General features: G+C 45.1%; 8 protein-coding genes across 20 annotated transcripts; 5 read left to right on the forward strand and 3 right to left on the reverse strand.

Annotated features, from left to right (window-relative positions):
• Positions 1-5,272: 5,272 nt before the first annotated feature.
• On the reverse strand, positions 5,273-26,397 carry LOC126045037 (glycerol-3-phosphate acyltransferase 3-like). Its single transcript, XM_049815578.1, is given in 13 exon segments — positions 5,273-6,163; positions 6,629-6,708; positions 7,831-7,959; positions 8,734-8,821; positions 9,169-9,222; positions 10,615-10,808; positions 12,547-12,715; positions 12,910-12,999; positions 13,694-13,768; positions 15,822-15,930; positions 15,933-16,091; positions 18,293-18,365; positions 26,242-26,397. Coding segments are annotated over 13 exon segments (1,491 nt in total). The 3' UTR covers positions 5,273-6,048.
• Positions 26,398-34,409: 8,012 nt separating this feature from the next.
• Positions 34,410-45,138, reverse strand: MRPS18C (mitochondrial ribosomal protein S18C). Of its 2 annotated transcripts, XM_049815487.1 has the most exons (7): positions 45,026-45,138; positions 44,844-44,905; positions 43,814-43,897; positions 43,312-43,369; positions 42,928-42,987; positions 35,054-35,165; positions 34,410-34,746 (listed from the first exon to the last, which is right to left on the reverse strand). In XM_049815487.1, exons 1-7 carry the CDS (start codon positions 45,075-45,077, stop codon positions 34,680-34,682), a joined length of 495 nt encoding a protein of 164 aa, XP_049671444.1. In that variant the 5' UTR covers positions 45,078-45,138; the 3' UTR covers positions 34,410-34,679. The 2 variants fall into 2 exon arrangements, with proteins under 2 accessions (XP_049671444.1, XP_049671445.1); XM_049815488.1 differs by lacking the exons at positions 34,410-34,746; positions 35,054-35,165 and adding an exon at positions 42,728-42,847.
• Positions 35,460-42,626, forward strand: ABRAXAS1 (abraxas 1, BRCA1 A complex subunit). The gene is made up of 9 exons (XM_049815482.1): positions 35,460-35,589; positions 36,349-36,439; positions 37,849-37,885; positions 38,758-38,824; positions 39,521-39,714; positions 40,366-40,485; positions 40,803-40,887; positions 41,329-41,437; positions 41,594-42,626. The coding sequence occupies exons 1-9, from the start codon at positions 35,503-35,505 to the stop codon at positions 42,019-42,021; spliced, it is 1,218 nt and encodes a 405-aa protein (XP_049671439.1). The 5' UTR covers positions 35,460-35,502; the 3' UTR covers positions 42,022-42,626.
• Positions 45,139-45,249: 111 nt separating the features above from the next.
• On the forward strand, positions 45,250-66,860 carry HELQ (helicase, POLQ like). 7 transcript variants are annotated; one of them, XR_007507875.1, is made up of 19 exons: positions 45,250-45,561; positions 45,979-46,711; positions 47,021-47,199; positions 47,751-47,951; positions 49,016-49,088; positions 50,113-50,210; positions 50,796-50,894; positions 51,385-51,530; positions 52,437-52,676; positions 53,579-53,720; positions 54,020-54,124; positions 54,662-54,881; positions 55,660-55,817; positions 56,395-56,493; positions 57,363-57,536; positions 58,111-58,224; positions 60,359-60,493; positions 62,170-64,522; positions 65,202-66,860. XR_007507875.1 is itself a non-coding variant. In XM_049815473.1 (18 exons), exons 1-18 carry the CDS (start codon positions 45,409-45,411, stop codon positions 62,254-62,256), a joined length of 3,156 nt encoding a protein of 1,051 aa, XP_049671430.1. In that variant the 5' UTR covers positions 45,250-45,408; the 3' UTR covers positions 62,257-66,860. The 7 variants fall into 7 exon arrangements, 5 of the variants coding, with proteins under 5 accessions (XP_049671430.1, XP_049671431.1, XP_049671434.1 ...); XM_049815473.1 differs by having other exon boundaries at positions 62,170-66,860; XM_049815476.1 differs by having other exon boundaries at positions 45,470-45,561; positions 45,984-46,711; positions 62,170-66,860.
• A 2,622-nt stretch (positions 66,861-69,482) lies between these two features.
• Positions 69,483-83,788, forward strand: HPSE (heparanase). Of its 2 annotated transcripts, XM_049815480.1 has the most exons (12): positions 69,483-69,693; positions 71,454-71,599; positions 72,986-73,111; positions 73,501-73,674; positions 74,138-74,309; positions 74,932-74,979; positions 77,007-77,100; positions 77,718-77,824; positions 78,778-78,892; positions 80,797-80,915; positions 81,060-81,206; positions 81,923-83,788. In XM_049815480.1, exons 1-12 carry the CDS (start codon positions 69,497-69,499, stop codon positions 82,080-82,082), a joined length of 1,605 nt encoding a protein of 534 aa, XP_049671437.1. In that variant the 5' UTR covers positions 69,483-69,496; the 3' UTR covers positions 82,083-83,788. The 2 variants fall into 2 exon arrangements, with proteins under 2 accessions (XP_049671437.1, XP_049671438.1); XM_049815481.1 differs by lacking the exon at positions 74,932-74,979.
• A 2,446-nt stretch (positions 83,789-86,234) lies between these two features.
• COQ2 (coenzyme Q2, polyprenyltransferase) lies at positions 86,235-98,202 on the forward strand. Its single transcript, XM_049815483.1, has 7 exons — positions 86,235-86,487; positions 86,785-86,951; positions 88,988-89,109; positions 89,342-89,427; positions 90,316-90,449; positions 90,900-91,088; positions 93,820-98,202. The coding sequence occupies exons 1-7, from the start codon at positions 86,277-86,279 to the stop codon at positions 93,931-93,933; spliced, it is 1,023 nt and encodes a 340-aa protein (XP_049671440.1). The 5' UTR covers positions 86,235-86,276; the 3' UTR covers positions 93,934-98,202.
• Positions 98,203-98,337: 135 nt separating this feature from the next.
• Positions 98,338-105,381, forward strand: PLAC8 (placenta associated 8). 3 transcript variants are annotated; one of them, XM_049815486.1, is made up of 5 exons: positions 98,338-98,997; positions 102,436-102,564; positions 102,786-102,910; positions 103,734-103,842; positions 104,114-105,381. In XM_049815486.1, exons 2-4 carry the CDS (start codon positions 102,450-102,452, stop codon positions 103,836-103,838), a joined length of 345 nt encoding a protein of 114 aa, XP_049671443.1. In that variant the 5' UTR covers positions 98,338-98,997; positions 102,436-102,449; the 3' UTR covers positions 103,839-103,842; positions 104,114-105,381. The 3 variants fall into 3 exon arrangements, with proteins under 3 accessions (XP_049671443.1, XP_049671441.1, XP_049671442.1); XM_049815484.1 differs by lacking the exon at positions 98,338-98,997 and adding an exon at positions 100,331-100,609; XM_049815485.1 differs by lacking the exon at positions 98,338-98,997 and adding an exon at positions 100,331-100,609 and having other exon boundaries at positions 103,734-103,837.
• A 12,980-nt stretch (positions 105,382-118,361) lies between these two features.
• LOC126044993 (Meckel syndrome type 1 protein-like) lies at positions 118,362-135,765 on the reverse strand. 3 transcript variants are annotated; one of them, XM_049815478.1, is made up of 18 exons: positions 135,667-135,765; positions 135,470-135,582; positions 135,326-135,396; positions 134,816-134,971; positions 134,281-134,378; positions 133,365-133,493; positions 132,955-133,059; positions 132,409-132,517; positions 130,679-130,735; positions 129,326-129,368; positions 127,749-127,811; positions 126,900-126,970; positions 125,984-126,053; positions 124,787-124,894; positions 124,094-124,227; positions 123,268-123,350; positions 123,088-123,185; positions 118,363-122,604 (listed from the first exon to the last, which is right to left on the reverse strand). In XM_049815478.1, exons 1-18 carry the CDS (start codon positions 135,738-135,740, stop codon positions 122,498-122,500), a joined length of 1,689 nt encoding a protein of 562 aa, XP_049671435.1. In that variant the 5' UTR covers positions 135,741-135,765; the 3' UTR covers positions 118,363-122,497. The 3 variants fall into 3 exon arrangements, 2 of the variants coding, with proteins under 2 accessions (XP_049671436.1, XP_049671435.1); XR_007507878.1 differs by lacking the exon at positions 124,094-124,227 and having other exon boundaries at positions 122,570-122,604; positions 135,667-135,754; XM_049815479.1 differs by lacking the exons at positions 135,326-135,396; positions 135,470-135,582 and having other exon boundaries at positions 118,362-122,604; positions 135,667-135,730.
• Between the last annotated feature and the right edge of the window lie 3,992 nt (positions 135,766-139,757).

Raw genomic sequence — 139,757 nt, forward strand, 5'->3', positions numbered from 1 at the left:
ACTGCCTTCAGAAACATCCCAGGCTTGCTGCCCCTACTGAATTTTAAAATACAAATAAAAGCTCAGGGGTTGGACCCATACCTGATTTTGAAGCAACTAAAGGACAGAAGTATTTCTGATTTTGGTTTGTCACAGGGAAGAGACAGCCTAGGGAAACCCCACACAACACAGGCTGCTGAAACTTAAATCAAACACAAGCTTTGCTGGTAAGTACGCCATGACTGATAATCAAAGATCCGGTGTTTGGGGTGTGCAGAGTTATTTCTACGTCTTCATGGTTTCCTAGAAATGTGGGAGAAATAACAGATTCATTCATCGGAATTCAGGGCAACTCTGCGTTAAATGAAACGTTGAGGCAGCTGTGCAAGGAAGAGTTTGCTACCACTAACCAGATGCCACTAGATGGCATTCTTTGCACAGCTCTCACAGCACATGGCTGTACAATTACTGCAACACGTCTTAAAACCACAGCTAGTCCGGAAAAAAGAGGCGCCTCCCAAGAACGCGGAGCAGGTCAGCAGAAGTCGGAGAGAGAAGAGCATTTTAGACATTCCCAAAGATAAGACACAGCAGTAGAAAAAGACATTTGGAGTCAAGAGAATAAAGAACTCTAGCTACATCAGTCTTAACATGCAGGTACATTACAGTGAAAGATTCTTAAATGTTTTAGCAAACTCCGATTCAGTTCTCACAGAGTGCAAGAGGTCACTATGTCGCTTATCACTACATCTTCTAATAATCTGTAACGTTCCTATTGTGATAATTAACTCCTTTCTGATGTCTGTGCTATGCTTCTAATAGGTGGTAGGCACTTGGGCATCCCTTTATAAACAAATTGTGTGTGTGCATATATACACACACTCCGAGAGAAAAAGATATATATATTTATAAATATAAAAAGAGACCTCAAAACTTTTCGTCCCATCTTGTATTGGAGTCAAAAAAGTTCCTGGAGGCCCAGGAAATTTAGACAACCTGTCTAAAAAAACTGGTTCAAAAACATTAAGGCAGCGACAGTCATCTACACAGAAATTCACCTTACCCTGCTTTAACACTGCATAGTTACAACCTGTTTCAGGTTACTTTACCCTTTTAGCAGAGCAGCACAATATACTTTAAACACGAATAGTGATAATGTCCAAATAACCTCTTCTTAGGCCAGAGATGAAAATCCAGAAATATGAGCCAGATGTTGAAGCTATTTCAGCCTGTACATTTAGTTTAAAGGGGTCAAAGCATAAATCATCTTTACAAGTTCTACTCCCAGCCAAGGAAAACTTAGGTAATAGTAATGAGAACATCCAAAAACATGCTTTCAGAGGACTCCTTCTCAAGCTCCGGTTTTGGAAGCCTGCCTGAGGAAGGAGAGGCACATTAGACAGTGACCCAGTCTTTATGGGATTCTGAGAGCTGCCCTTACTTATTCAAGGCTTCAGGACTCTAACTACAGGGGACATGGCTCCAGCCTTCAGCCCAGTGCAGAAGCAGGATAGTGCCCAAGTGGCTTAAGATCCTGGACCACCCCAGGACCCATGCTGTGCACAAAGCTTCTGCACTACACCTTGGACAGGCTGTGTGAGTTTTATTAAGGACCTAAGGGTGGGATTTATTAAATATATCTGGTTTTCCATCCACACAGCTGATCAAACAGTGATGTCTTCAAGTTAGCATAAGCAGCTGGTTTGCCTCTCTGTCTCTGACTCGCCCACATAGCAAGAGGGCCTGATTTTATTCACTCATTCCAACATACACTTATTTTCAACTCATGGCCCACTGCCTTAGGTATCACAGAAGTTCGGGATGAATGCACCTAGGACTGCTTTGGTTTGCTTCAGTTTCATCAACATGACACAGTAGTGCCACAGCAACAGTTAGCATCAACTTAGATGTTTCATACATAGGTATTAGCCAGCAGCACCAAATTACAAAGCAAGGCTATGATTTACAATGTAGGTCTTCCTGATGCTGATTAGCTGTACCAGAAGGCCCTCATACTTTATTTGGAGAAGAGGCCACCCAGTCAATTAAAAAGTGCAAGGTTCATTGGGTAAGGAGCTGAAGGGCAAATACATTAAATAGTAAACAATAGAGGAAGTTTGTGCTCTTGAAGAAGACAGAGCTGCAGGCTTCTCCAAGATGATGATTTATCTTGTCTGTGTAGCTTTGCACAGCTAGCATGTAAGAAAAATAGAAAAAGAAAAAAAATTACTTACACTGACAGATATTTTTTTTAAAGTTTTTGTTTGGTTTTTTTGCTGGGGTTGTTTTTTGGCTTGGTTTTTTTTGAGTGCCTGGTCCACTGAAGTATTACTTCTTTTCCATCTAAGCCTACCTATTGGCACAAGCTAGCACAAGACTATGCTGCATTTGATCCTGCAAAGGTATGGAATGAAAAAGAAGCTCAAACAGTTTAGAAGCCTGGTTCCTGCAAGACCAGTGGAAGATAAGCAAAGAGGAAGAGTAACACAAGTGTGAGTTCTTTGATTGTGAAAAATAAGCTGTAGTTTACCAGCTTCCCACTCACATGTTATCACGAGAATGTGTTCTTTTTACTGTTACCATGCCCTCCCGCTGGAGGAGGAAGACACATGTATCTGTGGTGTCCTTTTGGAAAACAATAAATTTTTCCACAACTTCAGCACTCTTAAGGGCAATATACAATTTCAGTTAAAAGCAATTGCCAAGGCCACTGCTGATAAATGCAAACAAAATACAGAATATCAAGAGAAAGGGGGAGATGGAAGGTAGGTAAAGAAAGCGCCACCAAAAAACTAGAAACATTTCTTCAAAGCAGAGCAAGACAAAGTAGTCTCTATTTCAAGTCAGGTTGGCATTTTTACCAGCAGCTAACAAAGCACACCTCACTCTTGTAATTGACAAGTTTGTGGGTTCATCATTTGCTTTAAATTTCCCTATTCCATACATGTAACTACTTACTTCACAGTTTTTAGCTTTTGTCAAAACAGCCAAAAAATGGCAGATAAAATATAGACAGCCATTTCCCCCACAGCTCAACAGCTGACATGTAACACTCATACATTCAGAGGTCTGAGCTATATACTTTTACAAGACTTGGAGTCATAACTATAATGAGAATCATGCATCCAAGGGCTCTTCTCTTGGTGAGCTGGGGAACTGTTGCAGGACAGGAAAAAAGGCATATCATCTTCTAATCTCTTACAGAAGCAGAGCCCAAATGAGAAAATTTCTGTTCCAACAGTTCTTCATCTTCCCATCTTTTCCTCTCTCTGGCCCTTCTCCTTGACTGTTCTGTCTCCCCTTTTACCACTGAGCAGAAAGAAGGCATACAGTAGTGTGGGAAGGATGCTTCCAACACTTGTCTTAACCCCTTGCATACAACTGCAGTCTCCATTAGCAACTCTCAGACATCAGTCACACAGAAAGAAAAACTCCCAACTCTGGCACACTGAAGAGATTTAACAGTTATCAGGACAGTCTGTCACATTTCTTCAGATTTTTATACTGAGAAACTACATCAACAGCTTCAACAGACATGGAAGTACAGCTTACAGCAGTCAGGAGCAAGCAGACCTCTTTCACAACAGGAGAGCCTGAAGCAATTTTCCTCTGTAGACATACTACTAGCACTCTCCCTACCTGGGTGGCAAATAGCTTTTTAAAGGAGCAGTTTCTCCTACTGCTTATCTATGACACCAAAATTTGGACTGATTGATCCACCAAGAGAATTCACATACCTGTAGCAACTAAACCAAGTGATGATACACCAGGCCAGGCCACAGAAGAGGAGAGCTCAGTTCTATGCTACTTCTGTGCCGTGCAGCCTCAGGGCAGTTATCACTTCTGTTAGCCCTTCCCCTGAATATTAGTTTTCTAGACTCTCTAGGCTAGGCAGTGTTATATCTGCACACGTGTCTTTCTGCACGGTGTATCTGTGCTCACCACAACAGGTCCCCCATCTCTGCTGAGAACTCCGTCAACGGGCTGCTGTCATGTTGTCGTGGTTTAAACCTAGCCAGTAACAAAGCACCATGCAGCCGCTCACTCACTCCTCATCCCTGGCCACGGTGGGATGATGATGATAAAATATAAAGAAAGGCTCGTGGGTCAAGACAAGGACTGGGAGGGATCACTCACCACTTATGGTCATGGGCAAGAGACAGGCTCAACTTGGGGAAGAAACAAAATCAATTTAATTTACAAATCAAACCAAAATAAGGATATTAGGAAGTAAAACCAAACCTTAAAACACCTTCCCCCCACCCCTCCCTCCTCCCCAGGCTCAACTCCACTCCCGATTTTTCTCTACCTCCTCTCCCCCCAGCAGCACAGGGGAACAGGGGATGGGGGTTGGGGTCAGCTCCCCACACCTTGTCTCCACTGCTCCTTCCTCCTCAGGGGGAGGAATCCTCACTCCTCCCCTGCTCCACCGTGGGGTCCCTCCCACAGGAGACAGTCCTTCACGAACTTCTCCAATGCGAGTCCTTTCTGCGGGCTGCAGTTCTTCACAAACTTCCCTGGCATAGGTCCTTTCCGCAGGCTGAGCTTCAGGCACAGACTGCTCCAGCGCAGGCTTTCCCATGGAGTCATGGCCATCTTCGGGGGCATCCACCTGCTCCGGCATGGGGTCCTCCACGGGCGGCAGGTGGGCACCTGCTCCATCGTTCACCTCCATGGGCTGCAGGGGGACAGCCTGACATCTCACCATGCGCTGCAGGGGCTACACCTCCTCGGGCGCACCTCCTCGCCCCCCACTTCTTCACTGACCTTGGTATCTGCAGAGGTGTTCCTTTCCTCACATTCCAATCCTGCTACTCGCTGCAGGTTCCCCTTCTTAAATCTGTTCTCCCAGAGGCGCTACCACTGTCACTGATGGGCTCAGCCTGGGCCAGAGGCGGGTCTGACTTGGAGCTGGGGAAGCTTCTAGCAGCTTCTCACAGGAGCCACCCCTGCAGTCGCTCCCCCACTACCACCACCCCCCCAACTCATCTGTCTTAAAGCAACTTGGGCAAACTAACAACTATTTGTGTATGCTTCATTAGTGACATTCAGATCATTAAAGAAGCCAGATTCTTCCGTGTGCAAGCTACTTAACAGGACTGCAAATATTTTATACAAAGAAATACTACAGGTGACAGAAATATTGCCATCTTAGATTCTTTAAGTGCACTTGCTCTATTTATTTTTGGAGGGTGGGCTTGTCAAGAGGGCAAATCAGTAGTCTTCACATCAAGTGGTAACACAAGCAGGTGGCTATCCAGAAATAATTGCAACAGAGGATAACAGAGGTCATGTCACAGGTTTTCTTCAATTTGTGTAATGCATTCAAACAGACACAGGAAGGGATATAGCAAAATCAGAAGACACAACATAATTTAAAAATACGATATGTTTTTCTATGACATTGTCCTTGGCTGTAATTAATTTATCCCAGCATCACATGCTCAGGCATCAGGGATGTGCTGCCCTGGACACTGTTCTGCTGTTTGTCAGTGGGACCCTGGAAATCTTCCTATGTTGTCATCATCCCTGGTCTTCTGACATGAAGAGGAAAGTCAGCAACTGCCTCTTTCCCTCTGACATCCAACACTTCCTCTCCAACTTGCAATTTGGAAAATGTATTTTGGTGAACTGCTTAATGTCTGCTGACATCAGATCTATCTCTACAGCAACACAGTGACTGTGGCTCACAGGAAAACTGCTAGTCCAAGTCATTGACAGAGGCTTGGAGTAGAGAATTGTCTTATTATGAGTTAAGAAGTTACCATTTAAGTCATCAGGGTAACTCAAAGATTTAAAAAACCAGTGCTTTAATGAGCCTAAGTATTTTTATTGCAGATTCTTCTCACTCAACATCAGAGAGAATTTTACTAGCATATTGGAAATCTTCCTATTTATAAAATGATATCCTTATTTAATAAAAAATACTATCTCTTTATAGTTTCCCTGCTGTGTCATATGCAAAATATCTTACAGGGACAGAAGGAAAATATGTTGGGTTTAGTATAAAAAATAGCCCATTTTCTGGTGGAGATACGTCATGGAAAAATGAGATAAAATAAATACCATTTAACAAACATTTCTATTTCCCACAGTTCCACTTTCTATTACTATCTGGCAATATTTATTCTGTTGCTCTTCCTTGAAAGACTCTTTGATCTTTTTCCTTTTCAGTCCTCCATCCCTGAAAGATACAGAAGAGAAACAGCCTTGAGCTCACTTCAGGGTCAAGGCAGAAAAACATTACAATATTTAGACTACATAGTCAAAGCAGTTTTCACCCTAAATGCTGGCTTTTGCAATACAATGCTAAGTGATCTGTACTGCCAAGACTTACCACACAACACAAGTAATGCCTTTCCTTTAATCCAGCATTTAACAGGCAAATAATTTATTTTCACCAAATAATACCTGCTGGCTAGATCCACTTGTCAGCTCAATTTCTCTTTTTATACTACATTAGTCTATTTATTCTAGTAGAACTGTCCAAGGAATAAAGTAGTATTTTCTGACTCAGAGTCAGTAAGGGTGATGGACTACAACCCAAGCAAAGCAGATCTGGAAGAAGTTTTAAAAGATTCCAGGCTAATGTCTCAGAATACAGAACACCTAAACATGCTTTAAACTCAACCTCAAAGGCGCTTCTCACCAAGGAAGCACAGACATTCATCCCCGAGCAGCAATGACAGCCTTGACTCTGTTGGCAAAGTGAACAGCATCTTCCTCTTCCTGAAAAAAATATATGAATGATTTGCTTTACAACTTAAACATTTTCTCCATGTCTCACTTAAAGACGTACTTTTTGTCAGACAGCAGGCACTTGGGTTTATGCCAGGCCCACAAGCCAAATGTGACCTGCAGGGCAGTTCCAGCTGGTCCTGGGGAATGCCGCCCGGTTTGCCACCATTCAGTGCCAAAAAGAAACTCTGTGGTTTCTGGGGCAATCTCAGACAAGATGCAGCATGAGGCCACAGGTCTGGCCAGAGCAGGGGATGCATCTGCTCCCAGTACTTCAGTATCAGTCTGAGGCTGGGAACACACTGACAGGATCACCTTGGAGGAGATGGGGTCCCTTGAGCAGGGTTGGGGCCTGGTGTAATTAGGATCAGTGAATTATTGTGAGTTCACAGAAGACTGCCTGAACTGCAGAGGACTAAAGATACACACACTACAGCAGCTTCCCTGCCAAGACTAGGGCTGAGCAAAGACTGGGGTAGGCAGTACCAAACTGGGGCATTGCTGGAACAAAGGCCTTGACCACTTTGCCAGCGTCAGGTCAGTATCCAGGGCTGAGAGGCTGTCCCAGGTTGTGGGGTAAAGCTGCCGGGCAAAGGATTAGATGGATATTCTGCAGGGCTGAGAAACAAGGAGGTGGGTGGAAGCTGTGCAGATGGAGGTAAAGGGGGACACAGAAGGCAGAAGCACCCCAGTATGGAGTGAAGAGAAGGACTAAATCTATATATCCCTTCTGGAGTAAAAAAGGGAGGTCAGTGCCAGGCTGAGAGGCAGGAACCCTGCAGCATAAAACCACATTTTAACATCTCTTCTAGTCTCCGGGACCAGAGGAAAGCAAGGCATCTGCACCCAAGTAAAGAAGCTGTTTGGGAACAACAGGGAACATCGCGCAGAAATGTCTGAACCTCTGCAAGTGTATTTTTTACTTGAAGATAACTAACCCACATAAATCCATGCTCAATTAATTTTGAGGTTACAGTATTGCTTTCTGACCTTTGTCCATTAAGTTGTCAATAAAGATTCACAAATGTAATGGCAACACGCCATGCGCAGTAATGCAGACTTTCCCCCAGACAATGTTTTATGAGCATTTGCAAAACATGAAAGCGCAAATACCTCTTTGACCATTGGTGGCAGGTCCCACACATTACAGACAATAGCCCAGCTGGTCATCATGTTAAAAATATAGGTCATCATGGAATACTTTGTGCTGTTCCAGAACACATCTCCAAAGCAGGGGTCATACTGGAAGACAAGAAGAATAAGTGAAAGGGCATGATCTGCTACTTTAGTTTAAATCACATAAGCTGCTCTTTTTTTTTTGGCCACAAAGTCACAGTTCAACTTGTTAAATCAGGGTCAAATCTAATCACACCTCCTAAAAGCAGCAGTAAATTCAGAGTAAAGCTCCACATTTCAACATTTATTAGAAGTTTATAACAGTTAACCTTTACAATCAATGCAGGACCCCAAACTGTGACATCTCTACTATAATCAGATAGATCTACTCAAAATGTAAAGACTTGTCATCTACAGATGTGCTGACTACAAAGGTTTTCTTGAAAACACTCACACCAGTTTTAACTTCCGTAAGATTAGGCAACATTATAATTCCAGAAAAAGTAACTAACATATCTAGAGCTAGGGTGAGTTGGCTAAAGCTACTCAGAAAGCTTTGGCAGTGCCAAGAAAAGTGCCTTTATCCCCAGAGCACACAGGAGCCAGGATCCCTAGGACAGAAAGAGCAGGCAGGACTGAACACACAGCATAGCAATTGCCAAATGTGCTTTTCAGGTTGCTCCTAACCAGTTGTAAAGACGCTCAGTGAAACACTGCCCATACTGTACTGAACTGCAAGACACTGAGCACCACAAAAAGATTCCATTTTCTCAGGGCTTATTCAGTACCTTCTTCACACAGAACAAACCCCTTTTTAAGGTTTACACATGAATAGCTTCTCTGACATGAGAAGCTTCTGCAAATAATCCTTCCACATTTGGAAAACTGCAGATACATTACCTTGATTGCTACTGGATGGATGGTCCCTCCCACCTCAAAGCTTCCGTTCTCAAACATCATTACTGATGTGTTGTTTACTCAGGTACCCAGCCAGAATTAAAACTGATGAAGAGTTTAATCCACTGTAAGAAAAGTATCACCAAATGGATCCTAAACTGTCTTAAGGAGACTTAAGTTGCTAAGGGAGAAAGTAAGCTATAGTTCTGAAACAATCCCAGAACCTGTTCTCTCTTCCATTATGCTATATGCTAAAGCAAACAGACTGTCATAAAACTGTTGTAAAATATTAGAATCTGACTTCTAATATCTCACAAGAGCTAATTAATTCTACAGAGTAAAAACAAACACCTCACTTGTAAAGACTGGGTATAATAAACTTCACTCAGTGGCAAGAAGTGAGAAGAGCAATAAAATCAATATAGTTGTTTCCTACCTTCCAGGAAAACTAAAATGGGTAATTTGGCCTTATCTGCAATGTGTTCTCTAATTCTGTGGAGAGAAAATAAAACTTCAGTGTGTACTTCATTTTCATAGAAGACTCATATTTGTATTTGGCCAAGAATCTAAACATCCATTACCTCTTACACAGGACAAGAAAAGCGCTTGCCCAATTGCCCTTTGCCAGTCAGTAGCCTCAGCCAGGATATGTGCTAGTTTCAGGCCTTTATCTCAGAGGTTATCTCTTGCTAATTGCAAAAGTAGGTTTTCTACAAATCAGTATACAGTTTTATTTCACTATTTTAACCCAATTAACACAAAGACAGAGAACAGTGGTACTTGAATCATGTAAAAATCACTTCCCATTTATCTTTGGCAGGTTCCAGCTATGAACACAGTCAAACTTTTGACTGAAGTATCTTCCATATTTCAAGTTTTCATGCCTTCTAGGGTCATAATATCAGTTTTATACCTATCTAATGATTCTCCACACCTAGTTAAGAGGTAGGCCACTATTTTATTACATTTGCTGTATCACTTAAAACCAAATGTATTACCACTAAGCAGATTACTGACACACAAAATCTGTTGTTTCATGAGACACTTGTCTTTCCTATGACTCAAGAGCATGCAGTTCCTCTCCAGTCTGCATTAAAGAAAAAAAACCAAAACATCAGATATCAAAAAAAGGGGAGAATGATCCAGCTGGGGGGACCTTCTCCATTTTTCTAAGGACAAACTGTCATAGGCACTTAATGTTAGCTGCACTGCACCCTATTTCATGAAGATTTAGGATGACTAAGAACAGTCTCTGTAAACACCTGAGAATATAAGAACTGCCATACTGAGTCAATCCTGTTCATGTCCCTGAAGTCCAACATGCTGCCTCTGCCAGAAATCAATACTGCAGGCCTGGAGAGCACTATAGGCATTAAGCAAACTGGACACTTCTCCAGGATGCTCTTTCAGCTTCTAGCAGCTAGGTGGTACCTTGGTAATTTTTTTTTTTTTCCCTACTATCAGCCTCCCTTTATCCTGTACTCACAACAGATATAACCAGCTTCGATGCTTGGTGCTGATGAAAACTGTACCAGGGGAAGGCATGATCTGGGAAGCAGATGTGCTGTCAGAACTCCGATTTCTGTCCTGACATCCCTGAATCATCAGCCTCAAAACTGAATGAACAGGCTCCTGCCTGTGGCAGGCAGGGTGATTGTGGCAATGCAGAAGTTCCCAGAGGTTACAGAGCAAATGATCAAAAGTTCAGTAAACGATTGCTACACCCTGCACCTTCATTGATGGAGCAGTTCCAAACCTTACACTGATGACAACCTACAGCTGCCCACCAAAGAGAGATGCAGAGTGAGAACAGTTTCAACCCACACTTGGACCTCACAATTACTAGACCTGAAGGACAATTAAGCAAACACCTCACTACCTTACTCTTTCCTCACCAGATGACGCTCTTTCATTTCTGAGCATTCAAACAAAACATGCTGACTGGTTTGCATGCAAGATTTTTGAATAAGCCCCAAAAGCCCTCTGTGCGCTTGGCCAACCTGCAAGCCCAAAAGAAACTGGTTACTATGCAAACAGACACCCACACTTAAATGATAACATTCTTGCCCTGGTTTCAGCTGGGATAGAGTTAACTGTCTTCCTAGTAGCTGGTACAGTGCTATGTTTTGAGTTCAGTATGCGAAGAATGTTGGTAACACTGATGTTTTCAGTTGTTGGTCAGTAGTGTTTAGACTATAGTCAAGGATTTTTCAGCTTCTCATGCCCAGCCAGGGCACAAGAAGTTGGCACAGGACACAACCAGGGCACCTGACCCAAACTGGCCAACAAGGTATTCCATACCATGGGACGTCATGTCTAGCATAGGAATTGGGAAGTGGGGGGGCAGGGAATCGCCGCTCGGGGACTGGCGGGGTGTCAGTCAGTGGGTGGTGAGCAATTGCCCTGCACATCATTTGTACATTCCAATCCTTTTATTACTACTGTTGTCATTTTATTAGTGTTATCATTATCATTAGTAGTTTCTTCTTTTCTGTTCTGTTAAACCATTCTTATCTCAACCCAGGAGTTTTACTTCTTTTTCCCGATTTTCTCCCCCATCCCACTGGATGCGGGGGAGTGAGTTAGCGGCTGTGTGGTGCTTAGTTGCTGGCTGGGGTTAAACCATGACACGCAGAAAGTAGAACACCACAAAACATTTTAAAATAGTAATATTACTATGATACATGTTAAAACTTCTCGCAGTATATTACAGCAGATAAGTCATCTTTCCTCATACTTTCAAGAGTCCCTTCACATTTCAGTAGTTTTGGCATTTCACCAAAACCAATTTCCTTCCAGCTGAGAATACAAGACTTCACTGGAGTAGGCATTTTAGCTGCAGACATTACCATTCATAGAGGTATATATCAAAGACTACTGGGACACTAAAACTCCAAAAGCAAAGACACTACAGCATGATTTTGCTTGTTTTCTAAAGCACACACACACGCACAAAAATTCAGAAACCTCCATTACATAAATTTCCACCGGTAAGCAAGCAAGATATTACAAAAACTTACTGAAATACCATCCATAACTTACTTTAGGAGAGATTGTGAAGAACTAGTTACCAAACAAATTGGCTAATAGAACAGTTGAACATTTTATGGTGATGTTCTTGTGTATGATTATCACACGTTCATAGCAAACATTGAGAAAAATATCTAAATGTATATTTAATCAAAAACTGTCACGGTCCACTCGGTGGACTCATGATGGTTCGTTTGCTATGATCTCGAAAGTGCAAAATTAAGGTGACCAACACCAAAGGGGATAGCAGTAATCACACAGTAAAACTTTATTGTATTGCCTGTGAGGAAGCATGCGATAGTTAGAGATGGGTGAAAGAAAGGAGAAAAGTAAAGTTAAGTTTAGAGAGAGGAGAAAGAGAGGTTATAGCTACCACCGCTGATCTCACAACGTCCTAATGGTCCCGGGTCCAGCTGATGCTGCATCGTTGATCGTCATGGTCCTTGGCGGGGAAGCTTCAAACTTCCGTTGTTCAGAAGTCATCTTTTATGCTTAGTAACACACCTTGCTCCACCTCTGTCTCAGGAGTCTCCACCCTTCTTAGAATACAATTATCCTATCTCTGCCCTTCTCAAGCAAGGCTATCACACAGGCGCGGGGTCAGTGTCCGAGGCGTGGTAAGTCTTGGAGGCAGGCAGCCTTCGACCAGGAGGTGTGTTTTGATATTATAATGAAGCAAAGTTCGTCTAAAGTTCATGATTTCTTCATCGATGTTATGGCAACAGTTGCATTCCATCCTTTTTGACAGTAGCTATGCGGTTATCTCTAACAGTTCCAGCCAGGTACCTTCCAAGAACCTTGTACCGCACATTCCATCCTTGGGACCAGCCGTTGCGCTCCAAACAGGCCGTTGTCAGGTAGCATACTGTTCATGTTCTTGGTGACAATGTTGAGACAATCCTGATTTTCTGACCGACTCTTACAAGAACACAGTACTACTCCATCTTCGCATACACTGCCAATACACAACAGAAAACACAGTAGGGCAGGCCAACATCTTGACGGAGTCTAGATGATCTAAACAGCCTCTTGGATCAAATTGCACCATCATAGTCTCTGTGCAGTAATGGAATAAGAATCTCACTCTGAAACTTGAGACATTGAATACTGTAAGAAATCAACACCAAACCAATGAGAGCAGGGTAGCACCTGTTGTGGAAATGAACAAGACCACACAGACATCAGACACCTAATGTGGCACATATCATCTGAACCTGGTTGCTCAGCCAGCATTTAACTCTAAAATAAATGGAGCCATAAATACATTTCCAGTTCTGTGTAGTCACTCATAGAACAACAATGTCAACTCTTGACATTACTCCCAATAGCTGTTATTACAAAGACCATACTAAGAAGATTCAATTGCACTAACAATGCCATGCAGGAGGAGCTTATAGGGTATCAAAGATATTCTTGGTGCATTCTTCTACTGTAACCTATTCTAAACCCACCAGATTCAAAGCAGAGAAGGTAAGAGTCAGGGGTTTGTTTTATAGAATTTCTCTGGAAGCAGCTGCTATGGACTGATTCATTAATATTAATTAAATATAAATTTTTTTGCTGGTGAATCATATTTGAGGCTTTTTTGCACTGACAGGACATAACCATCTCACAGTATTAATACGGAATTGCTCAGGACACATGATTTACTTGGCCTATTTTGACTCAAATAGAGCACGCTCTTTATTTTCCACTCTAAGACATGCTTCCATCAGTATCTAACTGGCTTACCTTGCATGTCCACTTTCAGATGCCATTGCCATACTCTCTCATAGTGCTCTATGAGTTTACAGTAGAGAAAAAAAAAAAATAAATCACTCCCTGATAGTTCACATTAATCCTCCAGACTCAAGCAGATTTATATTCCAACCCACTAATTCAAATCCTTAAAGAAATAAAAAGGAAATGGAAAGAGCCTTCAGCAAACTCCTACCTGTCATTTGGAAACTGTCCTACTACTGTATTGGCCAAGACCAGCAAGAGGATGTCGAAAACAGCCAAGCAGACACTACAAAGTAAAATAATCTTAATTAAATGCTAAAAAGCAGAACTGGAAGAGCAAGCAAGAAAATCTTTCATTTAACCCTTTGATCCATTTCACAATGCATCCCTCTACAATTAATAGCATCTAATTAGCAATACAAACCAGTTAAGGCCAACAGAGTAATATGAGGATGTTTTTACTCAATCAATCCTGCACTGAGTACAAAACCTTGTGCTGCCTGGAGCCTATCTTCCAAAAAGCATCACGCCTTGATCTGAAGCTATCACATGGTAAAGAAGCCACCGTGTTCAAAGAGGATGGCAAGTAGTAGCTAGGGTTCTTCAATGCAGGTGAGATTCCTCAGTGCCAAAAGGGACCCATCATTTAATTTTTAAAAATGTATCCAGAAATTTCAGTATGTATTTCCACCCCAAGCAGTAAGCTACTATATAATCATGAGAATTAAACATCATTAGTTACTAATGGCTGAGCAAAACCAATATTGAAGCCATTTCTACATAAACATCGTCTTCTTAAGCTGCATATCTAAGTTTACACACAGGCATATGTGCTCTCCTATGTGACTGACTGGTATGAAATCCCTCTATGCACTGCAGCTATGTTTTGAATATACGGTACTCCCACCAAAGGAATAAGAAATTTTAAAAGCTCCTGCTCTTTACAAAAACACATAAATATTTGTAACTGTTTGGTCAATATGATAAAAGGCTGGTTTTGCTTCAAAGAAAAGTTTAAAAGTCTGAAAATTTAATACATTCCAAGTGGATGTCTCTTTTTTACATCCAGCCCTGTGCTCCCAGAACATTGGCTCTGCTTCAGATCCCAAGTGTTCAGCATACAGTCTCTCTGTCTCTTATTCAGACAGGCAGAGCCTGATCCTTTCAGTTGAAACAGTTGTTACTTTATGTTACAAAAAGATCTGCAGATCATTTCTATAAATTTTTGCTGGATTTTACAAACAACTTAATTACTAATAAAACATATGGAACATGAGAAATTTACATCTTCAGCACCTCTTTTTTTTCCTTTTGGGGATATTTGAGTTTTAATGGCATCTTGTTGTGAGAAACTGAAGGAGTAAATGTCTCAAACATTGTGGTGGGGCAAGTTCTGCTTAACAACGAACTCAGTCTAGCAAGGAACCACAGGTGAAAAGAAGCCCATCAGCGCTCATCAGCAACAGGAGGGGGAGGGCATGCTGGAGGGTGCACAGCTCCCTGTTCTGTTCTGCTGTTCTAATATGCTGAACAGGGCAGCTCACCATGTATGGCTAAAGATCGCGTCTGCAGGGAAGGGGAAGCTACTCCCCAAGCCCACAGCCCAAAGGCTACCTAATTAGCCTAATGAGTTCAAGTGCCTGCCCAAAGGAAGGGCAAGGATGATGAAAGGACACAAACTGAAGCCCCTTGGGTGCAAGCCCACTGGAACCAGACCCCTTGGCTGACTGAACCAATGCTAGATCCAGAACGGGTGACATCTTTCTCTTTTCCCTCTCTCTCTCTTTCCCTTTTCTGTAATCCCTGCACCTCATCCCTTTAGACATAAACTGTTGACCAAGTCTGGGACGAGGAGTGGATTCAGCCACCTCTAGGCTCCTCACTGAGAAGGAGTCTAGAAAGCAAGGGGGTCCACTCTGAACTTTGTGACTCAATGGGAGGGCTCTCCTTATTGTCTTCCCTGAACTGATCCCCAAATAAGCAAGGCCTGTAGTATATGTTTGGTGATGTATGGTTAGCACATGTTGCACTGTTTACTGATATAGTTTCATGCCAGTTTTTGTTGTGAGCATACCAATTTTGGTGGTGAGCATGCCAATTCTTGTGAGCAAATAAAAATTGAGTTTTATGAATTAAAGGATCCCTGGTGTCGTTTCCCCTTAATCCTGACCTGGGAATCGGCAAATCTGAGTCATCATCCTGAGAAATTGGGACATGACACTTGTAAAACAAAGTCATACCAGGTTCTCCTTTCTGTACTAGTCAATAGCATATTATTTCACATCTTTTCTAAAAAGTTAATATGAAAAACTGATCCCAGCAAATTACGTCTGGCTTACCGAAAAGGCATCAGTAGACAATACCAAATTAGGATCTCAATGACCCACACAACGCTCAGTTGCCAGCTGACATGGTGCAAGTTGGCATTGGTTCTGCTGAGGAGAATTCCGACACCAGCTCCTCAGAGGAGAACCGTTGGGTGACTTCGTCTTCTGCAACTGCCTCACATCCCTTCTTGGAGAAGTACATAACATCAGCAAGGTTGAAGCGTCCTCAGCACTGGTCAGCAATGTCCTCTTCCATGGAGGTTTCCTCTCTCTGGATGATCCCTGCATGAGGAAATGAGTCTTCCACACAGTGGAATGGACAATATGGATTCCAAAAAGAGTAAAATACACATGCTTTTTAGAAATAGCTCTCCTCCTACTCCAAGCACCATAATTACATTGTTATGCCTCATCTACATACTGGCATTTAGTTCCACAAGTTATTTCTCTAACCCTTTGCCATATAACACCACTAAATTGTTGAAGAAAGGAGAAAAGCATTCAGAGTAAGTTGCAAATAAAACCTTGAGCACAACACCTCCTTCATTGTCATTTACCAAACAACATATGTACACACACCTAGAAATGTCAACAGTGCACTGCCAAGATTGCAGACCCCTCCTGGTGCCTTAACTCAAATTGAGGCAGTGTTTGTATAGTTGTTGTTCTTGCTGCTGTTGATTAGTTTTACTCTTTCCCAGCTGTAACGAACTCCTTCCTCTGGTATTTTTTCTCAGACCCTTCTCTCTTCCCCCAACCCTTCTCATTTAAGGGTCACTTCACTACCAAGAAACTTCAGAGTGTCTAGATTTTTCCCTGAGATATACATAGCATAACACAGAAGCATTGTGCAGGAAGAATGACAACACACCCAGGCTCCCTACCTGTAAAATTATGCCTCATAGGACAGCCACACAGCAAGTCTCAGTGATGTCTGCTGAAGTCACTCTGATTCTTATTTGGCTGTTTACAGTGACTAAAATTCTATTGATTCATACCAGCTAACACTTTGCTTTTTTGTTTGCCTTTTTTTTGGGGGGGGGACGGGACGGGGGATAGAACGACACACGAGGGCAGGTATTGGATGACATAAATTAAATATATTTTGAATAATGCATATTTAATTTTAACCAACATACTACCCCCTGAGCAAAATCACAAAACTTTCCTCTAGCTGTGATGTACTTAAGGAGTGATGTACTTAAGAAGACCACAAAGGTCTTGTGAAATAAGATATCCTTTGTATACACAAGGCATGCCTTGCTAACAACTGTGCCCAGAAGAAGAAATAAAAGACTGATAAGAAGGGAACATCCTACCCCAGGAGGCGCTGAAAAGTTGAAAAATTGCTAATAGGCATGAAGTCAGTAAAAATCTTTGATAACTGGAGGAAAGGTAAAGGTGGCAGGGTGAGATCACGACCACCGACTCAATTCAAGACCAAAAGACTTAACCCCCCTACTCTCTTTGAGCATGCGCTGTAGAATAAAAGAACACCATACTTTTAATTCAAAGCGGGGAAACTTTAACCCAATAGAAACTGTACTAGATAAGCAACTACCAGTAATAGTTTTGGGGAAGAACCTCAGAAATTGAATATGTGTAACTGAACTGTATAAACTGCTTGCCCATTTAGGCATAAGGTGTGCTAACTTTGTGGATTACCACCTAGCCCCCATCTTTGCACAAACATGAATTTGAATAAAATACCTCTGCTCTGTGTGTATATTGGCATTTCACACACTGGGTAAACAACCTCATTTGTGGGACAACAGCTGCACTTCAGTCAAGCCTTCAATGTCCAGGAAATCAACAGACTTGAAATTCATTAGCTGACAAACCAAACAGTCTATATGACTAATGACTAAAAATCGCACTACAAATAAAAGGATTATTATGAGAACTTAACCCAGTCCCCTTTGGTCAAAGAAGAAAGCAAAAAGAGTTGGGAAGAGGAAAAAAAAAATGTTTCACCTAGAGAAGAGTGCAAATTGTAACTGTGATCAATGGGATGATGTAGTTCCTTTACTTGAGAGACCCTGGCTTTTTGCATGCTAGGAGTTAAAAAAAGCAAGAGAGATTCCATACAGACCAATGTGAAGGGCAAAGAATACTCATTCCTCCTTATCTTGTGAAGAGAGAGCTGATGGAGTCAGAAAGTACAAAATACTCATATAAAAGAGGGACAGTTTGCCAAATGCTTATCAGCTATGTCATTCTCTACCCACACTAGTCTCTAACACCTTTTATTCAGAAGACTCAATCATTCACAGATTATCTTGTTTATAACATACTTAAGGTCTCTTTTGCAGGCTTGTAACTTCAGCAGTTATTTGCCTATCAAACTCCATTTTGGCCATTCTGGTTTTCTTAACATCAGATGCAGTTTATGTTTCTGTTTACTCTTTTCTAGATAAGATATTAAAACAGTTGCCTTTTTACGAGACAAATAGTGCTGTGTCACCTTCATTCAGAGATCTTACCAGTGGAGATTAAATTTTCAAGTGCCAGCACCTTCCGTGTTTTTACTCCCTCCTCAATCTGCAGGGTTGCCCACTGTTCCCAAAACAAGAAAAGTAGATGTTGATGGTTTTCATTTTGTCATTTCCAGGCATTCTGTAATCATCTTAGGTGAACTGTCTGAGCCCCTTTTATTGAAACCCGGTCCTAGATTTTAATTTTTCAAATTCAGCCTGAATGCTGTCCCACACGCCTGTTTCATTTGTTACACAGATTACCTTTTGCCATTGTCAGGAAAAATAGTTTGGCTCAAACTTCTTTTCAGGACACAGGCAGTTGTTTTTTTCCTGGGGCTTTTTGTTGCTTTGTTTGTTTCTTTGTTTGCTTGTTTGTTTTTTTAAAAACAAACAACCCCCACCCCAGACCCCCACAAATTACTGAGCTACCTGAGAGAGTCTATGAGGTCCATGGGTCCCAAACTCTCTCTTTCCCAGTTAGCTTCAGACAACAGAATGATTCAAAATACTATCACTGACATTAGAAACATGCTAGAAAAAGATAGATATGAAATGTATTTTAAAGAATAAGAGATTACCTCAGCTTTAGGGCATTCATGCAGTTTTTGTTAAAAGAAGACAGAGGAGGGACCATTTCATATCTATGGCATTTTGGAAGTAGTAGTTTTGGTAATGAGCTTTCACCCTTCCCTGTCTTTACCTTTTTGAGCTAAACCAAGTTTCTCTTCCCTGTGCAGAGCAACATAAAACTCCTCCATTAGCAAAATCAAATATACCAATATGCCTAATTTTTGAAGTTTTCATGTTTTTTAATGTTTTCATCATACATATATATAGACATATAAATAATAGCTCTCATGAGGACTAGATCTTCCCTTATTTACATCAAGATACCTGCCCTAACAAAGGACACAGGATGCTTGGATGTAGGGTCTGCTCATTATTAAGGAATCAGTGACCCACTCAACTTAGGTACTCACCTCCTATTAAGGCTTCCCACCTACAACGGATAAGGATACATCCTTCTGCTTCAGGATAAACTCTTGCTAAACAGCTTATTTCCCTCTTACTGACACACACGGCCATGTAAGTCACCACTATGCTTGATCTCAAATAGTCTTCACCATGTTACAACATGTTGCAAGTGCCAGCAACATTGACTAGCTTTTTGCCATCCTTAAGTTTTGCATTCCCTCTACCAGCTCCTTCTGTAGCTATTGAAGTTTAAGTCACTAACAAAAAAGGGACAATTTATCATGGGATAGTTAGGATATTTTAGTTACCCTTAGTCGACTTTTTTTACCAGCCATCTTAAAAGGAAAGAAACAAAAAAAGAAAAAAGCAGAATGGACAGTGATGTGATATTTTAAACTCCATGCAAACCATCTGTTATAATACGACGAAAAAAAATACAGACCTTCACCTTGTCTATACTTTCCAGTTATTCCCTAGGAAAGGTGAACTGGTACATCATCTGTCTCAATCTTTTGCAATACATGGAGAGTCATTCAGAAGTGGGGAGCCCAGGGATGTCATGAAAATAGCAGTCCACACACTGAGAAATGAAAGAATATACAGCACAGGAGCAAGAATGTTGCAAAAGGGAGTAAAGGCAGACATGTGGCAAACCTAACCTCTTTATAATGCACTGCTGGTCCTCACCTCTTTCCCAATATCCTTTAGGATAGTTATATGGCATGAGGGAGGAAAAAAAAAAAGTGTCACCTAGCTTGGCAAATAAAGTCCTTTGCCTTACTCTCTGCTTTCCTGCCTACCACCCTTATCTTGCCCATCACTGTCCTCCTACATGAACAGGCACCTGCCAATTGTCAAGCACCATCAGATATGAGCTTGTTCATACTGTCTTGAGGGATCTGGAATACCTCAAGGAGGCTGGCTTTTGAATCCCAGGTACAAAAAGGGCAATAATCACTGACCAAGCTGACTCACAAAAAAAGTTAACTAGTTCAAATGAGCAAAACAATTTATAAAGTTGACTAGTAAAGTATAAAGTCCTGCCAGGCTATTACCTAGTGCCTCATAGCACAGAGAAACAGTGGGACAAAAGTGGCAGCCTGTAATTATATAGTCAGCCAAGGCTACAAAGGCAGAGGACAAGGCAGATGAGGATGAGCTTTCAATAGGCAAATGGTTACACAGGGCTTGTTAACTTGGAAAAGAGCTGGCTGAGACAGTGTATGACAGAGGTCGACAAAGTCTAGACAGAGCTGGTGCATAAGAAACAGTTATCTATTTTCTAATACAAGAAATGGGAAGCATCATATGAAAGTGTTGGGCAGGGTGTATGAGCAAGAAAAAGGTAATACATTTCCACAAAACATAGTGAAGTTGTGGAGTTCATTGTCTAGGACATATTGCCAGAGATTAACTGAAATGGGAGCGGTTACACAAAAACATGAATGAAAATCATCATGGGACACAAAACTTTCCTAACTCAGGAGTCAGCATGGAAGGCTGAAGCAACAAGCGGCTGGGAAGATATTCCTGGCAATACAGCCATACGATCACCCAGCTCTTAGGTTTTTCATCAGGCAATTGAGTTGACGACTGTCAAAGCCAGGCTACCTGTCTAGGTCAAACTCTGGATGGACCCAGCAGATTAGTTTCTATGTTATTCTGCATTTGGTGGCATCTGTATGTTTAATTTTTTTTTAAAATATGAAATAAGGCTTTGTGATCACCTTTGTTTTGCACAGTATTGAGACAGAGCTGTCATGCTGGTCTTTGTTGCAAAACAGTAATGAAAGGATGTATTAAATACCTTACAAAAACACAGATGTTGCAACTAACACAGAATTTAAGTTTTAAATGGATCAACTTCATTGCTAAGTTTGCTGACTGAATGAGAACTCAGGTGCTGTGCTTTCCTCCCTCCCATTTCTGAAGTGATGAGAACACCAGGAGTTCAAAAATCCAGCAGGTGATCCCATCTGGAAGACTGAAGACTTGACAGCTTAACTCCAACAGCCAATTTGTTTGAGGCTTCATATAATTACATCTGAACAAAATAAGGGTGCCTAATACTTCATTATATTAACTACTTTCTTCACAGTACATTACATGAAAAGCTATACAATATGGAACGTTTATTTTTTAAAATCTCACTACTTTTGGGTTTTCTTCCCTTTTTACTTTAAGTACAGCTTGGTGTGTTGTTCAGTACTCCATTTCTCTGTACTGTGTAATAATTCATTTTTGCCTCTCTTTCTCTACGTTCCCATATTTTACTACCTCATCTCTCATGTTCTCACAAAAGCTTTTTCTAATCACTCATTACACTGGCTTTTTTCAATCCTCCTCTTGGCTTCATTCTCATATGTGACAAAGGCCTTGGGGCAATTACTCCATGTAAAGTCTTCTGATACAATTACAAAGAGAAGGTCAGCAGGTTTTTAGTGCAAGCTAAAAATCACCATCTAAGATCAAGCACCTATGACCTTTTCATCCAACAGTCCTTTCTGTTTGGCTTCATTTCCCCTTTCACAGTCAAACAATAACCCAGATCAAATGATCTGTGTATTATATTGCATGTCTGAGAGGATGTTATCGTGGTTCAACCCCAGCCAGCAACTAAGCACCACGCAGCCACTCACTCACTACCCTCCCACCCAGTGGAATGGGGGAGAAAATTGGGAAAAGAAGTAAAACTCGTGGGTTGAGATAAGAACAGTTTAATAGAACAGAAAAGAAGAAACTAATAATGATGATGATAACACTAATAAAATGGCAACATTAGTAATAAAAGGATTGGAATGTACAAATGATGCGCAGGGCAATTGCTCACCACCCGCCAACCAACACCCAGCTAGTCCCCGAGTGGCAATTTCCCGCCCCCACTTCCCAGTTCTATACTAGATGGGACGTCCCATGGTATGGAATACCCTGTTGGCCAGTTTGGGTCAGGTGCCCTGGTTGTGTCCTGTGCCAACTTCTTGTGCCCCTCCAGCTTTCTCGCTGGCTGGGCATGAGAAGCTGAAAAATCCTTGACTTTAGTCTAAACACTACTGAGCAACAACTGAAAACATCAGTGTTATCGACATTCTTCGCATACTGAACTCAAAACACAGCACTGTACCAGCTACTAGGAAGACAGTTAACTCTATCCCAGCTGAAACCAGATCAATGTGCAAGAAGTGACTGTCTACAATTGGATGGTGAAAAGCAGTCACAAATTTCCTGGCTGCTCTAGTGAGGGCAGATGAAATAGGTTGAGAAGGGTCCCAAACATTTGTTTGGGATAAAAACACATGTATCATTTTTTTGTTTTTTTGATGCAGTGGCTAGCTCAGGATAATGATATATTTGAAAGCACAGCAGTGAGCTTCTTCCACTAGCTTAAGTGTCTGCAACATCTGCCTACACTCCAGTGGGAGTTTACAGCATATTAGCTACCTCAATGTACAAGTGAGCTATCAATTAAAAAAAATATCCCACAATTACTAGCTGGCTGATGTCTTTCCTACACGCGAGTATTTCTCAAGAACCAACAACACTGCATTTTCATTCAGAAACTCATCTTGTAAAATTGCAGAAGACTCTTGGCAAATGGAGCTACAGCTGTTTAACATGTTTATTTGACTCTCCACAGTCCTGCGAGTGCATGGTGTAGATTTCATTCTAGCAAATGCATTTTCTTTTGCAGCTACAACACTGAAGAGCTGGAATAACATCCCTAGCACTTCTTTGCTAGTATTGTCATTTCCATCAAACAAGCAAATACAAAGCTTAGAGAAAACACATTTTCTCATAAATAAAAACTTACAAGCACATGGGAAAGAACAACCCTATCAGAAACCAAACCAAATTAATCTTTATCATTTCTAGAAATATTTTAATGATAAATTAATGGTAATAATAGCCATTATGGGCTAACAGTTATGCAACTGAGAAATTACTGCCTCGGAGATCTTTTACTATTATACTATCTAGATGGCCTCCAACACCCCCCCCCCCAAAAAAAAAAAACCCACCACACCAAAAACCACCAAAACAAGAAAACAACAACAACAAGAACAAAACAAAACAAAATAAAACAAAAAAGCCACAAACAAAAGAATCCCACAAAAATTTTCAAACCTTTTGTAAAAAGGTTTGTTTTGTTTCTAAAAAGCAAGTATCTAAATTCCTTGAATTTAGAAACAGCAAAGGGTATGAATTCCTTCCATACATAGATTACATCTTGCCCATTTGTTCCAGTCACTGTTCACACTGCTAAAACACTTCAGTGAAGTCAGGAAACCAAAATTACTTATCTCATCATATGCCACCATTACTCATTACTTAGTAATAGATCTGCAAACTTGGGCTTTATCCTAAAACACCTAGAGCTCCCAGCAAATTCAGTAAGGGCTACAGATATGCTTTCTTTGAAAACACAACTTTGAAAAAAATACTTTTTGACTTTAAAGTCCTTGATTTCAGTCTCTACTCTTATTTTTCTCAAATTGACAAAACATGGAGGAAAATAAAACATGTTTTCTCTCTGCCTCCCAATTTGCGTAGTCATTTAAAGCTCTAAGAAGCAAATATAAACTGTTCTCAGGTGAGAATTTTTCTGTTAACTTTGCTGGTCTACATAACAGTCTAAATCAAATGCAACACAATGGAGAATCCAATCATAGTGCTCAAGGTTGAATTTTTGGTGAAACATCAACCAGTTTGGTACTTCCTAGAGTGGTGATATTCCTGCAACATAGTCAGTATTGTGCTAATACCTGACTAAGCATCTGCTCTTAGGGTTTTCAGCATAGCTATCTGGTAAGGCATCCTATTTCACCATTCAGACTAGCAACAGGAACCAAGGATGGTCTTTGTGCGTTATCCTGTTAGCAAGATCTCAGGTAGATAATGTCACAGCTAGAAGCAAGTCAACACTTCAGTAGGCTATCAATGTCACATTGTTCACTTTTTTGAACGTAGGGCACATAAGCCTGCTTTAAAGCTAACTGTATTCCAAGCAGCAATTTCAGCCATATTTTGGTGATAAAGCCCCAGGACTCCCAGAAGAGGCCCAGCAATTGCATGCACAAGCTTTAATCCAGCATTTCCCAGCCCTACCCTTACTTCTGAAGAGCCAAGTGAGCCACAGCTCAAGCAAAGGGAACCTAACATTCCTTCCATCCTCTATCCCTCCCATTTCCTGCCAAGACAGCTCTTAGTTACTCTTTTGGCACAACGAGAAGCATTTGAACAATCCTTCGAAGAAAACAGCTGAAATTAATCATAAGATGAAAACAGAGGAAACTCCTTTTTTGCCCACAGGACAGTTAGGGAACAACTTTCAACTAAAGAACAAAACAAGCCAGCCCAAACTTCAGTACCTGGAGCTGTGCTCTTCCTGTTATTAGCTGCTGTGGCAATGGGGAACTAGACATAAAAGGCTATATCTGATTGCATTAACTTAATTACTTCTTTTTTGATAAATTAATCCTCCACTTTGTGAACACAAAATTGTCATGCTCATAACCTGTTACGAAAACTGTGGAAAGAAAAACGTTTAACTTGCTTTTCAAAAGAGAAGTACCTTCCTATATTAAGCACCAACTGAGTGGGTCAAATGTCCTTCAAAGTTGGGAAATGCACAGGGGGAAAAAAAAAATCAGAAATTGTTTTAATGTCTGCCAACTACAGCAGCAAAGCTGTCCAAAGACCTCCTCAGGTTTGTGTCTGATATGAGAGAGCCTGATGAAATCAATTCCACATAAAAGTGCCACTAGCCATTTAGGGTACCAATAAGAATTTAATTAGCATACCACTGGCTGATTAAAAAAAAAAAGTATCACATCTAAAAGCCAATATTACATATAGCCACTGCAGGCAGTCATTTCCCATTGACATCAGTATCTGAAAAAAACATAACCCCTAAAGTTTGCAGTCATGTCCACTATGCTAAATGATGTTCATACTGCTGAAGACAGTCCCTGCCCAAGAGCTCCTAATCAGTACTAAAAAAAAAAGAGAGAGAGAGTGAGAGAGAGAGAAACAGAAGAATTATAAGACAGAAATTAGACAGAATTAGCAAGGTAAGATGGTTATATTAACTGTATCACATTGTTACAGACATGTACTACTGCACAAATAGATGGCTCTAACAGCTTAATAATAACAATAGTAACAATACTAGTAATAAGTTCTCTGCCACAAGAAGAAAGTATATTAATGAAAAGCAGGCTTATGCCAGAAAGACAAAGTTAATCTAGTGGAAAACAGAAATGCTTCACTGTTCAATATGATGAATTCACAGCACCTACTTTTGGCCACTGATGGATGTGAAAAGTCAGACCTGAAAAATTAAATGCAATTCTGGCTTATTAAAAGCCCCAGAAAACTTTTATTGATATCAGCAGAATCAGGATCTTAGCCATGACCTGTTCATTTCTAGAAAAATTACACTTTTAGAAGGTCGCATGGATTCCTCAAGTCTCGTACAGCAGAACTTGCGACTGCTGGCTCTCCCAGATTCACGAGTGGAAGAAGCAAACACATATAGGCAGTATTCTTACCTAGAACAGTACTCATTAATAACATGTAATTAAAATAATCCAAATAAAACCATTGAAACTTATGTACATCTAAAATACATGTTCTTGTTAGTTACCAACCCCCATAAACTAGTATATCTTTTTATTTATATTTGACTTGTCACAAATATAGCATGAAGTATTCTAACCAGTTTGAACTAGAAGCAATAAATCATGGAATCTCTACTTTAACCCAAGAAAGCCTCAAACTGGTACTAGACTATAACCCAGCACATAACTAGAGATCATTAAAGACACCATTCAAAAGAACTATCACATAAGTTAAAGCTGCGAACAACACATCCAAGTTAATGGGACTTTTTCTGCTGACTTTTATGGCATCTATATCAAAAGCACAGATTTTTTATTAAACACATCCTGTAAAAAACACATACCTTCCAATTCTCAACTTACCTCTAACATTTTTATTACAATTTTCACATAGAAATGAGAAATCCCCAATGACACTCTAAACATCGAAGGCAACAAAACTAACACCACAAACAAAATTGTCTGGATAGACAAAATATTGCTCTCTGCAACGCCAGAGCCCTCTCTATCTTCTTCCATGCTTGCTCCTTCAAAATGCCAACCCACTGCCTTTCTGAGAATATATGCTCATCTGTAGTGCAGAATCCAGCAAGCTTCAAGAGACAGAGTCAAATATTCAGATTGGGAGAAAGGGAATCTTTCCCTCACTAGAGCAGTTAGAGAGGCTGAAAAGCTGCGTACCTCACAGGATGTTAGAGTACAGGGTCCTTTCCCTCTCTTAAATTCAATCCTCAGTGGGTCACCTCCTCTGGAGGGAGTAGCCCAAAAGGCCACAGTTAGGAAATGGTAAGCATAGCTAGAAGGAATAAGCCAATTGCTCCCACTAAAAGGGTCCTTTGAAAACTAAGGTTTTCAAACTACAGCAACCTGTAAACCCTGACCCAACCTTGCTGGGTCAACTGTATAAACCTTCTCCGATTGAGGAGGCACCCAAATTCATGGCAGGCTCAGATATGCAAGGAGCGTGGTTCACTGATGCATCTGCCCATCGAGTGGGATCAAAATGGCAATATAAAGCAGTGGCATTGGAGATTGGTACTGGGAAGAAAGTTGAAGAAGAGGGTGAAGGTAGCACACAAGTAGGAGAACTACGGGCTTTATTACTGGCCATAGAGAATGGTGCTACCATCATCTACACTGACTCTTATGCAACCTTTAAGGGTACTACAGAGTGGATATGTCAGTGGGAATCTAGTAAGTGGGAAGTAGGTCATGCGAAAGTGTGGAGGACAGAGGACTGGCAATGTCTCCAGGCAACAGGGAGATCCCAATCTTTAAAGGTGGGATGGGTGAAGGGACATGCTTGGGATAGAACCCCAGCTGCGAAATGGAATCAGCAGGTGGACCACCTGGCCCAAATCAGGATGGTCACCAGTGAGAAGGAAGATTGGGATAGACTAGCTGAATGGTACCATATCAAGTGAGGCCACTCAGGGAAAGCAGATCTCTATTATGAATGCTGATCTTGGGCCAGTGTCTATGAAAACCTGTGAAGCAATTCGTACAGCTTGCCCACGATGCCAGATAAGGCTTAAATCTAATCACCCAAACCAAGCTCCGGCCCAGCGTATCAGACAAGGCAAGGCTCTTTGGAGCACACGGCAGGTTGATTACATTGGTCTTCTGAGACCATCTCACAGGAATGGAAAGACTCACCACATCAGTGCCCGGTGGTTAATACTGGACTTCTAACCCTGTGACCCAGTTTTAAGACTGAGGCCTAGTTTGTGCTTTTTTACAGGAGGACCATGAAGGAACGAGTCATTCCAGTCCTTTTGCTGACAGTGATGATGGTGACAGGCGTGGATGGTGAAGATCTGGATGATAATGTCGTGGCAAAATGATGGATGTTAATATATCGCGAGTCCTTGAGCTCGCATGAGAGCAATGTAACAATTATAGTTGGAGGTTCAGATTGGATGGGGGAGGAAGTTATACTCATGTTGTTTATAGTTGGTCACCAAGTGCAGTAAATGCTAGCTCAGTATGAAACATCAGATGTGACTATATCCTCCAACGAACCCATGGGAACATGGGGTGGAGTTGGAATGGTACTAAGCTATGCCCTGAAATTCCATGGGGGCAACTGTGTATGGTACTCGAGGAACATCGATAGACCACCCTAGAGCTGAGTTTACAGCTATCAACCTTAGCCAACACTACATCTAACAATTTGGGGACTCTCAAACAATCGGTTATAACATATCGGTAAAATGACTATCAAAAATTGGGCTGTATTGGATTAGATGCCAAAGAAAGAGAAGGGTATATGTAAAGTTTTGAACATGTCAATGGACAACTGCTGTGTTCACTCCAAATGTGTCAATGTGGCTTCAAGACTAAATCAACAAGTGAATATGGCAAGAGACCTGGGGGCAATTGCTTCTGCACCAGGGACCAACTGGTTGAGAAAAGTGTTGATATGTTCGGATTTTCTTTCATGGGGTGGGCAACCAGCCTTCTCCAATCTTTAATAATGCTTGTAGTTATGATTACTGTAATCTATATTGCAATAAGTTCTATCAAACGCTTGGTAGTGAAGCCTGTACTAATGATTAAGTATACTCCCTTAAAACTGTCCATACACTGAATATTCCTGTGTTCGATATTCCACTTCAATTCTAGACCAGAAGGGAATGATGACCCACAATGAGCGTCAAACTCACCAAGCTGCACCCGCTCTTAACTTTGGAGGCAAGAGGTGACTGTACCACCTCTCCAAAGAAACCAGTCAAATCATGACTGTGGTCACGGGGTGGATTGTGGCAGTACATTCCCCTCCCTCCCTCCTTCCTGCCAGCTGGAAACAAAACTTCTCCAGGAAGGGAGAAGGGGAAGGAAACCCTGGAGGCTGCAGGTTGAAATTTGAACTGGTCAATCGAGATGCGCCAGGTACACCGAGGTGACCCTCCTGGCCAATAGGATTAAATGACCACAGGTCAGATTCGACAGGGCTATAAACGGCATCCCGCCGGAGGACATGCAGGAATCAGTCCTCCTCGGAGCAGCAGGTCTGCAGTCGGGGACTCCCCCTTGGGTCAGGGCACCGCCCGAGGTAACTCCTCGAGGGAGAGAGCCCTCAGCTTTTAGGGGAGTGATATGCGCGTTTTGAGTCATCACTTTAAATCTTGGGGATTCTTAAGTCGGCTGTGTAGCATTAATTCTCTTTACATCATCAAGCCTGTGGTTTTAGAAAATGTTACCGGACTTCTAACTAACTTTTGCTGAAGAATAAATCTGAGTTTTAATTCCTGTTGGATTTGGTTAGTCGTGCGTCCGTAACACTAATGTGATACCATGACATGCTTATTGTGCCATGAGTCAAGTAGCTTTTGTATCTTCAGATTTACTGCTGAATGCCATCCCTCAGGTCTTTGTAACTATATCGCATCTTCTTCAGCAATCTAACTTTTCTTTTGCACCTTCTTTTCATTATTTACCTGCTTTACCTTCTCTCCCCTTTCTCTTTCTGAGCTTTCTGTGCCTTCTACAAAGCCTTGCTGGTTTGTTTTTTAATTGTTTCTGCTTTCCCATTACTCTTTCTTTCAATGGCAACCTCAAGCCCCCTCACTCTCTCATTAAGCTGCTGCTGCCAGGCACACCATTACTCACTATTTCTCACCTGCCTCACCAAAAGGCTCTTGCTCTAGGCTTCTCCAGGAACAATGTTTCATTGTTTGTAAAACAGCTTTGCTCATCCATTTCTATTTAACTGCTGTTCTTTACGTTCTCATTTCTGGTCTCTTCCTTGAGTGGCTTGCCCTGCTAATACCTGTTCCCTAAGGTGGCATATGGTAGGCAGTTGGATGAGCAGGCATTGATCCTCTGGCACAATGCAGCACATGTCTGAACAGTTACCTTCAGCCTTGGCACAGGGGATTGGCATGCATGTCATCTGGGTGCTAAAAACTTTGTGGGCGGGAGGGCGGAGGTAGTTTCTGGCACCTGATTTGAGGCAGGAATGGTGGGCCAAATGAAGTATTGATAACACACCAGGAAGTAACAGGAAGGTGTGGTGACTCTTTTAATAGGATGCCACAGCAGTAAGCCTAGGCACATAGAAGAGGAATCATTTCTTAAAAGGAGAGAGGGAAAGACAGACTTCCTTACCCTAGGGGGACTAAGAAGAGGTTTCCTCTCCTGAATGAGGGAGAATTGTTTTCCATCCTGCAAGACCTTGTCATTTGCGCTGTCTGTCTACCCCTTACAAAGTCATATTGCCTGCCACTCGAGGAGCACAGGCAGACACTGCAATTCTTCCCTGCCACCTTCTAAAAAACCAGAGAGTGAGTGAACTCCTCCATCATGTTGAATGATGGGACTGCAGCCCTTCATCAGCTATAATTTTCCCTGGCAAACTAGTCAGTCCAAGATATCTGACATTTTCTGGAGGCTGCTGAGAGCTATCACAGGCATATGCCAAAAAAAGCAGAACAGGTTTGGAGGGGGAACAAATAATGTTGCTTTTCTCCCAACATGTCACATTTGCCACACAGCAGAAGACAATTACTATATGCATTCCACCCAGTTTTCTCCTGGACATGCAGCTCTACAACAACCCACTGTGGTAAAAGCATCACCTTGAATTCGTGGGCCAGCCTGGGAGCCCCAGCCCCTTGCAGGGCTGTGAAATGGGAGGCCATAGGGATGGCATTCCCACATAAAGTGAAAGAAGAGGAAGAATTGCTAGTAGCCCCTCTACTGAGGTGGTCAAACTATCTAGCTTAAAGGCACTACAAGATACATATGGCCAGGTCTCTTCTTATCTTTATTCTTTGCTTTATCCACTTTGTACCTCTTGAAATGATGCAAAACATTTCAGTGTTCTTACCATTCCACTGCAAACCTTTAACATCACATGGTTGAAAGGTAAAAAAAACAAACCACAAACCAAACACCAAAACACCCAAATGATGAAGTACCTTACATGTCAGGAAAAGTTGCATGACACTTAATGTGCAAAACTCTCTCTTCATTTGGAAGAATGAAATCCAACTTAGAAGAAAGGCATGCCGGTGTCACACAAGGAATTCAAAGGCTAAGCTCTCTTTAATGTAACAAATCTCAAATTGACACCTGCAAGCATAAGAAATTCACTTGAAACAATGAAGATATTCCTGGTCTCCTAGGGAAATGAGAAGGAGATGGAGTGACTGTCAGCTGCCTACTCTTGGCTCTCGATCCTTATGGTCATTCTACTAATTTCTTATTATTAGGTAATGTTTTGCAATTGCCCGAGGGAACCGGGATTATGACCTATTTGTTTTTTCACAGCAAGGAGAAGCAAGCAGAGAACTGACTTCTGCCTACCTGTAGCACCTTATATGGAATGATTAAATCAGGTATAAACAGCCTTTTCCTGCACAGGAGTGGCTATACAGCAGTCATCTTTCAAGCAGGTGCATATACACCGTGAACAGATAAAAACTGCAATAGCACATAACAGCTTTCAAAGAGCACCACTGTGGTTTTGCCCTCCCTTTGATATATTACCTACCATGGACATAGACTAGAAAGAACAATTTGTATGGCCTCTAAAGAGAAGGAATCACGCAGAAATTTTGGGAACCACTCTTTCCGGGTATGCCTCTGTTGTGGTTTAACCCCAGCCAGCAACTAAGCACCACACAGCCACTCACTCACTACCCCCCACCCAGTGGGATGGGGAAGAAAATCGGGAAAAAGAAGTAAAACCTGTGGGTTGAGATAAGAACGGTTTAATAGAACAGAAAAGAAGAAACTAATAATGATGATAACATTAATAAAATGGCAACAGTAGTAATAAAAGGATTGGAATGTACAAATGATGCACAGGGCAATTGCTCACCACCCGCCAACCAACACCCAGCTAGTCCCCTAGTGGCGATTCCCCGCACCCACTTCCCAGTTCCTATACTGGATGTGACATCCCATGGTATGGAATACCCTGTTGGCCAGTTTGGGTCAGCTGCCCTGGCTGTGTCCTGTGCCAACTTCTTGTGCCCCTCCAGCTTTCTCGCTGGCTGGGCATGAGAAGCTGAAAAATCCTTGACTTTAGTCTAAACACTACTTAGCAACAACTGAAAACATCAGTGTTATCGACATTCTTCGCATACTGAACTCAAAACATAGCACTGTACCAGCTACTAGGAAGACAGTTAACTCTATCCCAGCTGAAACCAGGACAGTCTCCTTCCTTTCCAATACTAACTATTCCAGTGACTCCAAAAGATACCTAGAGGAATGTCATAGAGGAGAGTTTGCAGCCAATACCGGCCTGCCTTTCTTGTAACATCTTTCTTATCAGACTACCAGAACATCATATGTCCCTAGCAGATACAGTTCCAAAAGAGCACTGACACATCAACTTCAGTCTGGTGGTGCTTCAGATGTTGAATACATCCCCTCCAAGTTAACAAAGAGTTATTTCTACCTGAGGCAAATGACAGGAGGCTCCATGACTATCAATCATGATCAATCTTCTATCAGTTGATCTTCTTTTTTACAAGAAATACACAGGGTACGTTGTTTACCTGTTTTGAGCTGCAACATGATCAAAAGCTGTTTACATCTAGAAGTACACCCTAGCATTGTCATTAGGCACATGAAGGTGTTACTATTGCTAGTATTGTTCCTCTGACTCCAGTTGTAGGGCTCCCTGGTATTTCTATGCAAGTTTTGCCATGCTACAAAGACAGCAAAACAGACTGTTCTACTTAGAAAAGTCAATGACACGAAATCAAAAGAGCAAACCTGGGCTGATTTCCTAGCATCTCTTAATATCCAGGGGTATCAGGATTATGTTTTGCAGGATAAGAAAGTCTTTCAAACAGGACTGACCAGAGCATTCTGCACTCCAGTAATTCTGATGTGTGCACTCACACATGAAAACTACTAAGAATACCTCTTTTTCAATTAAACTTTTGCCAGCTATAACCAAAAAAGTTCCCTTTTGGTTTTTGTTTATATCTTCTCAATTCTCAACCTCACATTCAGCGAACTCCTCACCTGATTGCTACTCAAGGGTGAAATAATCTGGTAGTTTTGTTTCAATTTTTATCAAGACTGAGGTTCACGCTTCATTTGTGAAAAAACATCCAAAGGCCAGAATAACCTTAAAGATCACCTATTGCATGGTAAGCAATGTCAGGTGCAATATTTATTTATGGAAACCACACTGTCTTTAAGCACTAAAGTGCAAATATCCACTTCTCTGCATTCATACACTAACTGATCTACGTCTGCTGCTCTTTAGGTCTGCACAGATTCCATCTACTTGACTAAACAGATCTGTGTTTATATCTGACCGCAGTAAGATTGTCCTATTTAGAGTTTATCTTTGGCCATCAACAGTTGAATTATGAAAACATTGCAGAAGCACGTTTAAGTATTGTATCCCTCATTAGGATAACTGTAACACATTTAGCTCTGACCACACAAGCACTCTTGTTTCCACACAAGATAAATACAACAATTACAGAACCTTATTTATCATATCCTGTAGCTTACAACAGGCTTGTGTCTTTGTATCACAAAAGCGGGAAGTCCACTATATGTTCTGACTACATTTGTTTGCCTCAGCAATGTATAGATGCCCATCAGATGTGTAGGCATTACATGACTGTCAATACATATCTCATATATTGTCAATATAAATCTTGTATATGGTTTGCATGTCATCGATGCTGAATGCAATAGAATAATTTGTCAATGCCTGACATTTATTGCATTGATTAAATACATAAAATTTTCTCACAGTTCTGGCTTAGGAGTGACTGCAATCACAGCACTGGGTCCTTTGGGACAATTTCTGAAAGATGTCAGTATTCATGTCTGCTTTCATAATTTTCTCCACAAATGACTATGGAAGCTGGTCATATCCATTTGTTCTTGTTGCCTCCACCCTGGCAAAGTGGTCCATAATGGAGTAATTTGTTGCAATGTATCACTTCAGTTGTGTTGTACTTACTACTCGTGCGTTTAGTACCATGTGGCGTGCATTGCAAGAAACGCATACTAGCTCTTTCCCATTAATCTTGTCAAACATTCTGTATCATCTGGAGACTTGTCACCCCCTTATTGAGAGATCTAGATTATTTATGAGTGTGTTGAGAAATAAAAGTCTTAGCTGCTCCCTGTCTCCACTGTGACAACAGGTAAGAATCACAACAATCTTCCTCTTCTAAATATTGGCACCATTCGCATATTTTAAATAATCCATAAGGAATTTTATTTAAATGTAAATATGTCAGAACTAACCATTCTCCTTCTAAATCTTGCCAACAAGTTTTAAGGAAAAAGAAATTGCACTAAAAACGTTAATTTTATATGCAACCTAAAAATATATGTGTGAGATCCCAAAATCATGGAAACACCTCTTGAAGGACCACAGGAGCATACATCCTATTTCATGAATCAGGAAATGAATGTCTAAGGCTAAAAATACACTTACCTATAGTGCTGGTGAGGGATGAAATCAAACATTTGCTCTCCTGAGGTGAAGGGGAAAAACTCCTGTGGCCTTTAGACAGGATCACTGACCACATTTCAAAGAATGCTGTCACTTTTAACTCTCCCTTCCTGAAATGTTTTTCTAGAGCTTTCTTCTGGCTGATATGGTGAGGAACACTGTTAGAATGTGAAAAAATACGTTACTAAAAATATTTAAAAGAAGTAGTGTGTGACTACTGAAAAAGACAAAACATACATTCCGCAAACTCAGTCTGTACCTTAGGAAGACGTGGTAAAACTTACCGCTGTCAGATCACTGTTTAGCACTATCATTTTATTACTTCCTTATGACAGTTTATTACGTTATTAACTCAGAAGATTCTCACCACGATCCTAAACAGTACAGTGCAGGTCCAGACATACTCACAGCCGCACGTCCTGCTTCAAAAGGTACAAACTTGTTATATATAGGAGCTCAGCCAGCGCCCTCTGCCTTGTCACATCGCAGGCTGGCATGACACAACCCTCCCACTGCGAAGATATGAATGCAGCTCGATGCAGCTCGCTCCACCCGCACTGCTAGCTGGATGATGTGGGCCAGCCAGCTCGGTTCAAATGCTGTTTACTAAAGCTCTTAGCACGATCAATGAGGTGCTTCTATAAGCACAAATCCTGACTTTTGGCCTGGAGCTGTGTCAGGTCCCAAAGCGCGCGGGCAGGCATCACCGAGGCCAGGACATCTCACCTTGCCCTCCGGAACAAGCCCTTGCTGTGGCGCCTGCAGTCCCTTGCTCCAGAAGCCACCCGTGAAATGCGGGGGACCCGAACAGCCTTCCTAAATCGGAGCATTGTTTCACCTTAAAGCCAAAAACAAAATGGGGATTTAGACTGAAGAATTACACCATTTAAGGCAAACCAAAAGGGCTGGGTTTGGACTGAGCCTCGCCGGGCAGGAGGCGGGAAGAGGCCCGGAGAGCGAGGGAGGACTGAAGCGGGCGCGGAGGGGGCGAGGGCTGACGCCGCGCGGCTGAAGAGACGGGACAGGCCGCTGCCCGGGCCCCAGACACCTCCCCCTCTCTCCCCCGCTGCTTCCTCACGGGAAGGCCATGTGCCCGACCGGGCCCTGCCCTGCCCTGCCGCCGGCGGCCGCTGGGGGCTCCCGCCGCCGCGGCGCGGCCCGCCATTGTCGAGGGCATGGAGGGCGAGAGCACGTCGGCTCTGCTCTCGGGCTTCGTCTTCGGCGCCCTCGCCTTCCAGCACCTCAGCACCGACTCGGACACGGTGGGTGCCGCGCGGCCCCGCCGCCGGGAGGGGACGGGACGGGACGGGGCGGGGCGGAGGGAACGGGCGGGGGGAGCGGGGGAAGCGAAGGGAGGGAGGGGCGGCCGTTGGTCGCGCGGGCAGCCAGCCACCGCCATGGCGGAGCCCGCCGCCGCCCCCCAGCCCCGTCAGGAAGGCGGGCTGCCTCCCACCGCAGGCCCGCCGGCACCCCGCTGCCGGGGAGGGCCCCACGCACATCCAGGGCCTGACTGCGTGCTGTGCTGGAGCACGGTTTTGCAGTATATTCCCTCCCCGCTGCACCCTGCTGCAATGACGGTTTCTTTCCGTGCTCACTAATGGCGGGAAATTGTGGGGTTTTTCTTTTAAAAACGAGGAGGCGTGGGCTACCGGACGCCTGGTGTGGCCGCAGCAGCACCGTGCCTTGCCAAGGACTGACCGAAATGCTGGTCAGGCCTTCTGGCCTAAGCCCCTGGAGGTGAACATCACCTGTACAGCCACAAACTGTTCACTTGTGAATGAAAACATGAGGAATGGAAAACAGCTGCGTACACATTCCAACTTCTTTTTTCCTTAAATAGACAGGTATTGAAAAATGAGTGAGAACCTACTCTGTTTAAAAAAAAAAAAAAAACAACAAAAAAAACCAGTTCATTTTCACACCTCTTCTCCTGAAGACAGCATTTACACTGTTAATATTGGACAAAGTCTTGTTCAATGCTGCTGTTAATGTGAACTTCTGTTTTTCTCTCCCCCATAAAGGAAGGGTTTCTCCTTGGAGATGTGAAAGGTGAAGCCAAGAACAGCATTACTGACTCACAAATGGATGATGTTGAAGTTGTTTATACAATCGGTTAGTCTGTCCACATTTTTAATACCATGCTTGGTTTCAGGCAATATACAACTGCTTACAGTTTTGAATGAGGGTGGTCAACACCTTACAGCAAGATCAAAGCTGCTGCTAGATCCTGGGGACCACTTTCATGTAAAAAAAAAAAAACCAAAACCCACCACATGGAAGGGTTATTTTGTAACATTTTAATTGATTTAAAAAAAATACAATTTTACTGTAGAAAATATAATAATTTAACAGAAATACTAGTTCTTAGTTCCTTGAATAGCTCCTCTTTGGCAAATATTTTGTCACATTAAAGGTAATTTAGGGCTTAGACTCCTTTGTCTTGGCCACGTCACAAACTCTCCTGGACTAGAGTTGTGCTGGAAAAGCTTGGCCTGTTTCAGTGATGTGAACTAACACTAATGTGTTAGCATCTATTACCTAATTTGGAGCTTATAAAATACAGTGTGTGAAGGCTGCAAGCTATTTATGTATTTCATTGAGCAGATACCAGATGTATTTTTCTTTATAGTCTTCATGGGATTGAAGTGGATGTGCATTTTATATACTAGCCCTTAACAGAAACATATGTATATGTGCACATACACACACATTTAACTCCCTTTAAAATGCAGTTACACACAAAAAAAAAAGATAATCCAGTATGTGTCTTCTTTCCAATCTTCCTGACAATATGGTAGGGAGAAATTGCATCCCATTTTCTAGTTTTACTCTAGGATGCAATTAAGGTGTAACACTTTTCCTCCACCGAGTCTCACAGCTGAACCAAAAATATGAGGCATTTTTTGTGGTGGCAATCAAGCTACCCAGTCTTGTCATCACGTGCTCACAGGCAGAGTTAGTTGCTCCAAAGTTTGGGGGGGGGGGGGGGGGGGGGTCAGTTAAATTGTGAAAATGAAAGTAGTGAAGAATTTGGAGGGGGGGGGGGGGGGAGGATTTAGAATGCCATTAGATCACCTACAGTTTTTTTCTTAGTAGTCAGTCTTCCAGTTCTCATTATCTGCCCTATGGGTTTCTGTTCTCCAGCCTCATCTTTCTTACTAACAGAATCTATGCCTTGCTGCAGAGTAACTCAAGTGAAGTGTTTCATATTACATAGTACTCCTGTACTCAACAGAAGGGAGGGAAAAATAAAGTGCCCAATTTGATTTTTCACTTGACAAAACAGAAAAATGTGTAAACAATACAGTTTATATCAGTGGTTCCCTTTACATTTGAAAAATGAATTAGAATCTTTTTTAAAAAAAATTCCTTTCTTAATCTTATTTAATTAGATGTTAATGCATTTGACTTTTAGAATTCCTTCTCAGTTGTTCTAGCAGTTTAATTCTGATCATAGTAGATATAGAAGAATATACATCTTGAACTGATGAACCCAGAGTAATATTACCTTCTCTTTCCAGATATACAGAAGCATGTTCCATGCTACCAGTTGTTCAGGTAAGAATCTTACGTAAACAGATATGAAGAAGTTAAAATTAACTCTAACTTGAACTCTTCAAGAGTTAAGCTTATATTACATTACTGAGAAACTCACCTGGCTGTAACTACAGCAGCCATATCAACCCCTTGGAATAACAGATACAAAATGCCTTATGTTATTCCTGTTTTGGTTCTTCATGTCCTTTTTTAGTGTTTGTCTGTGTATATAAAAATAGAGATATGGCATACTGTACCTTCTGACGAGCTATGATACCGTATGAACTACAGAATAACATCAACATACTGAACAAACAACATTGCTTTTTTAAAACATACATCCCAACCCCTCACCCTCAAAAAAAAAAAGAAAGAAATAAAAAGGTAGCATCGGCCATAGGCTTCTAAGTGGGTCAGAAACACTTGTTAGCCTCATGGCAGGAGTAATTTCAAGGACTAGTATTTAGAGTTCCATCATAGACGGGAACACAGCTGTGCGGGTTTGCATCCCTAGAAGGGGAGAATCACAACACAAATTTCCTTCTCAAAACTTTCTGAAAACTAATAAGCCCAGATGTTACTAGAAAGGCATTTCATATCAAATTGAAGGCATCTTTCTATTTTGTAGTCAAAAGGATATAGATGCTACCTTTAACTTGTATCCCAATAGCACTGATGCCAGAACAGCATCTAAGCTGTACAAGACCACCTACATATCTATTTGAGTAATGAAATGATCTGCACTGTCCTAGCAGAGCAGCTGTATCAGCATATCTTTATGCTTACCACGGGGAAAAATAGCTATTGAAGTCGGATGACTGCCAGACTACTAGGGAATAATTATTTCTACAGTAGCATTTTTTTTTCCTCTAATTGTCCTAATTTTCTTCTAGCTTTTATAATTCTGCAGGAGAACTGAATGAACTTGCCTTGAAGAAAATACTATCAGGCTGTAAGAAGGTACTTTATTTTCAAACCTAAACCATACCAAGGAGCTCACTCAGATTTTGGGGGCTGTTCTGGATACCTCTTGCATCAAGCTTTTTTTTCTTTCATCTTTTTTTATCTTGTATCTAGTTCCTCACACTGCTGGTCAAGGCAGCTGCATCATCTTTCCCCCCTAAAAGAACAGTTTACGTTATTTTTGACTGGGTTTCCCTACATATATGTCACAACTTTATTTTTTCTTATTCATTTCCCACGCAAACCGTTCAAACATCCCAAAGGGATTCTACTGATATCTGGCTTAAAATCAGTTGACATCAGCTCACTCAAGTGGTTAAGTGCCACTTGACCAAAAAACCTTAAAGTCTTCTCCACAGAAGAAAGTTTCACAAGGGGAAGTAGATGCTGGAAAGAGCCAACCAGCAAAATAGCAGCAGCAGCAAAATAGCAGCAGCAAGTTTACAGAGTTTCACCTTGAGCACAACAAAATGGGCCAGTTCAGCACATGGTTTTGAAGGAAAGAGAAGAGTTGTCATACTCAAATTAGACTTAGATGCTTTAAGGGTTTCAAGTTAACTAACTACTTGAATATATACACATCAGTGAACAATTCAGATTCATGACTTTGTACTGAATCCTCTAGCTTGCTTCAATATGACACACAGGGACAGCACAATTTAAAAGTAATAATGAATCTTCTTCTGCCTGCAGAGTGTAATAGGATGGTACAAATTCAGGCGTAACACAGACCAGACCATGACATTCCGGGAAAGACTTCTTCATAAGAATTTACAGTCTCACCTATCAAATCAGGGCCTTGTATTCCTTTTGTTAACCTCTAGCGTGATGACAGAAAGTTGTTCTACTTACAGACTGGAACATGCCTTACATCGGCCACAAGAAGGGTAATTGGTTTGTTCTCTACTTTTAATACAGCAATGGCACAGCACGTGCTATAAGTTGGAACTGTTTGGGGGTTTTTTGTTGCAATTGAACTATTGTTGACACTGTGTATTTTACCCTTGAAACTTGCACATTAAATAAGATAATTTCTTATATTGCTGGAGCCTCATTGCAATCTTACCCTGGAATTCTGTTCGGGGAATTTGCCTTTATAACTATCTGTAGTGCCAGCATCAACAGGCAGACACTGTCAGTTCATTTATGCACATAAGCTCTTCTTGCTCAATTTGGTTTTGTGTCTAGGACTTCAACTATGCATGGTGTTCATCTTCACATATCACTGAAATACTTAAATTGGTGGTAATTTTCAGTTATTTTCAGAGACATGCTGCCCATAGGCTAGGCATAACAAGCAAGTATTGATTTATTGCAACTCACACCCAGAAGTGGGAAAATACTAGAGGCATTGCTCAGCATCTTTTTGCTCCTGCAGTTTGCCTTTAGCCATAAGAAGTTGTCTATGGGTGATAGGATACATTTAGCAAGAACTGTACTGTAAACCTCCATCTGGGATGCTTAATGGTCAAGAACCTTTAACTAAAGAGAGGCCTTTGAATGTTAATAAATCAGTTCTCATACTTCTGCTTTTTAAGTCTTTTCCAGAAAGTTCCTTTGGTGGTTACCAACTTGGGCATGGCAGAACAGCAAGGTTACAGAACAGTGTCCGGTTCCTGCATATCTTCTGGTTTTGTGAGAGCAGTAAGACAACACAGGTACAATACATGCCATATTTACCAATAGCTCTAGCTTTCAGTTAGGTATAGTTATCTTTCTATAAAACTTTTTTTTAAAGTGCTTTTTTGCAAATGCTACAGCCATACCCAGCCCACTTGTTGACGTGTCTCCTACAACTATTTACCTTTCCAAGGTATACTCAGAAATTAGTGAAGTCCCATACTTTGCCATGAGAGCAGCTGTCTCTCTCAACATAGCCACCTGGTGTTGAAGCTCAAAATGCTTCTTTATTCATTATACTCCTACTAATTAAGCACTGGGATCATTAACTTGCAATTATATTCTTGGTTGACAGGTCAGAATTCTTTTACGAAGATGGATCCTTACAAGAGGTTCATAAGATAAATGAGATGTATGCCACTTTGCAGGAGGAACTGAAGGTAAGTCAGGCATACCTGCCAATACAGTTACTTTCAGCAGTACTACAAAACCAAGTCGAGCAAAGGGTATACCATCTTGCACTAATTAAGAAACAAAGCTGTGCCTTGGAAGCACATGTTGAAAGATCAGGGAGTTCCATTTACTGTAAGTAGCTGTACACTAAGTTCTCAAAGTTGAAGACTTAAGTTTCTATTTGATCAAAAAAAAAAAAGTACAGCGATAAATCCTCAATTCCACTGATAAATTTGCATCTTGCACCTCATTCAACACAAGGTTGAAGTTATCTCTAAAATCTACCTCAACCTCATTACTTAAGCTTTTTAATACTTTGTATCCAACTTAAAAAGTCATGAGTAACTTCAAGGATTTTGTAACAAGGTTAAAGTCAGCTTCTGTGAATACTGTTAATCCCATCAAATGTTCTTTTCCTTTCCTTGCAGAAAATATGCTCTACAGTAGAAGCCAGTGAACGTTCTGTAGAGAAGCTCTTGGCAGAGGTGAGCCAATTAAAAGAAGAAATAAAGAGGAAAAAGCAACAAAGTTGTTCAGGTAAGTTAAATAAATGCAATGCCAGTCTTACTGACTTCCAAAGTTGATTGACTTGACAGAAGCACAAAACACTTCTGAACTTGAGGCAGCCAAAACAGTAGTGGTAGAAGTGTGCAAGAGGGACTGCAACTCTAGTTGTTTTGGTTTTTTTTCCAGGAGAAGACAGAGACTACACAGAAGAGCCAAAGGAGAATGTCCTCCTTTGCCAGGCAATGAAAACGTTCTTCCCCAATTCTGGACTTCAGACATGTATTGTTTCCTTCAAAGGCCGACAGATATTCAAGAACTGCTGTAACATTGACCATAATATTGATGTTATGGACAAACTGACTCTCATGGTAGAGGAAAGAGACTTCACTGAAGCTGAAACAAGACACCTAACCAAGCGTAAAGTCAGAGGGACCACAACAGGATCAAAGTCATTCAAGAAATCCAGATCACTGCAGCTTCACCAAAAATTACTTCAAGACCAAGACGACAGTGACCAGGAAAGGAAGCTTATGCTGAGTAGCACTGAAACAGATGAGGATGCATTGGAAAAAATTAGAGACACAAATGAATACCCACACTCTCCTACTTTCTGATCTGTTAGCAATTTGTCCAGATGACCTTGCACCAAAAGTTACTGCCAGCATATTCAAGTGACACAACAATTTATAGCACTGCAGGGATAAAAAAAACAGTGCATTTTTGAAAGACATACAGGTTTAGGGTTTTTTAGTTTTGGGGGGGTTTAATGCAGGAATCCCGTTTGGCATAGAGACAAGTCCAGATGACATCCCCTCATTTTGCCTTCCAGAGTTAAATCTGTATTCGCTCTCTCAGGGTTTAAAGACTATGCTAGCAGGATGTTAGCAGTCATAACCATGTCACATACTGCCTCAGAGTAATACAACTTCCTGTTGTAGTACTGTTGAAGAAGCAGCACTACCCTCTCCTCAGAAGCTGAGGCAGGGAGCATCAAATGAACACAGGTCACATGCTGAACAGAATTAGCTGTCTACATAAATTGCCACAGTTTAGATACTTTAATTTACCCTTACCTATCAACTACTTGTTTATTTGTTCCCCCCCTTCCAATCCAGCATGGGAAAAACAGACACCTGAACTTTAGCAAGACCTGGGAGCAGAGGAAGTGGTCCATACAGTTGCCCATTTCTCCTATTGCTTTCATCTTTCATACTTCCTTCACACAATTTTAGAGACTTGACCATAAAAAAGAAACTGACATCCACCCTTCAGTCAGTGATGCATTATGCTAGCCAACCACACTTCCAGTAAACAAGTCTATAAACAGGAAAAGCAGTTTTATTGTTTATTTCTTCATAGTATATTACTCTGGATACTTGATATTACATATCTTGGGGTCTGTGAGGAACGATGGGTCCTTAAACATAACTGGCATAAATCCTGTAAAAAGATAAGATGGAGGGGTTTTTTTTAATAGGAAAGTAGGCTTGACTTAAACTCAAAAGCGTAATCATACTTACCAAGTACATGAGCTCTTTTAATGGCTTTTGTAATTTCCTTCTGCTTCTTGTTGCACAAGCCTTAAGAGAGAAATCATTTTCAGTCTCCTAAGTCAACAATAACCAAATCATTAAAGGGTAGAAGTGCCATTACTGTCAATTCCCTCTAGCTTTGTCTAAGTCTTCCTTGAAAAATGCATGTCTGCTTATACTGTTCAATACAAAAAAACCCATATAATTAAGGGATATATTCATGCCTTGATGCAGGCTACTAAATCAGAGGAATACTATTACAAAATGTATAGAGTTGGCAGTAGTTACTTTTGGAAAGATAGCTGATACACAGTTACTTGGACTCACAAGAACATTATGCCAGTAAATTACTTAATTTGATACTTCACATACCTGTTATATGCCTGCCATAAATGCAGCCAGTATGCGGAGAAACAAACTGGGAAAGAAGCTATTTAAGAAATCCAAAGTCAGTTTAAGAACTTTTTAGAGAGCTTTATTTTACTACTTGCATTCCATTTTTTTTTTTTTTGGTCTCTTTTTACAAAAAACTCAGTTCTACCTGGAGACAAGAAAAAGTATAGCTTGAGTTAGACAGTATTTTATATGCTATAATATTTAAGCTGTATGACAGTGGAATTAGAATTGAGTAAATACTACTTGGTAAATAACAAAGTTGTAACACCTGCACATAGGACTAGCAGATTGAACAGCTTATCACAACTGCATTATTTGGCCCTTGCCTGCACACATTCTTACTCTTAAGTTTTAAGCCCCTAACATATGTGAAAGGTTTTTTTCAATTTTTTATTCTTGTGGACTTCCTACACACACATTTAAAAATAGCAAACCAGGTAGCAAACCTTCATCTAAGGACAGGAATTTTCTAACTCACCTGCACATTCTTGTAGTCCACACTTATTCCACACAAGACACATTTTTTAGGAGGCTCTTTATAGGGGTTCTCCATTTGTATGGGCTGAAATTAGAGAATTATTAACATCTGTAAGCTTCACAAGAAATAGGGAATGTTTGTTATTTTTATCCTTTGGGCAAAATATGCCTTGAAACCAAAAGAGGTATTTGGTACATCACTGAAGTTTTTCAGTAACTTTCTTACTTCTGTTTCTCTAACACACAGATTGGTACCTAGCAATCTAAAACACAGCTACACAGCCTTTTACGTCTTAATGACAATGTAGCAAGTCACTTAAAGCAATCAAGAAGAGAGTGCTTACACCCTTTACTTAGAAGGCAATATCTACAAAAGCTGGTAGTAAGGTAGTTGAAAAGTCACAAGAGACTTTTTTTGAAAGTAATTTCAAAGCAAGTGGCCTGAGGCAGCTCCTGTCTGCTCACAGGCTTTAACTGAGAGATTGCCAAATATCTCCCAAGTCCTGAAAGGCTCCTTAAGCTTCAGAACACACCCCGCACCAGATCATTTCAAGATACAAGCGGAAGGAGAAGTTTCATTTTTGCAGACATCGGTAGAATTTGGGCAGAGAAAGACTATTTTTAGAAGTCTTTGCTGGTGCCGGACAACACATTTTTATGACCTAACCACCAGACCTAGTGCATTCTCTCAGCTATATACGGGAAATCAGCGCTGCCAAAGTTTTTTTTGCGCCACATTCGAGCTGCCGAGACGGCCGGCTTGAGGTGACAACGCTTAAAATACCGTACATCTACAGCGCCTCAACTTCAACACCGGGCCATCTCCTTCGGCGCTGCCGTCCTGCTCCGCAGCACGCCACGTAACGGAATGCCGGTTCTCCAGGAGCCCGAGCTACGTAAAGGCCCCAGCAAAGGGTTCTCAGACGCCGCCGCTGCCTGACCGGAGCCCCTCCCGGTAAGGGCGGCAGCGGCCCCGGGGGCGGTAGGAAGCGCGGAGCTCACCGTGGGCTACGCCCGGGGGGGAGCCTCACCTGGTCGGACGGGCTGGGCCGCCCCTCATGCTGCAGGCGGCGCGGCTGCTCCCACAGCGGCGCTGCAAGGGAAAAAGCGACGGGATTAGTGGCGGTGGAAAAGGAGGGGAGACCAGCCAGGCGACGGCCCCGCGCGCCAGCACGGCCGTCTCGCTGGAAAGGGGAAAGCGGGAGGAACGCACCGGGCACCAGCCTCCGCCAGGGGCCCCGCGCCGCCACAGCCTGCCCCGCCATATTGCGCGCCCCCTACAAACAACGCCACTTCCGCCTATGCGCCCCTACCTTCCGGCTACAGCCGACCCTACCGCCGGTACAAACGCCATTCGCTGGCCAATGGGGCCGCGGCCTGCCCTACTTGAGGCAGGCGATTGGCCGCTGCCTGCTTACGGTCTCTGTACGTTAGAGGCTTGTCGGCGGAGGTGGCGTCGCTGGGTCGCCGCTCCCTCATGGCAGTCCCTCGCCGCACCCGGCCGTGACCGTGACGGTCTCCGCACCGCTTTCTCGCAGCCCCGGTTTCAGGGCGGAGACTGATCCCCCTCTCCCCCCAACTCCAGGGGCAGCGGTGATGGCCCAGCCCAGTCTCGCGGTGCGGAGGAAGAGCCGCCCCGGCTCTGTCAGCAAGCGGAGCCGGGCCCCGGTGCAGCCTAGCGCCGTCTGCTCGCCGGTGGCTCGCAAGAGAATGAGCTCCGGTGGCGAGGGACCCCCGGCGGAGACCCCGGTACGGGGCTAGCGGTGGCGGGGTGCGGGCAGGCTTCTAGGGCTGGGTACAGAGGTGGGGGGACTCCGTCTGGGAGGGTGGTTTGGCCCCAGACTGAGCCTGCGTGATGTTTATAGGGAAAGGCCTTGCTTTGTATGAGGGGGGATGCGTTTTGGCTTCAATTTGAAAAAAAAAATTAAAAAATCATCGCCATCAAGTAGCTATGCAGGCATCAGGTCTACTTGTAGGTTAAGTTTCATTGAGTTAAAGCATGTGTTCTTTAGAAGTCAAGCTAGATTTTCCTCACAAACACACTTAACTTTCTTGTTCAGTTGGGGAAGACTTAAATGACTTGCTTGTAATGTGTGTGCTGTACAAGTTGTGCTGCCTTTTTTGTTGTTACTTTGGAGTATTGATACTCTGTTATTTTTTTTACAGTGTAGTAACGAGAGTGAAGAAGATATGTTTGGTGACCATGACAGCTTTTATGGAAACGATTCTTTGCTAGCTGAAGTTGATGATATAGAGAAGAAATACCTGCAGGATAAAAATACAGATATTAAAGTAGCTGGAGAAATCATAATTGGGAATCAGTCAGGAATTCACCAGAAAAAACAAGATAATTTTTCTAATTCAGAAAATATGGTTGTTCTTAAAGCTGACAAAGAGGATGCTTTCCAAATGAATGAAAATGACCCCGTGGATAGCAGTCAAGAACTGACTGAATCTACTTTAGATGACTTGCCATCATCACAACTTTTGTATTTTGAGAAAATGGGTGAACTTTCTTCTGGTTCTAGAATGTCTCCAGTCTCAGAAAGGAGGAATAAATGTGTGAATTTTTCCTTGCACAAAATCAGAAGTCCATCTTTTTGTCCTGATACTGAACACAGGAACAGACCTACTGACTTTTCCTCAGAGTCTAAGTGTGATTTATTTAAAACTGAGAGTCTTAAAGATCATCTGAAAAGTGCTATGACTGGAAATGCTAAAGCCCAGACTCTGCAGGTTTCTAAGACCAAGCAGCTTAAAGAAGCTGTTTTATCTGAAGAGATTTGTGTTGCTAGGAAAACTATTGAATCTTCTTCTGTTGATATAGGCCCTTTTTATGGATTACCTAGCAAAGTTAAAGATCTATTCAGACAATTTCGAGGGATTGAAACGCTTTATGGTAATGTAACTAATGGTTTGTTGAAAAAAAAAAAAAAATTGCTAGTAAAGTGTTGCCCAGGTAATATTTAATTTAAAACATGTTGTAAAGTGATTGTTTTGTTTATTAAGTTGTTTTTTGGATGGGTGGGAGAGGTTGATATGGCTTATAGAATACTTTGGAAGGCTCAATCACTGAAAGCTTTTAGTGGTTTATTGAAGAGAAGCTCTCAAACACTAGGCTTAAAGTATTCTATATGAAACGTAGGCATTTTGATATTGATTAACATGCCCCTGGGGGGTTGCTAATAATTCCTTTTTAATTTTGCAGAATGGCAGCATGATTGCTTAATGTTAGAATCTCTACAGCAAAGGAAGAATTTAATATACTCATTACCAACCAGTGGTGGGAAAACACTTGTAGCTGAAATAATAATTCTCCAGGAATTACTCTGCAGGCAGAAGGATGTTCTGATGATCCTGCCATATGTTGCCATTGTTCAAGAAAAGGTCTGGATACAGTGTTTTTGATACTGCTTATCTTTTCTGATATGCCTTGTTACTTGGCTGATTTTAACACTAATTTTAGCAAAGTTCATTATTTTCATAAACATATGGTGGGAAGTGAGTGATTTCTCTCCTAAATGCTGCTATGAGGGTCAGTAATGTCATAATAAAACAGACCTAAATTATGAGCTGAAGATGCTGAGTTATAAAGTGTGCTGAATTTTGAAATAATAGCTTTTTGCAATGTTATGCATAGTTCTGCAGTCTTAGAGATGTACTGCCCAACTTGCTAAAAAATCGTCTTGAAATAAAAGCTGGTATTTTTTTGATGTAAAGGAAAAGCTAATTTTAGAGAACAGACGTAACACAAGCTTGATAATATTTGTAAACACTTCAGCTTTGCAAATGGAAAAGGTAGTCATAGCTGATATGTTTTACCAGTTCAGACAGTTGATTGTGGTGTGGTTTGATTATATGCATGTTGAATTGTTGAAGCAGCTCTGAAATCCAAAATGAGCATGAGTTTGTTCTCCAGTTGATCTCTTTTTTTACAGGTTAGGGGTTTATCGAGTTTTGGGATAGAATTGGATTTCCTGGTTGAAGAATATGCAGGAAGTAAAGGAAGATTTCCACCAATCAAGAGGAGAATAAAAAAGTCTCTTTATATTGCTACTATAGAAAAAGGACATGCTCTAGTGAATTCTTTAATTGAAACAGAAAGAATTGATGACCTTGGTCTGGTTGTAGTGGATGAGGTATGCTACAAGACTTACTCAGATCTATAATATGCAATTTTTTCTGTCTATAATACACAATTATTAGCAAAGAGCATATTTTTGATTACTCGGTTTTGCTTTGAGTGTTTATCATGAAATTATTACTACTTAACTAAGTTTTTCTGCATGGGTACATAATTATGTAATACTGAAAGTTATTTTTCTTTAACTGAATCATTTGTTATATCAGGACAATAGTTTCTATATTGAGAGACCTGCTGTGTTAGTGGTTGATGGTGAATTACTTAATAACTACTTGTCAATTAGACATCCCTAATGGATTAGAAAAAACATAAATAATTTTAATCATATGGCATGTATCTTATGAATCCCAGAACTGAAATCCGAAATGTGAAACCATGAGACTGTGCCTGGTATTAATAATGATTAAATGAAACATTAAAAAAAAAAAAAAAAAAGAAAATGAAAAACATCAAGTGACATTTAACTGAGAGTTGCCCTTTATTCTGCTTTTTAGTGGTGTGGCTGAGTTGTGGTGCTAAGAGTTGATTGTGTTGTAACACCTAACAGGGATGTTTAATTCATGGAATGCTTCAGGCTGACTGACCTTACTTTAACACAGTAGCTTCTAAACAGAAGGCAGCTTAAGAATTAACTTTTTTTTCTGGAAGTAGCTGGCTGCTAGAAATTTTTTTTATATGAAATTCTACTGTAAGTGTTGCTTAAAACACAGTTTGTTTAAAATTGCTTTAGGCTGGTGAATACAAAGATCTCCACGTTGACTGTTTACTGTCAGGAGTTAACTCTTTCTGTCAGTTATGGTCTAGTTAACTGGAAGGTAAATCTTGTTATCCATGTTTGCTCTTGGGTCAGTTTTTCTGTGGTTCTTAAATGTTGTTTCACTGAGGCTATACTTCTGGAAGGGAACTTAGCAGTCAAAATATACCAGAGCAATATCATGAGGAAGTCCAGCAAAGACATTCCTGTAATATTTGTTTATGACTGCATAATTTGGGGGTTTTTGTAGAAATACTCTTAACTCAGTAATATTCTTACGTTTTCTTTTTCCCTTCTTTGCACAGTTGCATATGCTTGGTGAAGGAAGTCGTGGAGCAACACTGGAAATTACTCTTGCAAAAATTCTTTATACCAGTAGTAAGTCATGGCTGCAGTTAATGTTATTAAAATATTGTAGTGATGGCATCTCTAGAGAGAAGTCACACTTTTGCTTTCTGGATTTATGGTGTTCTGGCCACTTTTGAAAAACATGGTATAACTCCATGCATTAACAGTATTTACCCATCTAAGTGTTAGTCAGTTGACCCTGTGTCGTGGTTTAACCTGAGCCAGTGCCTAAGCACCATGCAGCTGCTCGCTCACTTCCCCCGACCCAGTGGGATGAGGGAGAGAATCAGGGAAAGAAGAAAAAGTAAACCTCAAGGGTTGAGATAAGAACAGTTTAATAAAACAGAAAGGGATAAACTAATAATTATAATAACAATGATAAAAATAATAAAAGAATTGGAATATACAAAACAAGTGATGTACAATGCAATTGCTCACCAGTTGCCGACCAATGCCTAGTTAGTTACCGAGCAGTGATCCCCCCAGGCCAACTTCCCCCAGTTTATATACTGGGCATGATGTCACATGGTATGGAATATCCCTTTGGCCAGTTTGGGTCAGCTTTCCTGGCTGTGTCCCCTCCCAACTTCTTGTGCCCCTCCAGCCTTCTTGCTGGCTGGGCATCAGAAGCTGAAAAATCCTTGACTTAGTATAAACAGTACTTAGCAACAACTGAAAACATCAGTGTTATCAATGTTGTACCAGCTACTAGAAAGAAAATTAACTCTATCTCGGCTGAAATCAGGACACCCTGTAAGATGGGCTGGGAGGTTTTGAAGCTTTTTTGATACTTCTCTGAGAAATCTTGAGTGTTGTCAAATGTCTTCCATTTCTTCATAGGAGCCCCTTAGCTATTCCAATTAAATGCTTTATAGAGAAGGATTCCTTTTTTATATTTGTCTTAGGTAGTATTTCTTAGCTACATCCCCGTTAAAACCTGCTACTTTGGCATTTAAAAAGACTAATGATGAAGCAGGCTTATGGATTAAATACTGAGGAGAAGTGTTAAAAATTGCAAATGTGCAGTAAATTAATCTCAACTTCTGTTTTATAGAAAACACTCAAATCATTGGAATGAGTGCAACTTTAAATAATGTTGGAGACCTGCAGAAGTTCCTACAAGCGGAGTACTATACTAATAACTTTAGACCGGTCTGTATACAAGATACCATAAACTAGTAAAGAAGATATTTGGCTTTAAAATTATAGCAAATCTGTTTAGGATCATATCACAGCTTTTATGCTTAATTTCACGGTGTAACGTAATATAATGCCTGCTACAGCTTGCAATTTTATCAGTATGATAAATAGCACTTGTAAATACACAGATGCAAGTACCTTTATGTTGTGTTAAGCCATTTGTGTCGTTTCAACTAAACCACTACGGTTCATTTGATGTAATTAGAATCTGTACTACTAGTGCTTGAATGCTGTCATGGCAATGGTTTATGAATAGCTCATGGGATACAACATTTGTCATGTTCTTCGTTATAATTAGACACTTTCTTAAGGCAGATAATTAACACGATTGACTTTTTAAAAAATTCTTGATGGGGTGGGATGTGTGCTTGTATGTGTGCAGGTATGTATATGAAATGTGATGCTTAGAAAAAAGCATTAGCTGTATATCAATAATTGTTTAGAAACAAACATTAGCTGTACATCAATAATGTTTAATATTTAGAGAAGACTTGGTGATTTAACTAAAGTTTCTGTTTATGGCTTGTATCTCCCTAGGTAGAATTAAAGGAATACGTGAAGATACGAGACAGCATTTATGCAGTTGACAACAAAACAGAAAATGGCTTTACTTTTTCACGTCTCCTTAATTTCAAGGTAAAACCAAAATGCTTACAGTTTCTTTGAACTATAGTTATGAAATGTATTGGTTTACACTGATTTGTTTACAGAGCTTTTACCAAAGAAATTACTTAAATATGACTGTTCATTTGTAATACCTATGAGAAAGGAAAATTATAGGCTTTGGGGAGGAAAAGGGCCTTTAAAATGCTGAATGCTTTATTTGATTTTTCACTTCTTCACTGCTCTTTAAGGTAGACATTTCTTCAGTACTTTGTGTGAAGAGCAGTGGGTTTGATTATTCCAGATACCCAATGCTTTGTGGTTTTGGGTAGATTTTTGTCAACAGTTGATCACTCTTAGACTGAAAGAAGACATCTTTTTTGTTTTTTTCTCAGCTTATTACTGCCTTGTAGGGATTCAAGCAAATGGGATTATTCTAGCAAAGGTTGAGGACAAGTATTGAATACTTAGTTTATGACTTAATTTCTGAGTTTAAATGTTTGTCAATCTGTGTTTTTGATAGTATTCTAGTAATCTGGAGAAGGCAGATCCTGACCACATCATTGCACTGGTTACTGAAGTTATTCCTAAATATTCCTGCCTAATCTTTTGTCCCACTAAAAAGAACTGTGAAAATGTGGCTTCAATGTTATGCAAGTACCTCAAAAAGTAAGTTTCTGTCATGATTTTTTTAATTATATCTGGAATAATTGGTCAGACCTTAGTATTTATCTTTACTAGTTTGCAAGTGACTTTACCTGGTGATCAGAAGTAAATACATGATTCCATATTCAAAGTAAAGTTGCTAACTGCATAAACGATAGTAAACTGCTCAAGGCTCATTAAACAAATGTTTTACCAAAAAAAATCTTTTTTTTCAACTAGTTTGTTTAAAAAATATGGTTATTAGAGGACAAATAAGAAAGAAAGAAGGAAAAGCATACGAAATTAATCTAACCTTGTGTCCCTTTGGCACTGATCTCTGCAAGCTTAGAAAGCAAATATTTTCTCTATAGCCCAGTATATAGTTGTGTATGTTACTAGTTGATCAAGTATCTCTGTTCCATACCTACTTTGTGAATGTAAGTTGTAAAATCTAAACCAGGCTTCGTTAATGAAGAAAAGTAAGACTTACATTTGGTTTCATTTAAATGTGATTTAATCAACTCACAATGGTCTGGCAATGTTAAATTTTATGTAGGAAGAAATTATCTTAAAATAAACAAACCCTCCCTTGCTATCAAAATTGAAACCATTTTTATTTACCTATAATCTTCACTACCAGTTGATACTGGCCCTATTTCCTTTCTTCAGTGCACTCAATATCCACACCCAGTCAGTATTTGATCCCTTCTGTGCCTGTGTTTACAAACAAGAAAACAGTTCTATTGCAACTTAATCGATCTCCTGTGTATTGGTATTTTAATGTTACTGGTAATAACTATTTCTCCAACCTAGATGTTAAAGAAAGGAACGGATAATGAACAGAAATAGATAGTAAGCATGTCTCTTGACTATTTTTTTAAGTAGTTAATGATTGATCAAAATCTAAAGAAATGCTTTTCCTCTTCCAAGAGAATTCAGAGCTCACAGGGAGAAAGAGAAACAAGATCTTATCAAGAACCTAGAGAATATTGGAAATGGAAGTGTCTGTCCTATTCTGAAGCAAACAATCCCTTTTGGTATTGCCTATCACCATAGTGGCCTTACAAATGATGAAAGAAAAAGTATAGAGGAAGCATATTCTACAGGTGTCTTGTGTCTAGTTGCTTGCACAGCTACTTTAGCTGCTGGAGTCAACCTGCCAGCTAGAAGGTTAGTAACTGAAACATATTTCATTGTTGCATTGATTTTTTTTTTTTGCTTTGTAAAAAAACTTCTTTAATAAGTTGGAAATATTGTTGCTATTTAAAGTATGTTTCTGGTTTTACTAACAAATTGGAAGCATAAGGGATTTTGTGTTCAACTCGGGACACAAGACTGCAAAGTTTTTTACATAGGAAATGTGAATCAGTAGCAAGTTCCTCAGAATGCGTAGCTGAAGAGCACTTAGCTAAGCAGATTAAGGAAATTTTAATAAACTGAGGAAATGCTTCAGTATTTTAGAAATGTTATCCAGAAGAATAAGAAATTCATGGTGGTTTCTTTAGATATTGTCCTAAGAACAGTGTTTAAATTATAAAATAAATCTCTTCTAAGGAGATATAGTTTGAATATGTTTTAACACAAGAATGTGTTATCTTTTATTATAAGTGCTGATGATCTGGCTGCCATACTCTGTATGACCAAAGACTGTTTGCTAAGAATCCAGTTTTGTATGTCATCTATGTTGGAATTATGCACCTGAGGAGAGAAAAAAAATTCATACAGACAAATGTTGTCTTTCTAGCATAACTGATGTATAGTCAGTGTTGCTTATGTTCTTTAGAAAGGTTTATTTTGTATCTCGGTGATTTTCACTCTTAAATTCAGGCCTTTGAGCGGATGTAAAGAGTGGTTCCAAAGGTTCTGCAAAACATGATAAACATGGCTTATCTTTCAATAAACCTTAAGTTGTTAAATGTTTCCCTGGTTGATTTACACATCTGTTCAAACAGGTGCATTTGATTTTTATTAGTTACTAAGAAAGGGCATATATAAAGAATGCATTTGTAAAATCTTACTGCTGCTTTAATAATTTTAATATAAAGCATAACTTACTAAAGACTTTTTTACAGGGTTATTCTCAGAGCTCCTTATGTTGCTAATGACTTCCTGAAGAAGAACCAGTATAAACAAATGATTGGCAGAGCTGGTCGAGCTGGTATTGATAGTGCTGGAGAAAGTATTCTCATAGTGCAAGAAAAAGACAAACACTTGGTAATTTTTACAAACCTTTTGGTAATTTTGAATTTCTGGATTAGTCTGGTGGGATAAATGGAAGGAGCTGAGCTGCCTAGCTTGATTTTTATTTGCTTCTTAAATTTTCAAGTATTTGACATATGTAATAATACCTATAAACTACCTTTTTGTGGTTTGTTTTCAGACGTGACCTGTAAACTTTAAATGTCTACACTTACTTTCTTTATAAGCTGAATCATGCATATCAGTATTTTTAAAAGTGTAAAACTAGTGCATAAGTATTTTCCCTGAACTAATATATTTCTTGCTCTTTTTAGGTTCAGGATTTAGTTAACAGTCCTTTGGAGAACTGTTACAGCAGTCTTCTGCTGGAGTTGACCAAGGGAATGCAGAGCCTGTTGTTATCTTTGGTTGGGCTGAAGGTATCAGTTAACTCTTCTCTGTGAGTAACTTAAGTGCTTGTGAATGCAAAGAAAAACTTACCTGTTGATTCTATAGAAAAACCAGACTTTTTAAACAGATTGGCTTAGTAGTTCAGAACAGCTTCTAATCAGATGAGGACAAAGGTTTGATTAGTCTTTTTATTTAACTCAGCTATCAAGTAATCACATAACATGATAATTTCATTCTGTGTAAAAGTCAAAATTATATCTACCTTATGATAAATTACAGTATTAATAATATTTCAATTTCTGATCCTTGATTCAAAACACAAATAGAAACAGTGGAAACATTAACATGATGCAGTAGCTAGAATAATAGAACAGATGGAGAGTAGTCCCATCAGATCCATCATAGACTGTCTGTCGTTCTATTTGTCCTCATATCTTTCTATAGAAACACATTAACAGGATATCAAACTGCTTCTCTAGTCAGTAAATTTTTTTCATATAGCTTATGAAATGTGTTATGTGAAATGACACCTTTAAACAAGCTAATCACTTGCAAAATTGATGCAGATAGCAGTCACCCATGAGGAAGTCAACAATTTTATGTGCAGTACATTGCTGGGTATTCAGCAGCATCTGCTGTCTAAAGAGAAGAGCCTCACAGAGATAATTAAAGATGGGCTAGAAAATCTAATCGAAAAAGGACTTCTAAAAGGAAGAATATGTGAGAAGGACCACAATTCCAAATGTACACTAACAATCACACCATTGGGTAAAGCTACATACAAAGGTAAGATTTTTTTATTCTTATTATAATCTTTATTTCAACAAACCCTTTCATCTCAGCCTTACCTCAATTTGGCATGTTTTCCTGTCTTCAGTCTGAAACTGCAATGAAAAATAAGTTGTAAAGAGACAGTTTCAATTACTAAATGATGTGCTGGACTGAAAATGGGAATGAACAAGTAATGCATGACTGAACATGATGGGAATGAAATGTAATAACATTGTTCACAGTGGGAGTAAAACCAGAAACATACTGCCAAAAAAGTGATTTAAAGACTTGATTTAGTGATTGTAATCAAAGTGGCTCATGACCTCGTTTTATAATTATTATGAACAGATATTGTGAACAGTGGGATTTCTTGACCTAGAGGGAAGCTTAAGAGGGAAAGGAAGTATATAACATGTAGATCAAATGTAACAGAGTATATCAGGACGTTCTGTTTTCCTGTCATAGCATAAAGATAACAGGGTATGGAATGCAATCAGAATAGGATGAATCTCTGAAAAATTCCTTCAATCTACAAGATTGTTCCAGCCTTTCATTAAAGCCAAGGCAATTCACAAACACTCCAAAACCACACGCAGAATGGACATATATGGAAATAGGTGACTGCCTTTCCTCAGTTCTGTTTCACTGCTCATGTTAGGTTAGAGCAATTATTCAGGTTACAGTCATTTCTCTTCAATTCAGATGGTATAACAAGCTTTTGTGGAAGATGAAGGAAATACTGACTCTCTATTATACTTAACTCTGTATGTTTAAAATTGTGTGTTTATTATAGGGTCTATAGACTTGGCATACTGCAATCTTCTTTACAGAGAACTGAAGAAAGGTTTGGAAGGGCTGATTCTTGAGAGCAATCTTCATCTTCTATATCTGGCAACTCCGTATGATATGACTTCTAATTGTAGCCCAGACTGGATGATATACTTGAAACAGGTGAGAATTTACTAGCAAACATGCATTAGGGCACATAGTAATCCTGCTTAATAAATTTTACATAAATTTATACAGATAGGAAATATAGATGGTGGGGTAACGCTTTGAGCAAAATCTGCTAGAGAATGTAAAATCTTAATCTTTGTTTGATTGCTGAGTCTAATGCTTAACTCCAGCCATGATTGTAACAATTACACTGTGACCAATACCTTCCTACAGACTACTATACTTACGTCAGCCTTAGCAGCACAACCTTTATCCTAGTCTTGCACACTCTGTAAGATCAACCCATAATTCAACTACTCCCCTTTTCTGTAAAGTGTTGTATACTAGGGGTAGCACTAAAATCTATTCAGTTTTGTTAAAATGTGGCATTCGGAGATGGACAGTTCCAAATAATTCAAACAAGTAGGCAAACAAGCTGCAGATCTGTCTAGTGACTGTAGTACTAGTCTTGTGACTAAGTACTATATAGAGATCTTGAAAAACGTTGTTTTGCTTTGAGTAATAGACTTGTGTTTTCTATAACATTAAGAGAACTAAATATCTGAATAGTCTTTATAAAATCTTATTTTAGTTCAATCAGCTAAGTGCAGCAGAGCAAAAAGTAGTGGATATTGTGGGAGTACCTGAAAGCTTTATCACAAAAAAGGCTTCTGGTCAAGCCATCAGAAAGGTAGGTTGGAGATTTCTCATAACTAAGACGACAGTTTAGTCATTTCATTTGATTATTTACAAATTCTAGATTATTCTTCTGCTAGTGTTCTTTATTACTGTTCTGCTTAATTAAGGTTCTTTTAACCTCATTGTAGGGGTGTTGTGGTTTAACCCCAGCCAGCAACTAAGCACCACACTGCTGCTCACTCACTGCCCCCACACCCAGTGGGATGGGGGAGAAAATCAGGAAAAGAAGTAAAACTCGTGGGTTGAGATAAGAACGGTTTAACAGAACAGAAAAGAAGAAACTAATAATGATAATGATAACACTAATACAATGACAACAGTAATAAAAGGATTGGAATGTACAAATGATGCACAGTGCAATTGTTCATGACCTGCCAATTGAAACCCAGCTAGTCCCCGAGTGGCGATCCCCTGCTCCCACTCCCCCCAGTTCCTATACGAGATGGGACATCCCATGGTATGGAATACACCGTTGGCCACTTTGGGTCAGCTGCCCTGGCTGTGTCCTGTGCCAGCTTCTTGTGCCCCTCCAGCTTTCTCGCTGGCTGGGCATGAGAAGCTGAAAAATCCTTGACTTTAAGACTAAACACTACTTAGCAACAACTGGAAACATCAGTGTTATCAACATTCTTCTCATACTGAACTCAAAACATAGCACTGTACCAGCTACTAGGAAGACAGTTAACTCTATCCTAGCTGAAACCAGGACAGTTGGTTTTCTTAATGTTTAATGTCTTTGGGTATAATATAGACATATTTTAGAGATGTGAAGGAGTATAGATGCCAAAAATTTCCTCATAGCAATAACAGAATATCTTGAATGTGATATTGGCTCTGAATTCTAACTTGCTTTATTCCTAGAATGTGGACAGTGCTGTGGTAAACAGGCTCTACCTGACTTTCGTCCTTTATACCCTACTGAAAGAGACCAATATATGGAGTGTTTCAGAGAAATTTAATATGTCCCGAGGATATGTGCAAAATCTCCTTAATTCTGCTGCCTCGTTCGCCTCCTGTGTTCTACATTTCAGTGAGGTAGTGTGTTTAAATGAATTCAATAAAATCTTTGGGACTGATTTTGAAAAATCTGGAGTTTTGTTTTCTTAAGTTAGAACTGAACACAGATGTATTTAACCTTTCCTGTGCAAAATTATTTTTCCTGTTCAGAAAAGCATTCTTGTACAGTTATATTTCTTATATTAAAAGTAAGCTTTATGCACTAAAAATGTGAAAATATATGAATTGTACAGGCCATTGATCAGTGTCAGCACTGTTGGTGAAATAATTGACAACTTTACCTTTCTCTTAGAAAGAAGGCCATCTGGTTGTGGAATGTCATCTCAGGGAAAATAGCTGAGTTGGCTTATTCTCTTGTTCTTTTCCTCTGTTGAAATAATGCACTGCTTATCCTTCAGAACTGCCCCAACTCTGTTCAGCTGAAGAGTGCTGAATACAACTCTGCAACTAGCTGAAAGGATAACTATAAATAATAGTGCTTCCCCTGTCTAAATGCCAAATATATGCTTGTTGCTGTAGCAAAGCTCTTATCAGTCATATCCCCCAAATACAGAACTTAGGATCTGATTTTTAGTGATCTTTGTCTCTGCAGGAATTGGAAGAATTCTGGGTTTATAAAGCCTTGCTGACAGAACTTACCAAGAAGTTGACATACTGTGTTAAGACAGAACTCATCCCTCTGATGGAGGTAGCAGGGGTTCTAGAGGTTAGTAAACCTGGCTTTGTGAGAGTTTTCAATGTAAAGTTGTATGCTAAATGTTGCTGTGCCTTTCAATTATATCTGGAAGACCAAGCTAGGTTTTTTATTGAGAATTCAGCATAGCGCAGATATGCCACAACAGTCCTGGAGGTTGGGGAAGTGGTTGGTTGAGTAAATGTAAGCTGGAGCCAATAATGTTTTCCTTTTGGCTGCTACCACAGCAACAGTGAAAATGCTGTATTTGGACAATAATTTAGCTGTAAATTCAGTTGGAAAACAGAGTCCAAGTTTCTTCTGTGGTAAGGATTCTTCAGTTCATGGGAGTAAAGAGGAGTAAGAATTTACGTATTTAAGTCAGAAGACACTCACAAAAAATAAGTGAAGTCCTATTGGGAACTTAGGTTTTACAATCACTTGCAGTGCTGCATGTATTTTAAATGAAACATAACTGGTCTCTGATGAGGAAGACTCCTATTAAAGTAGAAAATCTTTTGGAGCTTCAGTGCAAGGTTATAAGTAATCACTGGACCTCTTTGCAAGATGATTTAACTTGCCTGTCAAGCCTATTGTGGAATCAGTTTGTCAGCAAACCATTGAATTTAGTGGCAGTAAGGTTTATTCTGAGAAGCTAAACAATGATGAAGGCTTGGAGTCTAATGGGGTTTTTCGTATATATCAGATTTTCTGAATTGGATGTAAAAGGTAAACAGTCTTTTTTTCATGGCTCACTTCATATGGGAGCATTTTTGTGGAAAGGCAAAAACAGCCCGGACAACGTGATTCTGCTGAAGTTGTATTTTAAAGATGACACTTCAAAATTATTGCTATAACCAAGGTACTTCTGCTCTGGAGTTAAAACTATATTGACAGGTGATATTTGAAGCAGGTAGACTTATATCTTGAACAGATGTGGTTTGCTTAGATTTCTGTGGAAGAAATGATAAAATCAGTCTTAAGTTTACTGTAGCAAAAGAAAATTATTTTCTGCACACTTAGTTGCACAGTTTTCAAAGAGCAATCTAAAACCTTTTCATGAGATTTAAGTCATTAGTGGGGAAAGATTCTGTGTCATCGGTCATACTGTGCATGTAACAGCCAAATGGAGCACTGAAAATATTTGCTGGTAATTAATTTCTGGTGAAATTAATGACACCTATTTCATGTCAATGAACATGCATAGTCCTCAGTTACTATGGAGGAAGATAATATATTGTAAGCTGTTACCTGTTGGATGCTAAAAAAACCCCACCATATATGCCATCAAATAAATATCTTTCTATTCCTTGTTGTCTTTGCAAGAAATGAGGGGAAAAAAGCAAAAGGTAATCGACGAAATGTTTGGAGGTGTAACACTTGTTCATCAAATGAGTATTATTTCATAACTCAAGATACTAAAGCCTTGAGTATACTAAATTATTTCACAGCTACTGTAGAAATGTATTTTAATTTAAGCTTTGTAAAGTTCTAGCAGTATTTGTTTTGCAGAAGAAATATTTTCCCAGAGACCCTCTATTAAGCAAATACTGCTTGGCTATCTCACATAGCAACAGGATCAAACAAAGTTAAGAGAAGCAGATAGTGCACACCCTCTTACATTGGTGATAAATTCCAGAGAATCTCTCCTGTGATGTGAGTTCACAGCCAAGACTTGATGCAAAACTAGAGAAATAAAATAGATACTGTGATACTAAAGGAAAAATTATAAGACTGAAACAACGAAGTGCAGTCTTTTCTGGAATTTTGTAAAAGCTCTGTTCTGTGAAAATTGTGGGGGAAAGAAACAAATTGGATAAAATCAGCCCTCCTTTTACTTAGACACCTCCAAAGAATGTGAGACAGTGACAGTGAATGCAGAAAACAAGATAACAAAAAGAGGATGGCGGAGTCGGTATCATCTAGGCTCAGAAAATAATGAGGAATGGGTTCCTAAGAACTGGATAAGATTGTATGGGGAGGTATATCTTGGCAGTAAAGCTGTATTTTTGGGGAGTAAAGATTCTCAGTATTCATGTTCTTAGAAAAGTCAAAAAATTGGATTGATAGTGCAAAGATTAAATGTTTGATATTGGTGTAGAGATTGGCACTTAATGGTAATTCTTATTGCCTGTTCTAATAATCTAACACAATTTTGGACTTGTAGGCACGAGCGAAACAGCTTTATAATGCAGGGTACAAAACTTTAGCACACTTGGCTAATGCAAATCCAGAAACTCTGGTCAAGATGATTGAGCACTTGTCACGACGTCAAGCCAAACAAATTGTTTCATCTGCAAAGGTAAGTTAGAAACAAAGTTATAAAAACCTGCTTCAGAACTTCAATATGTCAAAAGTGGATGTTTGAATGACATTGTGATCCAAATACTGGTCTGTATTAAGAATATATTGAGATATTTTCTTGACGATATCATTTATCTAAGATGGTTAAGAGTAATGAATTGAGCAATTGCTGACCTTCATGCTCCTGAATGACAGGCAAACTTAAACTTTTCTTAAAACAATTTGTTACATACAGGATAGTGGGAAGTTGTGCTCTTTTTCAGAGAGGAAACAAACGGCAAAAATGTTGCACAGCTTCTCTGATGAAATGTGGGAATTAAATGACTACCTTGATCTCCGTGCTGAGTCATTGTAACTGAAAATGCTCAATTCTGCCAATACCTCAGGACTTATCTTACAGAAATTCTAGTGGTAGTTGTGATTACAGGACAGGATTTTCAGGACTGTAGAAATGGAAACCGATAAGGTATAGGGTTAAACTCACCTATTTAGGCTGCTTTTGTTGTGCCCTGTTATTCTTTCCTTTCGAATTGTTTTCCATTTTGAATATGCATCATGAGAAGGGCCTTCACTTAATATCTGCCTCTAAGGCACACTTAGCGCCTTAAGCATACAAATAATCCAAGGGAAAGGATCTGTAATAAACATGGAGTTGTGCCTAAACAAAAAAATACGGAAAGTGTTTTATTTATCAAGTAGTAGTATTTTCTCTCAATCTTTATTAATCTGCTGTTGCAATGACATCAGCTTCATGTTTGATTCTGCTAAAATAGAAAGCTTTCAGTAAAGTGAGGTAATGCCTAGAATAAATGAATAGGTGATTGGTATAAAAATTATGCAGTCAATAACAAAAGTCTTGGTTTGTATATTCTCATGGAGTAAAACTACTGACTTTGGAGTTTATGCACTTAAAAGGTCATGGCTGTTTAATGTTGTTGTAGGCTCCTTACTGCTTTTTTGCTGCTCTGTGAGCCAGAAAAAGGGGATATATGCAGATTCCTCATCTACATCAGTGCCAAATCCAGCAGCCTAGATTGCTGTCATGCTCAGATGTTAAACTGATGGAGTTTTCTCTAACTGATGGTGTTTTCTCTAACTGGGAAGTTAGAAGGATGCTTGCATGTTGTTACACATGCTGCTGGGGGACTGTTATACTCCAACTGCCAGCAGCAAACAGTTCAGGTAGATTAAACGGTTGCTAATATTGGAGGTCCTATATGTCTGATGTAAAATGCTGTAGAAAGAAATTTTGTATAAAGCAAGAAATTGACAACTTGGCAGACACAACTTACAAATGTGTATTCCAACATGGAAAATAAATGTTTAGTAATAAATGTTTAAGGCTAAAAATGCTCTTGTTAAATTCTAGACAAACTGTTTATACTCTGTTAAATTTTGTGTATTATGTGATGGCAGAGCTGAGAAAACAAGCTGTGTGCTGTGTAAATTTTTGTGTTAGTGTTTTTCATGTGGGTACACACTAAACAGTAAAAAATATTGGTAGTAGTAGGTGTTAGTCCTTTGAGGCAAAGGTACTGTGGTCCTGTGAGCAGCAGCAGCAGTTTTTTATAGATCAGATGCAAGTTTGGAAAGAAATACTGGTGTTTTAACCTAACAGGTTAAACAGCTAATGCCTCTGTTCATTTTCTAATAGTTTTTCTTTTTCCATTATAGATGCTGCTGAGTGAAAAAGCTGAGGCTTTACAAGAAGAAGTTGAAGAACTCTTAAAGGTGCCTACAGATATCCCAGGGACCTGCTGACCAACTGTCCTAAAGAAAAATCATGAATCCAAAAACTGGGATGTCTTTTAATTTTTAACTTTCCTGTGTAAAGCTGCTGTAATTATAATAAATATTTAATGACTTTTTTATACCTCAATTTTGTGCAAGTTCTGAGTTAAGAATTTCTTGGAAAGTTGACTTCATTTGAAGGTTTTAATTATGAACTTCTTGAGCAATGGGCTAGAATCAAAAGACGTAATCTTAATTCATTCCTGGTTTTAGACATAGCCCTAGGAGAGCTTTGGGGACTGGACTAACTGTCTGGTATGTACTTCTGCCTAGAGCTTAGGGTGATAGCTGACTTAATGCCTTTACATTGGATATTCTCTTTAGGACATGTATGCGAGTGAGCTGCTCCAAAATTCCTACTTGCAGGAATCTCTGTATTCTAGGTGTACCTAATGGAAGGAGAGAAACAGAGTTGCAATTCATAACAAAAGTTGTCCCAGAGTTGTGTAAGGAATTGTAAATGATGCCTAGTTTAAGACTTAAAAGGTGTGAATATCAAACTTGTATTCAGCCTTGGCAATTACCCGAGAGAATTATTTCAGGATGTTCCTGTAGCAGTCTTCCAAACAGAAAGTTTACTTTTTTGAATGTTTTTAAATTTCTTGCTTAAATGTGAAGACTGATAAAGACAAAGAGTTAAAGAACTTAATTTTTAAAAGCAATATCAAGTTCTGAGACTCCATGGGCGTGTGTCAGTCACACTAGGTAGGACTTCTAAAGGTATCTGAACCAGATTTGCTCCAGCAAAAAGTTAAGCTTCATGAAAGTAGTTTTGAAGATGCCTGAAACTCCTTCAGTTGTGATACAGCAAACTCCTTTTTCAAAGCTGTAATGTAGTACATGACAATGTTAGAGCACTGCACATTAAGAAAGATTTGAAAGCTGTGACAGACTGCTAGGTTAAATCATGGCAGCCAGTATACTGGCACACTTAAATATGGCATTTCTATGTAAAATCAGGTGTCCCTTCTCAGTAAAGGAAAAGTAAAATAAACCTTACTTAAGCAGTCTTTTTTTTTTTTGTATTCACCTTAGGTTAATTGTGTTGGGATTCTAGAGACAAACAGGAATATTTTTAAATCCAGTGGTATTGCTAGAGGTTGAACACTTGACTGAAAGGGGTTATGGTGAAAAACTGATGAAAAGGTTAGTATTTTAATGCTCATTTTGTTGTTGCATTAGAGAAGTCGTAGGTAGCAATTTAATTCTTTATAGGCCTTCACTTAGCAGAAACATGTCTCTGATATCATACTTGTGATAATTCATAGTGGCTTACAAAGTTTGGATAAGTGAAATATTGGAGTGCATTCAGTATTAAACCAGGTCAAGAATTTACAAACAGCAGTTTTCAGAGGCACCATGATTCATTTCCACTGCTAGAGTCAGTGCCTGCAGGGGAATCTTACTACTGATACTTAAGTCCTTAAGGCACAAATGGTTTTGGAAACATGAGAACATATTAAGTTGGCTCTACCAATAAGGTACAATAAGGTATAATTTGCCCTCAAGTGCAGAAGCAATATTTGACATGACTTGAGGTTATCCAAGCATGTCTTTTAATGCCTTGCCCTTTTAATTAAGATATATTTTTGATCAAATGATAGATAATAAATTCTCTATCGGTTTATTTGCATTACCTTCAAAAGACACATGATGGTCACTCCAGCATGAATGTGAGTACATATCTAATCAGTTTATGTAGGCTGCATGTAGGAAAATTTTCGTGATGCCTGTAAGGCCTAACCAGTTGCTCTAAAGGTTTATTGGTGCTTGGTGGTGTTCCTCCAAAGTCTGAAACAGTCTTGTGTGGATTTAGGGGTAAGAAAACAGCAAATTACTGTAAAATTATTCACTCTAAGTACTGAGTTATTGCAATAACTGATGTTATGGAAACAATCCATTAATTGCTACAGGAGTAGTTAATGAGCCATTAACCTCTGTCACAATATTTTCCCTGATATTTGTACTTGTATGCTAATCCAAAAAAGTGTACATTTTTATTTTTATATTGTGGAGGGGAACAGCAGGAAAAAAAATATTTCTGGCAGCTGTCTGTTGTTGGGTTGTTAACTGCCCATCCTCACACTTTTCCATCCCTGTAACAACCAGCCATCAAGATGAGATGTGTGTTTAGGAATGAAGTCAAGTATTCCCTGCGTAGACTGGAGCATAAAGGTTGTTTGAAACAAGTGGATGGATTCAGGTCTACATGAAGCCAGTCTGGAAAGAAAATGAGGTTGACATTTGTTGTCTGCTGCTCTGCTTATACAGGCTGTGCTTTGCCAGATGGAGGAGTGCAACTCCCCCAAGGCTTTCTCTGTGACCTTTCATAACATCAGAAGCAAAATGCACAAAACTGCAGTGATTTGCACTAAGACGTTGCTATATGTAGCTTGTCTTATTTTTCTGAAATCAAACTTGCCAAGCAAGGCAGTATACATCTTTCACATTGCTTTTTTTCTTTCTACAACATGTATTAATGTATGATTAAATGCTTTTCACAGAAAGCTTTTTGAACCTGGGCTTTTCTCATGGGTGGAGATGGGAGAGGGAAAAAAACTATAACATGGACGTTGATCACTATTTTTGCACTGGTGGATGATGCTGAGGTGCTTCAGTGTCAAGTACAGTACTGGGCTCATAAAATGCAGTATAGCTTGCAGATGACAGAATGGGTATACATTGGCTTGGTGAATGTCTGTTAGGTTATGCTATGGGAAAGCTTGTGCTAAGGATGGGTTCAGGATGTTTTGGAAGGCAAAGATTTCTCACTTGCCTCAATGGGATGTTTATATCCTAAAGCCTGTGTTAAACGGAAAGAAGCGACAATGATTAGCTTATCTATGTGAAATGATGATAGATGCTTCAAAGCTACGATAGCTTGTAAAAATATTCTCTACTGGATGTTCCCACAGGTTTCTTCATAATGCACAGTAAATTGGACCAGAGCTATGGTGTGTGTATAAGTCTCTTCAGGTTGCAACTAGTGCAGAGTAAGTGTTCTGACCAAAAACCTTGGAGCTTATTTCTTAGTTGTTATGCCTATTCACTCCACTTTCCAACTTGCTTGCATAGACCAGTTCTTGTGTTTGTGCGATTCCCTTCCTTCCCTTCTCCCAAGTCCATAATTCTGTACTTTCAGGAATCCCTATGCATAACTTACTGAAAACTGTCTCTCTGGAAGGACTGGTAAGAGAGTCAAGCTTAGGTTAATGTTTAGCTGTTAATTTTCATTGTGTGAACGAGACCTATTGTGTTCCTGTGTTCTGGAAAGCCACTTCCATGTGAGCTGGTCCTGCCTAGGCAGCTCTCGTTTTGTCCTTCCTTTTAAAGCTTCATTTCACCTCTTTCAGCATGGTGGTCCAGCACTGAGTATCAGTGTAATGAGAGCCAAATATTATCGCTTAAAGCTTTATTTGGTTGGAAGGGAGGCTGAGTGATTTTGCAGTGCTCTGTTTGGTGTGCTGGAGCTCAGCGGCTCCCATGGTACCTGAATTTGTCAGCTGCAGACTCAGTGGAAACAAAGTCTTCTAACAGTATCTGTAAAGCTGTGTGCACTTTAAAGAGAGCTGCTAAAAACTAGACCCAAAGTGTCGTTTCCATCTTTGAATAAACAGAGCGTGTGCCATCTGAGAGTCTCATAACCAGCTGGGTTCAGAAATAAAACTAGCTGAGAGCTGTATGCTGTGTCAGGACAACGGGTGGCTGGAGTTTTGGCAGCAGGGAGTAAGGATAGCTTACAAAAACACCTCGATAAGCATCTCTCTGTGTTTCTACAGTTTCCAGGCTTTCTTGGCATCAGCTTAGTCTTAGTGTCATCTTCCTGAGGCTTCTTATATAGAAATATAGATCAAGTGATACTCTGACACAGGTCAGTTCTGTTCATCCACCCGAACACTGCTATGTCACAAGAATTGTTTGCCTTTTGTACAGACAAGTCTTCCCTTCTGCATTCTCTTAATACACTGTTATGGGTTTGTGTGGTGTGGGGTTTTTTGGTGGCAGGGGAAGGGGGCCACAGGGGTGGCTCCTGTGAGAAGCTGCTAGAAGCTTCCCCGGCTCCAAGTCGGACCCGCCTCTGGCCCAGGCCGACCCAGACAGTGACGGTGGTAGCGCCTCTGGGAGAACGGACTTAAGAAGGGGAACCTGCAGTGAGTAGGGGGATTGGAACGTGAGGAACACCTCTGCAGATACCGAGGTCAGTGAAGGAGGGGGATGAGGAGTGGAGGAGGAGGTGATGCCCTTGCAGCCTGTGGAGAGATGGCAGGCTGTCCCCCCCCAGCCCATGGAGGTGAGCAGGGGAGCAGATGCCCCTGACAACTGCCGTAATGGGAAAGCCTGTGCTGAGCAGCCTGTGACTGAAGATCGGCCCGTGGAAAGGACCCACGCCTGTGAAGTTTGTGAGGAACTGCAGCCTGTGGGAAGGACCATGTTGGAGAAGTTCATGGAGGACTGTCTCCTGTGGGAGGGACCCCACGCTGGAGCAGGGGAGGAGTGAGGAGTCCTCCCCCTGAGGAGGAAGGAGCGGCAGAGACAAGGTGTGGGGAGCTGACCCCAACCCCCATCCCCTGTTCCCCTGCGCTGCCGGGGGGAGGAGGTGGAAAGAACCGGGAGTGGTGTTGAGGGCTGGGAACAAGGGAGGGGTGGGGGAAGGTGTTCTAAGGTTTGGATTTACTTCCTGATATCCTTGTTTTGATTTGCCTTGTAGTAAATTAAATTGATGTTGTTTCTGCCCCAAGTTGAGCCTGTCTTTTGCCTGTAACCATAAGTGGTGAGTGATCCCTCCCAGTCCTTGTCTCGACCCACGAGCCTTTCTTTATATTTTCTCCTCATCCCACCGTGGCCAGGGGAAGGTGGGTGGGGAGTGAGCGAGCGGCTGCGCAGTGCTTTGTTACCGGGTGGGCTTAAACCACGACATACACGCAGGTAAAGCACTGAGATGTAGATATGTATATCAGTTCTTGGTTCTTGCCCAGGAACAGCAGTGGGGTCACTGTTGGCAATAGCATAGTGCTGCTGCTGTTGGACAGTTGAAATTCCTGGAAAGTTTTATTTTTAGTTCTTCTTAGTTGTAAAAACCCAGTCGGCACAGTGCTTCTGCTAAAGGCATCGCTGGTGTGGGAAAAGCAGAACTGCCTGATAGGAGCTGCATGACCAAAGCATTTGAATACCACAAGGCAGGAGCTAGGCTTTCTGTAGCGTGAGGAAGTGGGATGGTGCTGGTACGGAGCTGACTTCAAACAACACGCAAGTGGGTTTAAGCCTAGTCCTGGCTCTTATGCCCTCCCCTTGTAGCTCACAGGGCACCACTCAAATTCTGCTCTAATTTCTATGAAAGTCCAAATACCTCTGTATTGATCTCCCCTACTTTACAATATTTTAAAATGGGTATAATACCATGTGAAAAATGCCCAGGCAAAAGCTACTGATTCCCGTTTAATACCTGTAGCTCTTCCAGGTAGTAATGCTGGAAGGCATTATGTTCAAGCTACAAGGTTTTGCAGGCTGCTGAAACATAACATGTGCTAGACCTTTCATACCCCCATCTGCACACAGTGATTGAATCCAAAACATAGCATTGACCATTTGAAATACATACCTTTGTGCCTCTGCTGTGAGAAATACAGCATAGTGGCAAATGACACAAAGTGCCTCTCTCCAAAGGAGCACGTTGAGGAAATGAAGGGCGAAGTAGTGAATTCCAACAGAGATAAATCGTGTGCAGGCTGCATCTCGCCTGATGGCTAATAGCCGTTTCTGGACCTTAGTAATGACCTTACCCTGGTTTGCAGCAATGATTTGTCATGCATTGAGCTGCATTCTTAAATCCTGGGTTCACTCGTGGGGCTGGGTAGTTTGTGTGGTGTTCCAGTCATCTGCTGATAGATTAATTACTCCTCTGGCAGATAGTTACGCCAGCCTTTCCTGCAGGCATAGGCATATAATTGGTGGTGTACCCCTCTGAAACAGGAAGCGTTACACTGACAAAGGTACTGAGACAGTCAGGAGTGTCACTGATGTTTCCTTTCTGGCAGAGCTATGGATGTGTTTATCAAGAACAGAGTTAATTGGGTCTAGTTCTTCTCGTTCTGGTGGCGAGTTACTTAATAGTATAAAAACGTAGAGCAAGCAGGAACAGGAAGGGCCAGGCAGGCGAGCCCTTGAGCCACGCTGATTAATGCCCCCCACTTCAGTGAGCATGGGAAATGCTGCACCCAAGTAACGTAACAGATAAGAACTGAACAATTTGCAGTGTGTTCCAGCAGGCAACGGTTCCAAAACCAAACTTAGTAAGAAACGTGGATGCTGCGGGATGAACTGATGCAGATGGGAAACGTAATGGTGATGCGAAGTGTCATTGTTTAAAAACTCCGCAAGTGTTTCGGTAGTGTTGCATGTTAAGCAATACCTGCCCAATGGGTGCAGCTGGCTGTTAACCCAAGAGGGCTCCCTGGCAAGGCTACCTGTTGCCACAGAAGAAGGAGTTTCAGCGCAGGCTGGTCTCTGCAGGGAGCACACGGGGGGCAGACCCAGAGCACGCTTGACTCTTTTGTAACAGCAACTCCAAGCTGCCCGTTGCCTGTAATTAAACAAATGCCCCTGTTGCAACAGTGTTGCAGCATGGGGAAGGTGGGTTTCAGCCCGAAGCAGCAGGCTCGCCGAGCGTGGCGCTTGTCACAGGCTCGCTGCGTGCTGCTGCGACTCCGTTTTCCTGCAGCGGAGGCCCGTGGTGGGGTGTCAGGTGGACACCTCGCCCCTCGAGCCGCCGCGGTGGCGGGGGCTCAACGTGGAGCGATTCTCCAGCCTGCCGGTTTTGCACGCAGCTGCCCCGGGGCTGGCATGGGCAAGGCAGAAAGCTGTGGAAGTTGGCTGGCGTGCTGCGGCGCTGGAAAGGTCTGAGCAGGCGAGGAACCGGCCTGAAACCCAGGTTCATTTTGCGGTGGTTGTGGGCCGTGGGGAGAGCACCTTCAGGCGCCTGGGCGCTGATTTCAGCCACCGCACGGTGGCGAGGCTGGAAGAGCAGGGCTGCGCTGCAAAGATGCTATGGCAGCCCGAAGGCCCTTTCGCGGAGTAAGGAGGCTCTCGGCGCTGGCTCCTCACGACACCCCAGTCCTTCCCGCAGGGAAGCGGAGGGCTGCGCCCCCGGGCCGGGCCCGCCCTCCGCGGGGGTGGTGCCGCCGCCGGCGGCGCGGCGGGCCGGGAGCCGAGGATGCCGCCGCCGCCGCCGCCGCCGCTGCTGCTGCTGCCGCTGCTGCTGCTACTGCCGCCGCTAGCGGAGGGGCGGCGGGCGGCGATGCTGCGGATGGGCCTGCGGGGCAGCCCCCGCGGGGAGGTGAGCCCGGCTTTCCTCTCCCTCACCCTGGACGCCAGCCTGGCCCGGGACCCGCGCTACGTCGCCTTGCTCAGGTGAGCCGCCTTCCTCCCCTTTTAGGCAAAGGAAAAAGGGCCCGCGGGGGTTGGGGTGGGCGGCAGAAGGGTCCCCCGGAGCGGCGGGGAGAGTTCCCCGGCGGGCAGACAGGTCCGCAGCCGCGGGGAAGGGGGGGAGTCCGGGCACCCCGGCGGGGAGTCGGCAAAGGCGCTGCTGCCCGGCGTGCTCCGGAGGGCAGGGCAGGGGAGCGAGCTAGGGGGGGAACGGGGAGACCCCATCCCTGGAGCTGGGGCCCGGGGAGGCTGCTGGATTGCCTCTGCTTCGGGATTCGCCGATTTCATCCCCCCGGGGCAGCAAGGCGGTACCTGCCGTGGGTGCGAGCGGCGCCGTTTCGCTGGCGCTGGGGGAGTGAGCGGCAGGGCTGGGTGGATGGAGGGAAGGCGCAGCTCGGGCGGTGCTCCCTGGAAGCAGCACGGGGATAAATCTGGGAGAGGAGCTGCTCTGCGAGCAGAAAAAAAAAGAGAAGGAAACTGCCGAGCAGAGGGGGTTACTTGAGGCGGGGCTGGGGGCTGCTAGCCCTGCTGCTCCACGAGGTAAAGAAATCATCAGAGTCCTCGAGCAGCTTTGCAGACATTTGCCAGAGTGCTGTCAACATAAAGTCAACTAAACGCTGAGGAAGGTCTGTTACCATCAAAGGTGAATCGAGAGATCCTAAAAATGAAGCCTTTTTTCCACCTTGGGTAACACTGAACAACTCTGGGCTGCCAGGTGATGGTGTTCCCTGCCTGTTCTTTCGGCTCTGAACTCTCTCTTGCCTTTTCTTCCCTGCTTTTTCTCTCTTTTTTTTTTTTTTTTTTTTTTTTTTTTTAACTCTGTTCCTTTTGATTCTACCTTTTTTGGAAGCTATCTTAGTTATTTCCTTTTCATCTGTCTGATCCCGTTTTTCAGCCCCGTGGTATTTCTCCAGTCCTGATTTCCCTCCTCCCACCACTTTCATCTTTTTCTCCTCACCAAGGTGAGGAGAAAGGTGACACTAACTTTATTGGAAAGTGCTTAGGTCTCCAGCTTCCAGCCCCTAACACACACCTTGGGGTTCAGTCTGGGGCCGGCCCCACCAGCACAAGGAGTGGGAAGTACTTGGTAGCCTCTAATCTGCTGTGTGTCACCACTGAGCAGATAGTGCTTCTGCGCCCAGCATCCTCCGATGCCTTGCGGTTTCCCTCAGCAAAGGCCGGGTGTCGATGTTGCACATCCTGCACATGGTGTGCGCAAGTTGCAGAGGCAGAGCTTATGTTATTTTATAAACCTGCTTTGCTAAAGCTAACGCTTGTCCCAGCGTGGGCTCTTAATCTCAAATGGGTACAAAAGCAATCGCTTTGGCTGTCATTGATGGAAATTGGGGCTGATGGTGTAAAGTTCCTTCTCACAGGACGGGTATATTAGTTGTGTATGAACAAAACCAAAAAAAATCTAGGGGAGAAGGGTGCTTAGGACAAAAAAATACATGTTTTGAAGTATTGCCTTACTTTGCCCCCAGGATTTGACTCCCTGTCCACGAGAGTGTTCCCTGGGGCACATCTCCCCCTCGCTGCCTTGCTGTTGCTCTCCTGGCCCACTGGGCTGGCAGCGTCCCTGTTGCACGGTGCGGAGGGCTGGGGCACAGATCCAGTGAGGCGACAGGAGTGCCCTGAGGCTATTGGGTAGCCCCAGGTCACCTAATGCAGCACATCCCTCCGAGCAATTGCCATAGTCTGCATGAGTGTAACGTTTCTTCTGTTTCTTGACATCTCTTCCTCAGCAATCCCAAACTGCGTGCCCTGGCGACGGCCCTGTCCCCAGGCTTCCTGAGGTTTGGCGGCACCGAGACAGATTTTCTCATCTTTGATCCCAACAAGGATTCAACTTTGGAAGAAAAATTTCTCTGGGAACTTCAGGCCCAGCAAGGTAAAAGGGGTATCAATGTGTTAGGCTCAAAACTATCCTGGGTTTAGGAGGTGGCTTTAATGCAGGCTGGGGATGCCACAAGGGCATGGTGGCAGCACTGGGGGTCTTCCACAGGGTCAGCATTGCTCTCCTCCACGGAGAAGAGATCTGTAGACCTTCAGCACAGTGTGGGGAGGAGCTGTGCCAGCCATGAGAAAGGGAGGAAAGGCACGGGGAACCTCAAGTCCACCCCAATACCTGCTGGGACTCTCCCTTTGCTGCCTTGTGCTCCTCACAGCAGCCTCAGGAGCTCCCCTGCTGCCTGGGAGGCAGTCAAGGTCAGCTCAAAAGTTGTGGTTTCATTATGAAAATTAAGTAAGAGATGAAAGAAATAATGTGATGAGAACAGAGTGTCTGTTTTCTTTATCTTGGCCAAAGCCAGAGCTAGGCTGGGGGCACAGCCTTGCCCTCCTCTTGCTTCGACGTGGTAAGTGCAAACCCACCGGACCACTGCTAACTGCTCGAGCTTGGTCCTGGTGCATGAGGTTTCCCACTGCATTAAAGTCCATTTCTTCCTTTAACTCAGCAAAAGCACATAAACCCTTCTAGAGGTGTTTCAGATGAAAAAAATCCCGTCTGTTCCTGTGGTACATAGCACAATGGTGCAACTGTACATCACTGTACAACTGGTGATACTCAGTTTTGAAGTCAAGTGGTACTTTTCCCCCTGTACCGCTTTGCTGAGCAGCCTCTTCGTCTCTGGGTAACTGCGACTCTGGCTCATGCCTTCATGTCTGGTTATGGCTTGTTCCTGGTTTGCACGCTGAGAAAAAACATGAGCTTTGAAGAAAAAGTGTCTTATAACTCCTGCCAGCATTGCTGTTGGAGCCACGTGGGGCAGTCAGAGCTTTTCCCTGCATGAGATGGGCAGCGTGGGAAGCATTGCCCCGTATCTGCCCACAGCAAGGCAGGCCAGGAACCCTGCCGAACCGCTGCATGCCGGGGTGGCTTATCTGCTCCTCGGGTATTGCAGCCTGTGCTTTGTCAGCTCGCTAGAACGAGGGTTTCCGGATGGTGCTTCAGCTAAAATAGTTTATTGGGGTGTGACCACCATGATATCAGCCTCCAGAAGCACAGCTCTGTCTTCCCCCACCCCCCTAATCTCCATCACCTTAAATTGGGAAATATACGTTATATATATAATATATATATTTATGCATTACGCCAGCCCTCTTTTTCTATGTGGTTAATATTGCAAAAGTAGGGGTGCATTTCACAGAAGTGCATGACAGGCTCTCAGCCTGGCACCAAGCAGTTGTGCTTCCTCCTGAGGGATGCAGCCCTTTGTATGCTGGACCCTGACTGTGAAGACGAGGACTTAATTGCTATCAACCTTCTGCCCTACAGAGGCTTGTGGCTCAAGGCCTGCATTTGCTGCTGTTGAGAAGCTGCTGCTGGCCCAGTGGCCCAGCCAGGAGAAGCTGATTCTTGCAGAGCATAACTGGAAAAAGCACAAAAACACCACCATTACAAGTAAGAGTTTGATGGATTTTTCTGCTAGCGTTTATAACCAGGGGGCTGCAGATCTCTGCCCTGCGGTAAAAGGGTCGTAGGCTGTTAGGAGCTGTAACCACTGAAAAAGAAACATTTCACCCACTTAGAAAAATATTCAAAGAAATCTTTTTCTACTGTCTACCGCCTCATATTTAGTAGTATTCAGCTGCTGCAGGAGTTGGGAGGATATCAACACCTTGCAGGATGGTGTGTAGTAAGGTCTCGACTCTTTAGTCTGGCTGGGAGAGCTTGGCACTTCTGCAGCACCAGGCTAAATAAATACAGGCAGTAAAGATTGTCGCTTGGCCAGAGCACAACTACCGTGCTGTAACCTTGAGGTAAACATCCTCCCTTTCTGCTCCGTGCAGGAAATACACTGGATATTCTCTACAGCTTCGCAAAATGCTCAGGGTTTCACCTGATCTTTGGGCTCAATGCCTTGCTGCGGAAAGATGGCTTGCAGTGGGACAGCTCAAATGCCCGGGCGCTGCTGGACTACTGCGCCTCGCAGAGGTACAACATCTCCTGGGAGCTCGGGAATGGTAAGTGTGAAGCCTGCTTGTGGGCCAGGCCAGCGGTCACCTGGAAAGGTACTTATGGGCTGGTAATTTTGCATGTTTTGGATGATGGCCCATAAAGGCAAGGTGATGTTTTATTGGAAAACTTAAAGGTCTTAATCTGCAAGGAGGGATTTCACAGAAGGTCCAACAAACGAGCTAATTGAGATGATATTGCCGCTCCTACTGTGGCTCTGAGATGAGGTGAACAATGCCTCACAAGATGCAGGACGTCACCTATGGGGACTGGCTGGGACAGAGTGCTGGAGAGCAGCAGGCTGCATCACCCAGGCTTTCAATTTCATGCTCGTCGCCTTCAAATATCTCACCTGTACTGTGCCAGATCATGTGAAGCCACAGGGGGCTGGTACTCCCCAAGAGGAATGAGCTGCCCTATTTTGTGCCCCAAAACCAGAGCAGGATGCTGATGCGCGTGTGTCTTCCCCAGAGCCCAATAGCTTCAGGAAGAAATCTGGCATCTACATCGACGGCTTCCAGCTGGGGCAAGATTTTATTCACTTACGCCAGCTTCTGAGTAACTATACGCTCTACCGGAATGCGAAGCTCTATGGTCCCGATGTCGGGCAGCCCCGAAAGCACACGCAGAGACTGCTGAGAAGGTAGGGCTGTGGGGCCCTGGCAGCACCACCTGGGGTGGACAGGTGTGGATAGCGGTGGCTCGTCTGCCCCCAGATGGAGGGGGCATGAGGAGGCATCTGGGCAGAGTTTTAAGGATTTTCTGCTCCAAATCAATAGTAAGGATGTACAAATGGATACATCCAGTCTATTTAAGAATTAATTTCCTGCTTTTTTCCTTAAATTAGAAACATGGGATTTTTTTTTTCCCTTGACTGGGGATGACTGAAATCTTACCTGCATGCAGGACCTCAAGGCTTAAATACTCAGCCAGTTGAAACGAAGATGCTAGAATTACTTCAGTGATCCATACACCTTTCAACTGAGCACTGTCTCTAGTACTCTGTTAACAAGGGCTTTTCACACTAGAGATCTCCACGTCTTACACAAGCGTTAATTGGTCCTCCCAGCAGCTTGCTGCGGCAGCCAGGCTGCCCAAAGCCCATTTAAAAGCCATTGCAAGTGTGGCCCCAAAGCGGTTCACCATCGCTACCAAAAGATGGGGGGAGAGGGGAGGGCTGTGCATGGCAGCTCACTCATGGGGACCACAACCCTTCACCGGTACCGCTAATCCCCTGCTCTCCACCACATCCCCTCTGGTTGCAGCTTCCTGAAATCGGGAGGGAAGGTGATTGACTCTGTCACGTGGCACCAGTAAGTACTGCTCAGATACCATCGTCACTCTGCTTATCGTCTGTTTGCTTTACAAAATGTCAATTTTAACATCTCAACAGGAAGTAAGGGGTGAAATACCCCTTTCGGCAGTTCCTCAGGTGCCTCTGCAAAATCCTCTACTCGCAATAAAAGAGGAATTGAGGGAGCATGTTACAGAAATGCAGAAGGTTTCCAAAGAGGCTACTTGGTGCAGAGACCCAAAAGCAGTGGCAGGGGTTTGTAACGTAGGTATAGTAGTGGGGATTGCAATGTGTGCAAGACCGTCATTTTGCTTGCTAAATATGTGTGCTGAGAAAAACAGAAGTGGGATGGCACGGCAGCTTTATTTCTCAAAAGAGCACGAGGGGATAGGTCACGACTCTTCCCCGCACGAGGAGAGTTTCTGCAGCAGTTGAGCCTTTTTGCATACGCTGTGTTTCAACATGTACCAAAAGCTAGTAAGATCTGAGCAGCAGTCCAGGTTGTCTCAAAGCCCCAAGTTGCCAAACATTGCAAATAAAATGCACTTTCCTATGGGAAGAAGAAGGTGTCATATAAAAGGGAAAGAAGGTACCTCAGACTTACTCAGCAGAGATGCCTCTGCTGAACTTCTGCAAGAGCAGAAGGTTTTTAACCTAAGGTATTAAATAACCCATTGGTGGCTGGCCTTTGAAACGGAGTCAGTACCCCTGACATTGGTGCTCTCCTTGGCTTTAGAAAGGCTGAATCTGCTTGAGTGAAAGCTTCGCTCCCTAAAAGCAAATTCAGAGAGTCACAGATGACCTGCTGGCAAATGCACCCAACTCCTTGTAAAAAATGCAGCAGAAGCCTTGTTAGCTGATGTGTTACATGCTGCCTTTTTTCTCTATTTATCTCTGTTTGATAAAAACTAAAAGCCCTGCAGGTCTGGCTGACCCTTACTCATTGAGAAGTGCTAGCAGCTTCTCCTGCTCTCTTATGTTTGCTCTCCAAGTCAATTCAGACTGTGCATGGGTAATTCACCCTCAGATCCCACTCGCAATGCAAAAAGCACCATCACAGTCCCATCTCTTCGCTCTTGTGCTGTGGGTTAGGGATGCAGTTTTAAAGTGCTCAGGTGGGCAGTGGGCTAAGTTGGGCCCAGGGCACCTGCCATGAACTCCACATATTTGAAAGTGATTTCCATGTGAAGGTGGTTTTCCTTCTGGAGTCAAATGCAGCACGGTGACATGCAGCAGTCAGGTAACAGCAGGAAAAGATGCACAAACTTATATATGTATACATATATGACTTATCTATGTATTTTGAGCTGCTGGCAAGGCACAAAACATGTCCTCTCCCCTTCCTGGGCTGTTCTTGCCCTGTGGCTGCCTTTGCTTTAAATGGGCGTGTGTTATTTTCTTTACTAATTTAGGATTATCAGGTTTTAGCTTCCTCTTGTGGCTGGAAGACTTCAGCGACTTCTGTTAGGACTGAGTGATAGCGTGATGAAATGGAAAAAACACAGGGAGCCCAAGTTCATGTTCTTTGTTCAGACAAACCAGACTGAAAAGCTCTTCTGCTCATGGTGGAGGGCAACCTTTATCCCACCGGGATGCCTCCATCCAATTAACCTCCAGATAGCCAAAATATTCCAACAGCGGGACAGAAGCTAGGATCTGATATTTTTAATATATAGCTTGATACAGTAAAGCAAGTAATCACATAGGAGTGTCAGACTCCTGAGCAAGAGAAAATTTCCAGAAGCTGGCTCTTATTCAGTGATGTTTTCCTCGTTCTAAATGAGTAGATGCAAAAAACCCTACTACCTCTGTTGATCAAAATTTCTGTGATATCCTGCCTCCATTGAGGTAATTATACCTGATAGTCCCTTAAATACAAACAACATACCTACACATTTGGAAAACAAAAAAAGAAAAAGAACTGGACAGAAAAGTAGTGCTGTGGATAAACGTATCAAGCAACTGGGTACTTTTGTTGGTGTTTTGTACCAGTGGTGGTATTTTGGCTTAATTTTGGCTGTGGCATTTTTTTTTTTCCATTTCCAGTTACTATGTGAATGGACGAAGTGCAACAAGGGAGGATTTCTTGAGCCCTGAAGTGCTGGACACCTTTGCCACAGCTGTACGCAAAGTCCTGGAGGTGCCTTGTTCTATTCAATCATTCCCGTGTTCAGTTTCCAGGGGTTTAGCAGAGAATCTGGAATAAAGTACAATTTCTCACTAGCAATAAACAGGGATCCTCAAAGCTTGGGTGCTGCTATCATTGTAAATTAGAAAAGAAATTTAACAATACTAATAATAAATGAGTTCCAGTAGTTTGCCATGCAACAAGCATGGTGCCAGATACATCACAAACCTACAACATTCTCATTTATCGATGTAGTCATTACCCAGGGATGTAATTTATGGTCATACCCTCCACCCCAATTTCTTTGTATTTTGAGATCCAGAGAACAGCGTAACTTAGAGTACACCGCTACTCAGCATGAGAATACTTAGAGGACCTGGCTTTTAGTGGTGTTTGCCTTGTTCTACATGCATAGATGTGATTTTTTGGAGGGGGGGATATAAATCTGCTTCTAGTCCTTTTGATCAAATTTTCTGTGACATCCCGGCTCAGTTGGTGTTATCCCTTAAACGCAAACGTCATGCATAGGCATTTGGCTAAAGCACAAAACTTTGATTGCCCATTATTTCAGTAGTCAAAAAAACTTAACTGGTGCCTCTTTCTCTTCTTCCCTATGCCACACCGGCCAGATTGTTGGTGGGACCGTGCCCAACAAGAAGGTCTGGCTGGGAGAGACAAGCTCTGCCTACGGAGGGGGAGCTCCCAGGCTGTCCAACACTTATGTTGCTGGCTTTATGTGAGTACCTTGTCACAGGTGTGGGGAAATTACACATTTTACTAGCTGAAGGGAGTTGCATACATGCCCCTGGGAGAGGCAGCTCCCTCAGGCTTCCTGGGGAGCGCAGGGAATGGGTGGGTTGAGGACCACAACCTTCCCACCGCTCCCTGTGTGCTTCCCCCATGCCTGAGGTTCAGTGTAGGCCCAGGTAATAGCAGATTCCTGTGGGAAATGGGCGATGAGAAGCATGAGAAGATTGTATTTCTGCCCTCGAATCTGCAACGCTAACTCTGCCCTTTTGTGTGGATGGAAAGTCATTTATGAGATGGGTGTCTTTTTCCAAAGTCATCCTTCGACCACCATGAAATAACTACCCAAAGGGAAATTTAGTCACGAAAATAGTTTTCCCCAAGGACTCCCGTTGTAGCATTTTGTCAAAATAAAAGAATTCAGGCTTTTCTTAGCACTGTTATCAGTTTGTAGATTCAGGGAGATAAAATTTGCATGGGAATGTGTGGTTCGTGTTTTGAAAATTAACGAAAAACATGGTTGCAATGTATTTTTTTTCACTCCTATAAGGCACGATGATCCTTTTCATTAGGGCCTGGTGGGTCAGCAACTCAAAGCCTGGTAATAGCAGGCACCCTTGTCACTGGTGTGATGATTTCTCTCAGCCTTCAGGCTCTTGGCCAGTTCAGGAGCATCTGCTGCTGCTCCTGATTTCCACCACCTGCAAGCGGGGGAATGGAGCAACTGCTCCCACCAGCTTGGACCTCCAGAGGTGGTCTGAAATTATTTTTTAAGGTGGTCAGTGCAAGACTCAAATTGAAATTAGTTGTGTGATTTTAAGGAAGTCAGCTTCATGCCCTAATTCTTGCTTTCCTACTTCCTTAGCTAGTTGGAGAGGGGCAACAGTGTACAGCTGAGGTTGGTGATTTCACCTGCATGTTGTTTGCCTCATTTTTTGGCAGGTGGTTGGACAAACTCGGGCTTTCAGCCAGGCAGGGGATTGATGTGGTGATGAGACAGGTTTTCTTCGGGGCAGGGACCTATCACCTGGTGGATGCCAACTTTGAGCCTTTGCCGGTATGTATGCAACCCCACAAACACCATCTGAACGCTGCATGTATTTCTGCACAGGCAACACTGGATGTGGAGATACAAGTCAGCCATTTTAACAGTGCCTTTTTTTTTTGTAGGTTGGTCACAATTATCCTTGTACCTAAAGTTAGCTCATGTTTTATTATGGGTTCATGTATTATATATGCACAGATACAAGGTATTTACTGCAACTGCAGGGATGCAGCTAGTCTTCATCACAGCAGAGATTGATTTCTGGGACATGATGCTCTGATTTGTATGCAGACACTTCTGGAGTTCACAAGGCTTTTCTGGATGGACTGTTTTGTTTTGAGTACTCCTCAGCTGAGTGATGAGTAGGTTTAAAACAGAAGTGATACACGGTATTATAATAAATTATATCCCCAGTGAAAACTAAACCAACATGAAGTCAAGACTCAAGCATTTCTTAGGTTATGAGCATATTTAGCCTTCAGTAGTGACTGAAGGATAATTAACTGAAAACATGCATTTAGTATAGTTGGATTTAGGAAATCCAACTATAGGAATGTTATTTCCTATTTTATAGGAAATAACATTCTGCTGTGATGAAACATCAGTATTTGAACTATACATTGTTCCTTCATGTACAGCGTGTTTCTTTGTGCCAGTAGCACTTACCTTGGGGTGAGAGGATAGCTTCTTTCTTCTTAGCTTTACTCTCATTTTTCTGCTTCCAAGTTGTGATTTTCACAAGCTCATAGAGACCATCTGAGAGGAAACCCAGTATACAGGGGTTTTCTGTCCTGCCTTTTCAGCTGGTCCCTATGCCAGGGACTGCATTGTCAGGCTTGTTGCTTTGGGCTTTTTATTCCCTCATTTAAAATAGATACAATTTGGACTGAAAGGATGTGCTTTGTTCCTCACCTACAGGCAGTACAGATGCTAATCAAGATAATAATGCTTTAGAGGGAGGGAAATCCAGACCCAGGTCCATCAGTTTTAGTTAGCATGGAAATGAAGAAGCACAGCAGTGTCAGAGGACTGCACCTCCTTGCAGAGGGGCTGAGCATGCAGGCTGATAGGAAAAGTCACTTCCCCAGGCTCATGGTGAGTCAGGAGAGAAACGCAACAGTTTTCCTTCTAGGAAAACCTCAAAGACAGACAGACAGATGAGTTGGGGGAAGCTCTCTGAAACCTGTCAGCTGGAGCACGTCCTTCCCTGGGGCTGCGCTCAAAGAAGTAATGCTGTAAAATGCAGCCTGCCTGCAGCCTCCTTGTCCCAAAACACATCTGCACAGACCACGCGCTCTCTTTGGTACGGGCACGGACTTCAGAGAAGAAAAGTAGCTGTCAAGATGTAAGAAAAAGCAGACCTGGAAAAATGAGTCTGCGCTGGGCATCACCTTGCTCTCGGGCATTGTTGTGGGGTGTAAGAGGGTTTACTCATGACTGGCATTCCGAAATTAATCTTGAGACCTGTTCAAAAGCACAATGCTAGTGAAAGGCATAAAAGTTGTCACGGGCTTCTTCCCAGCATTGCGCCTGTGGATTGGGCACAGGCCTTCCTGCAGGAAGGGGAACTCATCCCCTGCGTGTTCAGCCCTGAGGTGCTCTGTACCCTGCAGAAGGGCTTTCCAAAAGGCAGTCTCTCCCCCACAGAAAGAGCTCTGAGATTTGCATGTGAGGGGGAAAATGACTGTAAGGTACCTTGCAAACACAGCTGCTCTGCAGCCTGGAGGCAGGGTTTTCTCTTTAGCGATGCTGTTTGTGGGAATTTATAAATAGATAGGGTGAAAAACTTGGTAAAGCAAAAAATTATGGGGGGGGGGAAACCCCTGAAATTACTGGCAAAATGAACGTTATGTTAAACACCGTGTGGAGTACCTGGCATGTACACAAGTGCTTACGCTTGTTTTTGTACCTCCCAGGACTACTGGCTCTCGCTGCTCTATAAGAAGCTGGTAGGTACCAAGGTGCTGCAGGTCAGCCTGGCAGGAGCCGACGAGAGGAAGCTCCGTGTCTACCTCCACTGCACGAACACACTCCAGTAAGGCTCCGGAAAGGGAGATATATCCCAGAAACTGAGCCCATGGCCACCCCCAGGCCAGCAAAAGCAATCTGGGACACGCATTGTTTCTGTGAAACCTGTTTCTCTCCTGATCCCAACCATCATCTTCTCTTGCCTTGGCAGCCCAAAGTACAGAGAAGGAGACGTGACGCTGTTTGCCTTAAACCTCTACAACATTACCCAACATTTGCAGCTACCAAATTACTTATTGAGTAAGCACGTGGATCAGTACCTCTTACTGCCTCATGGAAAAGAGAATATACTTTCCAGGTAAGCATGCAATTCCTACTGTCTCTGTAGAAAGGATTGTGAGTAGGGTTAGATAGCCTCTACAACCTCACCTTGTTCAATTTGCAAGGCAAGGGGGAAGAGGTTACCATTCAGTCATTTGGGTTTTTTTCAGAAAGGTCTGATTTCTGTTAAATCAGGTCTCCTAAAATCTAAAGCTGAAAGCTTGCTAAGGTACAAGGACACTTGTCTGATGTTAATTGGGAAGCATTTTCCTAGCAGGCTTCAAGGCTCCGGACCAGCTACTAAAGTCCTTTTTCTTTTGCACAAGCACAGCTATATTGCTTTCCCAAGTGCTGGCTCCTGATCTACAGCAACGTGTTCAGGCTTTGTATGGTTTCTTTCATTGTTACCGCTAATGCATCAGCATGGGAAGAATCTGCTCTGTGGGCATAGAAGATATCTTAATATTTGCAGGAGGAAAACCAATCAAAATTGTTACTTTTCAAAGCCTCTTCTGCTGTTAACCTCGCTAGAAGAGTAAGAAATGTACTTTTCAACTTGCTTGTGCTGGTACTCTAAAGGAGTCCTTGCAGAGGGAGTGCAGCAGATGCTGTGTGTGTGTGCACACACAAACCCTGAAGGGAAGTTTAGTTTGGCTTTGGGCTGAGTTTATGTTTACACTCAGGTCCAGAGCTGTTTGTGCTTGACGGCAAACAGAGCACAGCTGCTCAAACAGTCTCTCTGTCCCTCTCCAGGTCTATTGAGCTGAATGGCCATGTGCTACGGATGGTGGATAACAAAATGCTGCCAGAGCTTACTGAAAAACCCCTTGGTCCTGGCAGTGTACTCGGCCTTCCAGCCTTCTCTTACAGCTTTTATGTTATCAAAAATGCCAAAGCTATTGCTTGCATTTAAATGGTCAATACACACGCACAGGATAAATGTACTTGGCTAGTAGGAAATTTAATGCTAGAAATTCACGTTTCTACCACAAGTTTTAATTCTGGCAAGGGATGCAAATGTGGCGGCACTGGTACAGCCTTGTGGGCTGGGGAAGACATGAGATCCTGCTGGGTAATTTGTACATGACAGATGCTCGTTAAGCTCCTGGGAGAATTATCCAGGTAGGGCAAACCCAGGCAGGGGCTGGTTTTGCTCTCGGTCCAGCCTGGGTTGCTGCGCTCGAGCACAAGGCAGCTCTGTGCATGGCATAGAGAAAAGCATCAGCTTCTCACGCTGCACTTGAAGTTCTGCCAGCTGGGAGCTGCAAACTCCTCTGTCCCTCTCATTTCTGCAAGCATAGCTCTTAAAGCAGTTCCTTCAAAAGCTTGCCTTCAGAGAGGATGAGCAGGGCGTTTTATTTTAGCTGTACAGCTGTGATTTTACTGCATCATGCGGAGAAGCCCGAGGAGGGGTTGTGGTTGCTGAGGGCATTTCGGTGTGGAAAGCGGGGACACACAAAGCAAACTGAGGTCAGGGCGCCTGCAGGGGAAAACACCTTGCTGAGAACCCAGGTCCTCCATGGGATTTGGGGCAGCACCGCACGTTTTTCCCAAGCTAGGAGAGTTCAGTCGCAAGATGGAGCTGCAGCCACGTGCTTTCCAAAGGCAAGTTTTTGACGCAGGAAATGCAGGCTGTTCCTGCAGGGTGGTCTGCCTCTGCCCTCACACATTTCATCCCCAGGAGGGAAGGAGAGGAGGCCACCAGCACCGTGGTCAGTAGGCTGCACGGACAGGGCTCACGACTCCTCAACCTTCACCACCCTGCAGGTGGGTTCAGCTGGAAAGGGACTTCCCTGAACCTATAGCTGCAGGTGGAGCTCTGCTTTACACTCCCTAACTCGCTCAGGTCCCTTCTGTCCTCCAGGAAACGGGAGAGTAAAGAGACTGAGCAAACCACCCACCCCTCGACCACCAGAAGGACATCAGGGCCCTTAGAGCACCCTGGGGACAAACCTGCCAGGCCAGGCTGACATCCCTCCTGCTGGGGAAACAGCCATTTTGGCCAGAAATCTGTGTTGGTGGTGGCTTTTCTCCCAGCCATGTCGTCCCCGTGCGGGCCCTGCTGCACGCAGATCGGTCTGCCGCTGGCACACAGGCTGCCAGTCTGCAGCGTAGCAAAATGCCTCAGAGAATACCTGTGGTCTCCCACACATGTTTATTTGCATCGCCTTACGATATTTTGAGCACAGCAGGGGAATACGTCACCACCACACCACTCTATTTCCCTTTTTAAGCTTTAAAAGGATGCTACCAGCTACATGGGGTTTCAACACAGGGCGGGGGGGGGGGGGGGCGACACACGACACGGACACCTTTTTTAATGAGAAGACTTTAAAAAACAGATGTACTTTTGAAGCTGTGATGGAAAACTGCACAATAAAAAGGTTATATTTAAGTTCAGTGTGTCAAGGGAGTGTTTGCATCCAGAGCGCAGAGCATAAAATGGAGTGGAAAGTCTTACATACAGTCAACATAAAGTTAATAATATATGTTACAACTAAGACATGAAAGTTATTGTTTGCCTGGTAGCTTCTTTTTAGAACTTTTCTAACAGTTTTGTTTATTCCAATGCTTGTGACTTTTGTATTTGAAGATTTTAATTAAAGTGATTTATACCAGCTTTTGGCAATCCTCCTTTTTTTCTTTTTAAGACTCGTACATTTCTTTTGGTCATATATCATCTGTGCTTTTTATGATTTTCAATAAGAGTACTCAAGTAAATAAAAATTAAAGAAATCATAGCCAGGTTGGTGTGTTTCAGCAGTAGCTGATGACCACTTCAGAAGCCCTCCACCCCACTGACTCAGACACAATACGTGGGCTGATGATTGGCATGCAGGAACTACTAGGAGGGGTACAGGGATGTCTGGACGTGCAAATGACAGTTGCCCTGGCTTCGCCTCCCAGCCACGTCTCCTTCTCGGAGCACAAGGTCTGGTTCTTCATATGGTGGGGTGGTGAGAGGTGTGATTTACAGCTCACACACCTGCTTTCAACTTAAAAAAACTCTACACACATGCAGATGATTTCTCTTTACATAGTGTATATTAAGCTGATAGCTACTGTTAGGTCTGTACAAGGAAAGCAGGAGGGAGTGCAGCGTAGGAAACGAGATACTGGATCCCAGTACGCCAAGACAGGTACAGTCAGAACCAGAGGTGAACATTGCCCTTGCAGGACCCGTCTGCACCAGCAACTCCTGCCCCATGGGCACCTTATCTCTAGGACTTTTTGTCCTCTGTGAATGTTGTAAACCTTGGCATCTCCACCTTAAATGTCAATATATATATGCACATACACACACACCTATCTGGGACCAGGAACAACGATTCTCTCTCGCACAAGTTCCAGTTTATTTTTGATTCTGGAGCTTGGATTACTCACCTTGAATTTACTGTAAATCAGTTCCTGGAAGGTGGAGTAAGTTGTGTCATGAGACCTTTGTATAGGGGATCATTTAATGTATGCAAAAATACAGAAACTGATAATCTCCTTAAAATCAGGGCCATCAACTTAGATTTGAGTCAAACAAGACAGTGGGGCATTAACAGCTTTTGGTGACTTTTCAAAGTCTGAAATGTGCTATGCCCTAGATTTTTTTCAGTGAGGGGCCAGGCCACCTTATAATGAATGTAAATCTAGTGACAGTAAGTTTGCTTTTCTGCTTTACTGTCATGGGGTCCTTAAAAATTGTCTGCAGGAAGTCCATTGTCTGCTCACCACATCACACATAAAAAACCAACCAACCAACCAAACAGAAACAAACGCCCACAGTGTCTGCATAGGAGCACCCACTCGGTGAAAATCAGAATATTGGAGTTCCTTACAGACACAGCAGGCAGAAAGGCTGCGGGTGCGTATTGCCGGGACTTGTTTGCTGCCCTCCAAGATGCACTGGTCAAACACACCTTAGGCACTGGTCCGTACCTGAATAAAGCCCATGATGACTGACCTCGTCAGCGTGAAACAGAGCCAAGGTCGCATTAGTTACACTCCATCAGAGTTGAGCAACTGTTTCTTTTATGGTCCTGTGCAAATCCTTTTACTGCTGGCGAGTACTGCTCATTAAAACAGCGAATGGGAAGATGTGAAAGTCACTTCTCTATCACATTGGTTTTTTACTTCCTCCTGGTAGTTAACATTTAGGGAAATTAAGGTTCAAAATGGTTTCCCTTGTTTTTTGTCAGTGTGTCAGTCGTTCAAGCTGAAGGAAGTGTGGAATGAAACAGAAGTTATACACTACAGGGACACTGAATTCTCCAAGGAATTTTTCAGCAGCGCATCTGCGGACATTTTATCACTGAAACCATGCCATGCAAGACAAGCTCCCCTCCCTACCCAGTTTATGCAATAATTCACATAAGATGGTGGGAGAACTGAGTGAATAAGGACAGAGATCCAAAAGCCATACATGAAATCATAGATTTTTATTAACTAAAGTCTGGAAAGGTTTGGGAGATGAGACATATGCTGATGCATGAACGTGTATGTCTTGATGATGATTTGATGACGTACAGTCACCTATGGGATTTCAGCAAATAGCACGAAAGATTTTGAAGAAACTTAGTAGTAAAACCAGAACACATGATTTTAGCGAGGTGCTGAGGTCAAGTAAGTAAAGATTACAAAATTTATTCAATTTGTGCATCCTGTTGCTTCGCCACTGGTCCCCCTTGGGTGTTCTGTCAGTATTCATTGCTCGAAGCCGAAGGCAGGCGCAGCTCCAGCCTCCCTCACACCCCGTGCCTTGGCTACAGCCCTCAATATGCGTGCCGGGACCACGGCAGGCCGATTCTTCCCGATACCTGCCGGGCCCCGCGGCCTACGGGGTCGCGGCTGCTTCAGCGCCGCCGGGGCGGACTCCGCCCGGCCTGAGCAGCAGTTTCGATTCCCGGGAGTGAGGTCCCAGGCAGCAGGCTCCAAGCCTGGCGGAGCGGCGGCCCCGACCCCGACCCCGACCCCGACCCCGACCCCAGCCCCAGCCCCGGCCCCGGCCCCGGCCCCGACCCACCTCAGACCCGTTCCCGCTCCCTCAGACAGGTAAGACGAGGGCGCTGCGCATGCGTGGCGCCGCGTGACACCACCGCGCCGGAAGCGCGGCGGCAAGATGGCGGCGCTCCTGGCGCTGCTCAGTCGGGGCGCCCCCGGCCTCCGTGTGGCCCGCCTGCCCTTCGCCGCCTCTGCCCCGCCGCTGCGCCGCCCCTCCGCGCCGCCGGGACCCCCGCGGCCGCTCAGCTTTTCGGCGGCCGAGCTGGTGCGCGCCGCGCCGGGCCCCCTGCGGCCCTACCTGCGCCTCATGCGGCTGCACCAGCCCGCCGGTGAGGGGAGGGGGGAGGGTGGCGCCCTAGCCATGGTGGCGCGGTAACTATGGCGACGCGGCGGCCGCTGGTGGCGGCCCCGACGGGCGGCCGGGGAGCGGCGGCGTGGCGGGGAGGGGGGGTGTCCTGTGCCGGCGGCCTCAGCACCGCACCCCGGCCACACGCGCCCTTGCTTCGGGCAGAGGGTCTTGCCGAAGAGCAACGCCGTTCGTCGGCAGCGAGCTGCCGTCCCGTCCCGCGGCCCCCCCGCTCCTCGTTTCCTCCCTCACCCCACCCGCGGATTTTGTCTTCCCTCAGGGACGTGGCTGCTGTACCTGCCGTGCACCTGGAGCGTTGGCTTGGCTGCCGAGCCGGGATGCCTGCCGGACTGGCACATGCTGTCCCTGTTCGGCATCGGAGCCGTGCTCATGCGCGGGGCCGGCTGCACGATCAATGACATGTGGGATCGCGGCTATGACAAAAAGGTAGAGCGCGCCCCGTGGGCCTGCGAAGACCTCGGGAAGTGAATTGCTGGTTGATTAACCGAGTACACGTCCAGTCGTCTCCGACATCACCAGTGATCCCTTGCTGGGGGCAGGCATAGGGCTCCAGGTTCAGAAGTTCCGCCGTGTTTCTGTCCGAGATGTATGCAATTCACTTGTCTGTGTTTCCTCCCACAATAGTAGAAAGCATTTTATTATTGTGTAACATTTCTCTGTCTAGGACTGCAGTAAGTCTTCTAGAGTACTTAGCGCTGTGTAAGATGAAATATACCTTGTCGTCAGCTGTAGGTAGTACTTGATCAAGATTATTTTTGAACTTTGTTTTGCGTGACAGAACAAAATAAAAAAAACCACTTTTTTGCGACACTTGCTAGTTATGATCTACCCAAGAATAACTTTTTTTTTTTTTTTTTTAAATTTTCAGGAGCAGGGTTTCCTTGAGTATTGTTAATTTCTTCATGAGAAGGGCTGTTAAGACTATCATGCTCAACCCTGAACCAATCCTCTTCTGTTATGTTGTATTCTTCATCTCCCTTTTGCTCAGAAGAGGGAAATAAGCAAAAGGCAGTGCTTAGTGTCAGATGTTGAAATGTGCAAACGTACAGGCTTGGAGGGGAGTTATCCTAGTGATGCATCACTGTTTGCTTGTCCCGTTTTCTGTTCCTACACTGTTCCTCCGTTTTTGGGGTTTGGATTTCGGCGCTGGCAAGAGGCAGGATAACGAGCCAATCTGATATGTTAAGTTCTTCTTACAGCACTGTTATATTTGTGCTGTTGGGAAGGCAATAAATCAGTACAGGTTTTGTGGCAGCTTTGGGTGGTTTAGGGTTTGGAGGTTATTAACAACTACATATGCTAAAAATTTTTGACAGGGTGGGATGTGTGATTAGAAAGGTGGAATTTTCAGTATAGTGAATTCATTTATGCATTAATGTCATGTGGTTAGATCTAAAGTTTTACAAATTCCCATCGCAGCTCACTGTTACATATCTTAAAAGGGTATCTTCAAAACAAGTGTGATACAGGCCAGGTCAATAGCAGGATGTTGTGTTGTGTTGGTGATGGTGGTTTGGGGTTTTAGATTTTTTGTTACTGATTATTTGGTAAATGTTTGCTTTTCTTGTCTTTAAATGAAACAACCCATGTTTAGTTACAATGTGCGGTGGAATTGGTCACAGATATCTTAAGCGCATGTTTAAAGTGCAAAACCAGTATTTGACATTCAACGTAACCTGATGCGGGGGAAGAACAAACTAAAAGAGCTTATTTAAATTCACATTATTAAACCATTTGCGGAACACTTTATACATACATAGTTTTCTGTAAAAAGTTGGCTTTCAAACCTCTTTGAGTAGACTTTATACCATTTTCATCAACATGCAAAACTTTTGTCTTTTTTTTTTTTCTTTTGGCAATCATCACCTTTGGCAAGTTACCCGCCATACATTTCAATTTAACTTTTTTCTGATATTTGTTTCTTCCTTCAGTTCGCCTTGTATGATTTCTTGTTCCAGACGGAGTTTCTAAACTCCATTGTATCCCAGCTAGGCTCAAATTAATTGTCCTTTCATGGTTATTAAAAATGGTTAGGTGTGCTAGAGAAGCCCTGCATCTTTACAATATTTTACATGGTAGTCACTTAAGCACAGAAGTGCTGCTTGAAATTGGGATAGCTACCTCACAACTTTTTAAGTCTGATCCCCATCCCCCAAGGTGGTAAAATTCATATACAAGATGTCTACAGTGTTTCTAATCAGCCTTTTTGCACACAAGTGGCACTTTATTTCTGCTCTAGTTTTTAAAACCTGCATGCTTCTATTATAAGCACTGCTGCTTAGAAATACAGCTTTTGTCTGTGATTATATGCTAGGTTTTTATCATTGAAGGAACACCGTCTCATACATTCAGTGACCTGTTTATTTTTCTGCTTATACGCCAATGGTGTGGCTTTTAGTTTTCAGATATATTGGAATGTGTTATGTTGGATTTTATATTAACATTATTCTGTTCATTTTTAGGTTGCAAGGACAGCAAGTAGGCCTCTGGCAGCTGGAGATATCTCTGTTTTTCAGGCCTTCATTTTTCTTGGGGGACAGCTTAGCTTGGCACTTTGTGTGCTTCTGTCTCTGAATTACTATAGGTGATGTATAAGTTATCTTTTGTTTTTTAAACTTTGATTCCAGGTCCAGAGTTAAGCACAGAGATTTTCAGCAGAAAAGGTGTTGGGGGCAGAGGGGGGAGGTTTATTAGTTATGGAATTATATTTGAAAGTAAAAGAATTAGTTCAGTACTATGTACAGCTCCTGTAACGCTGCGCTGTATCTTATGATCTTTAGACTGGCAAGCAATAAACCTCTTGGTACTTTTTCCAGTATTGTTCTGGGAACAGCCTCTTTGCCTCTTGTGATAACCTACCCCCTGATGAAGAGAATAACATATTGGCCACAGTTAGTTTTGGGTGAGCTGGAAATATTTTTTACTGTTTTTTTTTCTTCAGATTGAGTTTTTGGGGTGTTTTACAAATTAGTAATTGAACTTAAGCAATCTGATTTTTTTATAACTTTAATTTAAAGTAAAAATACTGTATAGACAAAGCTCTGTTGTGCCAGAAGCTTCTTAAACACATATAAGAGTTAATGTCTGGGTTTTTTTTGTTAAAAATCAGTTCCTTATTTTGACAGAGTGAGGGGCGGGAGGAAAGGAGGGAGAAAATAAATATTTGTCATTTGAGAATTGGCTTTAGTTTTGGGATTATCTCAAAACCTTTCTTAAACATGCATTTGTCCAGCATTTCAGTCTTTAGCCTCTAAAATAACTCCTGTGCAGACACTGATGGGGCTTATATTTCAGGTTGAGCTACTAAAATGTGTCTTTGTATCTTGGCCTCCACATTCCAGCTGCCTTCAGTTTTTTCAACCCAAATTGTCATTTTCAGCCTTGAAGTACCATAGCTGGCTGCTGTGCACTCTTGCAGTCAGTTATACCGACATCTTTTGTTATACTAACATCTAAGCATTTTAACTTTAGACCCGTTGTTTGAGTACACTGGAATAGTTATGTGCAAATGTTTCCCTATGCTAGTGAAGTAAAATTTAAATTGGGGAAAAATGCGTGGCTATACGTATTTATCCTTGTATGTCCAGGGTATTTAATGTCAAATTACTTGTATTTATTACCTGCCTGAAAGTAAGTGGTAGAAAAATAGAGATGCCAGTATTGTACAAAGAGCTGCTGTTATGATACAGGCTGGAACAAATAATATTTAATTCTATACATGTAATTTAGATTGCTCCTGGAAATCTTGTAACTTCTTTTCTTTTTTTTTTTACTCTCTTGATGTTTTTAGGACTTACATTTAATTGGGGAGCCCTTCTTGGCTGGTCTGCCATCAGAGGGTCATGTGAGTGGTCTGTGTGTTTGCCCTTGTACTTAGCTGGAGTAATGTGGACGCTGGTATACGATACTATTTATGCACATCAGGTAGAGTAACAGTGGGAAGTTTTAGTTATCTGTGTATGTTTGTGTGTTTAATTTACAACTTTGTTGTCAAACAGCAGTACTAACCTGTTGCAGTTCTTCATGCTCAGCTGAGCTAAAACAGCACCAAAGAAACCTCAGCCCTTGCGCTTTTTATTGCTGTTTGCATATGTTTTATGTATCAGGTAGAAAGCTGGAAGTATAATGCACTTTGTGTGCCTACGCATTGGCATTGTGTAAATAACTTTGACGTTGGTATTAGCTCTTGGCTGCTAAAGCACGTCTAAGGACCAACCTTCTAATTTAAATTTTAATGTAGGGACCTAAAAATGCTCCTAAATTGGGTTCCCAGTAAGAAGCATTGGAAACTTAAGCAAGGTGTCCCTTCTTATTTTCCTTATGAAGTGGCAGTTGGATTGTGGATTTTTTTGCTAATTCATCCCTTCATTCTAGGATAAGAGGGACGACATCATTATCGGTGTGAAGTCAACAGCATTACAGTTCAAGGAGGACACGAAGCAGTGGCTCGGTGGCTTCAGCCTTGCAATGCTCCTGAGTTTGTGCATAGCAGGAATGAATTGTAACCAGACATTCCCATATTACTCTGCTGTGGCTGCTGTAGGGGCTCACCTAGCACACCAGGTTTGATGGATTTATTTATACTTTTTCCATGTGGAAGTTCTTGATAAGAAATCAGAGTGCTTTTCAACTCCCATCAATTCACCAACTACCTAAAAAAACCAATACCTGTAAAGAGAACTGAAGTCTTCTGACAGTAAGCTTGCTTTTCTTAAGTACCTTTTGCAGACCTCTCATTTGAACAGACCTCCAGCCGTCCACAGATTGTAGAGTATTGTTTTTCAATCTGTTCCTAAGCAAAAGAACTGCTTTGTGTTAAGCTGTGATCTCAAGGGAATCTTGCTTCCAGTAGCAGCTGCAGCTAGATCCACCTCAATGTCCTGCAAGATTGTGCAGTTTTTACTGTTCTGATGCAGCTCTTGCTCAGCACATACGATCCGAGACTACAATTGATGTACATAATTATCGTTCACTTCCTTTAAAAAATGGTATGGTCTACAGTATCAAGGACACATGCAGGCTTTTTTTTTTTTTTTTTTTTTAATAGCATGTTGTACAGTAGCTATGTGAAAATGAATGTTTTGTGTTGTCTCTTAGAGATGGTTCATTTTACATCTAAATAATTCTGTATTGTGGTCTGGAGCTTCAGTCTGGAATCTGACAGTATAACAAAATTTTCTGTGGCTTGTACACTTCATCTACAGCAGATGTTAATGTTATAATTTTATGGCAATTGACAGTTCTAATTCACAGTTCTTTTTACAGCAGAGGACAATCCAGTTCAGTCTTGTAGTTGTATTAGTTTAGAAATTTTAATGAATAACAGAAAGAAAGGAAATAGCTTTGTCAGTAAAAAAGCAGATAGGATGTTGGAACCCTGTTCTTTCTGAATCCTAACAACTGTGTTGCCCAGTCTTGTAGTGACCAGTCTATGTGAAAATTAATTCCTGGTCTTGATAGGTGAGTGATAGCAAAGAGGTTTGTGCATTGCAAGTAGTAAACCCGTTGACAGTTGGAGAAGTTAAGTCTGTGGTTAATGTGAAACTTTTTAAAGCACATTAGACTCATGTTACACTTTAATGGGAGGAGTGCATGCAGGTGATGGATATTAAACATACCTCTGAGCAAGAGAATTCTTGTGATGATGTCATCTGGTACTTGTCAGCCACTGCTCTTCATAGTAATTGTGCTTGGAAATCTATGAGGGAAGAATACTACATTCCACTATATAATGGTTTGCAGTTTGAATTGTCAGAGAGGCCTTACGTTGTAGTTTTGGCACAAATGGAAATGACGTTGCTGCAGGGAGGGTTCTCATAAGTGAGAATGCAGCACTACTGAATCTAAGTGATGAAGAGTGCAGAACAATTCTGTAGGCTGCTAAAGTCACAAGAGCAGCATTGTTCTGTGTACCACAGAGTACCTTCTTTTTGAATGATTATTTTAATATTAGTTCTGCTTAAACATTCTCATGCTTATCTTCTTGTTCAAGATTTCTGAACGTGTGCTTAACTACCTGAGTTTAGAAAGCTGAGTAAGACATACAAGGAGTAGGTTTTCCTTAATTCATTGAATTTGTGCCTGAGACAGGAATTTGGGTCATGAAGATGTCAAACTTCTACCCCATTGGAGAAGTTCACTGATAGAAAAATAACATCTTTTATTTGCTTTGCATTTTTGAAGGTGTATCTCATACCTTGGCTGCTGTTAGGTTTTATTTGTCAGTTCAGTGTTTTCAGCTCCCTGTGCTTGAGGGCCTGACAGGTTTTCAAGGGTGTGGTTAACATTGTGTCTTAGAAGCTTGTGGACAGCATTTCAGATTATTTGATCAGAAAACAGCCCTGTCACCTCTGTACAACTGCAAGTGGCAGAGGAACAAGTCTCTCAGGGAAAGTTTCAATTCTTTTAGTTGAATATGTTCTGACTCCTTCAGAGGCTGAATTGCAAGGTTTGAGGTTTTGGGGTGTAATTTTTTATTAATCCTTTCACTTGTTTTGCTTATCTTTTTTTCCTGTCATCCTTCTCAAGACTTTTGCACCAAGTTTTGTTTCCAGGAATATTTTTCAGTAACTTTGCTCTTGCTGCACTGTGGTGTTTTTTTCACTTTTAGTTGTGACTCACAGCAGATAGCTGCCAAGCTGGGCAAGCCTTGCGTCTAGCTGTTGTTGCAGGTGTCCTGGTTCATTTTTTTGCAAGAGAGTTGAACAAACATGGCTAAGAGCAACTGGACTAAATCAGTCCTGTGTGACTAGGCCGGGCCGGGCATCTTCCTGTGAATTCCAGTTAGCCTGGTTCACTGCTGGCTCTCCAGTGCCTTGTCTTTATTGAAACACGGAGCAACACCTTGCAGCAGAGATTTAAAGGTGCAGGCAGGTTTGGGGGGTTTTATTTTTATTTAAAGTTCCCACAGAAGAATTAGGTCGCTACCTAGTGAGGAAAATCTCAAAAAGACTTATTTACATGCCCAGATAACTTTGCATTTTTAAAGGTCAAACCATTCCCACCCGTATCTGGGCTGTTTATACTGTCCTTCATTGAGAGGGTCCGGGAATCATGTTCATATACGACCCTTGACTTTTCTGCTCTATGTTGAATAAATCTGTCAGGTAACTATAGATGCCAGTTATGCAAAAAATCCTTTTTAAGCACAGAGTATTCCTGTTTATTGTGGCGGTGAGGGTAGACTTTGGAATTTGAGATTCAGTTTTTGAAGTTCTGTGTCTGTTTGTGACGTGTCAAATATTTATGAGTCTGTAGAATAATAATGCTAGAATGTTATACTGTGCTTTTGCAGATTTACACTTTGGACATAGACAAACCTGAAGACTGTTGGAAGAAATTTGCTTCAAATCGTACTGTAGGAGTTCTGCTCTTCATAGGGATTGTATTTGGAAATCTGTGGAAATGAAAAGACTTAAAAAATGTAGAAGAGCCTTTAGAAAACAGGTAGTTGAAATTAATATAAATACTGACATTTTAGTCCAGCTAAAGTGTAAGTACTACATAACCATAGCTGTTTTATACTGTTTATTTATAAAAGCTGGTGAAAACATTCTTGTTTCTGAAAATATGCAAATGAGATTATCCTACAATGTAAGTTTTGATTATCCTTAAATGACTTCAACCTTCATAGAAGCTTCAACAAGTGAAGCTGCTCTGCTGGTCCTGTGTAGTACAAGCAAACTTCTGTCAAGCTCTCAAGACTGTAAGCCCAAGATTTTATATGACACCGATGTCTCTTAGTGACAGCACGTGGGAAAATGCAAAGTGATTTTAGGATGTAAATAAAATCTGGCTGTACATGTTTGGTGTTCTGATTTATTACATGAATAATTTTCGGTTTGAGTTGGAGCTTGTTGCATGTAAGAATTGTAATAACAATTTTTATCCTGACATGTCTAGAAGCAGTCAGGACTCAGAGTGTGTGAGGTCCAGAATAAGAAGTCAATAGAGAAGTATTTAAAATTACCTTTTGCTCTTGCTGTGATTGCTGGCAGTGGTTTCTTTTTATGTGAAAAGAACAGACTTCTGCAAAGTTGCCTGGATGGAGTGAGCTGAGCTCTAAGTTGCCTGCACAGAGTGAGCCCAGCTTGTTTATCAAAAATTTGAACACAGACTACTGACTTAAACCAAAAACAGAACAGCCCAGAGCTATTGCCAAGTCTGCATGACTGGTGGTTGACTCTGAGCTACAAATTCATCATGCAAAGTGATCCTCTTTTTTTTTTTTTTTTTTTTTTTTTTGTTATTTTGTTTGTTTTGACTCATGCCTACTGGTTTTATTTGTAGTCTTACAGGAAGAACTTGTTTACAGGAGAATGCCTATGAACAATACAAAGAGCAACTGCAGGCTAACAATTACATTGCTCCAAACCATTCATGTTTTCAACTGGTTTATGCTCTCTCAGTTACAGGATTTGCATGGTAGTTAACCTTTTCTTTGACTCATGGTGTTAAAGAGCTTGTATGGCGCGTTCTGGAATTAATTTCTGTGGAAGAAGCAACGGACAGGCCTGTTCCAGGAAAATGATATGATGGAGGTTACCTCAATTTACATACTGGTAGGCAATGCAAGCATGCTTTTTTCCACGGGTGGCTTTGCATCTGCCTGCATGCAGGGCTGTGGTTCAGTGATGCAGAGCACTTGGTTGCCAAACTCATTATAGTATTCCAACAGCCTTTCCTGATGACCGCTCTGGTCCTTGAGTAGTGGGTCATAACTGTGCGTGCAGTTGCACCCAGAAATAAGGCTGCATACTGCTCCAGCTGTGAAGATGGGTGTCGTATTTTAAGGTTATTTAAACCGATATGTCTGAGAGACATTGCATTCCAGAGCCTTGTGTTCAGGGTTTGCTAACTGTGTAGTTTTGCATTACTGATGATGGTGAACAGGCAAAGAAGTTCCTGTTGCAGGGAAATGAGAAAGCATATAAGGAATCAATGGCTTTGGTCACAGGAAGTCCTTTCTGGGGCTGGAACAGACTTCTGTTGGTTCTGAACACTTCTTTTTAATGTATGCCTTGTAAAGTTTTGGGTTATTTTTTCTTTTACTATTTAAACAGGTGATGTCAAATATATTTTGAGCAAATTAGGAACTAGATTTTTCAGGCTGACTGCATGTAAGATAGAAATATGTGAAAATGTTAGGAAGCGTAATTGCTTTTAGGGCCTTCTTGGTCCTTATACAGAAATCGTTCTTAAAAAGGGTTTATAATTTTGGGGTGGAGAAAGTATTAAGTTGAAGAAAAGCAGTATAAAAGCAAAGAATAGTGAGTTTCTGAACAATTACGTGACAAAGTTGCATTTTGTAGTGGGAGGATTGGATGCATGCAACTTCGTTTTGAACTTTGCTTATAAGGCATTTACTAGTAATAAAAAAGTCTTGTGATATAATTAGTATGAATCAGTTTCTTAATACTTGTAATATTACCTTAGAGAGGTTGTGGCAAAAGTTATTAATCCGTTTTTAACATATTAAAGTGTCTTTAAGTAGCTTAGATTTGGGAAGAGCTCACACTTTATAGTACCTTTGAACCTACTGGTGTCTTTTGTCTGGTGACAACTTGTCACAAGCAAGTGTTCATCTTGTAATGAGAGGAAAAAGAAGGTGTAGCTAAGTAGAGTAAAAATTCAAGTTTCAAAACAGTCCTTGTGACTTGAAAATCATTGCATGTTTTCAGTGGGAGTTTTCCAAATTCATCTGAAAATGCATTTTACAAAGGTATGCCATTGTATTTTAGGTTCATTGCCTGAAAAATGAAGGTTTAGGTTCTAGGCTGTAATACTGAGAGTGCTGTTTGCGTGAGCATTTTATGATTAATACACAGAAATAAGAAATAACTTTTTAAGTGCAAAAGAGACAAAGGCTGAACTACTTCCTCGCTAAAACCCTGTTTGTATCTGCTGGCAGGTAGTATCTTTTCTTCTTCCATTCCCAAGCTATTCTATTCCAAATCTTCACAAGGATTATGAAAAAACTGCTGGGTTTAGATACAGTCCATTAAAAAATTCTCAAATACACCTATCTCTAAGCAGTTTTATTATTAGCTAGTGTGTTTTTGCAGAAGTAAACAGTGTCCTCTGGAAGCTTCTCCTCCAGTGTCAAATGTTGCATTTCAGCTCCCCTTCCTTTTCCAAATGTTCCTCCACCGAATGTTGAGATAACAAATTCTTTTGGAGGCAGCAGGAAGATCAAATGTGCCTTGCAAAGGCAAACATGAAACACCAGCAGTTGCTCAGCGAAACAGAAAACTCTGTAACCAACACAAACTCTTGCCTTTGTGTGCTTCCATTGTACTTTGTAGAAAGGTGTATCAAAGCAACAACAGCTCTTTGTCCAGGAGTAGCTGTACATATGTAGGGGTGCTGGTTCCTGTGGGGATATGGGCAAAGGTTGCCAAGGCATCAGCAGCCCTTTGTGGTGGGTCTGGATCTTTGACTTAGAAGCCCACTTGGGACAGCAGCACATGGGAGCTTTCACACACCTTTGCCAGGGGCAGGGACTCACAATAGGGTCATCCAAGACAACTTGTGCCTGGTGTATTTCTTGGTAAACGTGGTATTGTTAATGCAAGGGGGGTCAGATTTTTCCCTCCCTCTAATTTCAGGAAAGTATGCGCTGCAGGCACCTAGCTCAGGAACTGTGGTGTGCTAACAGCATGGGCTGGAGGACATGGGACAGCCAGCGTGGCTGGAAGGGAGTCCAGCTGCAGCGGGTCACCAGATCAGTAGGTCGGGAATAGCACCAGACAAGTTAGCATAACGTGGGAGCGAAAAGGTGGCTCGACTCAAAGTCGGGAAGGTGTGTCGGCATATGGAAAGATCAGATCATCCTGTGTGCTGAAGTGACTAAAAAGCAGGCTGAAAAATTAAGGTAACCCATCACCTGTACCAGCATGACATTGTGGTCCTATAAATCCGAGTGACCCAGAGGAAGAGTGCCACTGCAGAAAGGGTGGTGAGAAATAACAGACGACTGCAGAAAGCAGAAGTTCAGCTAGGCTGCGTGAAACATCTTGTGACAAACCTTTGGCCCAACCAGCATGAGACTGCAGGTGGATGTGAAACCACTTCTACTGCTTTCCTTTGGGTCTGACATGCTGTGGCTGTGAGCTGCTGCAAAGCAGCTGACACCCTTGGCCCCAGCCATGAACTCCCCACTGTGCACTGGACCTTGTGTTTGGGTGTCTGTGGCATGAGGGGTTCAGGCAGCTTGCCTAGGTGGCAATGCACCCCCCCAGCCATAACCCCAGTGCCATTTTCTGTCTGATCAGCCAGCTGAGTGGACCCACTTCACCGTGTGAAGTGTCCCTGGCATGGGAGGGATGAGGGACATGCAGGCGTGGGCAGGGAACAGCTCTCTTCTTGTACCAACTGCAGTCGCTTCGGTTTCAGTGAGATGTGAACCTGACCCTTAGCCATATTTCTAAGGGCTGTGACAATTTCCCCTAGCACTTTGCTCAGCTCCTTTTCTCCTCCAGCTTTTATAGTTGCAGGTATTTTCCTTTCACCTGAATCATTCCAAGTTGTGGGATGGAGGCAAGGTTTGGGGGAGAGGTGCTCTTCTTTTGAACTAGCTGAGACATCTGGGAAAAAAGTTCAGGTGCAGAAGCCCTTCTCCATGTCTGAGACAAAACCTGTTGAAAACCTGAGGTTGTTGCTCTGCCTTTTGAAAGGGCGGGTGAGACCAGAGCTTTGGAGAGGCCCCCAGGCAGCCTCCTCTGACAGGCAGCACACACACACCCCCCCGCCCCCCCGAGACCTGCACACCAGTGGGCTTACAGTGGACCCTCTGTAAATGAACCCACTTTTTGCCACTCGAGATGCCAGGGTTTGTGTAACTAGGAGCATGATGCAGCGTACTGGGGAAGATGGCTTTGCTCATTTGTGGTAGCGTTTTAAGTTGTGTGATGGAGTTGTTTCAAATAGTTTGGAAAACGGGAACGTTTGCACGTGGATGGTGTTGGCGTAAAATGGAATAAACTAGTTTCTGGTTGCCATTTCTCTGTAAAATACAATGGTAGAGCGTGTAATTTATACTTTGTTCTTTGCAGAGAAAGCAAAAATGTACTCAGGGAGGTTTTTTTTTTAACCTCTACTCCTGAATCTTTATTGAAATTGCATTTACTGTAATACACATTAAATTGGTGAAAATTAATTTCAGCTGAATTTTTCCATTGTCTCCTTGGAAATAATATTTTATTCTTACCACGTGGAAAAAGTCATTACAGGTTTGGTTTTGTTAGCACACTTCCTTTCTTCTTAGCTATTGAGACATTTTGCTCTTTGTTTTCTTGCTGTGCCTGAGAGGTGTGTTTTGCAGCTGACTGCCTGTCTTCCCGCAGTGCCACTTCACAGATCCAGAGAAGCCATACGTGAAGGGGACTGCAGGCCCCGTGGTGAGCTTTGGCCAGACACCATGGCAGCTGTGACGGGAGGCAGTGGGCACTCCTTGTGAAGGGAATGAGCTGAGGTAGGTGTTTATGGTGGTGTTTTCTCAGGGTGACAAAAGGCAGTTACATTTGATGCACCAGGATTGCAGGTAGAAGTGGGTTGTTTTTCTGTGGAAGAAAAGCACTTGCAGGGCCTGGTTGCTCAGTCAGTGTCACCCCAGCTCTGAATAAAGGACAGACTGTTAAAATCCTTAAAATGTTGCTGATGAGCTTTTTTTTTTTTTTTAATGTGTTATCTCCCGTACTGACTGTGCATTTCAGCTTCCCATTTCCCCTCCTCCCTCCCCAGCGGACTCCTAGGCTAGCTGGCATTTTGTATGAGCCTAATATAGCCAGCTGGTGGGATGTAAGGTATGTCCTCTTCCAGAAAGCATCTTCTGAACAACTTTTTGCAAACCTGAATTCCCGCAACACCATCATAAAGAAGGGAAAGCTGCAGTTAAACTTTGGAGCTGTTGGAAGTCAAGGGGAGTAATTCAGGGCACAGATCACTGTTATCTCAGCAGCACTATTGGTAAAAGGCTCCACCTAATTGGACCGTAAATCCTGGCCTGTTGACAAACCTTGTAAGTTACAGTTTAACTCAAACTTCTCCTTCCCCCCCTCTCGATGGCAAGAGAGAAGGGGAACACACCATTAGCACTTCACGTGGGATGCTTTGAACTTGCCTTGCTGGGCAAGCAGCTGCTCAGACCCACTCTGCTCTCTGCACACTCTGTGCATGACACTGGGAAACAGAAACCACTGTCCTGGTGTCACAGCTTCTCTGTGAAATGTGGAATTGCATCCAAAGCTGTCGGTGACTTGCACAGAGTGTGTGCAGTTAAATGCTTGGGGCATGTTAGGGAAGAAATAGTAAATATTAGTATCTCGTAGAGGGAAATGGATACATGTATGGTAAGGACTCAGTTAATTTTACAATAGCTGGGCTGCATGGCTTGTGACAAGCACTTAAGGAATCAGCCTAATTTTTATAGAAAGCCTCCACATGGGGTGCATTTACTAACTCAGAAATGAAAACCCAAACGTATCCCGAAGAAGGAGCAGGGAGCACACTTACTGCAGATGGAGGAAAGGACTAAAAGCAAACGTACCATTGCGTCCTGCTGCCTCCTTATCCAGCGCTGAATGACAGTGGAGGAGGACAGTCAGGGCTGGGGCTCCCCCCCATCACAGTGTCATGGCACAGGGTGCTGACCTGCAGGGAGCCACCCCCTGATTTTCTTTGGGGAAAAATGTTGGAAAAAGGTTATCCCAACAAATGCACATCATTCAGAGCTGTTCCCCCCCGAACAACGACCACATGTAGACCGAGTTAAGGGAATAAGACAATATACATGAAACCATTTTTAAAAAAGATGAATAGCAGTCTATGATTTAATTCTGGGAAAAGGAAAAAGCAAAAAATGTTGCTCTCTGCACGTGCGTTAAGCCTGTAGTCGTACAGACAGGGCACAGCTCCTGACCTCCCACTCCAGTTACCTCCCACCATTATGCTTGCTCACCGCTGGCTGCCAATAAAAGCCTTCCAAGAGCGAGAAAGTTTAGTTTCATCTTCCCCAGAGCCTCTCTGTGCAGGACCCTGGCAAGCAAGGAAGACTGACTGCACTGACACAGGCTGCTCGCCAAAAGGTTGGTTCTCTTAAAGCATGGAAATAGTAAAAACTTGTTAGCCGGGGAAGAGTGGAATAATAGTGCAAAAGTAGAGATTTTTTTTTTTTTTTTTCCCTGCTCAGCACATAATTAAAGCAAAATATAAGGCAAATACTACTGGGGGGGAGGGGGGAATGCGGACTTTTAAAAAGCTATACACAAAAGCTGGATTATGGAGAGGTTATTACGCCTTTGCTGCCTTCTCCTGCTACCAGAACTGTATAACTGCATTAAAGAAATCTGGCTGGTACTTTGCTCTTTGTTTAAGTTGGTCTCTCTCTTGTCTACACGGATTCTCAAGACCAAACTCCTCTTAGCAAGGCTGCTTAGCTCTGTGTTTTCTGGTAGGCTTTGAGGATGTGCTGGAAGTAGCTGCTCTCCTGCCAGAAGCTTGGATGTCAAGTGCTTTTATATGCTGCTGCCCGGTCTCCCTGTGTATTTGCTATCCTTTTCAATGGGGCGTGCTATTGGTGACAAGCGCCTTAATGTCGCAATTTCTTCATTAATGTTTGCAGCTAAGAGAGAAGAAAGCATGTGAATAATACTCGTATACAGAATAAGGTGCATTTGTTTAAGTGTAGAAAGTGGAGAGATTTACCATGTGTCGGTAGTATTGCCGTGGGTCGACAGAGGGAAGCGCTTGGAGGCAATGAACGCTCACAGTTTCTTTCTGGACATGAACCTGATGGTGCCTCTGGCTGCATTCACGCCGGGCTCGCAGGCTGGCATGTGCTGCCAGGTGAAGCCACGGGTGAGATTTCTGGAGGACTGTGCGTTGGCCCAGAAGGTGGAGAAGGGAGGGTGCCCCACTCCCACACCGCACTTCGTTTCAGTTTCTGTCCGTGGCTTTGGAGCTCACCGGGTGGGGTCCGTGCGGGGAGGAGCATCACCACCCAGCAGCATAGTGCTGCCTTTGCCACGCTGGGGGGAATTAAAAAAAAAAAAACCCAAACAACAACCAACCCCAATTTGTAGCAAAAAGTCTTAACAAATGTGAGCGGGCAGGTGTGGGGGGGGGGGGTTTCCCCTTCCCCTTTCTTCTGCTTGTGCATAACTAGAAGAACTTGACCTCAGGGCAAAACTTGCTTTTAATTGTTATCCGAGAACGTTTTGTGCTGTCTTTTGCTTGAGTGAGTGAATAGGAGGAGCACAGAGATTTTGGGGGGTTTTTTTAGACCCGAGGCTTTACTGGTTTTCAAGGTTTACTTGATTGCTTAACTGTAGGAGTTAAGGGGTTCAGACTGCAAGGAGTGGGGTTCAGACTTGGGACATAGTGTTGAGTTTTTGCCTTTCTGACTCTCTATGACAAGAAATCAGAGATACTCGTTTTCTACAGTATCTCACTTGCATGGAGCCTGGAATTACAAGGAAATGCAAGACCACAGCTGCTTCCTGCATGCTTTGTCCGCATGCCAAAGTAATCTTGTGTAAAATATGCCAAGTTCAACAACCTAAATGCCCAAGTCACTGGCTTTAGCCTAGGTTCACTGCCCAGCTCTGCTCGGCACAAGGGAAGTTGGTGAATTGTGTGTGTCTAAGCGCTAGCAAAGCCTTTCTGGGGTGGAGTGGGGAACATCAATGGCCTGATGCTATTTTGAAGGCTGGACAAAATGGCAGAAAATGCAAAAACCTTGAAAAGACACAAATGCAGGTAAGATTTGGTTACACTTCGTCACCTCCAGCAGCAGCAAGGGAGCTGGGCGAAAGACCACCTGCTGAAGAGCAATGGTGATGAGCTCAGCTGGGGGATCAGACCAACCACATTTCTTTCACTAACTGTCCCCTTCCCCTCCCATCTCTTTCAGAAGAGCAACTAGGAATGGCCACCCCATCTGTTGTGACGATCCAGCCGCAGTTCGGCATGGCTGTGCCCGTTGTCTCTAGCAGCATGTGGCAGACAGGGCTGATGGACTGCTGCAGCGACTGCAGCGTCTGTGAGTGCCTTGGGTGGTCCCGTGTCTCAGCTGTCAGCAGTGACATGCTGCGGTCGATCCCGTGCCCTCTTTGGGACACTTTTCTTGCCCCTGCCGCTCGGGTCGGTGGTGCAATAGCTACAGCCGTGTAGCCTTGTCCTCCCAGTTCCTCCCCCAATGCCGGCGGTGCTGGGTGGGTATAGGCAGAGCCTCACCCGCTGCTGTCTTTCTCCCCCTGCCAGGCTGTTGCGGGGCATTCTGCTTCCCCTGCCTCGCCTGCCAAGTGGCTGGGGACATGAACGAGTGTTGCCTGTGCGGGACCACTGTGGCCATGAGGACCCTCTACCGCACCAGATACAACATCCCGGTCAGTGGTTAACCTGCCCCCTCACCATGCCGCAAGGCTGAAAGACAAGGTGACCCCGAGGCGCCTCACTCTGTGTATCAGGGATGAGCGCAGGGCAGCAGTGCTCTCTGCTCACCTTTTTTCACTTTTGTATCCTTCGTGATGCCAGGAGCACAGGACAGGGGTTGGGATGCCCTTGGACACGCTGATCCCTGGGCTGGTGTCCAAGAACGCGCATTAACCAGAAACAGCTCCTTCCCAGCACCCTTCACAGGGGGCACATGTCCTGCCTTCAGCTGCCACTGACCACTGTGGCTCACAGAGCCTCGGCTGCTGCTTCCCATTGCCATCCCCGATCTTTGAAAGATGGGAAAGATTTGAGATCATTGTGGGCAAACTAAAGAATAGATTAAGTTGGTTACATAGATAAAGATCCATAATCAGATGCAGGAGAAAGGTGGTTATTCGCATACAGTACATATGTGAAATGGTTTCTTCCCACCAGGGCTTAGTGCCATCCCCAGCGCAAACCATGGGGGCCCAAGTCCAGTTTCCCCAAACTGTCTCTTTCTGTATTCGTTTTACCCCCAAGTCTTAATCTCAGATGCTGAAAGATAAGTAGCTATGTGCAGCCTGCAGAAAGGGCTCCCTCCTTACTTTCCATAGTGTCGGGGATACTCCAGCCTCCCAAGTACCAAAACCGCTGGTTTTTAGTGTCTGCTACTCAGGATGCTTCAGCCAGCCAGGAAACAAAGGGCGCACTAAGTGGAATGTGATTAACCTTTTCTTGGCTGAAACGTGCCTTTTGGGAAACCTATGTCCCTAACCGACTTCTTCCTAACAGGGGTCCATTTGCTCTGACTTCTGTGTCACTCTGTGCTGCCCCATGTGCTCTGTTTGCCAAATTAAGAGAGACATCAACCGGAGGAAGGAGCTACGCATATTCTAGTAAGGTGGGTGTGCTGGTGCTGGTTTAGAAAGCCACTACTGTGGAGAGCCAAGTGGGTTCCTGGAGTCTCTCCTTCTGCCAATGCCTGAGGGAAGACACGGGGTTTCTGTAGTGGGGAAATGGCCATGGACAGGTGACAAGTGACCTGTCCTGCAGCAAAATGATGCTGGGAACCTCGTGCAGGATTGGGGGGAGGGGGGCAGGACTAGAGGGACACACACAGTGTGGCGAGGCATGGCCCTGCTACCTGACCCTCCTTTCCCATCCCGTTACAGATGCCGCCATCCTCGCTGCACCCTGCGGAGCTGCTGTGGGCAGGAGTTGCTGCTACCCTGGCTGTTGCAAAATGCACCATGGGGTGTTTGCCTAGATTATGGTTGATTCTCCCTTCCTTGAGTAATCTCATGAGTAAACAGCAGAGTTTGCCTTCCTGCCTCCGTGTGTGTCACTCTTGCACCACCTGAGAGCACCCATCCTTCTCCCTCTCCGTCCATCTCGGCAGCCCCTGGTGCAGCTGAGATTTCCCTGTGGCCGCTGCAGAGAAAGATTTTCACTAGTATTTTGTTATTTGCTCAGCTTTTAGAAAGCTTTTAAATATACATAGGAGGAGTTGGTGTTGCTCATCCAAGTTGTAAAGTTTGGAAAAGTGACTTCTGCTCCTGATGTACTTAAGAAATGATGTACTTCACAAGTGATGTACTTAAGAAGACCACAAAGGTCTTGTGAAAGAAGATATCCTTTGTATACACAAGGCATGCCTTGCTAACAACTGTGCCCCTGAAGAAGAAATAAAAGACTGATAAGAAGGGAACATCCTACCCCAGGAGGCACTGAAAAGTTGAAAAATTGCTAATAGGCACGAAGTCAGCAAAAATCTTTGGTAACTGGAGGAAAGGTAAAGGTGGCAGGGGGAGATCACGACCACCAACTCAATTCAAAACCAAAAGACTTACCCCCCCCACTCTCCTTGAGTATGCACAGTAGAATAAAAGAACACTACTTTTAATTCGAAGCGGGGAAACTTTAACCCAATATAAACTGTACTAGATAAGCGACTACCAGTAATAGTTTTGGGGAAGAACTTTGGAAATTGAATATATAACTGAACCGTATAAATTGCTTGCCCCTTTACGTATGAGGTGTACTCGCTTTGTGGGTTACTACCTAGCCCCCATCTTTGTGCAAACAGGAATTGGCATAAAATACCTCTGCTCTGTGTGTATATTAGTGTTTCGCACACCGAGTAAACGACCCCACTTTGGGGGGAGCTGGGGCTTCTCGCAGGCAGGTGGTGGCTGCAGGCCAAGTGCAGACTTGCCCCTGCTGCCGTGGCCTGGGTCGCCGTCCGGGGCTGCTGGCCAGTCCCACTTTTCTGAACATAAAGCCATGGGGATTTTGGGCTGCCTGGCACCAGTCCACCTCCTGCCTTGCAGAGACATGCTCCCCCATGGACCCTCAGCATGAATTCCCATCCACCTGTGATTAAAAACCTGGTTGGGTCGTGGGTTGGACAAGTCCTCTCCGTGGGCAAACCCTGCTGCCTCCCGACCACGGCCAGCAGCGGGTCTGCAGTCGGGGACTCCCCCTCGGGTGGGGACGTCACCCTAGGTAACTCCTCGAGGTTGAGAGCCCTCAGCTTTTAGGGGAGTGATATGTGCATTTTGAGTCATCATTTTAAATATTAAGAATTCGTAAGTTGGCTGTGTAGTACTAATTCCCCTTACATCATTGAGCCTGTGGTTCACAAATGTTACCGGAGTTCTAACTTTTTACTGAAGAATAAATCTGAGCCTTCACACCTGTTGGATTTGATCGTGCGTGCCTCCATAACAGCAGGTAGAGGCACTGTCAGTGCTGCAGGCTGGGTCTGTGTGGTGGCACTCCCACCTGCCTAAACCCCGGATGGCCCAGACAGTCCTGTGGATGATCCCTGGAAATACAGAAAACTGCATTTTTAGCCTGAGAGGTAAAGGCCAGGAATATTGAGGAGAGAAGAAATATACCATGCAGCCGTCTCATCCCAGCACAGCGTGGTATAATTTCCGTAGCTGTACCTCAAGGCAGCGTCTGTGTCACCCAGCGGAGTTATGGTCAGTTCCTGCTGATGCTCAGGCTTAATGAAGGAAAGGCACTGCACCTCTAGCAGCACATGGCTTAAGGCAGCACAGGAACCTGAAAACAAACTGTCCTTCTCTGAAAACCACTACCAAAAGCAGCGTGTCTCATTAGGGCTCTGGGCCTGTGGGATGCTGGGGTAGGGAAAGATGAGGGGGGACAGCAGGAGCCCAGCAGAAGCAGCAGCAAGCTTGTAGCCAGCTGTTTGCAGCAGGGAAGCTGCAATTATGCAAAGCAACACCTAAGCCAGCGTGTGGTCTGTTAGAGGGAGCAGACATTTGCCAGGGAGCACCCAGTGCATGTAAAGGATGAGAACCAGGAAAAGGATGTGTGTCTCCTGGGACAAGGGTGGCTCAGCAGGTATGTATGCCTTGGCTTTGCTTCAGCAAGAGCTGTGGTACGAAACTATGGCAACTGCTCGTGGCTGAAGCGGTATTGCTGAGGAAGGGGTGGAAACAGAGGTGAGGTTTTGTACCTGGAAAACTACTTCAGAGCTAAATCAGAGCATGCCGGGTGCTGCCGACAGGCATCTTGACAGAAGTGTGCAGCAGAGGTAAAGGACAGCAGCTTTTTCACTGTATTGTTCATTTGTGCACATGTACATGTGCCTATACACAACAAAATTCTGCTTTATGACCTTGGTTATCGGTGAAATGTGGCTGCATGCACCTCTAGATCCATTTTGTTCCTGTCAGCCGTTCCAACACCGCTGGTGGTGCCTTGGAGCTGTAGCTTTCGGGGCACTCAAGGTCACGTTTGTGGTGTGCAGGTCCCAGGCCACCTCTCAGGAGATCAGAGTGTGGTGGAGGCTTCTCCAGGCTACTGCCTGCTCTGCACCGCAGCCTCCATCTGCACAGGGATGTGGTGCACTTGTACGTGGGGAGAGGAAGGGAAAGTCCATGGTCAGCCCTACCCGCAAAGGGCACAGTGTGTGTGTGGAGGTGAGCACCACTCGGCTGCGTTTTCACCGTGCACTGCTCTTAATGTTGTTATCTGGTGGTGGGGGAGCGCCTCCTTTGGCGTGGGATGCTGGTGGGGGTCCTGCTCCTAAACCTTCTCCTGCTGCTGCTCCTGCGCACGCTTCTCCCTGTGGTCCCTGTATTCCTGCCTGCTGCTGGGCATCCCTGTCCCTGCAAGGGACCCCCATACTGTCCCTGCCTGGCATCCCCACTGCACGGCTTCTCCCTTCCTGGCTCCTGCTTCTTCTTAAATCCTCCTGTGCCAAGGCTCTCTGCAGGGGCTGCCGTTTTGGCCTGCCGTGAGGCGTTAGCTCTGCTGCAGAGGTAGTGGGAATTACCTGGGGCCTCGTGCGTGAATGAGCAGGGACAGCCGGCTGGGGCAGAGGTGGGAGGTGTCCAGCAAGGGACAATGGGCGCCATGGCCCCTGCTGCACCCATGGGCGGTGGGGTTGCCTGCACTCACCCCAAAAGTCCTTGCCAACAGCTGTGTGATTTGCCCCAGAGAGGGCACAGCAGCATTTTTACTGCTCAACAGCCCTGTTCAGTAGCAGCAGGAAAACACCCTTGTCTTAACCCTTGGTGAGGGCTGGTGACTGAAGCAATCCCACCAGCAGTCAGTTTGCCCTTCAAGACCACTTGTCACCTAATGGGAGCAGATACCGGGGTCTCAGACAGGGTCAGCCCAGCCACAGTTCCGCTGCCTGCAGAAAGCTGCAAAAAGTCATGAGCAAATCACGTGGAGACTTTTTACAAGCTTTCTTCCCTCTTACAACATAATTCAACATCCCTTTTCCTCTCTGTGTACTACCAGGGGACAAGGGTCAGCCATACAGCAAGAGGCTGTGTCTGACACCAGAGGTGTGTCTGGGCCAGTCTGTAAATGACGGGGAGCTGCAGGAGCTGCAGGCAGAGCCACTGACCCCTTTGCTACCTCTTGACAGTAGTCAATACAAATGCAATGCCGCAGCCTGTATCTCTCTGGTGTTGGCCGTAGGTAATGCGCTAGATAGCATCATCTGGGCGCCGGGCATAGTAATATATTTATTCCACCATATTCCTTGTGTTTAATACTTAAATACTGTGTAAACGTGTAATTCTGATGTGAAAGCAATCCCAATTACTTTATAGTGTTTTAACAGAATTTATAGGGATTAATGCCATCGGCCCTGGCTTCAAAACATAAATGCTTCGCCTGTTTTTCTCTTCGCTCCTCCCAGCATCCCGAAAGCCAGGCACTCCCTTGTCACGTAAGGCCAGGGAGGCGAGAGCTGCTCAGCAGGCACCACCACCCCCAGCCGTCACCCAGTCAGGCATGATGCTGCCTGCGCAGGCGAGGCAAACGTGTCAAAGCTGGGCAGGGGCAGGCAGGACGCGAACTGTTGGAAGGTGCTCTGTTAAACGCCCGTAATGCCCATCGTGGAAATGCCCGTGAGCTGTGCGGGAATGTGGTAGTTGGTGAGGACCTCCCCGGGGAGCTGCCCTGGGACCCCTCCTGGGCAAAGGAGCAGCAGCCCACAGTTATGGGGTCAAAGCTCAGGCTGCTTTCCCACCGATTTCTTTGCTGAGGATGTGTGGCTGTGCGTTAGGAGTGGGAGAAAGCCCTTGGAGCTGTAAGAGGACATAGGTTGGACATAGGGAAGAAATGTAGTACGATGAGGGTGGTGAGACACTGGCAGAGGTCACCCAGAGAAGCTGTGGCTGCCCTGTCCCTGGAAGTGTTTGAGGTCAGGATGGACAGGGCTTTGAGCATCCTGATCCAGTGGGAGATGTCCCTGCCCATGGCAGGGGGTTGGACTGGATCATCTCTGAAGGTCCCTTCCAAACCAAACCACTCTGTCATCCTACGACACCTGCACAACTCCCTCATCTTCTCCCACTTTATCTCAAAACATAATTTGTAATTATTTTACCATTTGGACCTGTCTCACACGCTGGAAATCCCGACATCTCACCCAAACTGAGCCACCACCTCCCAGGCAGGATGAAGTAGCGTGGAACCCTCGCCGTCCTGCACGCATGCACCATCTCATCCTGGCCCTGCAGCACCCTGGCCGTGGAGCCCCGCTGAGCCAGAACAGCAGAGCCTTTGCACGTTGAGCAGAGCTTCAGGCTCTTCCCCCATCCGCAGCAGCTGATGGCTCTTTATAATGTAGCACCCTCAGCACCAGCTCTCCTCAAGCTTTGGAGGACACGACACAAGCAGAGCCTAAATAAAGACATTTTAGGTGTCTGGAACACAGGGAGAAGCGGCTTGGAGACTGTCCCAAAAGCAAAATAAATTGTTTGGATTATTTTTGTTCCATCCCTTCCCTGTCACCAACACTGCAGAGGGACAACCACAGCAGGAGCGGCTGCTTTTGGGGGTTTCCGGGAAGGGGACCAGCTCCAGCCCCACCCCAGGTAGGCAGGAAACACAATCCAGGGCCAGAGCTGTGGCACCTACCCAGGAGCAGCTGAGAGCAAAGCTCTGCTGGTCTCATTCCTGACATCCTTCATAGCCAGTCCTCGGCTGCTCTTCCTCCGCACAAGAGGACTCTTTTCAGCCATAAGCTAAATTTCCTGGCCAGGGTTCAGAGCAGGCCTGGGGGCACTAGATAAACTCGAGGGAGTCTGAACACAATCGGAGGGTCAAGATTGCAGGATTAGCATTTTGAATTTCAAATACCATTTTAAAAATCCCATTAAGACATGAAGCTCTTGTTCTGCACAGCAGTGAAAGCCCTGCATGCCCTCCTCAGCTTCAGTAATGCCATCTCTTTTGGTTTTTTAATTCTTTCTTATCATCCCTGGCAGAATTTAAACACTGTATTAAATCAGCAAGAAACTGGCCCAGGCTATTAATGAGGCTGGCCACCGGCAGCACAGAAAAAAAAAAAGGCCAAACGCTCCCTATGCTCCGTCCGCTGCAGCACCTTGCTCCTCCCAGGTGACTGCCACCACCAAGGCCGTAAATCCACGTTTTCCACGCGTGCTGCGCCGCTTCTCCCAGCCCTGCCAGGCTCTGCCCCGGCACGGACACCCGCTCAGCTTCAGGGCATTCGGATGCTCCAAAGTGGACCTCCATCCCCAGGAGCCCTGGATGCAGCAGGGAGCCCCGGGGAGGATGCTGCGCCCTTCGGCATTAGGCTGATGAATAAGGATCATCTGCAGGAGTGAGGCGAAACCGCATTTTTTCTTAAGACATATTTAAAGGAATTGAGAGATTTTATAATCCTCTACTGCATCGCTTCTCAGCCAGCACTGGCTGCCAAGAGGACATTCACAGGGCTGGTTTTTACTATTATTATTAAAAAGCCTATCTTCCAACCCCATTTCACAGCCTGCGCTGTTGGTGGAGAAAGAGCCCCCCGTCTGGGTGCTTTCCAGGCGCTCGGGCTGAGCAGAGGGGTGCAATTGTTCTTTATATAGCCCCTTCCTCCTCCGGCGTCGACAGCCACCCTCTCGGCCCCTTGTTGGCATCACCCCAGGTCCATCCTTCCCCGTGTTTTCCAGCCCGAGCCAAACTCCCGGCTGAAGCCATTCCGGTGGGGTCTCTGGGGGGACCGGCCAGCCTGGGCACCCACAGTCATCCCTGCTACCCCTCACTCCACGGCTGGCTCACCCCCCCGGGATGGAGCACAGATGGCATGGCCAGACCCCCGCTCGCAGCTCGACAGACCCTACCGTGAAGTAAAAAAAACAAAACCAAAACGCCAAGAAAAAGCAGCAAAGCAAGCACTGGTGCGACGGCAGGAGGCGGGAGGCTGGGTGCTGGAGCAGCGCCCCGGGATTTCAGGCTCTCGTATCCCCCCGGCCATCCCCACTGCACCCGTGTGCTGCAGAGCTCGGCCCCACGCCGGGGGCGGCAGCACCCCCCGCCCCGGGGTGAGCGGCCGGGGGGGGCCGGAGCCCGCCCGGGCGGTGCCGCCGCCGCCGCAGCGTCTGGCAGGCAGGGACGGGCACCAAAGGGGCTGTGAGGGGCTCCGCCGTGACACGCATCGAAGCCGCCAAACCCACCGTGACCTGAGGGGGAGGGAGGGAGTGGGGGGGGGGGGGGGCGGTCACCGAGCCCCCCACCGGCGGGGCGGAGGGCGGGTGCGGCCGGGCCCGGGCGCTCCCCCCGCCGGGCTGGCTGCGGCCGACGGCGCCCGCCCGATGCCTCCCCCCCGCGGCCTCGGCGGGACCCCCGGGCCACGGCACCGGGCGAACCCCGGGGAACCCCGCTCCCGCCCCTACACCCCCCGCGAGGACCGGGGGGGATTCAGCCCCGGCCCCCCTGCGCCGCCGCTCGGGGCACGGCGGCCCCCGGCCCGGGGCGGGGGGAGGCAGCGAAGCGACGCCGGCCCCCCCCCCCCAGCGGCCGGCACCCCTCACTCACAGCGCGCAGCTCCCCGCTCCGGTCCTTCGTCCCGCCCGGCCGCTGCTGCCACGGCCGCCGGGTCCGGCCTCCGTCCGGTACATGCGCGTAGCCGGGCGGAGCGGAGCGGGAGCGGGGCCAGCGCCGGCGGCCGAGGGGCGCGACGGGGGAGGGCACGGCCGGGAGGGGCACAGGGCGGACACACCTTGGGGGGGGGGTCACACTGGGGCGGGGGGAAACAACGGAGAGGGGGGGACAGCTGGGGAGGACACAGCTACGGGGAATCAAAGGGGGGGTAGTCACCGGGGGGGGGGGGTCACACCTAGGGGGCATCACATCTGGGGGGTGGGGGGGACACACGAAGAGGACACACCTGGGGATAACACCGGGGGAGATCATACCTGAGGGGGGGGGTCACACCTGCAGGACATCTCATCAGGGTGCTCTACTGGGGGGGCGCACAGCAGGGCGGGCCCGACTGCAGGGTCACACCTGGGGGTCACCGGGGCAGCAGCAGCACCGGGGGCCGGGTATCCAGCAGACACACCACAGTTTGGGGGCACCAGCAGGAGGGGCTCCCCAGCCTGGGGACAGGCAGGGGCAGTGGAGGGGGGGGGTGTCCAGCCTGGGGGACCCCAACCCTGGGCTCACAGGGAGCAGCAAGGTGCCAACAGGGCTCAAACAAACAGGCAGTGCCAGTTCGCTGTTTTAGGGGGAACTGATGGCGTCAGGGGGACACCCCTGTGCCCACCTTTCCCAGGGACAGAGCAGGAACGCGACCTCCCACATCCTGTGCCCGCTGTTCCCTGCATGTTCTGGGGCTGCCCTGGGGCCAGCTGGTCCAGCCTTAGGGCTGCTGGCCGCAGCTCCAGCGGCCCTGGGCATATCCAGCATCCCTGGGGTGCGCCTGGTGCAGAGGCCCAGGTCTCCTCCCAGAGCTCCTGTGCCAGGGAGGAGCTCCAGAGCCACCAGTGCAGGGGGCAGCTCTGCATGGAACAGCCTTCAGTGTATTAAACCAGCCAGGTGGGAGTCAAGCAGGTATGTCACAGCAAAACCCCGGCTCCTCTTCCCTGCGAAACTTCCAGCCATCAAAACTCAATGTCCTGACAAAGGCCTCTTCCCCACAGTCCTCCAGGTTCACCCTCTGAGCAGATAATCCCTGGAACCGGACCTACATCTCAATGAAAAATGGCCCTAGCCAACCCTGCTCAGGTTTAAACGTTTCCGTAGAAAAATTAAGATGCCTGGATTAAACATCCATGGGACCGTGACTGATTTTAGAGAATGAAGATGGCAAGATGCCGTTTGCCAAGCAAACTGCTGTGGGATACAAAATGAAGGAGCACCAGCCGACTGGGAGGTGCGGTGTGCCCGTGTCAGAGGAGATGCTCAGAGATTTCTCGGGAGCCCCTCAGACACGGCCTTAGCCGGGGCTCCCAATGCACCTGGCAGGGACGCAGCTGCAGGACGAGTGCCGGGGCTTTGGGGGTGCAGCGGGGCTCCCCTCACAGTGCTGCACCACCTCCACCACAGATAAATTTGGTGATGGCGAGTTTTAGCAGTTCTTCCCTGCAGCCCTCCTCCTGGCCTTTCATTCCCTGCTGCGCTCGGCCCCAGGACGGGGACGTGGCTTCCGAGGGCCCCGACCCCTCCGTGTGCTCCATCCCAACACGCCGGGGCTTGGTGCTGGGGGTGCGAAGATCCCCCCGCACCACGGGAGCAGCCCAGAGCTGTGGCGGGGAGGACGCCCGGGCTGGAAGCTGCTGCTGCTGCTCTCAAGCTGCATCCTTCACCCCCCCTGAGCAGGCCACTCGTCCTCCCCGACGCCGCGGACCGGGACTAGCAGCGGTTCAGGGAACGAGACGCCGCTTGTTCCTCCTCTGCCAGCGGCGCTGCCCGACGGTCGGCCCGGCTTTCGGAGGAGCGCTGCCGCCCGCAGCAGGCCACTAGGCCTCGCCTCAGCGAGGCGCTGGGGAAGGGCCGCAGCGGGTGCGGGGTGGGGTGGGGTGGGCACCTTTTCTGCTCCTCTGGGAGAGCGACCACCATGGCCGAGCGCAGCCCCCACCAGGGCTGTCCTCGCCCTGTGGCTCCCGGGGGCCGCACGCATTCCCGTACTTTCCTGTGCTTGTTCTTGAATCACCCAGATCCCTCCCTTTCTCTACCTTCACTTCCTTTCTTGAACATCTGTAAGTTCTGTGCAGCCCCACCCCCGCATCCCAAAATGTGTCCCACGCCCCCACGCAGAAATATCCCCCGCAGGCCCTGGGGCTGAGGCTCTGCCGCAGGGTGTCCCTTCCTCCGAGTCCCTGATTTGGGTTCCCACCTGCCCTTGTGCCTCTGGGCTCCTCCGGGTTCGTGCAGGTGGGACTCCATGGGCTGGTGGCTCCTGGGGGGGACCCAGCCGGGGGTTATCTGGGCTCCCCATCCCATCAGCGTCTCCCCGCGCTACTTTGCGGGTAGGCAGAGGAGCTCTATTGCACATCCCACCAGCGGGAAGAGTTCCCGTCACCGGGAACAGGGCTCAATTTACTCAAGTGATAAGAGCACTGTGCACTTCCAAAAGAGATGTCGCCCCCCTCTGCCATCATCCCCATGAGCGCTCCCCACAGCCCAGGCTGGGTGCCCATCTTCTCCCTGTTCTGTTGTCTTCTCCTCTGCCTCCTCCTGGGGAGGCTGGGCAGGCATGTCAAGGAGATGTCTCTCCTGCTGCCAGCTCCCCCTGAAGAGCAGGGCTCATTCAGCCCCCAAGCCCATGCTTGCACACCCAAGCCACCCTCCCGACCACGAGGAGCCGCAGCAGTGGGTGCAGACCAGCTGAAATCACACCTGGTGCCAGCACCTCAGTGCTCAAGCCTCGGCACCTTCTCTGGCTGCCCTTGGGAAGCCTGTGGATGGCTCTCGGCATGGCACACACTGCCATGCCCCTGCCACATGCTGCTGGTGGTTTCTCACATCTCTCCGAGCCCGATGCCTCCAGGAACAACCTCCTACCCTCCCCAGGCATCTCTGCTCACCTGCCCCACACAGACATAGGCCCGGATCACTCTTGAGACAGGACTGGTGTCCTCCAGCATGCTGCTGCCCGCTGGCTTCTGTGGAGAGCTGGGACCTTGTGGGTCAAGGGTTCCTGCAGGGGAAGGGACCAGCTTTCCTTCCAGAGGATTCGAAGCCCCGGCTCCCATCACATACACATATTAGCTCGAAAACCAGCTCCTCGCACAGTAAGAAGTGGAACAGGCATCTGGGTCTGTCTTTGGGCCACCACCACCTAGGTGCCTTTCAAGGGCTCTGATATCAAGGGACAACCATGGGCACCTCAGCTGGGAGTGCAGAAGCAGGGTCTCACTGCATGGAGAGGTCTTGCTGGCGGAGCTTAAGTGTTGGGCACAGCTGTATGGGTTACCTGGACCCAGCCAGCCGTTGTAGCGTTTCTCATGTTTCTGCTGCACGCACTTACTGCAGCTTGTTAGGGCAAGGGCTCACTTCACCCACACTCCCACGCGGGAGGCACAGAAGACCTCGTTGCTGCAAAGTGCTCTAATGCCAAGGATGGTCTCACCCACGGAGGGACGTACGAAGCCACCATAATACAGCAAGGAAAAGCCCATGTCTGGTGTCCTCCCACATCGTGGCAGCTCAGCTCTCCACTGCCCACCATGAGGTTTCACCTCCCTGCCTCTGCCTCCACCTCTCCAAACACCTCTTTGTCTCCTGCTGAGGGAAGAGGCTGTTCCTTGGATGGCTCCATGTGCCCCGTGCTCTGCATGCTCACCCTTCCCCAAGGCAGGTGAGAAGGATGAGGCCTTCCAGACCCAGCTCTCCATTCTCACCTCTCACCAGAGCCAGGACACCATGCTCTGGCTGTCCCAGCTGTGACTGCGGATGGGTCTGACCGTGCTTTTCTCTATTGTCACACGGGAGCATCCTCTCCCCTGGTAGAGCTAATGCTGAACAGCTCATCCTGCCTGTCCCCTCGTGGCACTGCTGTGGCCCCATGGCTTGGCTCTCTCCACACTGCCGCTACTCAGCATGCCGGGCAGATCTCCAGCACTAACATCAGGCTGCCAGAGCAGAGACACCTGCTAGCAAGACAGGTCAGCACCTTCCTCCATGCCAGACATTGAGCAGGACTACGCTGCCTCCATCTGAAGTGCCCTTTCTAGCTAAGTCCCATCAAGAGGCTCCCAGATAAACATTTTCCTCCTCTCCTAAGCTCCGCAGAGTACCATGGAAGCCAGCATTCCCACTTTGCAAACTTCCCTGCTGCTGCACGGCAGCCTTTCCCATTTCCAGTCCCAACAGCTTCTCACCTCCAGTGAGGACTGTAGGCCCCCTCTCCCTTCCAGCCAGCCCCCGTCCACGCACCCTCCCTCCAGTGCTGGGTGTCACCACCCATCTTATACAGGGCACTAGAGAGGGCTGCAGGAGCTTTCTTGTGTGGCAAGAGCTAAGACAACAGACAGAGCAACTCTGACCCCAAGAACTGAGACACAGCTGCAGGCAGGCAGACTCCCCAAGAGCCCTGGAGATGCAGGGACTAAGTGGAGGAGGCTCAGACAGTTCTTCATTCATGCTGCAAGCAACAGGGACTGCAAAAAAAAGGTCAGAGAGACACTTCACTTTAACCGTGCCTGCGTCTGCAGCACTTGATGTATTTACGAGCTTTCAGGTGGGTCAGGCAGCTGACAGCAATAGAAAATGCAGCACAAAAACCCAGAGTCACACATGCTCCACTTACGAAAAATTACAAAGGTATTTTGAGCGGAGATTGCAGGAGGATGGCTGGTAAAATCTGCTGCTCATCTAAGATCCATCCTGAGGTTTCTGAGGACTTGCCTCCATTGGGAGAGACCAGACCATGACTGCTGATGAAGGAAGAGCTCAGACATGCACAACAAAGGGGTGCAGAATTAATGCTCACCAGAAATACAGAGAAAAGCAAGCCCTTGGCCCTGAGTGAGGCTGACAGTGCGGACATGACCAAAATCCAGAGCTCAGCCCGGCTCCATGTGACACAGGAGTGGGGACTGCAAGACTTGCAGCCTGGCTGCAGCTCAGAAACCACCTGAAGCTGTTCATTCATTTTGCAGCCACTGCTGCCACTTCAGGGACAATATTCCCTTTGGAGGCATGGGACAGAGATCCTGGAGCAGCTGCCAGAAGTAATATGTTGAGGAATAGACTGGAAAGCTGTTCAGGGAAGGCAAAGATCAGAGCTGCTGAGCACAGCAGTGCTGAGGGAGCCAGGGAGTCTCACTCAGTGCCAAGAACACAGGCCAAGTCTTGTGGCATGGGAGAGACAGGATCTCAGAGACAAGGCAGGGACAACTAATTAAGATGGGCCACTCCACACCACCTCCCTGCATGGGGAGCCTCACCTCAGCACCGTGCTGCCTGTGTGTGCCCATGCCAACAGGGAGATGCTGGGGAAGGGAGGAGTGGTGCAGGGAAAGGCACATATGACCAGTCACAAGCGGATCCAGCTGACAAGCTGTAGGTTCCCTCTCCCCGTGCTAGGGGAACAGAGAAGATGCCAACAGCGATTACTCCAAACACTTGTCTCTATGCCAAGAGTTATTAAAAAGTTGCTTTTGAAAAGCGAATATAACCTACAATCTTATGTGTGCAAGCGACAGGAGGATGCTTTGCCATCGCTTTTCTGAGGACAGGACTCCTGTCTCCACAGTGCCCGTGGGGCAAGAGTCCAGCCAAGCCCTGTAGGAGTGGGTGACGTCAATGAAGAAGGGAGATGAGGTTAGGAGGGAAGGGAAACTATGCCATGACTCGCAGAGGCTGAGGCATGGCACCCAGAAAGGCATCTGATGGTTGTGGAAAAAAGGGAAGAGCTGTGCCCTGTGCATGAAGGGTCTCTCCCCAGGCTGCAGTTTTGGTCAGCCTGGGTTTGCAGGGCACACCGCATCCACACCACCCAGCTGTTCTGCACACCTTGCACCATCTCAGGTTGTTTCTGTTCAACGCAGGGTGCCTGGCGAGGCCAGGAGCCCCAGGAAGGTAGAGATGACACAGGCTGGTGTCACGGTATCACAGCTCAGCTCTGCTCTCACGGGGTGAAGGGCTGCAGGGGTGCACAAAAGAAGCAGAGTGGCTTGTGTGCTAATAGTGAGGGGCAAGGGGCATAGCTGGGTGCAAAGAGAAAGCAGGGCCAAAACTACTCCAGGATTAAACTACACCCAGGACTAAACACACAGACCTATATGCATACAGAGGTCTGTGTGTGACATGCACACAAAGAAGAAAACGTCAAAATGGGACAGAAGAGGGGAAAGGATAGAGAAGGGGAAGTGACCAAGGGGAAGAGTGTGGGAATCCAGCCCTTGCAAGCACAACTGCGGTGGAAAACATTGGACATCACAAGCAAAGAGTTGAGAAGCAAGCTGGGCTCGGTGTTTCCAGCCACAGCAGGAAAAGTGGCCGTTCACTTGGGTCCACAGCTTGTCTGATCTCTCAGACTCTCGATGCCATCTCCAGAGCCGTAAGAGAGCATCATAGAATTCACAAGGAGACCAGCAGCAGAGAACAAGATATCACAGGCACTGGCAGCGTGGGATGGGAACCCCCCAGAGAAACAATAACCACCTGGCAGGAATCATACGCTCCCTCCTTCTCATGCCTCCAACAGCAGCCTGACAACAGACTTTGCTCAGCTCAGGCACAAGCTGTCACCATCAATTGCTCTGTACAAGAAAATTTGCTACAGACCCCCCCCCCCCCCAACCATCTGGAAGGGATGATCTGTAGACTCCATCTTCATGTAAAGAATAGGTTGAACAAACATGTCTCGGGCTTTGACTAAGGTGATGTTGCCTGAAGGAAAGCAGTGGACTAGATCTTGATATCCAGCTTGACCTTTCTAGCTTTCCAAGGACAGATTAAGTCACAGGAAATTCACCTTTCCCACCTGCCCAAAGGGCCAATCCTCTTTCTCAGATCTGGAAAGCTTGAAACAACCTGGAATTGCACACCTCCAAGAGAAGTTTCTCTTTCATACATTGCAGAAATCCTCCCAATTGTTTTGAAAGTCAGATTTTTTTTTAAAAATGTAAGGACTTGCAAATAAATTATCAAAAAGTCTGATTCTATCAGTCCTTTCTGATTTTTTGTGTTACTCTAGAAAAAGATCTTGATAGATGCTAGAGAAAGGGAAGTACCTTGTCCACACAGCACTAGCGTTCACTTTAAAAACCTGCTCGAACCAAAGCAGCGAGAGAAATTAAATCAAACCAAAGCAATCATTTCAATGCAGGAAAAGGGGCACACAGATACTTATTTTTTGACTGATCCAATGAAGTGTGATTTTGCTCGGGTCAGTTGTACTCTGCCTTGCACTGAAATACTGACATGAGCTTTCCAGAACACAGGCTGCACCTTGAGTAGACGATAAGCATAATAAAAAGGCAGCTGGGGGTGAAAGGCAAAGCAACTCACTCTTTCACTTCACTGCCAGGAGAGGGCCCGCAGGGAGCTTTCCTCTGACACTCCAACACAGCGACTAAAATTAAAATATATTGAGCCAACAAGCAACCTCTGGTAGTTGTTTAATAATGACCACTTAAACCCCACAGTGCAGGTAACACACACCTTTCCCTCCCCACGCACCACGCAGTGGCAAGACAAATCTCTGTAGGACATGTGCCTGCTGCAGCTCCTCCTCCAGAGCTTGCAGCTCTGCTTCGCATGCAGCCCAACATCCTTCCCAAACACACCTCCCGGCTGCACAACCTCTGGCTGCTGGGACGGCAGCGTGGAAGACAGGCAGCACAGCCCACCCTCCCAGGCCAGAATGTCCCCTGCAGTCACATCAGGAGAAAAACGCTGTTTCCCCAGTTCATCACAAGCACTGGGATGGGACCAAGCCAAAGAGGTGTTTGAGGTTTGCTGGCAAGGCTCTAGTTTCAAGTTATCACAGCCCAAATCTTCCCCAGTTGAGAGCGAAACCCATTCCTGGGGTCTGACTTCTTTGGTGGAAAGCTGCTCCCCCAGTCACGTGAATGACTCATTTCTAGGTCTTCTTTTTCTGATACATTTACACTGGAATTTCTAATGGCTGTTGATTTGTATCATGCAAGCCCTGCCAACTGCCCACAGCCTTTTCGTCCACCAAGCCAACATTTCTGCAATTACCCTCTGTTTACATAGTTTATTTAATGAGATGCCCGGAAGGCCCCTAGGGACTTTCAGCTGGCTCCTGCCCTCATGCAGACCACATCACTGGTAAGGTTGCAGGATTCCAGCCCGTTCAGCTGGAATTTCAGCTGGCACTCAAAAAAACATCGCAAGATCCAGTCTGCCCCAACAAAGCTCAAGAGAACCCAGCTACGTTGCTGCAGCTGATGTAGCCAGAGCTGGGGGGCTGCTGGCCATGCACCAGGGACAGCACCAACCTCTGACTCTCACTGCTAGACCTGCTCTGGTCCCCCCAGGAGTCTGAAGCACTGCCTAGCCTGCACCTGCGGCAGGCTCCTCCTGCCCTCCAGCCTCCCTCCATCTTCAGTTCATGGCATCGCCCAGTCTGCCAGGCTCCTCTGTCCTATTAACTAGTGCCCTCCCATCCCAAGCTCTATTGCACCCACAACTGCCCCTTCCTCTCCCTTCTCCTGTTGAGCTTCAATGCAAAGGCACCCCTCTGGTGCAAAGTGTAGGGACACTTTTGCACAGGGGAAATCCTCACAACTTCCAGGAGATCACTGGCCTCCCCTTCTGCCAGTCCCCATGGGCCACCTCCTATTTCATCTGTGCATACCTGGTCAATACATAACCCCCATTCCAGCTGGCCGGGCTCCTCAGCAAGTTCAGAGCACAAGCCCTGCACCAAATGCCAGTTTTATTAAAAGATCAGTGACATTTTCATACATGTATATGGAAATTTGCTAGTTTCATTTATAAAAGGGCATATTCAAAGAACATTTGCTGAAGGCTTTCTCCAAAACACCTTTTACGATCACCATTTTGTTCTGTCTGGCAAAGGAGGCTGCGAGTATGAAGGTGAAAAACTGCTAACAGTATCTTACTTTGGAAGAATTACTTCTTTGATTACAGTAATTTTTTATTTTCAAATTTTGCTCTCTTGAGTTTCTGTAAGATTTTACACTATTCAGAGTTTTAACTAGCAAAACTAGTATCATTATGTAAACCTTACTGTGCCTCTGTGTAATCTCAACACTCAATACACCAAATCCTGCCATAAAAATGTGCTGAGCAATGAGCACGAGTTGGGAACCTGACCTTATAATCAGAAGAGTCCACTCTCTAACAGGATCTGCCTTTGGCATCATCTCAATCAGAAAGGTGTTTTGTTGCTTTACTGATGAAAAGAATATTTTCTTGACCTTGTAACTCAATCCTGAAAAGGGTTTCAGAGACATGCAATTCAGCTATTAGTGATAAGCACAACAGAAACACCCAGAAGGAAATTAAGTATTGCTTAGATAGCATGCAATAAACATACAGAGCCATGACATGAATTATGATTAAAAAAAAGAGATAGCAAGTGCTACATACTCAGTGAATGCTTTTCATCCTGGGCACTGAGTGGGTCAATCTCTGGTGAAACGTGACTAGATTACTAAAGACCATGATAGTGCACACACCTGAAATCCGGTCCTCCAGAACTGGGCCTGTGCCTTCACAGCCATCACATCAAAGGCCTAAGTGGAGAACTGATTCATGCACAAGACACAACATCCAGCTCGAGGCCAAGGACACTGTGCTCTGCTTAACAGGCCATGCAATCTAATACACACTCTTCCATCAAAAAGGAGGGGTAGCAGGCGAGGAAGGTGAGCAAAAATCATTTTACAGTTGAAACTGCCAGACACATTCAAGCTGTCAAACAGATCTAGGAATTACAACAAAGGTGAAGGAGGAACAAAGCTAGGAGTTTGGTTTTCCCAGTGAAGGCTGGGACAGGATCAATATGGCAAGCAGGGAGTGAGGAAGACAACGGAGCAGCAGGGAAGAGGGGGATGTTCTAATAATCACACACATTGCTGCAGCCATGAGTCTCATGCTCCCTGTGAAGGAGGAACGTGCAGAGCAAAAGGAGGAAGGCCAATTCCTATTTCATATTCTGCCTGTGAATTCTAACTTTACAGACACATTCAGACCTGCATGATCTCAGCCTGAGACTTTTTTTCCTATCCCTTGTGTTAGGAGCAGAGGAGAACACATGGAAATATGACTTGTGCACAAATGAACACAGCAGCACTGTCAGTCTGCAGGTAGCCTCGCTTCTGTCAACTTGAGACAGGAACAAAAACAGGAAAGAAAACAAAAGTCTGAGAAAAGAACAGAAGAAACTGGGTAAAAACCAGGTACACACATGCTTCCCCAGGAAGCAATGCAGAATACTGCAATCAGAGACGGAACAATGAACCGTAGCTCAAAGGAACAGCTTGAACAGTTCAAAGTTCAGCTGATGTGCAAATGTTATGATCTGCTCTCGTTGTCTGCAAACTGTCCAGCCCCAGCCAAAGTTCTGCTATGAACTAAGGGGAATGTGTGTTTTCAGTTGTATTCTTGAACAAAGAATCCTCCTGCTCATCACTGCAGAGCCAGAAATGTTATGAGCACACACAAGGCAATACAGAACGTAACCCTTTTCTCCAGTTCTCAATCTGTCAAATGTCACTCCTTTGCTTTGCTTTCATATATTACATGTAGCAGAAAGCTTTCTCTCTAGGAATGAATCAATCTTAAGGCACAGTTGGAACAGATTCATTTTAGTATTGACTGACCCATAGCTACAAATGCTGACAATGATTATCAGCACTTCTCAAGAAGTTATCTACTCATTTCATTAAATCTCAAAGAGCATTCATGCCTTGACCTTCAACATCACCCTTTTCTTTAGGAAGAAAACTAAATCTACCAAGTTATGTAGACTTGAAATTGTTCTAATCATTTACTATTCAATTCCTGAAAAGGTGTTAAGGGTTCACAGGTCCCATGTCAGTATTTTAGTCTGCTCAGCAAAAATGTGGATAATTGGCTGTGTTGTTAGGGCCTGGTAACAAAATGCCTTGAAGAAATGGTGCTCCTTCCACAGGTTCCTGTGGAAATGCAAAGATTCTGGGTCTGGATGTGTTACAGACTCCTTCCCCCACCCAAGGAAAATGACAAAGGAAGGGCTTCGAAAGCTTCCAGGCACCAGCACTGTGACTCCTACTGAACAACGGGAGCTCGTGTCAGAGAGAAGATGCTAAATGCTCCCAGGCAGTGGAGGTGGTCAATCATGGTTCCTGCGACTGGTGCACAGTAGAGGCAGAGGTGCTGATGAGGTCCTGAGGAAGGCTCTCGCGTGCTTCCTGCATCCGGCGCCGTGCCCTCTGGAAAGCCTCTACAACACAGCAGGTGACAGAATGCATCAGACAGCCTCAGGGAAGGGATGAGTCTGTCCACTGAACATCAGCTCTCCTGGAGCAGGAGTCTCACTTCCTATTACTAAGTTCTACCAACAAAGCACTTGGTCCTTGCTGCTCTCTTATTTCTAGCACTGTCTTTACTCTGTGCATAATGGAATCAGACACAGAGCCTGTGCATCAGTGCTACAAGCTATGCTCAGTGCCAGGCAAGACTGGGCAGCCCAGCCTAGGCTTTGCCCTCACAGCACGGTTATCCCTCCTGCCTGCTGAGGACTGATGCCTCCTGAAGTTTCCAGCTCAGGTGTGAACATTTAACCTCTGCTATGGACTCAGAGAGCTCATGAGGGGAAAATTATCCCCATGGTAATGGATTCTCTTGAAATATCCTGTCCACTCTGTAAAAAGGGGGCAAAAGTGAGCTAAAGGCTCGCCAAGGAGAATGACACTGAAAACCCTACCCAAAACGTTGTAGACGGAGCTCTGCTGGCTGAAGCCTCCAAGCCGGTCCAGTACACTCTGCACACGCTGCCTCAGGGCACTGGTTTCCAGAAAGGCTCTGCAGAGAAGTACAATAGGAGGTCAGGCCTGCTAAAGCACAGCACACAAGATGGAGCTCATACTCACTTTGCTGCACTTACTTAGACTGCTGCAGGCAGTAAAGCCGGAACGTGACACTCCCTGTTGTCTCTGTGCGAAAACCAAAGCGGCTCAGACGCTCTCCCTGCAAAGATGGTACAAATTAGAGTAACCACAGCCTGCAACCTGCTGCAGCAAGCTGACCCTAGCAAAAATGAGCATGCCCCACCGAGAGCATGCACTCCTGTGAGGACAGTCTCTCCCTTTCCCGCTGCACATAGAAAGCGAGATCAGAAAGAAGGGCAGATGGTTCCAGGCTGTGCTGAGGGCAGGACCTAAACACTAGCAAGCTGATAGTGCAGTGCTGGAGGAAGGTTTCAACAACTGCATTATTCCCACACAAAGCTGCTACTAAGACCAACTTGCTCGTTACACCAGCAAGCACCTCTGCAGCTTTCTTAAGAACATGAAATTTCTGCCTGCCTTATACCTATTGGCTTCTGGCTTCAGGAAACTGTTCCAGCCACAGTACAGCCCAGATTCCTTACAAAAACACAGGAAGAAGTCTATAGCTGGTAACAAATGCTGACCTGACAGACACTTCCTGGACAGGGCCAGCACAGGCAACGGTAAGTCAAGGCTTTGGTCCACATTCACCCACTTCTCTAAGCTGCACACACCTCAGAAGGCAGAGGGGTCTGCCTCAGCATTTGCCCATTCCTCTGTTCATGATCACAAGTCTCACAAAGGAGACATTTCTTTAGTCAGAAGGACAGGACCACCAGCCCATCCTTGTTCAAATCTGCTCTAGGCTGTCCACAGACACCTGAAGCCAAGAGCATAATCTACCATTTCCCAGCAAGAGCAATGCCCTGCAGCTAAGCCCACCTTGAAGGTTGATGGTATCCTGACGTAGGTTATGTCCTCCAGCTCAGGAGATCCACCAATGAAAAATCTCCTCAGCTCAGCAACTGTCCCCAGCTCCACAGGGCGCCAGGTAGGGATGGTGAGCATGTGGAGACCTGACCCAGGACAATAGGACAGCTTAGCAGCTATGACCAACAATCTAATCAGAGTCACAGAGGACAGCATGGTAGATGGATACCTGCTGACCCAAACCACAGTAGAGTGGAAATGGAAACTCTGCATGGTATCTCTTTAACATTTTCCCAATGAGTCAGCCCCATACAGTCACACAGCCAGCGCTGAAAGTGCCCGTGAGGAGCATCTCCTTACTACATATGGGTGTCAGAATAGTTGTGACCCTCAGATTCCACGTGGGACAGAGAGGGCTACAGCTATTGTAAAGATGGATATACAGCATCATCCCAGAGCTCTATCACGCGAGATCTTGTGACAGAACCACTGAAGGAGCAAGGACAGCAACACATGATGCGTCTCAACAACAAGGCAGAATGGTGCAGGATGCATCAAATCCTTCTTTGGTGCCCCACAGACAGCTAACTATCCCCTCCAGCATGCAAAGGCAAAGCCTCCCCATGACCAGCTGAATCCATTCCCAAGAGAATCACTCAACTCATTCTCCCAGCCAATTAACATAACAGTCCAAGTATGTTTTACCTGGAGATGCTGGCAGCACCAAGGAACCATATCCTTCAACGCGATACCTCTGCCAGAAATCCAGGGAGAGGACCTCAAAGTAGAGAACAGGCCACTGAGGGAGACTGTCTACAAGGAAGGGCAGCAGATCACAGCTTTGTGAGGGAGACTATCACAGAGAAAAAAAGCTAAACACCCAACTCCGCTAGTAGGAAGTCCTTTCTGTATTTCTTCTACAATGACTAACCTAGATGGGTGATTATTTTCCCTTGTAAAAGCTGAACCCTCAGATTTGAGAATTGTTGAAAAGATGTTAAACATTTGGGAAAATTCTTTGTTTTGAGAGCAAGTCCAAACTGGTTCCTCAATTATCTTTGAGCAGACAAGACAATCTTTTGTGAATGATCTGTTGCCAAACAAGGGAACCTTTTTATCTCTGACCTTTCCCACCACTACTGGAGGATTATTAACTTGGATTCTCCTACAGGTCTCCAAGCATTTCTGTTTTCCATGGTGAAACAAACTCATTGTGTTTATTCTAGGCTGAAAATCCATTAGTATTTGTTGAATACTCAAATCCAATGCATACATTGGATTCAAGTGGCAAGGCATGCTGCAAAGCTGTCCCTAGCAATTGCAATCCAATGAGCAATGACGTCAGTGAGGAAGCAGCAGTAGCATAGTAAAGCAGCAGGAACAGGCAGCAGAGAAGCCCAGCTTGAAATAGAGCTGGAAGTTTCAAAGTGACATTAACTATAAAAAGAGTATACAGGTCACTGAGCGCGTCTACAAACCTAAGACTCGGAGAGTTTTAGCTGTGTACAAAAAAAGCTGCCTGTTTCTTTTGCTGCAGTGTCCCAGGGCTCTACGCAGTACACCACGCATGGCAACACAGACCAGCATGCCAGGCATTTTGAGACAGACAAGCTAAGATCCAAGTAGTTTTGCAATTGGATAAAGCTGGCTACAGCCTGGAAGCAGGGCAACATCAATGATTCCATACAAATGCTATTGCACTGCTGGGCAGGGCAAATACAGTATGTGCCCAGAGGTTGTGTGGTGACAAGGTGAACATTTGCTGAACGAGCAACTTTTCCCTTTGTTTAAATCTGTCCTTTCATCTTGGTGAGGGACCAACAACATGCCAGACAGCATGATGCCTACACTGCAATCAAAAGATTTCAGAGTTTCACGTTTCAGAGGAACAAGGGAACACACCTTCCAATTCGTCTCCTTGGGTGAAAAACATTTCCAAAGTGAAGGGGTAGGAGAAGTATGCCACGTTATCCTAGAAAAGGAACAGGACAGAGATCAGATTCCTGGACAAGAGAATTCACCACTAGCATTGCAGGGGGCACAGAGAGCAGGGAGAAAAGAACTAATGGTGGAAAAGAGGTAATGATGCCCAAACAAGATCAATTACATCACGCTAACAAACACCTGACTGCATAATGGACCTGCATACACTCCCAAGTGCCATGTTGATGGAACAGGCTGTTAAAAAGAATGAAAAATGGGAAAGAGTAACACACCTCAAATGACAATTCAGCCAGTTGTGTAACTACTACACCACCAGTCTTTACAGGAGCCAAGCAAAATACCTCAAACAATGGTATTACTGCAATGTTTTATGATAATTATTTTTGTAATATGCAAAATATCTCACACAAAAGACATTAAAAAGTTGATAAAATTTGGATTTTGTAAGATAAGAGTTGGAGACGGCAATGGAACCAACCTCCCAGATAGGAGGAGGGGTTAATTTTGAGAAATCAATTTAGAGACTGTGTGCATTCCTGCCCCAGGCAAGTGAGAACAGTGCTTCATTAACTCTGAGCATTTGAGAACACAAAAATCAAAGCTCCAAAGGCAATCAATCAGCCAGAAGGAAGAAAAAAGTGAGGTTCCAGAAACTGCTTTGAAGCAGTTTTGGTTTGCCTAGTTTTATTTGGACACAGTGGCACCCTGAAAAATGGCAAGTATAACTAGAATGAGGAGAATACTAAACAGGCTCTGCCCTTGAAAGGAGCTCTCAAGTCAGGACCTTTGCTGAATGTATCTGTAGCTTGTAACACATGTTCCATTTCAGAGAATGCCTGTTCAAACTGCTCTGCAGGTCTGAAAGCATCCTTACCCAGCCCACTGTCTTGGTGGCACAGGTCTGTGTCACTCCTGATAGCTGCTGGAACGCAGGGCTTGACCACTCTGGGAGAAAAGGAGAACATAAGCACAGTGGTGAATGCTTTGGGTAAGAGGGAGGGAGGACTTACAAACCAGAGCAGCTCAGAGTCAGTCCCAGATGACTGGGATGACAGGTCACATCACCCACACTGAATTTCCCTAGGTGTGTCCCACCCTGACTTGTTCCAGGCAATGGCTGCTCCCCAGAATGCCCTGAACTGTTGATGAAAAGCAGCAACTCCATCTTAAAAGTAGAACCTTATCTAAATGTACTGAATAGCACAAGTGGTACCTCTTTGGACAAACATCAGGATATAATCAGAGAGGGGAGCCAGAGCCATAGCTTCAGGGGAATTAAACATGCAGCAGGATACGCATGTTAGTGCTGGGAACCTTACTTATTGGTCAAAATTTAAAATGCTAGTGTCAGCACAAAACATGAGAACATGATGGTGAGCACTGAAATCAGACAGGGTCATTGCTGAGATGGAGAAGACAGGAAGAGTATTCTCCACAGTACAAGGAATGAACTTTGGGTAGACTGCTGGACATCATCACCACTGGTTGAGAAGTCAATGGATCTCTCCCAGCCTGATTTGGAAGAGACGAGAGGGGAAGATACTATTTTCTCCCAGATATGAGATTAGTTCAAGCAACTGAGTTCTACAATTTTAGCTCCGAAGACCTCTGACTAGATCCCAGCACCGACATTAACTTTTACTGACTTTCAGCAAAGCTGATCTGATGGACTATGCTTCATTCCTTAAACTGCTGTGATATGGCTGGAAACGTGAACACTTACGGTTAGGTAGCTCCAGGAAGAAATGGACATAGAGGTTGTCATACTCATAGCCTTGAGCTGAAACTGAGAAGAAGAGATAATTAACTTCAGCTGCTTCCTTCCACACAAACTCCTCCAGTGCCCACTGTAGACTTTTGGAAGAGCCAGCACCAGTAACGTCATGGACGACCAGTTACTGCTGGAAGCTGGGAAAGCCAGGATCTTCAAAGTAACAGAATATGACCCTCAGAGAAGATTCCGTCTCTAGACTAGCCCTGTTATCATTAGGGAGGTCACACATTTAATTTCTTTCTTTGCTATAATCTCTATTAACTTCCCAATCTGCTCTCCTTTTTTCAGATCTCTATGTCTTCCTGGAACAGCTGCAGTATTTGTAACCTCCAATCTGTAGATGCCACTCAAGGGGTTAGTCCACTGTCCTGGTTTCAGCTGGGATAGTTAATTGTCTTCCTAATAACTGGTATAGTGTTATGTTTTTGAGTTTGGTATGAGAATGTCGTGGTTTAACTCCAGCCAGCAACTAAGTACCACGCAGCCGCTCGCTCACTTCCCCCATCCAGTGGGATGGGGGAGGAACTCGGGAAAAAAAGGTAAAACTTCTGGGTTGAGATAAGAACGATTTAATAGAGCAGAAAAGAAGAAATTATAATGATAATGATAACACTAATAAAATGACAACAGTAGTAATAAAAGGATTGGAATGTACAAATGATGCACAGGGCAATAGCTCACCACCCGCCGACCGACACCCCGCCAGTCCCCGAGCAGCGATTCCCTGCCCTCCCCACTTCCCAGTTCCTAAACTAGATGGGACGTCCCATGGTATGGAATACACCGTTGGCCAGTTTGGGTCAGGTGCCTTGGTTGTGTCCTGTGCCAACTTCTTGTGCCCTGGCTGGCCATGAGAAGCTGAAAAATCCTTGACTATAGTCTAAACAACACTGAGCAACAACTGAAAACATCAGTGTTATCAACATTCTTCGCATGCTGAACTCAAAACATAGCACTGTACCAGCTACTAGGAAGACAGTTAACTCTATCCCAGCTGAAACCAGGACAGAGAAGAACGTTGATAACACACTGACGTTTTCAGTTGTTGCTAAGTAAGTCTTACGAGGAGCGGCTGAGGGAACTGGGGCTGTTTAGTCTAGAAAAGAGGAGGCTGAGGGGAGACCTTATCACTCTCTACAACTACCTGAAAGGGGGTTGTAGTGAGGTGGGTATTGGTCTCTTCTGTCAGGTGGCTGGAGATAGGACAAGAGGAAATGGCCTCAAGTTGAGGCAAGGGAAATTTAGGTTAGATATTAGGAAAAATTTTTTTACTGAGAGGGTTGTCAGACATTGGAATGGGCTGCCCAGGGAAGTGGTTGAGTCACCATACCTGGAGATATTCAAAAAGCAAGTGGACAGGGTACTTCAGGACCTGGTTTAGTGGGCACGGTTAATGGTTGGACTCGATGATCTTGAAGGTCTTTTCCAACCTAAATGATTCTATGATTCCATGACCCTTCATAGCCTCAGCCATCCCAGCAGAACCAGATTTGCCCCTATAGTCACTGTTTATAATGAGGACTCACCTATTTCTCCATTCACAAAAAGCCGCAGTGTACCAGGAAGAATCTGTAAGAACAAGCAGATAAACAATATAAAGAGCTCAATGACCACTGGTGGAACCTCATACATCCCCTCCCAACAAGGCCTCACATGGATACTTCAGAGATGTTTGTACATAAATGACTCACTCTGCTGGCCAGGTAGGAGCCATGACTTCTCACATCACTTTCCAGAAGTGAACAGTGACTCTGGAGACAGGCTTTCTAGAGAAACCAAATTCCTAGACCACAGGAGTTTACTATTCTGTAACTCAGTCTCTTACAGACTCCAAGATGGTTATAAAATGTAGTGAGAAGTCACTTGCAGAAATCACAGTCCTGTTTCTTCTGTAGTGTTCCTGCACTTGCCTGAGGTGGGGGAAGCGGGGGGAAGCATAGGATGAGCTGAGACACTCTATCAAAGTACTTCCTTTCTTAAAAGATTATAGTAAAAGGCCTTCAGACAATGCATGCAGTTTCACAGAGACTGCAGCATTCAGCACGCTCTGCTGCTGGTCCAACAGATGCAGGATGGATCTCTGCAGGTCCCATATCCATTGCAACCTGTCCCTTTTGAAACCAATTTTCTGTTGGAAGCCACAAGGTAAAAGTTGCCAACACCCAGAATGAAACAGTCTTTAGAGACTGTGGTACAAATGGCAGTCGTGCTAAACAGGTCAACGGTCTCCAAAGGCAGCAGGGCTCTAGGTCCCTGCCAAGTGCCGCAGGTACTCACTGCAAGGGGAACTAGGCCTTAAGCCTCATTGTTTCTAAGACTATTCATATCAGACATATAACTAATGATTACAGATTACTTTAGATGTGATTAATAGAATGCAGGTGCTTATAAAACAATATGCATAAGCATCATTTGTCCTATGTGTAGCCCCCACCATAGCTGGCTAAAAACCCAGTCAAGCTGAATCAACAGAAGAAGGATCATACATCTTAGACCTAAAACATGGAAGTAAGTGATTAACTTTAGAACAAGATAAATAAATAGAATAGCCTGAGTGATTTTCAGAAATTCAAAGGTGATCTTTGATGTGTAAGAAGATAAGTGACTGTGGTGACCCAAGACCTTCTGCCTACAACCACTAACTTCAGAAGAACCAGGACACAAGAACTGATGAGATAAACTGATGAATGACAACGACATGGGAACCAAGATCAACTAGAGAATTACAAAGATTTTGGACTGGGATAATGGGTGGTAAAAGGTATATAAGACTGAGAAATTTTTGGAAGTTTGCCATTCACTGTGGTGGTGGCCCAACTCTGAGTTGTTAATAAAGCAAACCTAGAGAAATCCATGACTGAAAATCCTTTAACACTCACCGTTTCAAATTCGGAGCCTACGAGACCGCTGAGGTATTCCTTGTGCCGACTGTACAGCTGGAAACACAGAACAAGGAGATTAGAAAAAGTGTATTTTTGATTGTCTTATTGCAAAAATTGAAATGGACATAACTCAAAACCAGTTTAAATTGTCGACAGGCTTAGCATACCAGGTTTTTTTAATCGTTATAACAGATATAGAGAATTGTATTGGGTTTGTGTGGCAAGGTTTTGGTAGTGGCAGGGCTACAGGGGTGGCTTCTGTGAGAAGCTGCTGGAAGCTTCCCCTATGTCCGACAGGGCCAATGCCAGCCGGCTCCAAGATTGACCTGCCGCTGGCCAAAGCCAAGCCCATCATTGATGGTGGTAGTGCCTCTGGGATAACGTATTTAAGAAGTGGATAAAGTTGCTGCACTACAGCAATTGCAGCTGGAAAGACGAGTAAGAATATGCGAGAGAAACAACTCTGCAGACACCAAGGTCAGTGAAAGAGGAGGGGGAGGAGGTGCTCCAGGCACCAGAGCAGAGATTCCCCTGCAGCCCGTGGTAAAGACCATGGTGAGGCAGGCTGTCCCCCCTGCAGCCCATGGAGGTCCACGGTGGAGCAGCTATCCACCTGCAGCTGGGCAGGACCCCATGCCAGAGCAGGTGGATGCCCAAAGGAGGCTGTGACCCCGTGGGAAGCCCGCACTGGAGCAGGCTCCTGGCAGGACCTGTGGCCCTGTGGAAAGAGGAGCCCACGCTGGAGCAGGTTTGCCGGCAGGACTTGTGACCCCGTGGGGGACCCATGCTGGAGCAGTGTGTGCCTGAAGGACTGCAGCCCATGGAAGGGACCCACGCTGGAGCAGGTCATGAAGAACGGCAGCCTGCGGAAAGGACTCATGGAGAAACTCGTGAATGACTGTCTCCTGTGGGAGGGACCCCACAGTGGAGCAGGGGAAGAGTGAGGAGTCCTCCCCCTGAGAAGGAAGGAACGTCAGAGACAATGTGTGATGAACTGACCGCGACCCCCATTCCCTGTCCCTCTGTGCCACTGCAGGGGAGGAGGTAGAGAACTTGGGAGTAAAGTTAAGCCCAGGAAGAAGGGAGGGGTGGTGGGAAGGCGTTTTAGGTTTTAGTTTTTATTTCTCATTATCCTACTCTGATTTGATTGGTAATAAATCAAATTAGTTTTTCCCCAAGTTGAGTCCGTTTTGCCCATGACAGTAAGGAAACGTACAAATGAAAAGCTAAAAAGTTAAATACCTTTGTAAACTGCCACAGCCAAAAAGGCAATTCAGAAAGATCAAGACATAAAATGAGATCCAAATATCCTGGGACATTACAGGTAACAAGAAATCATTCAATAAGTATATGGGCAGCAAGAGGAAGACCAAGGAAAAGGTTTGCCAACTGCTCAAAAGGGAAGGAAAACCATTGGCAGGTGACACTAGAAAGGCACTAATTTAGGTGGTTTCGTGCATGAGTTCTCACTACATAGGTCACTGCAGTCAGAGGCCAACACACCTAATATTGGACAAGGTCTCTACCTAGAGTAAGGAATGAAGCAGTCAGGGAGTATTTGTCGGAGTTCTCAGATTGCTGGGCATGATGAGACTCACTGCCAGTGACATTCATTTTGTCAACTTTAGGTGTCTACAGCACTAACAATTACATCTACATGAGGGTCTGAGCTCCCTCTGTCAAATTAGGAGAACTAGTCAATATGATCAGTGGAGGCCAGTCCTTACATCTCTGAACACGTGCTGCTCGCGTTCCTCCTCCTCTGGCTGCACTTGGACAGACGCATTCTCAATGGTGTACTTCCACACCTCTCGCTTCTCTCCATCCAGCTCGATCCTGCAGAGCCCCAAAACACATGGGCAAAACTCCCCCGTTATGCAGAGAATAGGCACAGGCAGCAAGAGCATCAACTGTGCCATCCTGACACAGCAGTCCCCCCTCCACCAGGCCTGTACAGTAACACAAGGGCGCTAACAGCCCTCTCCTCGCTCCCAATTGCCTGCCAGCATCAAGGACTCAAAAAGGAAGACTTGCTTGTGTCCAGCATATGCATAACCTGTAGCCCTAGGGACTGGCACCAAAGCCCCACACATCACGCACAGAGTGACACCACACACAAGTACACGATAATCTTGTCTTAGGAATCTCTGGAATAAAACTAAAAAATATCCCTCGATTTAAGTGCTGATCTACTGCCTGAAGGGTGACCAGGAAACAGCCATTTCAGCGCTCTGTATCAGCCCCACAACAGGTATCAGCCCTGTCCCACTCACCGGTAGGCTCCTTTGGTGCCAGTAAAGTCAGGCTTCACTGTGATCACCCCATTGCCATCCACCTTGATTGTGCAAAGAACATGTTCATACTCCCTGTGACCAAGCCTAATGGAAGACATCAGAGAACGTGGACACTCTTGCTCTGGAACAGCAGAGCTGGTAAAGGCACATGGGGGGGTACGGAAGGGAACAAATACACCCATACTTTCCTACATTAGTTTAAGAAGCCTTTTGGAGGGATACACTCAGTTACCTCCCAATGGAGGAAAGAGGCAGAAAGAAACGCAGCCCAAGTTACTGAGCTCTTGGAATTCTCTTCCCTTAACTAATGAAAGAAACAGGAGATTTGAGTAAGGAGAGAAGATGGGTTTCCTTCTATGAAATTAAGATTACTTCAGGATTTTACTTACTTCCCATAAGGTCCCAAGTCCCCCATGATGTACATAGTCTGGACAGGCGTGTTAATCACATGATTGTTCTTTATAAATTCTTCTGAGGGTTCCCAGGTGATGATTTTCGACTTCAGAGAACTTGCTTCTCTGTCAACAATAGAGCAGCACAAGTCACAGCTCACCTCAGCAGCCCAGCACAGGCAGAACTGAACCCCCACGTCCTGGTTTCAGCTGGGATAGAGTTAATTTTCTGTCTAGTAGCTGGTATTGTGTTATGATTTGGATTCAGTATGAGAAGAATGTTGATAACACACTGATGTTTTCAGTTGTTGCTAAGTAACGTTTAGTCTAAAGTCAAGGATTTTTCAGCTTCTCATGCCCAGCCAGCAAGAAGGCTGGAGGGGCGCAAGAAGTTGGGAGGGGACACAAACAGTGCAGCTGACCCAAACTGGCCAACAGGGTATTCCATACCATGGGATGTCACATCTAGTATAGAAACTGGGGGGAGTGGGGGTGGGGCGATTAACTGGGTGTCGGTCGGTGGGTTGTGAGCAATTGCATTGTGCATCACTTGTATATTCCAATCCTTTTATTACTACTATTGTAATTTTATTAGTGTTGCCATTATCATTATTAGTGTCTTCTTTTCTGTTCTATTAAACCATTCTTATCTCAAATCATGAGTTTTACTTTTTTTTTCCAATTCTCTCCCCCATCCCGCTGGGTGGGGGGGGAAGTGAGTGAGCGGCTGCGTGGTGCTTAGTTGCTGGCTGGGGTTAAACCATGACACCCCTACAATGAGGAGTCAAACTGCCAGATTCCAAGTGCAACACAGCTCAAGCCACCAACTTCCACAGACCAGGCTGCTCCGCAGCTGGGGCACCAGCACCAGGAAACCTGCATTAGCAAGCTCCGAGCCCCAATTTGCACTCACACTGGCCTATGGTCTTGTCTTCTCCTTCTCACATTGGCCATCCTCTCTGCCAGATACGATGGTACCTCATGATCTGAGTCAGTTACCTTCTGGCAGTGCTGGAAGAGAGAAACAGACAGGAACTACCTTAATGATAACGGGACATTTTTCCCAAACACAGCTCCACTCTTGGAGGAGAACAGGTATGTACGCACCCACATGAAAGAACAAACTGCTAAAAGACTGTAGAACTTATTTGCTGTTCTTGTGGCAAAGTACAGCGGAACTCCACCCAGCAAGTTACCTACAGAGCAATGCTAAAAAGCCAAGTGCCTCCAAGCTGCCCCTGGCCATCATTTTGAAATAAGAAGATCTCAGCCCAGGTCTGGGGCACCAGATGAAGCTGCTTTGCAGAAGCAGTGCGTCCTCCTGCATACAGGATACCTGGCTTGCGTCTGCATTACCAAGAACCAACAAATGTTCCCAACAAATGCAGTAGGCCTGGTGGTTTTGACAGTCGCTGCTGTATAGATTATGCATAACTAAGAGCTGGTACCTCCTCTAGGTTGGTGAATCGGTCGTGATCCGTGTAGGTGAAGATGCGATAGTTCTTCCGACCTCCAGCCTTCTCCAATTTCAAGATCTCCTCATGGTACTGCCGGTCCAGGGGAGTCTGGCAGGCTGACTCATTTTGGTACAGATCCACCTCAAACTGAGAGCACCACAGGTAAAGCGCAAAAGCTGCTTTTCCCCAGCCTTGTCTGAGCCACAAACGCTTTTCAGATCAGATTTCCAGAGCCGCCACCGAGAGAGGCAAGATCCGTCGGGAATCCCTGCAAACCCGAGCTCCGGAGCGGCTCCGGCCCTACTCAGCCGTGCGACGGCCGACAGCACCCGCCGATGCCCACCTAGAGGGGCTCGGGCGCAGCAGCTCACCCCGAAGCAAGAGACCCTACAGTGAAGCGGGGCAGGGGGGCCGTCGGCGGCACAACGAGAAGGAGCTCCCGCAAGCTCCCCCCTCCCCCCGCTCCCCCACGGCCCGCCGCCGCCGCCGCCGCCGCCCCACCTGGCTGAAGAGCTTCTCCTGCCACCCCACCTCGGCCTCCTCTTCCTCGTCGTCCGGGGGCCGCCGGGCAGCTGCGGGAGAGGGCCCGGTCACCTCCGGCGGCGCTGCCCCCGCCCTCCCCCCCTCCCCGGCCGCCCCACGTACCGGTCGCGGCGCGGTCGGCCAGGCCCAGCAGCTCGGCGCCGCGCGGGCCGGCGAGCGGCGGCGGGGCCTGCGGCAGGAGGGGCCCGGCCGAGGTGACCCGCTGGACGCGGACCCTGCGGGGAAGGAGGGAGGGAGGGAGCGTCACGGCGGGCCGGCAGGCGCGGCGTGGCGTGGGGGGGGCGAGGGCGGCCGCTCACCGGACGCGCAGGTTGCGGACGGGGTCGCGGGAGCGGTACACGGCGCCGCCCGCGCGCCACAGCGGCTCCGCCATGGCGGGCCGCGCCGCCGCCTACGCCGCGGAGACGGGGCGGCGCGGCAGGCGCAGCGCCCCCCCGCGGCCGCGCCCCGCTGCCAGCCCGGGCGGAGGCCGGAGCGGCTCCCCCCCCCCCGCCCCCGCCGGGCGCCCGAGGCCGCGGCAAGGCCTCCGGCTCGGCCCTTCGCCTCCGGTCCCCGCTGCGGCAGCACCGGCGGGGCGCGGCAGGGCGGCCGCCGAGTGAGGGGGTGTCACCGTCAGTCGGCACTTCAGAAAGGCGCTAAGGCTCGGTTTGGGAGTTCGAGAAAGCAGGCGCTCTTTAGGGGAGCGCTGGACGCGCGGGGATCGCTCCGCCCGCCTGTCTTCCAACAGAGGAGGCTAGACACGAAGTGGATGTACGCGTTCGTGGTTTCTCGTGGGAACAATGAACGCATTCACCTGAGTCCCGGGAGCTCGCTAGTGTATGTAAATGTCCTCGGCGCAGGCGCACTCGAGGTCTTTGGTGGTCTTCGGGGGTCCTCTGGTGGCCTTCGACAGCCTTCCTCGCTTGTCTGCTGGTCGACCCTTTTCTAGTGATTCTTCTGTGCAGTGGGACGCTTTACAGGTCTGATACAGCTTATCCGGAAGAATGTTCGATAGTAACTACTATCTGTCCTCTCTTGATTTACATTCTTTTGTCGCAAAGCACATTGACGCTCCAAGCCAAGGTATCTGGAGAGGGCCTAAGGTGTTTCTCTTCTCAGGGAATTCGCAAGGTCGGCCAGAAGTAATTTCCTCTGGTACCTTATACATTTTGCAACACACAGGATTTCTTATCCACCACTAGCCAGTGTAACAAAGCCACCGCGTTCTTTCCTTGTATCAATCCTCACACGTAAACGTGCCGTTACTCTCATTCTCTGTGCGGTACGTTGTTGACCATATTCTTGGCAATGGTGCAGTCTCACCAGGAGATTTGGAATGGATCTAAGAAAAAAGTCTCATCATTCTTTTTTAAGTAAATTGGGCACAGACAGGTTCTCCCTGAGCACCTGGGTTCGTCACAGCTCTTGGCCATTCAGTCCTGGGTGCTGTAACACGCAGGTAGCACCCTTCTGGTAATGCCTCCTGAGGTGGTGGGATGCCCAGCCGGTCAGGGAGTGACCTACGCTTGTTGTATTTGGAGGCAAATATGCTGGGAAACAGAGGTGAGATCAGCATCGCGGATGACGCGGGCAGTGCAGTAGTAGGGCCAACACTGGAAAAAGCGTCAAGGGGGCTGATGAGCCTTAGGTCTGTGATGACACTGAGCCCTGCAGCCGGGTTTGCAGGGGACGATTTCAGCCAATATACGTGCCCCACTTGTGGCAGTACATTCCCCGCCCCCGCCATCCTTCCTGCCAGCAGGAAACAAAACTTCTCCAGGAAGGGAGAAGGGGAAGGAAACCCTGGAGGCTGCAGGTTGAAATTTGAACTGGCCAACTGAGATGCGCCAGGTACACCGAGGTGACCCTCCTAGCCGATAGAATTAAATGACCACAGGTCAGATTCGACAGGGCTATAAACGGGGTCCCGCCAGAGGACACACTGGAATCAGTCCTCCTCGGAGCAGCGGGTCTGCAGTCGGGGACTCCCCCTCGGGTCGGGGCACCGCCCGAGGTAGCTCCTCGAGGGAGAGAGCCCTCAGCTTTTAGGGGAGTGATAGGCGCGTTTTGAGTCATCACTTTAAATCTCGGGGATTCTTAAGTCGGCCGTGTAGTATTCATTGTCTTTACATCATCGAGCCTGTGGTTTTAGAAAATGTTACCGGACTTCTAACTAACTTTTGCTGAAGAATAAATCTGAGTTTTAACTCCTGTTGGATTTGGTTAGTCGTGCACCCGTAACACCACTGTTAGGAGTAACCCCTATGGTCTGCTCTGAGGGCAGAGGGGTGCCGTTCATTTCCACTGTGAGGATGCTAAAGGCAGCGTCTATGATGGATGCGTGTCCCAAGGGTCCCTCAAAGACGTGGTTTGCGGTGGCAAGGGTGCTCTGTGCTGGGCGTGGATGGCAAGGGGTGAGCAGCAGTGGAGCTGCAGCGGGACCCAGGTGGGAGCGGCTCAGGTGCTGCTGGGGCCAGTCGGGGACGGTTCCAGCCGGCTCCAAAACGGGTGTGAGCAGCCACCGCCTGCCAAAGCTCCGCCAGTCAGGGGAGCCCGCCGCTCCCCGCTGCAGACACGTTGGGTAAGAGAGGCAGGAAGAAGCAGGGAAGGGTAGAAGGAAGCCCATAAGCACTTCGAGCCTGGTGTCCCCACGTGGGGACATGGCAGGGTTGAGCCCCCGCCTGGGGAAGCCCCTCCTGGTCTGGAGACAGGGAGGTGGGGGCAGCCCCCTGAAGACCCTTCCCACTGCAGAGCCCCCCTGGCAGGGCCTGGGCAGGTGGGTGCGTGCAGCCCCTCTGTGACACAGTCTGGGGTCACAGGGGGACAGCCCCGCATCACAGTGGTGACAGCCCCTCTTTCCCCATCGGGACCAGCATCCACCCCACACACCCCGGCAAGGCCGAGGGGACGCCAGGCGCTGGGAGCTGTTCTTGCCGCCGCTCTGTTCTTCTCTAGAAGAGCTGCTCTGCAGTGAGGAGGAGAAGGCGGAGAGAGGCAGCACAACAGCACTGGAGGTGGTGAAGGGTGGCGGTGGAGGAGAGCAGAGAGGAGGAGTAGGCTTTTTGCAGGGAGCAAGAAAGCCATCGGCCAGCCACCTGCTGCAGTTCTTGACCTGGAGCAAGGGTGGAACGAAGATGGCAAAAGACCTCTTCTTGCAGCCTCACTTGTCGCCAACAGTTGAGAAGCTCAAGAGTACTGGTAAGGCCCTCAGACCCAATTTCATGAGTGCTGCCAGGTCAAGGACGTCTCTGAAAACAGGCATGGAAGCCCTGAGGGCTGTGGGGGTGGATGCTCAGGTGACTGCAAGGAGGGATCTGCCTGACCATCCTTGAGGGCCGAGGGGCTGATTCGGCAGCCAGGGCTCCTGGTTCTCTTCCTGACGTGGTCCCTGCTTTCCTGGGGCACCCCAGGCAGAAGGCCCTGGCCCCGAAGGGCTGCTCCTTGCCTGGTGGTGGGCATTGCCCACCCTGAGCTCATGTCTGAGTGGAGGAGCTGAAGGTGCTTGTGGGCTGTGCAGAGTCGGTGTGTTTGGAGATGCAACGCAGGGAAACCGGCTGGGGAGACACCGGGGCCTGCCCTGACCCTCTGAGACTTCCGCGGAACCCAGCACCGTGCCCTCGCTGGCGTGGCAATCCACTGCCGGTTTCCCATGGGAGCGAGTCACACCCTGGAGAACTGCACCTGAAAGGAGAGGAGCCCTCCTGGAGGCCAGCTGAGGGGTCCTTTGGTTCTTGCCGGGCTCTAGAGAGACCATCTGAAACGCTTGTGTTAGAAATGCATCGGTCCTTGGACAGGAGTGGGCTGAATGGTTTTGCGGTAGCTGCCTCAGAGCATGACGTGTCCTTCCCTTGTTTTTCCAGAGTTCGTCAAGATTTGGGCCAGCGTATCATACTACCTCAGCCAACGGCTGGCTCTCCACCAGGTGGGACTTACCTCCTTCCCCTCCCCTCACATCGTGACGAAGGTTGATGAAGTCCTGACAGACCTTTGCCATGGAGTGCAATTGGTTTGCCCCTCCTTTGAAAGACGGAGCAATGCCCCAGCATGACCCTGCAATGCACAGATGTGCGACGGACCACCTCCTCTGTCCATTCAGATGTACAGTAAGGTCCAGGCCTGGTGTCATAAAAAGGGTTGGTGCTTCTGGAGTCCCCGTGGTCAGAGTTGCATGACAAAACTTGGGAGCCTGGGACACTTCAGGGTTTATTCCAAGTGTGGGAACCACACACATACACCACCCCCACCCCCCATCTTTTACCTTATTGAGCCAAAGGATGTTTGTCAGCTTTTCCTGGACTACCTGTCTCTTCATGAATGAAGGGGAGCGAGAGGGAGAATCATGGGCCCTGTTTGTCTTCTCCCAAGGTTTCCAAAGAGCCCATCTTGCTCCTTTGTACCTCAGGCATGGGCA

The sequence above is a fragment of the Accipiter gentilis genome, chromosome 12, assembly GCF_929443795.1.
Source record: "Accipiter gentilis chromosome 12, bAccGen1.1, whole genome shotgun sequence".
In the NCBI taxonomy this organism is placed as follows: domain Eukaryota; kingdom Metazoa; phylum Chordata; class Aves; order Accipitriformes; family Accipitridae; genus Astur; species Astur gentilis.

Excerpts from the sequence above, each read along its gene's own strand:
- ABRAXAS1 (XM_049815482.1), top strand. The coding sequence starts at position 35,503 with ATGGAGGGCGAGAGCACGTCGGCTCTGCTCTCGGGCTTCGTCTTCGGC. Across the intron at positions 37,886-38,757 it reads CCATGCTACCAGTTGTTCAG|CTTTTATAATTCTGCAGGAG; the intron begins GTAAGAATCTTA and ends ATTTTCTTCTAG. Across the intron at positions 40,486-40,802 it reads AGAGCAGTAAGACAACACAG|GTCAGAATTCTTTTACGAAG; the intron begins GTACAATACATG and ends CTTGGTTGACAG.
- MRPS18C (XM_049815487.1), bottom strand. The coding sequence starts at position 45,077 with ATGGCGGGGCAGGCTGTGGCGGCGCGGGGCCCCTGGCGGAGGCTGGTG. Across the intron at positions 44,906-45,025 it reads CTGGCGGAGGCTGGTGCCCG|CGCCGCTGTGGGAGCAGCCG; the intron begins GTGCGTTCCTCC and ends TTTCCCTTGCAG. Across the intron at positions 34,747-35,053 it reads GGCTTGTTCCGGAGGGCAAG|GACGTGCGGCTGTGAGTATG; the intron begins GTGAGATGTCCT and ends CTTTTGAAGCAG.
- HELQ (XM_049815473.1), top strand. The coding sequence starts at position 45,409 with ATGGCCCAGCCCAGTCTCGCGGTGCGGAGGAAGAGCCGCCCCGGCTCT. Across the intron at positions 47,200-47,750 it reads TTGCCATTGTTCAAGAAAAG|GTTAGGGGTTTATCGAGTTT; the intron begins GTCTGGATACAG and ends CTTTTTTTACAG. Across the intron at positions 49,089-50,112 it reads AAAAATTCTTTATACCAGTA|AAAACACTCAAATCATTGGA; the intron begins GTAAGTCATGGC and ends TCTGTTTTATAG.
- HPSE (XM_049815480.1), top strand. The coding sequence starts at position 69,497 with ATGCCGCCGCCGCCGCCGCCGCCGCTGCTGCTGCTGCCGCTGCTGCTG. Across the intron at positions 74,310-74,931 it reads ACGCAGAGACTGCTGAGAAG|CTTCCTGAAATCGGGAGGGA; the intron begins GTAGGGCTGTGG and ends CTCTGGTTGCAG. Across the intron at positions 80,916-81,059 it reads CACTGCACGAACACACTCCA|CCCAAAGTACAGAGAAGGAG; the intron begins GTAAGGCTCCGG and ends TTGCCTTGGCAG.
- COQ2 (XM_049815483.1), top strand. The coding sequence starts at position 86,277 with ATGGCGGCGCTCCTGGCGCTGCTCAGTCGGGGCGCCCCCGGCCTCCGT. Across the intron at positions 86,952-88,987 it reads ATCGCGGCTATGACAAAAAG|GTTGCAAGGACAGCAAGTAG; the intron begins GTAGAGCGCGCC and ends GTTCATTTTTAG. Across the intron at positions 89,110-89,341 it reads CTGTCTCTGAATTACTATAG|TATTGTTCTGGGAACAGCCT; the intron begins GTGATGTATAAG and ends TACTTTTTCCAG.
- PLAC8 (XM_049815484.1), top strand. The coding sequence starts at position 100,471 with ATGCTTGCTCACCGCTGGCTGCCAATAAAAGCCTTCCAAGAGCGAGAA. Across the intron at positions 100,610-102,435 it reads CACAGGCTGCTCGCCAAAAG|AAGAGCAACTAGGAATGGCC; the intron begins GTTGGTTCTCTT and ends CATCTCTTTCAG. Across the intron at positions 102,565-102,785 it reads CTGCAGCGACTGCAGCGTCT|GCTGTTGCGGGGCATTCTGC; the intron begins GTGAGTGCCTTG and ends TCCCCCTGCCAG.
- LOC126044993 (XM_049815478.1), bottom strand. The coding sequence starts at position 135,740 with ATGGCGGAGCCGCTGTGGCGCGCGGGCGGCGCCGTGTACCGCTCCCGC. Across the intron at positions 135,397-135,469 it reads GGCCGACCGCGCCGCGACCG|CTGCCCGGCGGCCCCCGGAC; the intron begins GTACGTGGGGCG and ends CCTCTCCCGCAG. Across the intron at positions 126,971-127,748 it reads CTTCCTGGAGCTACCTAACC|AGTGGTCAAGCCCTGCGTTC; the intron begins GTAAGTGTTCAC and ends CTTTTCTCCCAG.